The sequence below is a fragment of the Populus alba genome, chromosome 4 (genome assembly GCF_005239225.2).
Source record: "Populus alba chromosome 4, ASM523922v2, whole genome shotgun sequence".
Classification (NCBI taxonomy): Eukaryota; Viridiplantae; Streptophyta; class Magnoliopsida; order Malpighiales; family Salicaceae; genus Populus; species Populus alba.
Genome location: NC_133287.1, coordinates 6,525,177 through 6,639,280, shown reverse-complemented (window position 1 = coordinate 6,639,280; position 114,104 = coordinate 6,525,177). Strand labels below are relative to the sequence as shown.

The 114,104-nt window shown below is 33.4% G+C and overlaps 17 protein-coding genes and 1 pseudogene across 41 annotated transcripts in view; 10 read left to right on the top strand and 8 right to left on the bottom strand.

Annotated features, from left to right (window-relative positions):
• Positions 1–11,692: 11,692 nt before the first annotated feature.
• LOC118030297 (21 kDa seed protein) lies at positions 11,693–12,649 on the top strand. The gene has a single exon (XM_035034363.2). The coding sequence runs from the start codon at positions 11,757–11,759 to the stop codon at positions 12,393–12,395; it is 639 nt and encodes a 212-aa protein (XP_034890254.1). The 5' UTR covers positions 11,693–11,756; the 3' UTR covers positions 12,396–12,649.
• Positions 12,650–17,792: 5,143 nt separating this feature from the next.
• Positions 17,793–18,754, top strand: LOC118030296 (21 kDa seed protein). The gene has a single exon (XM_035034362.2). It carries the CDS (start codon positions 17,800–17,802, stop codon positions 18,496–18,498), a length of 699 nt encoding a protein of 232 aa, XP_034890253.1. The 5' UTR covers positions 17,793–17,799; the 3' UTR covers positions 18,499–18,754.
• Positions 18,755–24,888: 6,134 nt separating this feature from the next.
• LOC118030359 (CDT1-like protein a, chloroplastic) lies at positions 24,889–29,023 on the bottom strand. Of its 2 annotated transcripts, none has more exons than XM_035034428.2 (8): positions 28,918–29,023; positions 28,576–28,822; positions 28,330–28,449; positions 27,989–28,214; positions 26,647–27,438; positions 25,975–26,173; positions 25,791–25,881; positions 24,889–25,222 (listed from the first exon to the last, which is right to left on the bottom strand). In XM_035034428.2, the coding sequence occupies exons 2-8, from the start codon at positions 28,788–28,790 to the stop codon at positions 25,171–25,173; spliced, it is 1,695 nt and encodes a 564-aa protein (XP_034890319.1). In that variant the 5' UTR covers positions 28,791–28,822; positions 28,918–29,023; the 3' UTR covers positions 24,889–25,170. The 2 variants fall into 2 exon arrangements, with proteins under 2 accessions (XP_034890319.1, XP_034890321.1); XM_035034430.2 differs by having other exon boundaries at positions 28,930–28,985.
• A 1,472-nt stretch (positions 29,024–30,495) lies between these two features.
• Positions 30,496–31,292, top strand: LOC118030361 (kunitz trypsin inhibitor 5). The gene has a single exon (XM_035034437.2). It carries the CDS (start codon positions 30,512–30,514, stop codon positions 31,139–31,141), a length of 630 nt encoding a protein of 209 aa, XP_034890328.1. The 5' UTR covers positions 30,496–30,511; the 3' UTR covers positions 31,142–31,292.
• Positions 31,293–38,523: 7,231 nt separating this feature from the next.
• Positions 38,524–45,751, top strand: LOC118030360 (uncharacterized). Of its 3 annotated transcripts, none has more exons than XM_035034431.2 (12): positions 38,532–38,882; positions 39,616–39,665; positions 40,093–40,358; positions 40,446–40,579; positions 40,708–40,843; positions 41,531–41,627; positions 41,730–41,796; positions 42,307–42,405; positions 43,311–43,400; positions 44,374–44,528; positions 44,984–45,085; positions 45,200–45,751. In XM_035034431.2, the coding sequence occupies exons 3-12, from the start codon at positions 40,106–40,108 to the stop codon at positions 45,342–45,344; spliced, it is 1,278 nt and encodes a 425-aa protein (XP_034890322.1). In that variant the 5' UTR covers positions 38,532–38,882; positions 39,616–39,665; positions 40,093–40,105; the 3' UTR covers positions 45,345–45,751. The 3 variants fall into 3 exon arrangements, with proteins under 3 accessions (XP_034890327.2, XP_034890322.1, XP_034890326.1); XM_035034435.2 differs by having other exon boundaries at positions 38,534–38,882; positions 40,133–40,358; XM_035034436.2 differs by lacking the exons at positions 44,984–45,085; positions 45,200–45,751 and adding an exon at positions 44,888–44,930 and having other exon boundaries at positions 38,524–38,882.
• Positions 45,752–46,406: 655 nt separating this feature from the next.
• Positions 46,407–48,349, bottom strand: LOC118030239 (uncharacterized). The gene is made up of 4 exons (XM_035034259.2): positions 48,095–48,349; positions 47,131–47,263; positions 46,924–47,038; positions 46,407–46,745 (listed from the first exon to the last, which is right to left on the bottom strand). The coding sequence occupies exons 1-4, from the start codon at positions 48,247–48,249 to the stop codon at positions 46,684–46,686; spliced, it is 465 nt and encodes a 154-aa protein (XP_034890150.1). The 5' UTR covers positions 48,250–48,349; the 3' UTR covers positions 46,407–46,683.
• A 127-nt stretch (positions 48,350–48,476) lies between these two features.
• On the top strand, positions 48,477–51,473 carry LOC118030235 (uncharacterized). Its single transcript, XM_035034255.2, has 4 exons — positions 48,477–48,832; positions 48,929–49,799; positions 50,167–50,333; positions 51,007–51,473. The coding sequence occupies exons 1-4, from the start codon at positions 48,651–48,653 to the stop codon at positions 51,212–51,214; spliced, it is 1,428 nt and encodes a 475-aa protein (XP_034890146.1). The 5' UTR covers positions 48,477–48,650; the 3' UTR covers positions 51,215–51,473.
• Positions 51,474–52,222: 749 nt separating this feature from the next.
• On the bottom strand, positions 52,223–53,701 carry LOC118030238 (NDR1/HIN1-like protein 6). Its single transcript, XM_035034258.2, has one exon. The coding sequence runs from the start codon at positions 53,107–53,109 to the stop codon at positions 52,342–52,344; it is 768 nt and encodes a 255-aa protein (XP_034890149.1). The 5' UTR covers positions 53,110–53,701; the 3' UTR covers positions 52,223–52,341.
• A 148-nt stretch (positions 53,702–53,849) lies between these two features.
• Positions 53,850–57,678, bottom strand: LOC118030236 (alcohol dehydrogenase-like 6). 3 transcript variants are annotated; one of them, XM_035034256.2, is made up of 10 exons: positions 57,466–57,677; positions 57,226–57,362; positions 56,776–56,813; positions 56,038–56,360; positions 55,530–55,612; positions 55,345–55,420; positions 55,188–55,249; positions 54,832–54,927; positions 54,581–54,742; positions 53,850–54,152 (listed from the first exon to the last, which is right to left on the bottom strand). In XM_035034256.2, the coding sequence occupies exons 1-10, from the start codon at positions 57,506–57,508 to the stop codon at positions 54,036–54,038; spliced, it is 1,137 nt and encodes a 378-aa protein (XP_034890147.1). In that variant the 5' UTR covers positions 57,509–57,677; the 3' UTR covers positions 53,850–54,035. The 3 variants fall into 3 exon arrangements, with proteins under 3 accessions (XP_034890147.1, XP_073264938.1, XP_034890148.1); XM_073408837.1 differs by lacking the exon at positions 54,832–54,927 and having other exon boundaries at positions 57,466–57,678; XM_035034257.2 differs by lacking the exon at positions 57,466–57,677 and having other exon boundaries at positions 56,754–56,813; positions 57,226–57,298.
• Positions 57,679–60,420: 2,742 nt separating this feature from the next.
• LOC118030367 (UPF0426 protein At1g28150, chloroplastic) lies at positions 60,421–62,786 on the bottom strand. Its single transcript, XM_035034442.2, has 3 exons — positions 62,636–62,786; positions 62,378–62,536; positions 60,421–60,757 (listed from the first exon to the last, which is right to left on the bottom strand). Exons 1-3 carry the CDS (start codon positions 62,687–62,689, stop codon positions 60,578–60,580), a joined length of 393 nt encoding a protein of 130 aa, XP_034890333.1. The 5' UTR covers positions 62,690–62,786; the 3' UTR covers positions 60,421–60,577.
• Positions 62,787–66,160: 3,374 nt separating this feature from the next.
• Positions 66,161–68,447, top strand: LOC118030362 (uncharacterized). The gene is made up of 6 exons (XM_073408443.1): positions 66,161–66,472; positions 66,560–66,639; positions 66,782–66,830; positions 66,942–67,049; positions 67,804–67,885; positions 67,991–68,447. The coding sequence occupies exons 1-6, from the start codon at positions 66,424–66,426 to the stop codon at positions 68,256–68,258; spliced, it is 636 nt and encodes a 211-aa protein (XP_073264544.1). The 5' UTR covers positions 66,161–66,423; the 3' UTR covers positions 68,259–68,447.
• A 29-nt stretch (positions 68,448–68,476) lies between these two features.
• On the bottom strand, positions 68,477–69,766 carry LOC118030304 (putative pectate lyase 2). Its single transcript, XM_035034368.1, has 4 exons — positions 69,735–69,766; positions 69,053–69,169; positions 68,804–68,930; positions 68,477–68,695 (listed from the first exon to the last, which is right to left on the bottom strand). The coding sequence occupies exons 1-4, from the start codon at positions 69,764–69,766 to the stop codon at positions 68,477–68,479; spliced, it is 495 nt and encodes a 164-aa protein (XP_034890259.1).
• Positions 69,767–71,824: 2,058 nt separating this feature from the next.
• On the top strand, positions 71,825–73,909 carry LOC118030303 (uncharacterized; annotated as a pseudogene).
• A 1,217-nt stretch (positions 73,910–75,126) lies between these two features.
• On the top strand, positions 75,127–82,213 carry LOC118030244 (uncharacterized). 16 transcript variants are annotated; one of them, XM_035034273.2, is made up of 8 exons: positions 75,127–75,364; positions 76,736–76,813; positions 76,907–79,476; positions 79,675–79,774; positions 79,866–79,996; positions 81,088–81,158; positions 81,251–81,718; positions 81,816–82,213. In XM_035034273.2, exon 3 carries the CDS (start codon positions 77,016–77,018, stop codon positions 79,416–79,418), a length of 2,403 nt encoding a protein of 800 aa, XP_034890164.1. In that variant the 5' UTR covers positions 75,127–75,364; positions 76,736–76,813; positions 76,907–77,015; the 3' UTR covers positions 79,419–79,476; positions 79,675–79,774; positions 79,866–79,996; positions 81,088–81,158; positions 81,251–81,718; positions 81,816–82,213. The 16 variants fall into 16 exon arrangements, 11 of the variants coding, with proteins under 11 accessions (XP_034890164.1, XP_034890165.1, XP_034890172.1 ...); XM_035034274.2 differs by having other exon boundaries at positions 81,085–81,158; XM_035034281.2 differs by having other exon boundaries at positions 79,866–81,158; positions 81,251–81,393; positions 81,569–81,718.
• A 1,156-nt stretch (positions 82,214–83,369) lies between these two features.
• On the bottom strand, positions 83,370–87,503 carry LOC140955511 (uncharacterized). The gene is made up of 3 exons (XM_073408711.1): positions 86,082–87,503; positions 85,773–85,975; positions 83,370–84,864 (listed from the first exon to the last, which is right to left on the bottom strand). The coding sequence occupies exons 1-3, from the start codon at positions 87,501–87,503 to the stop codon at positions 83,370–83,372; spliced, it is 3,120 nt and encodes a 1,039-aa protein (XP_073264812.1).
• LOC118030328 (probable leucine-rich repeat receptor-like protein kinase At1g68400) lies at positions 86,322–92,651 on the top strand. Of its 3 annotated transcripts, none has more exons than XM_073408965.1 (4): positions 86,322–90,268; positions 90,386–90,425; positions 90,550–90,942; positions 91,097–92,651. In XM_073408965.1, the coding sequence occupies exons 1-4, from the start codon at positions 89,576–89,578 to the stop codon at positions 91,696–91,698; spliced, it is 1,728 nt and encodes a 575-aa protein (XP_073265066.1). In that variant the 5' UTR covers positions 86,322–89,575; the 3' UTR covers positions 91,699–92,651. The 3 variants fall into 3 exon arrangements, with proteins under 3 accessions (XP_073265066.1, XP_034890278.1, XP_073265067.1); XM_073408966.1 differs by having other exon boundaries at positions 86,324–89,849; positions 90,132–90,425; XM_035034387.2 differs by having other exon boundaries at positions 86,323–90,425.
• A 6,261-nt stretch (positions 92,652–98,912) lies between these two features.
• LOC118030327 (probable protein phosphatase 2C 66) lies at positions 98,913–102,606 on the bottom strand. The gene is made up of 5 exons (XM_035034385.2): positions 102,017–102,606; positions 101,340–101,729; positions 100,388–100,505; positions 99,996–100,219; positions 98,913–99,687 (listed from the first exon to the last, which is right to left on the bottom strand). Exons 1-5 carry the CDS (start codon positions 102,242–102,244, stop codon positions 99,148–99,150), a joined length of 1,500 nt encoding a protein of 499 aa, XP_034890276.1. The 5' UTR covers positions 102,245–102,606; the 3' UTR covers positions 98,913–99,147.
• A 4,246-nt stretch (positions 102,607–106,852) lies between these two features.
• Positions 106,853–114,104, top strand: part of LOC118030246 (KH domain-containing protein At4g18375) — an 8,995-nt gene continuing 1,743 nt past the window's right edge. The window contains exons 1-9 of one of the 3 annotated variants that reach the window (XM_073408704.1): positions 106,853–106,987; positions 107,288–107,908; positions 108,735–109,226; positions 109,694–109,933; positions 110,018–110,275; positions 111,972–112,030; positions 112,120–112,216; positions 113,460–113,620; positions 113,715–114,104. The exon at positions 113,715–114,104 is cut by the window's right edge and continues 1,743 nt beyond it. In XM_073408704.1, the coding sequence (XP_073264805.1) occupies positions 107,324–107,908; positions 108,735–109,226; positions 109,694–109,933; positions 110,018–110,275; positions 111,972–112,030; positions 112,120–112,216; positions 113,460–113,591 (1,863 nt within the window). In that variant the 5' untranslated portion in view covers positions 106,853–106,987; positions 107,288–107,323 and the 3' untranslated portion in view covers positions 113,592–113,620; positions 113,715–114,104. The other 2 variants (XM_035034284.2, XM_073408703.1) reach the window with 2 other exon arrangements.

Genomic DNA, 114,104 nt, shown 5'->3' with positions numbered 1-114,104 from the left:
TGTAGAAGCAGTTGGCCGGCAAGACCTACTTTTTAGGTGTAGTACAATGTCATGCCATTATAAGGGTGTATGGTTTGCTTGGTTTAATGGGGAGAAGAAGCATTAAATGGTCCTAAAAAGCATCCACCTAAGCAGCTTTTTTGGTACCAAACAAAGATGATAACAATAACCCAATGACACATCGTTCGGTTTTTTTTTATACATCATAAATGATGTCATTTTGACTTTGGGGTTTTAATATAGGGATTTGACTTAAAGTTCAATTTAGTCGTTCCCTTTGGCTTATAATTGCTTTCAATTATATTTCCCTAATTGACTTCAAACTTCTGATTTTTTATGTAATTTTATCCTTGTCAAACTTCAACATCAATGCAAAATTTCAGTATCTTTTTCATTATAGTCCTTGGATTTATGCAAATTGACCCTCAATTACCCATTAAACTTTTAATTCTTTTCAATTTCACCATTGATTTCAGTAAATTGAGCCTCTAGAGTTCAACATCTTTTTGAAAAAGGTTTTTTGCTGCAAATTTTTTCAACTTAACCCCTAATTGACCACAAAATTTTGATTTTCTTTTGATTTTAAACTTGAGCTGAACCAATTGACTTTGTAAAAATTAAGTTTAGTCATTTATAATTTTAATATTCTTAATTAAGCTCAATTGAGCTCTCAAATCTAATGTTTCACCAATTAAGTCCCAAATAAAACTATTTTTACCCTTTTAAAGTATAATTAAGTTCTCGCACTTAATTAAATCCTTTAATGTGACCCAAATTAACTTTTAAATATAATTAAACTTTAATTTGACCCATAATTAAATCAAATTGATCTTTTGAAAATCTAATTATATCCTTAAACTTAATTTTTATACATACTCATTTAATAATCATTTGGTTTAACTTGAAATCTTTCATTTTCCTCTCTAATCTTGGATCCAACTTGGTAATATTATGCTCCAAAATTTCACCCAGATTTTTCTATATGTACGTGGGATTTTCTTCAATCAGCTTTGGCCACATTTACCGATCTTCTTGTTACTTTAGCCCTTTTCTTTTTACAAGAAAAAAAAAAAGATAATTTTAAATAATAACCAAAATATGAATGATGACAAATGGTGTCAAGGGGAAGAGTAGCAGTCCCATCTAGGTCTCCGTTCAATTTTCAAGTTTGACAGCACATAAAGTAATGGAATCCCTTAGAAAATATAGACACTTGCGTTATAAGATACTTCGGAGCACTTGATCTCTGTTAAAATAAATATGAAACGAACAGATAATTAATGAAAAAGTAAAAGAAATCAAGCTGCTATTTAGGCTATATTTATACCCCAAATTTATATTAGAAAGAAAGATTAATGTCAAGAAACCATCCCCCAAATTAATGATCACGTATTTCCTCACCCCACTAAAAAATAGTGTGGCCATCAATATTTTATGCAACTCTATGATCTTCTCCTCCCACTTCTCTATGATGAAGGATCTATCAATATTTGCATGATTCAATTCAAGTGAAGAGCTATAACTCATCAAAATCAATATTATGGCTAATTAAAACTCAAATCAACACTATATGGTCTTGTCCAAAAACTTGAGATTAATTCGACTCTAAACGCAATCTTCGTTGGTTCATTTCCTCTTCCTCACGACCCCAACAATTGCTTACCAACCAAAAAGTTTTATTTACTGAGCTCAATGATTTTTCTATTTTTTTGTGATTTTAGTTTTCATATCAATTCTAATTAGTTTTTCTTTTCCTTTCACTTGATCATGTGTTTTGGGAGTTTATTTGGACATTCATTGTCATGTTTTTATGACTTTACGCGTACTAAATTGATTGATACCTTGGTATAACAGTGAAATTCCAGTAAAAAACTTGAGGAATCAAAATTAAATTAAAAATCAAGGATTAAGTTCTTTTACATCGAAAGTTCATGGTGTTTAATCAAGGATGAGTCCATAGCACCCTAATAAACTTGATACCATGGACTCGTTTTAGAAAAATTTTATGGTACTTGATGGAAATTTTGATAGTGTTTTAATTAGTTATAATTACTTAATAAAAATTGAGGAAGAACGTGTTCTAAAGATTTATTTGGACATTTGCATATCACATGCGGTTAGATTGAATAAATTAATGAAACCTTATCCAAAAGGTTGTCTTCCGGCTAAATAAATGTCAAGAAACCAAAAGCGGTTTTTTTTTTTTTTTAATAAAAGTTTAGGATAATATTTTCTTTTTGTTGATGCTTATCTTGTATATATGCTAGTTTATTGCATTCATGGATTTATAGTGATTTATGTTTTAAAATTAGTATTTGTTTGAGCTTTTAGCCCTTTTAACTTGCAGTTTTAAAACAAATGGTTTTTTATAATAAATGATTAGCATCAATATTTAAAGAAAACATTAAAAAGATTTTCAAAAGACATGAGTTTTTTAATACAGTATCTTATATGGAATGCACTTTGGACTCACTCATTGTTTTTTTTTTTTCTTTTGTCTTCTTGTTGTTTTTGGTAAACTTAAGTTTTTTTCAATATTATCCTTTTTATTTTAGTTTATCTAGACTTGATAATTTATTTTTAATTAACTTCATTATGATTTCTAGCAATTTTAAGAAAAGATTGTCATATTAAATTGATGCTTGATTTGGTAAAATGAAATTCAATTTTCTTGATTAAATATAATTACAAATCTTATGATAAAAATTGATGTTTGAAACAGGATCTCAATTTTCTTTTTTCTTTTTAGATAGGGCTAAGGCCCAACTATAACTTTATTGGTCCCAAAAAAATTTTATATTTTTTTTAATTCTAGTTTTTTGAGTTTTTTACATTTTGTTCTAGAATTTTATTTTATTTATGTTTCAAACATTGAGTTAGAGAAAGAAAAAAGGGTGTCATTAAAAAAAAAGTGAGTAGATAGCAAATTATCAATTGACCATATTACGACGATCAAGAAAATCATTTTTGGTGTCAATGAATACTGATTCATTAGAGGAGTTTCATTAAGGGTTTTTTTATTCCTTGCTAGAAAAGATAAATCGGGAAAGAAGAAGAAAATTTATTTCCACTCAAAATTTTCATTTATTTTTACCAATTTAATGATGTTTTGGGCTAATAAATTGGTTCATTCAGGCTCTAAAACCCTTTTCTTAGGTGTTTTCAGGCTAAAAATATTTTTTTCGATTGAAAAAACAATCTTTTGATTTTCCTACCACCTCCCTAATAGACAAAATCTGGAAATGCAATCGACAAGTTGTCTATATTTTTTTAAACAAAAGATAGGACAATACATCATCCACCCCTTAACATAGAAAAGGAGACCTAGTATGCGTGTTTGACCTCCTTATTTGTGAATTAAGTGCGATGGCCCACCTAAACCCATATGCTTGCCTATTTGTTCTATAATGTTTTCTTTGAATTTGTATTTAAGTCCATTAAAATAGATTAATTAATAATTTGTTTGAGATTTTTTTATATAATACCATTAAATTCTTGTTTTTTTTTTACGAAGATCATAGTTTTTTAATTTTTTATTATTTTCGTGAGTGCTTTTTAATTTGTACAAGTACCATTCATAATGTTTTTTCTTTTTTAAAAAAAACATCATTGAGTTGCTTTCCTACACATGCCTATTTTTAATTCGTGTAGTTAAATGAAAACATAATTTCAATCCTTGAGTTAGATAAATGAAAGGAGTCGTTGAAAAATAAAAGAGGACAGAGAGAGCCATTAGCTAGCCACGTTACGATGAAAAAAAAACCATTCTTATTTCATTAAGTTCTAATTCACGAGAGGGGTTCATTTAAGTGTTTTTTTTATTCCTTAACTTGTTGGGAAAAGTAGATCGGGATGGAAAAGGAAAATTTATTTTGACTTAATTTTGCATTTATTTTTCAATTTATGGTGTTTTTGGTTGAGAAATTGATTCATTGATGTTCTAAGACCTTTTTCTTAGATGTTTTTAGGTAAAAAAAAAAAAAAAAAAAAAAATTTATGAATTGAAAAAACCATTACTTGATTTTCCCGTCACCTCTTTGATAGTCGGAATATGAAAATATAATTGACGCGTTGTCTGTATTTTTTTAAACAAAAGATAAGGCGACAACACGCCAAACTCCCCTTAACATAAAAATGAAGCCTATCACGCATGCCTGCACTCTTTCTTTGTGAGACAAGCGTGTTGGCCCACCTAAACCCACTTGTTTGGCCTATTTGTTCTTTAATATTTTATTTTATTTGTTTGAATTTTAATATAAGTCCATTAAAAATAGATTAATTAATAATTTATTTGAGATTTTTTTATTTAATAATTTTAAATTTTTTAACTTGATCATAGCTTTTTTATTATATTCACATTTTCTTTTTTGTACAATTGTTCGTAATGTTTTTTTTCTTTTTAAAAAGCATTATGTGATCACTTTCTTATATATCTATTTTTATTATCATATAAGTAAATGAAAAGATAATTTCATTAGACCTAACCAGGTCATGTGTTTGGTGGATTTCTCGAGTTGATTCAAAATATTATTATTTTAATATTTAAAAAATAATACTAAAAGCCACTTTTTTGATATTTTTTTAAGTTAAATAAAGTTTTTATTAGGTTGATTGAATAGTCGTTTGACTTGTTTTTGTCAATTGAGATTAATTTCTAATCTGATTTAGTTTAAAATTTGAGTAGGGAAATGTTCCAACCTAACAGGCCCATTTGTATATTACAATTATCAAGCAACCAAAACCGGTTATAAACCATGCTAGTTAATTTATTTTTTTTCACTTAGCTTTTTTTTCTCCATCATAATTTTTGACAATTATTTACAGGATAAGTCGTTATCATGAGCACGTATAGTTTGGCCATATATCTCTGAATAATGATAAGATGTCTACGTACTATGTAAGAATGCGAAACATGTTTGTGAAATAACGTGTTTGATGTTTAAAAAAAAACAAAAAAGAAAAAAAAAATATAGAAGAGATCCATGAACACGAAGGATGACGTGCCGTTCCTATAATTATTGAGTAGCAGACAGGATAAGGATCGACAGAAAAAGAAAAAAAGAAAAAAAGGAACTGTACTGGCAGATAAGATGCTCTGACATTATATTTAAAAAATAATATTAGGAGTGGCAGATAAAGTGGCGTTGATATTAACCTTTAGGAGGTAGTTTTTTGTAAAAAAAATAAAATTTATTTTTTTATTGTAATTAATATTATTTTATTATGTTTAGTTAATGTTTCATATTTATTATTTTATTATGTTTAGTTAATTTATTAAATTTGTAATAAGGATTCTATTAAGATATTAATATATATTATAAATTTATTTATGATATTAAATATTGTGTAGAACTTTAGTTGAGTTAAAAAAAAATGTATTTATATTTGAAATTTAAAAATAAAATTTATCTATATATATTGATGGATGGTAACATTTGTACTTAAAAAAATATAATAGAAAGATTATTGTCAAGAAACCATCCCCAAATTAAAGATCATTGTCACTAAAAAATAGTGTGGTCATCAATCTCTTATGCAACTGTATGATCTCCTCCCACTTCTCTATGATCAAGGATCTATCAATATTAGCATGATTCAATTTAAGTGAAGAGAAATAACTCGTCAAAATTAATATTATGGTTAATTAAAACTTAAATCAATATCGTTAATTAAAATATTAATATATATTATGAATTTATTTACGATATTAAATGTTGTGAAGAACTCATCAAAAATCAATATGGTTAACTAAAACTCAAATCAATACGACATGGTCAATTTTGTTATAAATTATTGTTATTATAATTTATTGAACTAAATCAAAAAACGTGTTTGGCACCAATAATAATTATTGTTGTTATTTCTCAATTTTTGCAGATGCTTATCTTGTATATATACTATTTTATTGTGTATTTCATGGATTTATAGTAATTTATGTTTTTAAATTAGTATTTGCTATGGCTTTTTGCCCTTTTAATAACTTGTTGTTCAAACCACATGGTTTTTATGATAAATGATAAACATGAATATTTAAAGAAAACATTAAACATAAAAAAAAAAAAAAAAAAAACATAAGTTTTTTACTACAGCCTACGAGGGAATGCATTTTGGACTCATACAATTATTTTTCTTATTTTTTTGGTTACTTTTTTTTTTTCAGTGTAATCCTTCCATACTTAGTTTATTTAGGATTGTATTTGAAAATTTATTTTGGTTAATTTCGTAAAGGTTTCAAGCAATGTTAAAAAAAAAGGTTTTCATATTAAATTGATGTTTGTTTTGATAAAATTTAATTTAATTTTTTTGATTAAATAGAATTAAAAATCTAATAATGAAAACTAACGATAAAATAAAATCTTTATCTTTTTTTTTTTTTTGGATGTAGCTAGCTGCAATTGCCTCTCGTCATGTTTTCTTGGTTTTTCCTTTCTTTCTAGGGATCTCCATGGGTTCATCATTGTCTCTTACTCAAGCAGAGCTAGCTAGATCATGGCTCAGAAGGTATAGTGATACACCTAGGTGTATGTTTCAATAGATTCATGTATGGTGCATCATAATAACAATAACAATAATAATAAAATAATAAAACAATAAAATCTTTTTTTATATTTTGTTTATATAAACGTTGTGATATGATTTAATCTTGTGACCATGATGTAAGTGTAATATTCTTTCTTAAAAGGTGGTCTTCGAGGAATTAAAAATGAATTCAATTTTGTAGCAGGCTTGTACGAGCGAAGAAAAAGACTTGGACGGTGTTTTAAGTGTGAAGATAAATATACCAGGACAGGACATCAGTAATGTCTATTGCCGAAAACGTGTTTGGCACCAATAATTTGGAGCCATCAGTAACATTTTTATTATTATTATTATTATTATTATTATTATTTTAAATTCAAGGGAAATTTTATCCTTGAAAAACGTACTTTATGGGTCCAGATGAGCAAATAAAACCTCAACTATTCGAGGCTCTTATAAAAAATACATATTTTGACTCGAATTCGAGATCTACTGTGCAGATCTCAAACTATTTACCATCATGTTACGTTTATTTTTCAATTTGCATGCATCTATATTAATTTATGTGCTGATTGATATTTGATGCTTCTTGTTCCCTTTTGATCTGCAGTAGTTCAAACCACATAGAATATTGTATGATAAATGATAAACATTTATTAGAGAGCATGGCATATATAATCTATCAATATCATACTACTAAACATTTTTCAAGTCCATAATTGATAAAATATTATGTTTTGGGCAATATTGATCATCTTTGATGGAGATGAGAGTATTTGTTTAGAATTATTCATGAAACATGATCAATGTGTCCATTTTCGACTAGTGGATTTTAGTACAAAAGATCCGATGGATCTTTTTTATTCTTTGGGTTTTTTTCATATTAAAAAAAAATAATCTTTTATATAAAATAATTTTACGAGATCCAAAATTGAATTATGACAAGGTCGTGAACCCCTAGTCGATATAATATACATTACTAGAAAATTGATAAATATAAACGAAAATACCGATAGAAATTTTCCGTCGGTAGATTGTGGTGAATTTGTTTTAAAATAAGAAATGAGACGACAACACGTCATCGACCCTAATAACATAGAGAGAGAGGGGGGGGGGCATGACGTGCATGCTTGACCTCCTTCTTTGCATACCAAGTGGGCTAGCCCGTCCAAACCCACGTGCTTGGCCTATTTGTTTTTTAATTTTTTTTTCTATGAATTTGTATTTGAGTCCATTAAAATAGATTAATTAATAATTTGTTTTGAGATTTTTTTTATTTAATACCATTAAATTTTAATTTTTTTTTTTACTAAGATCATAGCTTTTTTATTATTTGCACAAGTGCTTTTTTGTATAACTGTTCATAATATTTTTTTTTGGTTGTAAAAGAAACATCATTAAGTTGCTTTCCTACACATGCCTATTTTTAATATTTTGTAGTTAAATGAAAACAAAATTTCAATCCTTAAGTTAGAGAAATGAAAGAGGGAGTCACTTAAAAATAAAAAAGGAGAGAGAGAGTCATTAGCTGGCTACGTTACAACGATTAAAAAAATTATTTTTGATGTTAATGAGTTCTAATTCATGAGAAGGGTTCCATTTAGATATTTGTTTTATCCATATCTTGTTAAAAGAATTAGATAGAAAAAGAAAATTAATTTTGACTTAATTTTGCATTTTGTTTTTACCAATTTAGGGGTGTTTTTGGATGAGAAATTGGCTCGTTGATGTTCCAAGACCCTTTACTTGGTTGTTTTTTGGTTAAAAATATTTTTTGGATTGAAAAAACTATTATTTAGTTTATTTGTCACCTCTTTGATAGTCAGAATATGAAAATACAATTGAAATGTCGTTTGCATTTGTTAACACAAAAGATGGGGCGACGACACTTCATCCACCGCTTAACATAAAAAGAAAGCCTAGCTCGCATGCCTAAACTCTTTCTTTGTGAGCCAAGCGTGCTAGTCCACCTAAACCCACACGCCTAGCCTATTTGTTTTTTAATATTTTATTTTTTTTCTTTGAATTTTTATTTAAGTTCATTAAAATATATTAATTCATAATTTATTTGAGAATTTTTTATTAAATACCATTTAAATTTTACTTTTTAACTAAAATCATAGATTTTTATTATATTCACAAATGCTTTTTTGTACAACTGTTTGTAATGTCTTTTCTTTTTTTAAAAAAAAAAAAAACATTATTTGACCGCTTTCCTTCATATACCTATTTTTATTATTATATAGTTAAATGAAAAAATAATTTTTGAAAAATGAAGTTGTTAGACCCAATCAAGTTATTTATTTGATAAGTTATTCGAGTCGGTTCAAGATATTATCATTTTAATATTTAAAAAATAATATTAAAAAGGCCACTTGAAATTTTTTTAATCAAATCAAGTTTTTATTTGTTCGAGCTATCTTTTAACTTGTTTTATCAATTAAGTCATATAAAGATTAATTCTAACCTGTTTAGTCTAAAACAATGCTAATTTATTTATTTTTTTACTTAGCATTTTTTCTCCATTATAAATTTGACAATTATTTTCAGGATAAGTCGTTATCATGAGCACGTCTAGTTTGACAATAATGATATGATGTCTGCATACAATGTAAGAATGCGAAACATGTTTGCGAAAATAATTTGTGTTTTGATGTTGAAATTCATAAACTTATTTCATAATGTAAAATATATATATATATATATATATTATTTTATACTTAAAAAATAATATTAGGAGTGGCAGATTAAAATGCATTGATATTTTAACCTTTAGGAGGTAGTTTTTGTAAAAAAATTTAAAAATTTATTTTCTTATTGTAATTAATATTATTTTATTATGTTTAGTTAATGTTCCAACTGTCATATTTATTAAATTTGTAATAAAAATTCTGTTAAGATATTAATATATATTATAAATTTATTAAATATTGTACATGATTCAATTCAAGTGAAGAGAAATAACTCGTCAAAATCAATATTATAATTAATTAAAACTCAAATCAGTATGGTTAATTAAGATATTAAATATATATTATGAATTTATTTACGATATTAAATGTTACGAAGAACTCATCAAAATCAATATAGTTAACTAAAACTCAAAATCAATACTACATGGTCAATTTTGTTATAAATTATTGTTATTATAATTTATTGAACTCATCAAAAAAACGTGTTGGCACCAATAATAATTATTGTTGTTATTTCTCAATTTTGCAGATGCTTATCTTGTATATATACTATTTTATTGTATATTCATGGATTTCAAGTAATTTCTGTTTTAAATTAGTATTTGCTTTGGCTTTTTGCCCTTTTAATATTTTGTTGTTCAAACTACATGGTTTTTATGATAAATGGTAAACATGAATATTTAAACAAAACATAAAAAAAGAGCATAAGTTTTTTACTACAGCCTATGAGGGAATGCATTTTGGACTCATACAATTTCGTTTTCTTATTTTTTTGGTTACTTAATTCTTTTTTTCAATGTAATCCTTTCATATTTAGTTTATTTAAGATTATGCTTAATAATTTATTTCGAGTAATTAACTTCTTAAATGAATCAACCAATGTTAAGAAAAGGTTCTCGTATTAAATTGATGCTTGATTTGGTAAAATCAAATTCAATTTTCTTGATTAAACATAATAAAAAATCTAATAACAAAATCTGATACTAAAAATAAAATATCATCCTTTTTTATTTTTTTTGGATTTAGCTAAGGTACGAGTTAAACATTTTCGGTTCCTAAAGTTTTTTTTTTTAATTCATGTTTTTGAGGTTTTAACATTTTATTTTAGAACTTCATTTTATTTATATTTCAATCCTTGAGCTAAAGAAATAAATGAGGGAGTCATTAAAAATAAGATAGGAGAGAGAGTCATAAGGTTGCCACATTACAACAATCAAGAAAATCATTCTTGGTGTCAATGAATTCTAATTCATAAGTGGAGTTCTATTTAGATGCTTTAAAAAAAAAAAAAAAAAACTCTTATCTTGTTTTTGTGTTTTTTTTAACCAATTTAAAAGTGTTTTTGGCTAAGAAATTGGTTCATTGATGTTCTAAGATCATTTTCTTAGGTGTTTTTAGGTTAAAAATATTTTATGAATTGAAAAAACCATTACTTGATTTTCATGTCACCTCATCAATAGTCAAAATATGGAAACAAAATTGACATGTCGTCTATATTTTTTTAAAACAAAATATGGGGCGAACCCTTAACATAAAAAGAAAGCCTAGTATGCGTGTCTGGCCACATTCTTTGTGAGATAAGCATGTTGACCCACCCAAACCCACACGCCTGGCTTATTTATTTTTTAGTATTTTATTTTTTTCTTTTAATTTTGATATTAGTCCGCTAAAATAGATTAATTAACAATTTATTTGAGATTTTTTTTTATTGAATACCTATAATTTTTAATTTTTTAACTTCGTCGTAGCTTTTTTATTATATTCACAGGTGCTCTTTTTATATAACCATTCATAATTTTTTTTTTCTTTTTTAAAAAACATATGTGATCGCTTTCTTACATATGCTTATTTTTATTATTATGTAGTTAAATAAAAAGATAATTTTAAAAATAAAGTTATTAGACCTAACTAAGTCATGTGTTAGGTGAGTTGCCCAGATCGATCCAATACATTATCATTTTAATATTTAAAAAATAATATTATAAGCCACCTTCTTGATATATTTTTTTTTAAGTCAAATCAAGTTTTTACTAGCTTAATTAGATAGTTTTTTAACTTGATTTATTAACCGAGTCATATAAAGATTAATTCTAGTCTGATTTAGTGTAAAACATGCCTAGCCAACCTAACATCTCATTTGTACATTACAAACATCAGGGAACCAAAATCGGTTTTTTAACAATGCTACTTAATTTATTTTTTTGACATTGCTTTTTTTTTTTTCCATTATAAGCTTGGCAATTATTTACAGGATAAGTCGTTATCATGAGCACGTATAGTTTGGCCGTATATATGTGAATAATGACAAGATGTCTACGTACTATGTAAGAATGCGAAACATGTCGGCGAAATAATTTGTGGTTGATGTTTAAATCCATAAAATTATTTCATAATGTAAACAAAAAAATATATATAGATAGTGACAGCGACATTTGAGAATAATTGTTGAGCTTCCAGGTTCGAGCTCTATAAATGCAAGCTTCATGGCATTGTTTTTCATATCCAAGAACAGAGAATATTCTCAATAACATCAAATATATAACAATGAAGTCTACATTGTTGGTGTGGTTCTCCTTTCTTCTCTTCGCCTTTGTTCTCTCAGTGCCGTCAATAGAAGCTTCTACTGAGCCGGTGCTTGACATTCAGGGCCAAGAACTTAAAGCAGGCACGGAATACATCATCACTTCTGCTATCTGGGGGGCTGGAGGCGGGGATGTTTCGGCGACCAATAAAACTTGCCCGGATGATGTTATTCAATACTCGTGGGACCTGTTACAAGGTGTTCCGGTTACCTTCTCACCTGCCAGCTCCGAAGATGATGTCATCCGAGTTTCTACTGATCTTAACATCAAGTTTTCTACCAAGAAAGCCTGTGACCGCTCGTCAGTCTGGAAGATTCAGAAATCTTCCAACTCGGAGGTGCAATGGGTAGTGACAACGGGTGGGGAAGAAGGAAATCCTGGTTGTGATACATTAACCAACTGGTTCAAGATTGAGAACGCTGGCGTATTAGGGTACAAGCTAGGTTTCTGTCCTAAAGACATTTGTCCCTCCGCAGGTTTATGCAGGGATGTTGGGATTTATTTTGAGAGTAATAGAGGTAGAATTCTGTCTCTTAGTGATAAACTGTCACCTTTCTTGGTTGTGTTTAAGAAGGTTGGGCCCCTAAGTTCATCCATATGAACGCTGGAAGTATGCTGGCGCTAAATAATGATGGAATGGGCTAGCTGCAAGTGCCTCTAGTCATGTTTCATGGCTTTTTCTTTCTTTCTTTCTAGGGGTCTCAATGGGTTCATTGTCTCGTACTCCAACCAGAGCTAGCTAGATCATGGCTCTGCAGGTATAGTGATATACCTAGCTATATGTTTCAATGGATCCATGTATGATCATGTATCAAATAACAACAACAATAATAAAATAATGAGACCTTTTTTTTATATTTTGTTTATATAACATTGTGATATGATTTAAACTTAAGGTGGTCTTGGAGAAATTAGAAATGGATTCAGTTTTGTAGGAGGCGGTGCAGGCATCTCCATCGATAAATAAAGCTAGAAAATACATATAGCTCTAGAACTAGAGACATCGGGTCCCAAATTAACATGAAGATTTGTAGACCTCCTTTGACAAATCGGAGCACAATTACAAGCACCACTTGGCTTGACATAAAACCGAAAGGGAACCAATTCGCCGTCCTTCAAGAGCAGTGAGCATAATTTATTAAGAATGGAGTTACAAAACAAAGAGATCTTCATACACAGAACATCCTAGCAAAAAAATTTAAGAATGGAGCAAAATCTTTTAAGAATGGTTGTGGTCAAGAGCGTTTGGAAACGCGATTGTACCCATGTTTTTAAAAAAATTAAATTTTTTTTATTAAAAATTATTTTTTTTTTGTATGTTTTAGATAATTTTAATGCGTTGATTTTAAAAAAAAAAATTTAATACATTTCGACACGAAAAACACTTTGAAAAACAACCATAACCACAATCCCAAACAAGTTAATATAATATATTGGAGTTTTGAATCATTTGGATAAAAATCTATTATATCTACACCTTAGTTGATAGCTTAAAAGAAACATTCATAAAATAATAAGACTAATTTAAGATTAAAACAAGGTTTAGTCATGTCAGATAATTTATAATTTATTTGATTGAAACATCTATCATTTTCAATTTGATTATTGAATTGTGTCTATAAAAATAAAATAACCTTTAATAAAAAAAATCTTAGATTATTTGATTTAGTTTGTATATACATTTTAATTAAAGCTTCAATTCCAAGTAAAAAATAATAAGTCATTAAAGTTAAAACTCAAATCAACACATATATCTCAATTATTGCTTGTTGACCACAAATATACGTGGTAAGATAAATATACTTGATGAATTTCAGTTTTTGTTGTTTGTTTTCACATCGAATCTTACTATTTTGTACACTTGTCATGTTTTTCACAAATTTCATGTGTATTTTCTTTTTGTTGATGGATGCTATGCTAATTAATTTATTTTTTGCATTTTTTTTTTCATCATAAATTTGACAATTAATTACAGGAGTGAGCAGTGCCAAAATTTAGGTGTAAGTCGTTATCATGAGCACGTATAGTTTGGCCATATGTGAATAATGATATGATGTCTACGTACTACGTCGAAAGGCAAACATGTATGCGAAATAATTTGGGTTTGATGATTAAAGTAGGATTGAATAAAAACACCGATAAATCAATTAAACTGAGAAAATAAAAAAAAATTAAAAAAATTGAATCGAGAAAAAAAAACCGAATTAACCGATTAAAAAATACAAAAAAAATTCAAGTTCAGTTCGGTTCGGTTTCGGTTTCTAAAGTCTGAAACCAATTGAACCGAATCGAACCAGTTCAACCAGCCAGCACTTGAAAAAAAACCAACGCCCCCTACCCTCCCCATCTATGCACTTTACTCCCCTAGATCTCTTCTCTCTTTACTCTCACTTTACCCCCCCTCTTTGCAGATCTCTTCTCCCTTTACTCTCATTTTAGTCTCTAAGTAAAGAAGCCCCTTTGAAAGTGTTATTTATTATCTGAGTGAATCTCATCTTGTGACAAGTTTAAAAGAAAAACTATTGAAAGCGGGGATAGCGGATTATCTTCTCGAGAAAGCTAGCAAGCCATCTACATTCTTTCCTTCACCCCTCAAGTAGTAAGGCTTTCCACCCTACCGGTCCTAATCCTCTCAAGTTTCAAGGAATTATTAATGAGTTACCTGCAATGGATATTAACTTTGATTATGAGATACATGGATTATAGCTTCTTAAAAGTTTACCAAACTATTTAGAATGTCACTATCTAACTCAGATGTTCTAAACGAGGAGATGATAAGAAAGACATCGGGTTTGTCTTCCCAATCACTAATTATTAGTTTGAACCGGTTTGGAAGGGGAAAAAACCAAATAAAACCGAACCACAATTAATCGGTTTGAACCGGTTTTCGGTTCGGTTCGGTTCCAAAAATTTTAAAAAAATCGGTTTGGTTGTTTATTTTGGTTCAAAACCAGACCGAACCGAAAATGTTCAGCCCTAGTTTAAATTCATAAACTGAATAATTTGTAATTCTTAATTTTACTTGAATTTTATTGTAAGTATTATTATATTAAAAAAAATATTTCAAATTGGAGAACTCACCGATAACAAATCCATTTGATGTAGTACGTAATGATATTATTATTGTTATTAAAAAAATACTAAAAGAGGTCTTTTTACTACTAGTATTCATCTACTCATAACACTGAAAATTAAAATAGTATTTTTTAATTTAATTATTAAATTTTTATTTTACATGATTTAACTCTAATGAGTATAAACTAGCACCCAATTGTATTTTATATTTTTAAAAAAGAAAAGGCTAAATTAAAATATAAGAGACTAAAGTGAAAAAACCAGATTGAATGGGTGGTTGATTTGAAATTTGTTTTAAAAGTTCTTTTATATCCCTCATTTTTTTTTTATCTACTAGGAAAAAGGTCCCTCTAATTTGATCCTAAACTTTATTTTTCACTTTTTTTTTTGTGGAAGAAAAGAGAGTGAGTTGCCGAATTCTAGCCTTGAGTCGCTAGATTCTGGCGTAGAGATTTGTAATTACTAAAATTCTAAAATAAATCATCTAATATTGTAAAAAAAAAAAAAAAAACCAGATAGTTGCAATGTCGACACCGACATTTGAATAAAAACTCTGCCTATAAAGTATAATACTAAAAGGCATGGGTTTTTTTTTTTATTGTGTAGAAGTGCATTGTTCATCCTCTCACACATTATTGTGAATGGACTGTGTAAATTTTTTTGTTTTTTTAAACTCTTTTTTCAGCGAATTAGTTGTGATTGAAGACCAAATGATTCTGATTTTTTATGAAAGGGTGGGATAGAAAGATAGAGGATTGAAATGAAAAGGGTACCAAACATGGGTGACGTGCCACAAGTTTTATAAAAAATACACTTTGATTCTTGAACTTCAAAAAGAACGTAGACTATACAATTCTAGTACCTCAATAGTTTTCAAATTCAAATTTAGTACAAAAGTTCATTTTTATTATTTTTTAGTTTCTCATTAAGAGAGAGGTCACTGAATTTCAACGATAGAGAAAGAAAAATATCATTGACATCAATTTATGCTATCAAAATAGACGATATTTGTGTCAAATGGTTTCATTTGATGAGCAAAGTTCACATTAGGTGATTTTCTTACCTTTAAAGTTCATGAAAAAAATAATTCTAAGCTCAGATTGTTTTTTTGTTTTTGAGATGGTTTTTTGAGATCATGAATAGGTTTATCATGGTTCTTAAGGTGTTTTGGGTCAAGATGGATTGAAAAATAGGTTTTGGGGTCAAAACAATTTAAGCTTTGATTTTCCAGCCACCCTAGTGGTTGGAATCTAGGCAAGATCAAACGACGCTTCGCTTGCTTCAAAATAGATTCTTAAGTAAAAAAACTTAAGTCTTAATTTTGCAACCATTATCGTGGCTAGAATGTATTCAAGATCAGACAACGTGTCGTCTGCCTCATTAGGCATAGTTTTAAAACTCGGCTTGGCCTGGTGGGTCGACCCGGGACCCTGTTGATCCAGGGCTAGAACCGGGCTAGGTTGATGAAAAAACCGGCCAGGGATTTGGCCCAGCAAAACATTATGTGATCGTTTTCTTACATATGCTTATTTTTATTATCATGCAGTTAAATAAAAAGGTAATTTCAAAAAATAAAGTTATTAGACCTAACCAGGTCATGTGTTTTGTGGGTTGTCCGGGTCGATCAAAGACATTATCATCTTAATATTTAAACAATAATATTATAAGCCACCTTCTTGATAATTTTTTAAGTCAAATCAAGTTTTTACTAGCTTGATTGAATAGTTCTTTGAGTGTGTTTGATATTGCGGTAGCTGTTGCGGTTGTGATTTGAAAAAAATTGTTTTATAAAAAGTACTTTTAATTGAGGTTGATTTGAAAAAATAGGTGTTTGGTTAAAACTGTGGTTGGAATTGAGGTTGAAGAAAAAGTAGTTTAATGTGTTTGGTTAAAAATATTTTTGAAAGTAAGGTTATAAAATAATTTTAAAAAATATATATTAGTATTGATGATTTTAAATTTAAATATTGTAGAATTAATTACTCCTATTACATCATGAAATAAATAATACTTTATATAAAATATTATTTATTATTCCATTAAACTATTTATAATTCCATTACGTACAAAATTCATCCGATAAGGACTATAAGTTCCATAGTTTTTTTAGCGTACAACAAAATCATGTAAAATATCATCAGAAACAAAATTAGAATTGCAATCAAATTCCACAAATGCTACTTCATCATGCGATGTTCTTTTAATTTATATAGTATTATTAAAATAATATTAAACATTAGTTTTTTGAGTAAAACATAATTTTAAAAAAATTAAATTTTTTTTACCGGGTTGGACGCGGTCCAATGAATTATGTTCACGTGAACAGTGCTAGGTGAATGCTTCTCGCATTATAGGTGAATTATAATTCACCTCGCATCACCTGGCATGGGCACTGTTATGAACAATGCCCAGGTAAATAAAGAGAAGCAGTTACCAAATACTTAGTTTACACGTTAGCTTTAAAAACATAACCTACCATGTAAATAAATACCCACTTTAACTTGATTTGTTAACCAAGTCATATAAAAATTAACTCTAATCTGATTTAGTTTAAAACATGGTAGCCAACCTAACATCTCATTTGTATATTACAAACATCAAGGAACCAAAATCGGTTTTAACAATGCTACTTAATTTATTTTTTGACATAGCTTCTTCTTCTTTCTTTTTTCCATTATAAGTTTGGCAATTATTTACAGGATAAGTCGTTATCATGAGCACGTATAGTTTGGCCGTATATATGTGAATAATGATAAGATGTCTACGTACTATGTAAGAATGCGAAACATGTCGGCGAAATAATTTGTGGTTGATGTTTAAATCCATAAAATTATTTCATAATGTAAACAAAAAAAATATATAGATAGTGACAGCGACATTTGAGAATAATTGGTGAGCTTCCAGGTTCGAGCTCTATAAATGCAAGCTTCATGGCATTGTTTTTCATATCCAAGAACAGAGAATATTCTCAAAAACATCAAATAACAATGAAGTCTACATTGTTGGTGTGGTTCTCCTTTCTTCTCTTGACCTTTGTTCTCTCAGTGCCGTCTATAGAAGCTTCTACTGAGCCGGTGCTTGACATCCAGGGCGAAGAACTTAAAGCAGGCACGGAATACATCATCAGTTCTATTTTCACGGGGGCTGGAGGCGGGGATGTTGCGGCGACCAATAAAACTTGCCCGCATAATGTTATTCAATACTCTTTGGACGTGTTTCAAGGTCTTCCAGTTACCTTCTCACCTGCCAGCTCCGAAGATGATGTCATCCGAGTTTCTACTGATCTTAACATCAAGTTTTCTATCAAGAAAGCCTGTGACCGCTCGTCAGTCTGGAAGATTCAGAAATCTTCCAACTCGGAGGTGCAATGGTTAGTGACAACTGGTGGGGAAGAAGGAAATCCTGGTTGTGATACATTTACCAACTGGTTCAAGATTGAGAAAGGTCCTGGCATATTAGGGTACAAGCTAGTTTTCTGTCCTGAAGACATTTGTCCCTCCGTTGGTTTATGCAGGGATATTGGGATTTATTTTGAGAGTAATATAGGAAGAATTCTGTCTCTTAGTGATAAACTGTCACCTTTCTTGGTTGTGTTTAAGAAGGTTGGGCCCCTAAGTTCATCCATATGAATGCTGAAAGTATGCTGGCGCTAAATAATGATGGAATAGGCTAGCTGCAATTGCCTCTAGTCATGTTCTTGGCTTTTTCTTTCTTTCTTTCTAGGGTTCTCAATGGGTTCATTGTCTCTTAATCCAAGCAGAGCTACCTAGATCATGGCTCTGCAGGTATAGTGATATACCTGGCTATATGTTTCAATGGATCCATGTATGATCATGTATCAAATAACAATAACAATAATAATAAAATAATGAGACCCTTTTTTTATATTTTGTTTATATAACATTGTGATATGATTTAATTTCGTGACCATGATGCAAGTGTAATATTCTTCCTTTAAGGTGGTCTTCGAGAAATTAAAATTGGATTCAATTTTGTAGGAGGCCGGGTGAGTTACTTCGGTATGCAGGCATCTCCATTGATATTGAAGCTAGAAAATCCTAACAAAACGAAGAGATCTTCATAGACAGAACATCCTAACAAAAACTAAGAATATATATAATTTTTTTATGTATTCATTTCAGAGGTTTTGATCATTCAGATCAAAATCTATTATAACTAGACCTTGTTGATAGCTTTGCAGATACATTCATTAAGTAATGAGATTAATTTAAAATTAAAAAGGGTTTAGTTATGTCAAATAACTTATTTGATTGAAACACTTAACTTTTACTTTAATTTTTGTATTATATATAAATTTTGTTAAAAACAATTTACAGATCTAGTTCTATAGAGATACCAGTCGACTTGTGCCCATCATGGTCAGAAAACCTTCAAAAAATCTTAGGTTATTTGATTTAGTGTTGTGTATACATTTTAATTAAAACTTCAATTTAGTTATTGCTTATTGACCAAAAATATACTTTGTAAGATAAAATATATTTTTAAAGGAAGTTGATGAATTTTAATTTTTGTTGTTTGTTTTCATATGGAACCACACTTTTTTGTACACAGGTTTATGATAGTATTTTCTTTTTGTTGATATTGATGCTATGCTAATTAATTTATTTTTTGACTTAGCATTAGTTTTTTGTTTTTTTGTTTTTATATAGTTTGGTTGTTTGTTTGTTTTTCATCATAAATTTGACAATTAATTACAGGACTTAGCAGTGCCAAAATTTAGGTATAAGTCATTATCATGATCATATATAGTTCCAGTCCTTTTTGCCTAGTCAAATGGCAAGAAGAGAAGTAGGGCATAACTCCAAACACTGAAATATTTCAAGCTTAACCTTGTTCTTGCACATCAATGGGTAGAGTTAGCTTCATACTATCTTGATGGTAAGGAATAAGTATGGTATAAAGGGTATGTTTGTAGACATGAATATTTGGTTAATTAATTTGGATTAATGCTCCAAAGCCATCTATAATTAGAAGAGCTCAACAAGCTTGTACAGGAAAGAAGTGCAAAAGGCTATGTGGAAAAGTTTGAGGAGCTGAAAACTTTCATAAATGCATAAAATCCTTTACTGCCTGAATTATATTATATTTCCAGTTTCATCATTTGATCAAAAGATGATATTAAATCAATGTTAAAGATTTTAAGGCTAGGTAATATATTGATGGCTTTTGAATAGAAAAATTAATGGCAGGTGGAGTCCAATCATGTCATGTCAAGAATGAGCAAAATCACGTAAAGAATCAGTCCTCCTTTCAATAATGGAAGACCAACAGGTAATTTTTCAGTCAAAACTTTTAATCATTCCAATAATAAATCTTTAAAACATCCTTCGAATTACTTGTATGGGCAAAGAAAAAGACTTGGACGGTGTTTTAAGTGTGGAGATAAATATACCAGGACAGGACATCAGTAATGTTTATTGCCGAAAACGTGTTTGGCACCAATAATTTGGAGCCATCAGTGCATTCTTTTTCACTTTGCATGCATCTTATATTAATTTATGTGTTGATTGGTATTTGATGCTTCTTGTTACCTTTTGATCTGCAGTTCAAACCACATGGAATATTGTATGATAAATGATAAACATTTATGAGAGAGCATGGCATATATAATCTATCAATATCATGCTACTAAGCATTGTTCAAGTCCATAATTGATAAAATATTATGTTTTGGGCAAATTGATCATCTTTGATGGAGAGTATTGGTTTGAATTATTCATGGAAACATGTTCAATGTGTCCATTTCGACTATTGGATTTTAGTACAAAAGATCCGATGGATTTTTTTTTATTCTTTGGGTTTTTTTCATATTAAAAAAAGAAAGAAAAATAATCTTTTTATATAAAATAATTTTATAGGATCCAAAATTGGAATAAAAATCTATTATATCTGCACCTTAGTTGATAGCTTAACAAGAACATTCATAAAACAATGAGACTAATTTAAGACTAAAACAAGGTTTAGTCGTGTCAAATAACTTATTTGATTGAAACACCTATCATTTTCAATTTGATTGTTGGATTGTGCCCATAAAAATAAATAAACCTTCAATAAAAAAAATATTAGATTATTTGATTTAGTTTGTATAAACATTTTAATTAAAACTTCATTTCCAAATAAAAAATAATAACTCACTAAATTAAAACTCAAATCAACACATATATCTCAATTATTGCTTGTTGACCAAAAATATACGTGGTAAGATAAAATATACTTGATGAATTTCAGTTTTTGTTGTTTGTTTTCACATCGAATCTTACTTTTTTGTACACTTGTCATGTTTTTCACAAATTTCATGTGTATTTTCTTTTTGTTGATGGATGCTATGCTAATTAATTTATTTTTTGCATTCTGTTTTTCATCATTAATTTGACAATTAATTACAGGACTGAGCAGTGCCAAACTTTGGTGTAAGTCGTTATCATGAGCACGTATAGTTTGGCTATATGTGAATAATGATATGATGTCTACGTACTACGTAAAAAGGCGAACATGTATGCCAAATAATTTGGGTTTGATGTTTAAATTCATAAGCTGAATAATTTGTGATTATTACTTTTACTTGAATTTTATTATAAGTATTATTATATTAAAAAAATATTTTTCAAATTAGAGAACTCACCGATAACAATTCCATTTGATATAGTACTTAATGATATTAATAATAATAATAATAATAATAATATTAAAGGATATTAAAAGAGATCTTTTTGCTACTAGTGTTCATCTACTCATAATAATATTATGATTGAATAGTATTTTTTTAATTTAGTTATTAAATTTTTATTTTACATGATTTAACTTTGATGAGTTTAAACCAGCACCCAATTGTATTTTATATTTAAAAAAAAAAGGCTAAATTAAAATATAAGAGACTAAAGTGAAAAAAACCAAATTGAATGGGTGACAAAGTTGAAATTTGTTTTAAAAGTTCTTTTATATCCCCCATTTTTTTATCCACTAGGAAAAAGGTCCCTCTAATTTTCAAAAATTCAAATTTGATCCTGAACTTTATTTTTTTTAGTTTTTTTTTTTTATGGAAGAAGAGAGAGTGAGTTGCTGAATCTAGCAGTGAGTCGCTAGATTCTGGCATAAAGACTTGTAATTACCAAAATTCTAAAATAAATCATCTAATATCAATAATGTAAAAAACAAAATAGATAGTTACAGTGACACCGACATTTGAATAAAAACTCTGCCTATCAAGTATAAAACTAAAAGGCATGGGTTTTTTTTTTTTTTTTTTGTAGAAGTGCATTGTTCATCCTCTCATACATTATTGTGAATGGATTGTGTAAATTTTTTTTTTTTTTTGATTTGATCCTTAAACTCTCTTTTTAGCGAATTCGTCCTAATTGAAGACCAAATGATTCTGATTTTTTATAAAAGGGTGAGATAGAAAGATAAGGGACCGAAATGAAAAGGGTACCAAACATGGGTGGCGTGCCACAAGTTTTACAAAAGATACACTTTGATTCTTTAACTTTAAAAAGAACACAGACTATACAATTTCAATACCTCAATATTTTTCAAATTCAAATTTGATACAAAATTTTATTTTAATTATTTTTTAGTTTCTCATTGAGAGAGAGGTCACCGAATTCTAATGATAGAGAAAGAAAAATATTGTTGACACCGATTTATGCTATCAAAATAAATGATATTTGTGTCAAATGATTTCATTTGATGAGGAGAGTTCACATTAGATGTTTTTCTTACCTTTAAAGTTCATAAAAAAAACATATCTAAGCTCGGGTTAATTTTGGTTTTTGAGATGGTTTTTTGAGGTCATGGATAGGTTTATTATGATTTCTAAAGTGTTTTATAGATGTTTTGGGTCAAAATGGATTGAAAAATAGGTTTTGGGGTCAAAATAATTTAAGCTCTAATTTTCCAGCCACTAGGCAAGATCAAACAACGTTTCACCTGCTTCAAAATAGGTTCTTAAGTCAAACGATGTTGTTTTTAGTTTTTTACTATCAATTAACCAAACTGTTTGCAAGTTGCATTAACCAAACTGTTTGCACTGCAACTTGAAGACACATAGAATCACAATTCAAAGAATTAGAAAACCTAATCTCCATCTTCAAAGTTCATAGTCATATCAGTTGTAAAGGAATTTAAGCTACACACAAGTCATACCAAGTAAGTCCCCGTCTCTCTTTTAGTTATAGTAACAAGAAAAGGCCTTCAGCAAACTCTAAATTTATTTTTGTAGGGTGTTTATGTTCTTTTCTTGATTTAGCTCTCTTCAATTAATATCTGCAAATCAAGGTCAGATCAAGTTGTTGTTACTTGTTTCTAATTAGCTTTTTGTTTATGAAAGCACTGATTTGATATAAGATAGTTTTTGGTTTCGCTTCGGTTTTCTTCTCTTTTAGATTTTTGTTCTTCACTGGTTTTGTTTCTCTTCATGGATATAAGATAAGTTGTTTAATTCACTAGCTTTTTGTTTATGTAAGATAGATTTTTGGTCCTTGCCCTAGTTTTGCCCAGTTTATATGTTAATCATTTTCTGTTTCTTGCCTGTGTTTGGCTTGAATATGGGCTCTGTTTCTTACCTTGCTTATGTTCTTGTTAACAACAGATTGAGAAAATCTAATCATCTATGATTATAATCAGTAGATGATTAGATCCAAGTGGGTTTAATCAATGAAAACCAAGTAATAAAACTGATGTGATTGTAGATGCCTAATTGACAAGGAAAGATACATCATCAATTGTATATAATACAGATTAGAAAGGCAAGCAAAGAGTGGTAGATGGATGGGTGGATGGATTTTTTTTTGGTTGACCTGGCCCATGACTTGATCATTATACCGGGTTGAGTTTAAACACTATGTCAGTAGACAACATATTGTCTGATTTTTTACGATATGTTATCCACCCTAATTATAACCAAGAAAAATAAGGGTCCAATCACGTAGGCCTACCAATATAAACCTACGTGTTGCCCTTAACAAAATGGGCTAGATGGGTTGGCCTGGCCTTTGCTTTTTTTATTTTCTAAATTATTATTTTTCTAATTCTATTAAAAAATTAATGATATTTTTTATGATTTTTTATCTAAAATTTTTAATTTATATTTATATTTGTACCCCTTTTTCTCTCTTTCATTAAATTTGGAAAGATTCTTTTAAATTATGATTTTGTTTTTTGTTATGTAGTTAAATTTGAAGAGTTTTCTGAGTCATTTATAATTTTTTTAATCTTTTATATGGATGAACTTTATTTTTTATTAAAAAAATTCCAAATAATATTTCTAATATATGCAACCTTGCAAGGTGTTTTTTTTTCCCTTTTATTTTATTCAATCAATTTAATTTATGTCTTTATTTCTATTATTATTTGCTTGAATAAAAAATTATTTTAATAAATAAATTTAGAAAACACAATTGGATAAATATTTCATCTCTCAAGATTAAATATTTTAATCTACATGTTTCTTAATTTTTCAAGTATTATTTTTAAATATCATTAATGACTTTTTATTTATTTATTCATACATATAATTCTTAATTTATTTGATCATATATATACATAATTTTTTTTATTTGAACTTAAATTTTTTAAACTATAAAAAGACATTGAAAAAAAATCTTTATGTATAATTGTTTATAAAATATAAAAATAATTAACCCTCAACGATACACGAGTTACATAACTAGTCAACTAAACAAGTTTCTCAACAGCAAAATGCAAAAAACGATCAAGAAGACACCCAGAATTTCCTTAATTATTAATTTATAATTGTGGAGCTTCCAAATTAAAACTAAATAAACTTAAAGGGATGGTAAAAACATCATTTCCCTGAACAAATTTACCATCTTTTACTCATGATCAAATAAATTTAGAGGAGCAGTTTGGTCTCCCAGATTCATAGTGTGCATCGAATTAAACAAGGTTGCAGTTGCATTCAACGTAATTATACATACATATACATATATATATATATATATATATATATACACATATACATATATATATATAAAAAGCAGGTAGAAATGAATAGCCTGTGGATTAAAATGGAAGCGGAGATCACCGTACTAACATAACATTCAACGATTAGTCGAGTCAAATACAAGTTTCGCTCTGCACCATCTGGTTGACGCCTCCCTATGCGACTAAAAATCTACTGTCTATATAATTAAGCAAGAAAGCAAATTATTGGGGGAGGATGGGATTAGCAAGAACTCAGGGTCCGAGTCCATGCATCAAATTACATTTGCCTTCTAGTGCCAGAACAACTTGTACTAAATCAAGATACCTTTAGATATTGACCTATGCTATGACCATCGCCTGAACTGTGTCCAAGGCTGACATTTTCTTGATCCTGCACGAGGTCAGAAAGGCATGAGGGAATGACAATAGGGCCAACTCATAAATACAAATAAACTTTACTTTAACAAAAAATAGAAAAACCAATCTCATAAGCAATGTACATAACAGATATTGATCCACATCATCAAAGTTTACTTTCATCGAAGGGCCTATGTCTACAGCAAAATAAAACAGCTTGATAGGATTTGATGTTGCTGAAGAAAATAAGTTTCAGAAGATTTCTCCTTCACACAAAAGCTCTTGCTGTTTTAGATTTTTAAAAAAAACAAAAAAAAAACATTTTTAGCATGTTTTCTCATCTACATGTGATGCCCCCCCCCCCCAATGAAACTAACAATATTGTTAGAAAGAAATCTTGGTGTTACTTTATTACCTAAAAATAAACCGATTAACATGTTTAGGAGTGACATGTTATAAGCATTTGCAAAATATTCACGTATACAGAGAAACATGCATATCCATCTTCTAATGTCTAGGTGCCCCACACAATATTTTCTTTTCAGTTCTCCTCATGAATAGATAGTTGAATAACAGATCAAAGAGATGTGTGATACACCCACTTGTACAAGACATCACCACTAGGTGCTGGCAACCTGCAAATCCAATCTGGAACTCGCTTTTCAAGAATCCCAATCTGTTCTTCAACCTCCCCTGTAAAAGTAGACAGAGTGAGTTCACTAACCAATGATTCAATGAGAAAAATATGAAGGGTGCTGCTATAAAGGGAGACCCATCGTGACCTACTTCTGTCAACAACATCTAAACTATCTAGAATTATCTTGTGCACAAGTTCCTCCTTTGTAATTGGGGAGAAGTTAACTGACTGGAATATGTGGTGAACCAGAGAAACTAGGTCAGGCAACTGAATAGACATCTGCTGGTGCACTGTATCAGACTGACAGGTTTTCTGATCCACAGATGAGTGACCAAGGCTTACCTCCACCTGCAAAGTGAATAAGTATAAAGAGTTTTGAGTCAACAGAATTGCTCCAAGGACAAAATGCAATCAGAGCATGCCAGAGCAAGTAACGAATGAAAAAGGCAAAATTCAGCATGTATGTCTGCAGGTCTGACATACATGCTGCCATGCAAAAGTTAATCCTAAGCAATATTCCCAAGTATACCAAATAAAAGACCAAAACGCAAAATGTGGATGTCATCCTTTATTTTTCTACCTCATAAGAAATGACTGAACAACTATCATCTTATCGAGGGTTTTGAATAGCTGCTGGATGAACTATTTTCAGATACATATAATTTATTCATTAAAAAATAACAAGAGAAGGAATGTCTTGCTAATGATGGCACCACAGGAAATCAGTAAAAAAGATTTTCATTTAGAGGTTCATACTCATTAAATTTATTGACTGGAAATAATGCTTCAAATATGACTAGGTTGAACAGGAAATGGCACACCTTTTTAAGTAGTGAAGAAGAGCCAGCAAGAGGTTGAGTGCTACTATCATGTAAGAATTCATAGTATTCTGATGCACCTTTATCAGCTTCCATGTATGAGAAATCTAACACCCTTTTTGCAGGCTTACAAGATAATGTCTGCTTTTGGCTAGTAGTGTCCTTGTGCTTGTCATCAGAGCTATGCATTGCTCTCCTTGGAGTTGACTGTGCAGGCGTTTCTAACAGTAATTTATCAACAGATGAGTCAGGTTTACACTTGGGGCTGGTAGAAGTATACACATCAGCAGAGACTTCAGGATTGATTGGTTGGCTAGGCAGAGGATTGAAAGAAGTATATTTGGAATATGGGATGCACGATTGTCTTGCTCGTTCGCTTTCGATGTCCAGGTTAGTCCTAAAATTAAATTTAGAACAAAACTCAGGAGATTCTCCAGTTCTTGCTTCATTGAGATGCTCATTATGCAGATCGCCAGATGGTGAAACTGATGAAGGAACAGGAGATGATGCTAACAGTTGCACCTTCTCCTCTTCAGAAGGAGTCTTCTGAGAGAAGTGCCTATTGAAAGATGGGCGTAGATGGGATGGAGTAGACAACATCTGACTTTCAATGGCAGCTGGCAGATATTCTCTTGATTGATCTGTGATCATTGGTTCTGGAGCAATGGTCTCACTTATTTCATTAAAGGGCTCACAAAAGATAGCCATTGAATGGTCACCAGCCTTGTCCTCAAAAGTAGCCTCCTTACTTTGGTTAAATGGACCTGGTAATATAGCCTGTGGGATATCACAGGCCTGGCAAGAAGAAAAACAAATAACTGCCTCAATTCTTTTCACTCTTTGTAACCCAAGGTAAAGGAAATGTTATGAAGTTTTATATTGGCATATAGACCCAAAGAGCTAAACATAAAAGAAACAGAATGTTAAGGTCATCAATGGAACCTGGCTTCACAAACACCAGAGTCCTTTATATGCTCATCCTGCAGGAAAGTTTTACACAGATGGAAGCTGTATACAAGCATGTCCTCTAAAAATGTTTAAATCTCTCATACATGCTGAAGACCAGAATATTTCTATACGTACTCCAGTGCATTTTCTCATCTTTGGTTCTATATACAGTAACCATAATTTATCAAGCAACAAGTCTGTACCATACTTTGCACTCCAATAGTCTTATCTAGGTTGAATCAAAGCAGTGGCTAAAAGCTCACAAACAGTGCAATCACTCAGATAAATCGCAATGTTGAATTCTTATTCGAGTCAATTAATTAACAATTCCACAGTAATCAATCCAATCAAAAACTCAGGCAGCTATAAGAAAACTGATATAGGGACAGACACATACCTCAGGATGCTTTATAAAGTAATCAACAAGCCTAGAAGTGAAAACTTGGCGCAGAGCAATAAAATCAGATTCCTCATCGTGGCCTTCTACAACATCAAACAGCACTCCGATTTTCATATCTGGCTTCATGCACAGGGATTTCTTGTCATGCACAAGAATCTTATCCATCTGTATAGCTTCAGGAAGTAAATATTTTATCCGTGCAAGATGTCCGTAAGAGAACTTCCTGAACGAAAGAAACAGTGGAACTTAAATAACATTCAATAAACCCCAAGAGTCAAAGATTTGCATACAAAAATCAAAACAAGAATTGAAACAAAATTAGGCAAAGTGGCTGATACCTTTGAGTCAAGACTTCAACTTGAGCAGATATATTTTGAAAAGTAGGTGACTTTTTTCTCATAACCAGCAACCTCAATGAACAATTCATACTATCAAAGAGTTCTACAATTGTCTTGTGCCTAAACAAGCACAAAAGAAAAATCCATACCTAGTATCAACAACCCAAAACTGAAAAAAGAAAAAAGAAAAAAGAGAGGATCTCTTACAAGTTGAAAGAAAGAAATGCATCACCTAAAAAAACCCACCTTTCTAAAATTTCAAGTTCTCCTTCTCTGAATTTAGCATGCAAAGGCTCATTCGTCTTGGCAGGTGTTTGAGATGCAAACATGTTAGCTTCCAAACTTTTCCGGGTTTCAATAGTTTCTGGTTTTTGAGTTGATTCATCAACCGAAAGGACAATCTTTTCACACTTCAAGTCATAAACTTTTTTCCCTCTTTCTTCACATCCGCCCTGCTCCATGCTCTTCAACACTCTAATTTTAAGTGCAAAACCTGCGAAACCATTCAATTAAACAGCATTAGATGAATAATAAGCGAGATTAAGAAATGGTTTTAGCTAAGAATGCTTGTAGAATTTGAAAGCAAACCTTAATTGTTACCGTTGGAGTTGAATTTGAAAACCCTAAATTGAAAAGATTGGCGTGTTTAAAATACACTGGAGATTGGAGAGTGAAGGGGAGGAGGGAAATATATGGCCATTTTAATAAAAAGACATAATTGCCCTTCTAGTCATTAGGCCTTAATGACTCCAACTCCGAAATAACTACACCTGTTTTATTTTTAATTAGGGATATCAAGAGTAAATAATTAAGAGAAAATGTATATTTAATGTCTAATCTTTTATATTATGCTCTTATATTAATTCTAGAGTTTCGCCTTTAAGTTTTTTTTAAGACCATTAAAATGGAATTTTGATTAATGAGATGGGTTCCATGAATTAACTATTAAAAGCATTAACTATAATCTTTCTTGAACCAATAAAATGACACTAATAATATTGATTTATGAGATTTTGTATTATTAATATTATTTTTTAAGAACAATGCTATTTTATATATTATATAATTCACGAAAAATATTAACTATGCGATTGGATTTATAAGAGTTGCTAATGAAAACCATTTATTTAATTGACGAAATATCTTTCTAAAAAAGTAAATGAATTTTGTAAAATAATTATATAAAAATAATATTACTCGTATTTTAATAAAAAAGAATGTAGGATGGAAAGCAAAAGTTAAAAGCAAGCGTTGCTAGTATTCCTAAATTTATTTTTTATCAAACAAGCCATGGTGTGTGTATACATACGGCAAAGTATTTGACTTTGTTTTGGGGGGAGCAAAGTATTTGACTTTTCTCTTTTTTTTTTTTTTTTTTTTTTTTTGGGGGGTGGGGGGGTAAAGTATTTGACTATGCCATTTGAAACCAGAGAAAATTATAAAACTGATAAAGGAAGGACACGGTGTGTAGTCCTAAAAATTAATACTGGATTAATTAATTTACAAAACTTTTTACAGGTTATTTGTAATTAATTTTTTATTTTAATTGAATTTAATTATAGTGTTGGATTTAAATTCAAATGATAAATAAGATAAATTCATGTATTTGGAAGAATAAAATTCAGTTCATTTTGCTTTATATATTTCTCTCGTTGTATTTATTTTATTTCTTTAAAGGTTTTTAAAAAAATGAGTTCTAAATAATAATTTTAAAAATATATTTTTTAATATTAAATTTCTTCTCTATGGCATTGTAAATGAAAGGGGTGATTTTTTATTTATTTTTATAGTATTTTAAAATATTGTATTCTATTTGAAATTGAATTTTTCGTTGTTAATTTATTACCCATGCAACTCTTATTAATTTCCCAAAAGCAGGATGTGGTTTTGTACCATCCCAATTGCATCAAACAATGACTTATAAATTAATAAATCATATCACATTGTAAGACGCTCTCGAGAAGAGGAGATCATGATTTATTATTATTTTTTATTGATTTTAGGTACAGAGCCACCAGTAATGACCTCGATCCTCTCCGCTCATAGAAAAGTTCTTAATTACCTACAATATATCAATATATCTCCATGCATTGCTAGCTCTATAAAGTATAAAGTCAAGGATCTTCCCATACGTTCTTGCATAAATTAACACATCACACACAGAAAACAACTCACAACGACAATGAGGATGATGGGGTCTGCATTTCTAGTGTTGTCCTTCCTTCTTTTGGCATTAGCTGCAAAGCCATTGCCTAGGGTAGCAGCCGGTGCTGCCCCTGAGCCAGTGCTTGACATCGCCGGTAAGGTGCTTAGAACTGGCACTTATTACGACATCCTCCCAGCGGTGCGAGGGAGAGGAGGTGGGATCACTTTCGCCATCACAGGACACAAAAGCTGTCCAGTGGATGTTATGCTAGACAGTTACGAGGATTCAGATGGTCTCCCACTGCAATTCATACCTGCAAACCGCAAGAAAGGTGTCATCCGTCTTTCTACCGATCTCAACATCAAGTTCCCTGGTCCAGCAAGCTGTTCCCCAACAGCAGTGTGGAAGGTTGAAGATGATGATGAACTGACAGGCCAAATGTTCATCTCAACTTCCGGGGTTGAAGGAAATCCCGGTCCTGAAACACTAGACAATTGGTTTAAGATTGAGAAGTACGGGAATGACTACAAGCTAGTCTTCTGCCCTACTGTGTGTAATGACTGCGAAGTTCTGTGCAGAGATATTGGCATTTATGTTGACAAGGAAGGATTCAGGCGTCTCGCTCTTAGCGATGTGCCTCTCAAAGTTAAGTTCAAGAAGTTTTGAAGATCATTATTGGCCATGAATGCCTCACGAATGCAATAAAGTGACTCCTGTAATATCATGCAAGATTCAAATAAATTAAGCTTTTGATATCTAGTGAGTGACTTCGATCTATTAACGAGGAGAAGAAAATATATCCGTAACTTTTTTCACAAGGAATCTGCCTTTAGTGATTTACCAGTCCTAAAGGAAACGATATACCCATTTTTTTGTTTATTTCCACTATACTCTAGTTATAATAGCTAAAATAAAATATAAATTTAAAGACACTAAATTGTATTTAACATTGGGCACAATATATAGGAGACGATATTCAAATTCACATGTTCCACTAGTTTTTAGTTTATATTATAGTTTTGAAGCTCGGCTCGGCTCGGCCCGACCCGGCGGGTCGATTCGGGACCCAGCCTACCTGGGGCTGGAGCTGGGCCGGGTTGAAGAAAAAATAGAAGAAGGAAAAACCCGGTATGATCCGGCTGACCAAGCAGGTTGACCCGGCAAGACCCGTTCAAAAACCTAGTTGCAACGCGTTGATTTTTGTGTTTTTTTTTTTTTTACTGAAATGACATTGTTTTGATTTAAAAAAAAATTTACCTGGACGACCCGATCAAAACCTAGAACTCGAACCTTGGATCGGACTAGGTATAAAAACTATGGTTTAGATGTTGATATAAGGAATTGGATAAAAGATTTTAATTGAGATTGTAGAAACAATATTTAGAATTTATCAAAAAATCAATTTCAATTACTGCATGAATTGTGACTCCTCTAACAAATGGAGGAAATTGATCTTCCTACCTTTTTTTTCATTTCCTTTTTCTCATATTGATTTATCTCAATCATGTACTCCTAGTCGTGGCTTTGCACGTCAACTCGGGTTGACTCAGGTGTTTTATATTGCTATGAGATTAGTCCTGAGTTTATGACTAGAGTCATCGGTTTCAAAAGTTAATGTGAATTGATTTTTTTTTTAGTCTTTTTGTTAAATTTTAATTTATTTCAATTTTGTCTTTCAACATTTGATTTATTAAAAATTTATCTTCATAAAAAAATTTTATTTCCTTTATATTAGGCTATTTCGATCCTATACCTATAGTCGAGGGGTTTATAAATTAACCTAGGTTGACTCATTATTTTTTTCTATTTTTTTAATTAAATTTATTTTTATCATTTTAACATTGAGTTATTCAATAATTGAACTTTATGATTTTATTTAATTTTCTTTCGAACACGGTCACCCTAGTATCACAACTAAGTTAGAAATCTTGCATCTTAACCTAAGTGGGCTTGGATCGAGTTTTTTAAACCTTTTTTTCTCTTAATTTTCTTCCTTCAACATCTTATTTTCTAGAGATTGAGCAAGGCTTATGTGTTGAATGATCATAATATCTTTTGATTCTAGCAATCTAATCCATTTTTCTTAGCCAAGTTGGCTGGTAACTGGTACATGATATCTAGTGGACCAAAGTGGCTCGTGGTTAATACATGTAAAAGGTTCCATTTGGTAGGTTTAAGGACTTTTAGATGCTTAAATAAGTATCTTTTTTTAAAAAAAAATGCATTGATGTTTTATAAAGGGATGCTCTAAAAACATGTATGCGGTAGAGAATGGAGATTGTGAATATGAAGTTTGAAGAATTCATGGTGTATTTATAGCTTCATGAGTTGTTTTTTTTTTTTTTTTTTTTGAAAATGAGGGGTTAAAGTGTAATGTTTTCCTAATAGTTTTAACAAGGAAAAATATCTTTAAAAATATGTATTAATAAGGGATAAATATTCCTTACACAAGCATTAATGTAATGAAAATATGGTAGGCTATTGGGAGATTCTTATACATTATTCCTTACACAAAATTAATGTTCATAAAAATATGGTGGGTTTTTAGAGGATTTTTATATACTATCTCTTACACAATATTAATATTAATAAAAATATGATAAGCCTTTAGATGACTTTATACACTTGAAGATGTATGGAGAATAGAATCTAAAATACAGTTGAGTTTATAGAGGTTGAGCCCATAAAGGCCGGACTTTTCCTAAGATGAGCCCATGACATTGGATTCTTCCTTTATGTTGAGCTCATGATATTAAGCTCTCTCTCAAAATTGAATTTATGAGTGCTAAGCTTTTTTCCTAGACTAGAAACATCAGGCTCTTCTTCAAGGCTGAGTTTGTGAGGATCGGATTTTTTCCCAAAGTTGAGCTCATAACATTGAGTTCTTTCTTAATGCTAAGCCCATGATGGTGGAGCTTTTTTCTTAAACTAGGCCCATTAAAGCTGAGTTTGAATATATTACTTGAGATTATGAATTTTTTGGCCTTCTAGGTTGTTTTAGGATTATTAAATTTATATTTATCATTACCGATATCTTTTGGTTAAATTTTACTATTGTAAGAGATTTACAACATTTGTAAATGAGATGCCAACAACATTGCAAAAGTGAAATAGAGAAAAAAAAATTATTAGATGAGAGAGCTATATTTAAAAAAATAAAAACTTCTATTAATTTAGTAATTCTCTCCACGCCCCAGGACAAATAAGATCATATATATATATATATATATATATATATTAAGGAACGTTGTTGCATAAATTAATGTAAATAAAATTTCATTTGGCACACAAATTACATCATGGAGTAAATTTTATATTTTATCGAGAGAGAGAAGATTGTAGATTAATTACATACATATATTACAAACACAATTATATTCTCCTTTGACAATAACAAGGATGATTGGTACCACAAAAGATCAGAAAGCTCCTGTGATATGATCCAGTGAATTGTACATTAAAATTCAATGATAAATTGTATTGTAAAATAAAAAAAAATAAAGTCTTTGATTTAGATTAGGGGTGTGTAAAAAGAAAAAGAAAAAGCAGGCCAGAATGACCCCAAAACAACAATCATGCAAAGGTATGGTGGACCCACACACATGATTGAAGACACGTGTTGCCTGTTCCTGGCTCTTCAACGTCATCTAACCGTTGCATAGTTGATTTGATGTTTTGTCTCATAACGTGGCAGATTGTCAACGGTTCCAAGAAAATCTCCATCTAACAATGTTGTGGCAGCAGCATAAAGTTACCGATCCAGAATGGCAAATATCACGCGCTCTTCAAGGATCAAAACGCCTCGTCAGTGGCCGCGTGTCCAATCTACACGTGCGACAATCCCATTAAATTTAAATAATTAATATTTGGATCACCGGCCTGGGACGTGAACTCCATAGATGGAGCAATGAGGGACAGGGATTAGATACAGATGAGATGAGATGTGGTGACGTCATGCTTAGGTGAATCCACGTGGAAGGCTAACAGATGATGGACGGTGGGTTAAGAGGGTGACTTGTGTTGTTCTTACTCAGGGCAAAAGGTTCGGTCCTTTCTTTTTTTGTCGTCGCTGTCTTAATTATAACATGTTTAATTTTATGTTTTAAAAATGTTTTTTTTTTAATTATTATTTATATTTATTTTTATTTTGTTAACTTGTTTTAATATACTGATATTAATAATAAATTTTAAAAAATAAAAAAATTTATTTCAATATATATCATAACAAAAATAAATATTTTAAAAAATAATTGTTATTCTAATACCATAACATACTACTCATCATATCTTATGATATTATTGTGAGGATTTTCATGTATTTGTGTTATACATTTCAATACTCCTTTTCAAACCCTTACTTTCAAATAAGATAGCTGGTTTATTTCTGCATTTTAAAAATATTTTTTTTAAAAAAATATTTTTTAATATTTTTATTTTTAAATTATTTTGATTTGTTGATATTAAAAATAAAATTTAAAAAATAAAAAAATATATTATTTCAATGTATTTCAAAGTAAAAAGTACTTTGAAAAATATATTAATATTAGGGATAAGTAAAAAAACTGATAAACCGATTAAAATAAGAAAACCGGAAAAAATAACTAAAAAAACAGAACCGTGAAAAAGACCTATTAGAATATTTTTAAAAAAATTCAGGTTCGGTTTGGTTTTGGTTTCATAAGCCTGAAATCAAAAAACCAAATTGAACTGAACTGTTTTAATTAAGAAATAAACCAAATCAAACCGAACTGAAAAGAACCCATTAAAAGTCCAAAAAAGCCCAAAAAAAATATAATTTCTAATTTTTAATATAAAATAACCGAATTGAATTAAATCAGTCGGTTGGATTTTAGTTTTTAATTTAAAATAATCTAATCAAACTGAAACCAGTCAATTAGAACCAATTTCAATATTTCTATATATTTTATAAAAGTATAATATGGTAAATAAAAATCAAATCAATCAAAAAATATCATCCTTAATCAATATCATTGTTTTCATTGTCGATGGATATTTTTTTTGCAATCATAACGTGGTTTTTGTAGTATCTTAGAAAAAAATGTTGAGATTGTTTAAGGATAGAGAGCTCTGTTGATCGATTAATATATTTGATGATGACAACACAAATGGCATATTTGAGAAATATGATATACTTAAGTATCGTGGAATGGTTCAAGTGGTTAAGTTAAGATGATGACGAAGATGGATGGTTCAACATCCATCGGCTACAAACTCCAATGCCAACCACTTGTTCAGATTACAAGATCTACAAATCATCAGAGTGAATTTGCAGAGTTAAAAAAACAATATAAATCATATCTTGTAACTCACCTAACAGCATGAGGAAAGATGGTTCAGATTTATGACCAAGTTTAATAAGCTTCTTCCTTTTGTTTAAAAGAATAGATACTTGAATTCCATGGAAAGATTTCATTTATTTAATAAAGCTTAAACTTGACACTTTTGTCTTCTCACCTTGCGGAAAAAAAATTCTAGTGCTCAGAAAAGTTTCAAATCCCGGATTCTTTACTTGTTTGACCACTGTATCTCCATGGCGGCTTCTCAACACCCGAAGTTGTTGTTGGATTTTCTTTCTTTGAGCTTTCTGGGCTAAAGATTCCATGGCAAAAACATTGAAGTAGTAATGTTTACTTTTTGGACAAAATGTCGAGATTTTCATTTAAAATTATTGTTATTTTGGCTAAAACAAGGTGTGAGAGAGTGTGGTTCTTCCCATCCTGATATGAACAATCTACGTTGATACTGCTAGATCTTTCGCCCATTGATTAACATAAAAGTAGAGAGTATTTTATTCAATGATGATCTAACAGAATCAAATTAAGATTTTTTGCTTGAGAAGAACAGATTTGTTCATGCAAATATAAGAATAGCATCGCAAAAAGGGAACAGTAATAAATAGTTTGGATTGTAGTAGCTACCAGTCTTGTTAGAGGTGTATAGTGCTTGTGAGGTATGCATCAACTCTTTTTGAGTGCTAGTGACAGCTGAATACCCCCTTATTTTATATGTCCTTTTCTTCATAGATTATGGCCCCAATTCTGTCCTAATCAACCAAACTCGCCCCAGAACGCTGTCTAGCTGCATAAACTCTCTGTGTTTTGTTTCCAGCTGGCTGTCGTTTCATATTTCCCTGAAGAATTGAACGATTAGGCCACAGATTATTCCACGAGATTGGGATATGAATTCAAAACAATGACTGTTTTGGTCGGAAGGACGAGAAGAATATACGGACCGGGTGCCTGTGAGGTTGTCAAAAAGTCTTCAAGCTTCCCACATGGTAAAACAGGCAGGAAGCTTGCTGGACTCACGAGGACAAGTGGGAATAAAGTTCAAAGTTGTCATACGCACATTCACTGTGAATAAAGACAGCAGCATCCATGCACTTTGCCATGTTCTTCTCGAGCTTATTGAAAAATCAACCGCATGTTATTTTCAGTTCTTGATTTTTCAAAACGTGATTCCACCGCGTTTCTAAATACACCCTCACTTGATTTTTCAGGAACGTGATTCCACTGCGTTTCTAAACACACCTTTTAGTTTCAAACCTCACTCGGGCTAGCAAGCAATGTTCAGCTTCTCGATTTCTTTAAAACTTCTACTGACTAGGTGGAGGCATGCATATGGATGACACTTTGTTTATGATTTATTGTTCGTGCTTGTAAGGTTTGATCACGTCTTCCCTTCGACAAGGAGCTTGGAGCTTGTTCGTGCTTGTAAGATTTGATCACGTCTTCCTTCCAATAAGGAGCTAGCTAGCAAGTTAGTCTACCCTAATGGGACTATTCCTTGCCGTGTGTGGTCCCGCCTGCCCTGCCCAACAGCTGCCCAAGTAAAGGAATCCCAAATGTACTCTCCCCGCAAACCATGTTTACACGCATATCACGGTGACAAAAATCATGCATCCAATGCTTTCTCTGACATTGGATATCAGAAAACATGTTGGATGGGTTTTATTAGCTTTGCTCGGAAATTACAGTTTAAAAAAATGTTTATTTTTATGTTTTAAAAATAATTTTTTAAAATTTAATTTATTTTAATATACTATATCAGAAATGAGTTTTTTTTTATTTTATTTTAAAATATTATTTTAATATATTTTTTAAGTAAAAAATATTTTGAGAAATAATATTAAACGGGTTGTAAGACATATTTAGTACTGTATTTCAATTCTGCATTTAAAATATTTTTTGTTTTAAATTAATTTTTTTGATGTTTTTGAGTTATTTTGATTTATTGATGTGAAAAATAAAATTTAAATAATAATAATAATAATATATTTTTAAATTAAAAATATTTTAAAATATATTTAAAATTGAGTGTATTTTCATTGGAAGAGGAAGTCAATACAAATCCAATGGTGTAGATTAGTTAATAATTAGAAGTGAAATCCGCACAAAATCCAAGCAATTGCCACGCGTGTGTTACCCTACTAGTGCATTGGGGGAGACATTCTTTGGGATTATTTTGTTATATAAAAAAGGGGCTAATTAATCAATTAATTAAGACAATGATGACGTAATGTATATGTAAAACAAATATTAAAGTCATATACTTTTATTATATATTCTTACCGTCACAGCTCAATTATTATTGTCAAGTTACGATCAAGGGGCGGAGCCGCATAACTTTTTTTAAGGGACCAAAACTTAAATATTATTTAGTTTTGAACTTAAAATTTCATTTTTTATTTTCTTATGAAAGCATAATATTAACGTTTTTTTATTTTTTTCTGAGCCCACCCCCAGCCCCAGCCCCTGGTACAATCTTATTTTTTATTTTTTTTGGGGGGTTAAACAGTTGAAAGCTTGTAACTTGAGAATGACTGAGAAAGACATTCTTAATTTTTTATTTTTTATTTTTTTCTGGTGGGATCTCGAAATGTTTGTAACAAAACACAAAAAGAGAAGTGGAGTTGAAGTTAAAAGCATCCCAGAGACAAAAAGATAAGTCAAAAGTAAGGCTTTAAAAGGGTGGCTGTGTGCTTGTGAGCGCCAATCAAACGCTATACACACACACACACACACACACACACAGTTGCAACCATTAAAAAAAGAGAGAGAGAGAGAGAGAGAGAAGAAGCTTACACTCTTTTTACTCTGCTATTACTAAAGTTACTAGCAATAAATCCTCTTTTTTTATGTATATATAAACAGAAAGTTCGACTCTTTGTCATAAAAAACCCAACAAAATTTCCTGCCGAACCTTCTAAACTAAACAACTATCTTCCTTTTCATCTTCTTGTCAGAAAATTTTAGCTTTCTCTTGTTAAAGTTTTAGTTCTTGATTCTTGATTCTTGATTTTGAGACCCTTTTTCCCTGTCTGTACTGGCTTCACTTTCAGTTCAATTGTGTCTTTCGGTTACCACCACAGCAAAAGCCTTTGATGGTAAGACGGTTTTATTCTTTCTTTTCCGAGTATGTTTGTAAGAAAAGATAACCTTTCCCTTTTGGGCTGCTTGTTTGCTTAGAGAGACGTGAAGAAGATAATAACAGACTAAGATATGGAAAAAGTTTGTTTTTTTAGAGTCTTGGAATTCAGATAAGTTTCAAAAATCTGTTGAATTGACACAACCGAGTTCTGGGCATTTTTTTGTATTGATAAAGTTTGGATCCTTAATCTTATCGATTTCAAGTACAGTGGGAAATGATAAAAAAAGAGATGGCTTTTACTTTGCTTCATGGGTTTTAGGTTGCTTGTTTCTGTTTTGAAACTGGTTTTGGAGATACTTTACTCATAATCTTTGTCCAATTTTCTACTGTTGTAATTATTACTTTAATGGAATTTATTTGCATTTTTCTCTGTCATGTTCATTATTCAATCCTGTGAGTGTTCTTGATGTGCTTGCTACATACATACCTTTTTGCTGCTGCTGCTGCTACCTCTTCAAAGCTATTTCAGTTCTGTTTGTACCCAATTGCGTTTTACCTTCACATTTCTCTTCTAAAGTTTTATTTCATGTGTCATGGGAAAAAAACACATCACTTTTTCCCTCTCTAAATTATAGTTATTGCATTTTTCCTTTTCTCATAATGGGGATGAGAGTAAATTATGTAGTGTCATTTGGTTACTTTTATCGGTTCCTTCTTTTATTGAATTGTTTTCTCCCTTTTCTTTGCAGAAATTACTAGAAGTTTTGACCCATTTGTCAATCTTCTAATTGCGGATCAGGTGATTTAATCTATCTAATACTTTTGTTTGGTGATGAAGTGTTTTAGGAGAAGGATATTATATACATATAGCTTGAAATTGTCAAATACAAAGCATCTTTTTCTAAAGCTTTTGGAGAGTTCTAGAAAGAGTTATTTGGATACGGCTCGTGAGTGACCTACTACTTGTACTTTGTTGGTTGGGACATTTAATGTCTTCTTTTGTATCTTGCTTACTGCTAATCCTCCACTTTTCCTTGTGATTGCTGTCTGCATTCTTTGAACTTAATTACTGCTACCATCCTTTCTCCAAGTTCATGCCATGGGAATTGACACCCTTGTTGTGCTTTGAATCACTGATGTTCCTTGCAAGAGTGATCATATATGCCAAAGATTTTTTTTTTTTATTGCAGCAACTGACTTTCTGTTCCATGGATTGGTGTATACAGTAACTATTAAGATATGGGATGCCTGGTGTCTACTCCGCAGGATTCAGGTGGAAATCGAAGGAGACCTGGGAGTATAGGGGATGTGTCTGTTTATGTACCTGGTTTTCGGATACCTAAGCCTGTTGATTTCTCTCTGTCACTTGGTGATCATTTGCCAAAGAATTTAGTGAAAAGCCTATCTGCTTTCAGAACTCGTATCGTAGTTATGGCTAGCCAAGAAGCATCAACAGTCTCAAGAACAAGAAGAAAAAGTGCTACACAACATGGTAGGTTGTAACAATCCTGGTGCAGATATCATAATAGATCAGCATTAGGTGAAGTCTTTTGAATTTCAATTTATTTGTTGTCTGCAGGAGGTTCAACGTTGGCCGATCTTCATCAGGCTCTTGAAGATTACTTGCCCATTCTGTTGGGATTAGTTAAAGATGGAAGCCAGCTACAACACAATGTACAATTTGTGTGGATGAATCAAGAGGATGAAGCAGAGGTGGGTGGGGAGTTTGGTCTCGCTTATCCATTCACTATCTGTTGATGAAATCTTCTGTTTTATGGTTTGCAATTCCATTTTTCTGTGCTGAAGAATCATTGATCTGATATTACTGAAGAATTTTACAGGAAACAGCGATTTCTAATGCATGGTATGAGGTGTTGTCAGTTTTGCACTTGATGGCGATGCTATCATTATCACAGGCCAACTTGTTGCTTCTTCCAAGAGCATCTTCTGATGGTTACCAGCCAAAAGTATCTGAAGGTAGGTGTTTTCTATAAAAATTTTGTGCATTGATTGATGAAGCTTGGTTAATAGTTTCTTTCTTGCCTGTAATGTGAAGCTGCAAAATCTGTGCGGTAAACAAATCTCTTCTAGAATTAGAAACTCTTTTGGCAAGCCTAAGATAATGCTCTTGTCCAGTAGTTGGAGAGTAACTGCTGGCACAGGAAGCTATTCATGGTATTTCTGATACTTTCTAGCTGGGTCCTGGTTATGTTGTAATAGATTGTTAGGTGTGGCAGACAGAGGTGTTAGTCTAATTAGTGACATAAATATCGGCAACATGTTAGTACATAATTATGCATTTCAATAACTAACCTTTAATTAATTAACAACTAGCTATGAAAAGAATAACTTAATATGAATAATCTGTAGATAGGGGTGTGAATTTCAACCTATTGGGTGAAAAATTAACAACACCCAATGGAATATGCTATCTGGTATTGAAAGACCAAATGTCATTCCCTACCAGCGGTCTTACTCATGCATGGTCCTAGAAGGAAGAAATTAGAGATAATGCTATCATGTAGCATCTGTTTGATGAAATCTTTGCATGTGGAGGTTTTGTAAATTATAAGCAATATTGTTGTGGATGAATTCATGCACACATGTTCATTTGTTACCTTTTACTATGCTTCACATTAGATCTCTATTCTCTTTTGGTCACAGACAGCAGGCGAGCATCAATTGATATCTTCTTAAAGGCTGCAGGATATCTGGATTGTGCTGTCCGGAATGTGCTCCCACAATTACCTAATCCATTAAGGTTTACAAAGATGAAAGACTTGTCCAGAATTGAATTGCTTGTTTTTCATTGCCATCATTTTTATTGCATAATTATTCTGATTTGACTGACTTTTGCTTCCAGGAAAGAACTGCCAGTGGACCTTGCTGAAGGTGTTCTTAGAGCACTTTGCCTTCAAGCATTAGGGCAGGTACTATCTTAGTTTCCTGTATGGATTTGTTTGATGAACTTACAATTTCTACCCATGCTATCCTTGATAACTATGAATGGTAGCTGCACATGGAGATTATCTTGCAAATTTGAGATTAAACTCCGCTCTCTACATTTTTTTTTTATTATCAATACATAAGTTGGGTACCCGCTGAATGATATCAATCATTTTCTTACACTTGATATATTGGACTCCAACACCTCTTCTTTCTGGACTTGTAGCACATACATGACAAGCTAAGAGCACGCAACCTCTTTGTTTCTTTTCATTCCATAAAATTTATTAGAGCACTTCATTCTAGCAGTTGACATGATTGGAATGATTAAGATTTCCTCCTTTCCCCTTTTGGCTTGCAGCTGTCTCTTTGAGATGCTACTGCCTATTGATTAGAATTTTCTTATTCAGTTTTCAGATTTTCTTGTCGTGCGCTGTTTTGGTCATATATTCTTTCCACTGTCTTAGTCTTTCTACTCTTTCCATCTGATGCAGAGTGTTGACATCCAACTAGGAATGGCAATTGATAGTGCCAAAGCTACTCTTGCAGTGAAGCGAAGGCTTGCTTGTGAGATGGTAAAGTCCTGGCAGCAGGTATGAGGGCACTAACCTTTCTTTTCATTTTTTACTTTTGTAGCTTCTTCTTTTTTCCTGTCATTTTCTTTGGTTAGTGATGATTATCAAATTACCTTTCAGTAGCTTCCAACAAATAATATGATTTAGGGATTTACAATCATCAGAAATAAAATTCAAAGCATTCACTTGCAATTACCTTTATCAGGATTTTGTTTTTTGGTTTTCAGTTGAACTGCCCTCCTTGTTCAATAGGATGCATTCTAGTTGCAGTAAATGGAGGCAATACAGAGAAATAGGGGAAAAAATGAGAAGGGAGGGGAGAGGCAATAGAAGAATAACATGAAATAATATTATCAATTTCAACCATCAAATTTCCCTCTTAAGGCAGCCATTTGAGTGGTAAATTCTCTAATATAGGTACTAAAAGCCTAGAACTATATTTGGAGTTGAAGGTTTCAAGGGTAGGGAGGGGAATGAACCATGGGATGTTTTTCTTTTTTAAAATTTTCTGAAAAGTAGAGGTTTGGAAGTTTATCATAACCAACCCCATCTTTTTCTTTCTTTTATTTATTATTATTGTTGTTGGGCTTTTTTTTTTCTTTTTTTTGGGGGGGGGATGTTAGACTTTTTTTTCTACATGGCTTTGGTTACATCATTAATCCCACTTTCTGAGCAAATGTGTAAATACATTTGTCTCTAAACTAGAGAGATAAGTGCTCTGCGTTTACTGACTGTCCCCTTTTTTACTTTAAATCCTAGCCTTTCCTTCCTTTCCCTTTTTGGTCTACAATAAATGACATCATGTAAGAACATGTTTCTCATTTTTTCTAATTTTACACTGTTCCTACTTCATATACTGAATTAAAAGTTCAATCTTGCAGTTATGGAATATAACTTGCTTTCCTTTACTGCTTTCTTGACAGGCTCAAGATAATATAATGAATCTTCCATTAGCAAATGGATGGGGGGAGAAGCACCGACTCTTAATAAAGTGGAAATATGTGGAAGCAAAGGTATCCAAGAATTGTTTTCATTCCTTTGTTTCCTCTCAGTATTTTGTTGTCATTCGCAATAGAAACTTTCCTTCCTGTCTTTGGTATAACTATTGCTTTTACATTTTAACTTATGAAAATGATAGTATGTATTCCCCTTATGCTATGTTGCATGGAAAAGATGACCTACTGAAAAATGAAGTAACTATTTGATTGGTATTGGAATATAACTGCAATGAACTTGACTAACTCCCTCTCTTTTCCTTACCTTGCTTCTTTGCTTCCTGGTTTCACCTTCTTCCACATCAATGATCAACTAATTGGTAAATCAAGCTGATCTGACTTGCACTCAAGAAACTGTACTTGCTTTCACAAATCTCGAATTGCACATGACTTTAACCTCATGACAGCCCGACATAATTTCTCATGATTCTTGAGCTCTAAAAAATGGTTTTGATCTGACTTGCACTCAAGAAACTGTACTTGCTTTCACAAATCTCGAAGTGCACATGACTTTAACCTCATGACAGCCCGACATAATTTCTCGTGATTCTTGAGCTCTAAAAAATGGTTTTGATCAAACAGGATCTGTAGCACCTCGCCATTTTGTCCACTCAAAATTGACACGTGCACACACAAACACACACACGAGTAAGCAGATAACAAAAATGAATTTCTTTTATGTCATTTGACCTTCCCATGCCACAAGGCTAATTTCAATTTGGATCAGTAGGCTGAAATTGGTTAGGTTTTCTAGCCACTGATTTGTTGGCCTGTTCTTTTTAGCTCAATCTCTACTGTAATCATATTTTTCTTTAGATAGCATGTTTTCTTTTCATTTAAAAAATCCTTTCCAACTTTTCTTGTAATAACATTCTGACTTCTCATATAAAAAAAATTCCTTTCTAAATGTTTTGGTTTCTTGTAATTTGCATTTGATATCGCTGAGATTCAATCAAACTTTTCTTTTAATAATATTCTTTCACCAAATCAGGCTGCAGCATACTATTATCATGGCTTAATCCTTGATGAGGGGAACACAGAGAAGTCTCATGGGATGGCTGTAGCTGCCTTGCAAGCTGCAGATGAGTATTTTAAAGAAAGTAAAAGGGCATGTGAGGCATTCAATGCAGCTTCTCCATTGTCAAGGTAATAAATCTATTAAAGTCCCTCCTGCTTAGGACCTTCATAACGTGTCTCTCTGTGATGGGCAATGCATTGTATACTGGTTCATCTTTGTTTTATCGTATAGCTTTAACTTCATAATATCAATTGAATGTGATTTTTTCAGTGGTATTGATCTTCACTAAATTAGCGTATTTGTTTCCTGATCTTATTGCATGCTACTAGTCAAAAAGTTAAACAATTGGTAAGGGTCTTGGCTATTAATGCTTTGACGTTTTGGTATATCCATGGCATTGGTACTGTTTGGCCATGCTGTTTCCACGGGTTTTGCATGTTAGGACATGGTTTTCCAAATTACGTGATTTATTTTTATTGAATCCTAGGTGGGCGATGCATTCAGATGCTCTGTAGTAATATAGGCCTTCACTTAATGGCAATTTTTGCATCTCCTTTTCAAGTTTCAATTCATTTTGATTCAGAAACCCGCCGCTTTGGGGAACCATGAAGTACCTATCTGACAAAATTCCAAAAGATACTTCTAGCAAAGTGCGGATAAACCGCGATCTATACTCCTATGAAAAGTAAGTGATGCTTTTATTAGGTGATTTTTGGGTTGAAGTTATTTCCAAATTGCTTGGTCAATAAGTGAAATTACATGATCCTGTAACTTGGGGTTCTGGTGATGTTGACTGCAGAATCATGGAGACAGCACCAACGTTGCCCGATTTTGCTCTGGCGCTGAAACCTGATGACTTTCAGCTCCCTCCAGCTCACCCTTCCTGGAACGAGGAGAATGTAGTTTCTGGACAAGCCAGTTCCAACCATCTGAGGAGCGATTGAAGATGAGCCACACTGCATTTCCAGAGAAGATAGGCACGTGGCCTAAAAATTGTTGGAGACGAGGGCGAGTCAACAAGTGAACCATCATCCACTGGGTGCCGAATCTGCTTTCGGCACACCCTGCTTCCCGCCTTCTTTATTTCCCCCCCTTTCTTTATCTTCTCTCGTTGTCAAAGATCTGTGTGTAAATTGGATACTGCCTGAAAAGGGTTGATTTTCTTTTCCAACACCAGAATAACCGTATGCCATTCTCCTCATTGAACTTGAAGCTAGCAAAATTTGTCTAGTTTGATAGAAAGCTGGCGTGTAAAATTGATCACAGCTGGTGTATCTGTGTGCACAGAATGAATGGCGTGGGAAAGAAACAAGGACAATCATTTTTTCGCAAGCATTTTTCTGCTATTTTCTATTGGTAGCCTCATTGCTTTTACTTCTTCCAGCAACACTAGCATTGATTTTGCTTTCTTCAAGTTCTCAAATCTCAGCAGTAGAATGTCATCGTTAAGATTAAATGAATGATTGACAGCAAAAGAGAAGCTTCAGGTGCCCCATGGAGTGCTGATTCTTCTTTAGGCATCTGAACAGCCGTGAAATACCAACAATTGGACCTTGGAGTCTGTTTTAGAGCTTTATTGAAAATGTTAGTATATTTTATTAGAAAATATTAAAAAATAATAATTTAAAAGCTAAAATAAATAAATTTTTTTATTAAAAACACCGAAGCTTTAGTTCTTAGTTCTTATAAATTGACGTGCAATAATAATGAAGTAATTTGTGCCAAAATTATTTTAATATTAATTTTACTACTAAATTATTTTAATATCTCAATTAATAACTTTTTTTATATATATAAAATCACTTCAAAAAAATATTTGCTACAAAACGACATTGCTCTTTAGAAGGAAAACAATACAATTTGAATGGAGAAATGTCTGGAAGTGATGGTAAACATGATATAAAAAAATTGTTTGGTAATAACATTAAAACTGCATGTATAGTTAAGTGGCGTTTTTCAAGTTTATCCTGAAAATATCATCACTTCACTTAATAACAACATAGAGGTAGAGAATGACAGTAGAAAAATCTAAAATTAGCAGAAACTACAAGCTTGGTGGTTATCCACAGGCAGCCTGTGGCATGGGAAGTTTACTCGGACATTAGAAACATACAACTAGGTTGCCATACTGCACATTACATGAAGGATATCGTTCCTGTGTTACTAATATTCCCAGTTTTGTAATGTTTGATTCGTTACTGAAAAAGTAAAAAAGTTCTCTCACGAAGCTGCAGCTTTGGCTGGCCAAATGAACTACAACTCTGTTCTTGGTAAACTCCCCTGCTAATCTTCGACAACACCATTGCCACCATTCTCTGCCAATTGCTTTTCTTTTTCCTGTTCCTCTGCAAAAATGACAGTGATTAGACAAATGTTATGGATGTTTCACCACCGCAAATGGCAAATTAAATGACAATTTCTTTGATAATTTAAAATGGTCAAATGCAATCATGGAGGAGAACAATTGAAATCTTCGCATGACATTTCATCACACATGCAAAATCAAACTGCACAATCACTTACCCATTAGTTTATATATTGCCTTTTGCGTACGTCTTTCAAGCTTATCAAGCTTATTCTGCACATCTCTTCGCAGGTCCCAGTTTGGCTTCTTTGGAGCAATGTTGAGAAACGGATCCTAAAAATACAAAAATATAAGCAGAAAAAAGAGAGAAAGAACAAAGACATAGACCACTACTAAGGAAACTTGATATTTGAAGTAAAAATTACCTCTTCCTTCTCTGATGGTGGAGGTGCAGCTGCAACAGGATCTTCAAACTTTGGTAGTACTGGTGGAGCAAGCTTACCCTCCTGAAGCTCCTTGTCTTGAGGAACATAATTTCGGAACTTCATGCTGGGATTACTGAAAAGAAGAAAAGGCAGTTGTGCACGTTAAAACATACTCTATGATATTATTAACACACGCACACTGGACATATCGAATTTGTAGCATATTTTCACGAAACCAGCTAACTATATGCTAATGATTTCCATTTGAACATTGTTTAGTTCTGAGCAAGGGGGTGTCAGGTAGAAAGTCTGATAATCTCTAAGATCTCATTGACAATCTTCATTGTATCTTTGCACAATGAAAGGGGGCAGGGGGAAGCAAACCACTAACTAATTCACACAATGAAACATTTATCCTTGACGATCTTTGATTCAAAAAACCCTTTGCCTTTATATTAGATAAGTTCCATGGCATTACAATTACTTGCTTCTTCTTTTTTTCAAGTCATTGGAACGTTTCCTTGGAAACAAAAAAACATATATCCAATCAAATATCTTCTGGACTAGATGGATCCTATTCCTAGATGGTGACTGACTATAATTTCATCTTTGGGAAGCATTAACAGAGTATTTTCCTAAATAGCTACATATTGGGATAGACATAACCATTATAGATCCTAGCTGTTCTTTTTTCCCTAACATGTACAATTTTCCCCCTCAATTATCACAATAGCCAAGACAAAGAAACAATAACTTCAATCTAAGCAGTTGTCTTCAACCCATCCAGTGATAAACAATAAACAAAGTAACTAGCCAACCAGTAACCATTAACCTAACTACAAAAAGCAAACGATTTTCTAAATCTTTATTTATGCAAACAAAAACATATTAACTAACTTGTGGGGTTAGGTTAATGAGAAAAGTTAAAAAAAGGGAAGAGGGTGATATATTAAGCTATACTCACGATTCTTGGGCAGCTTCATCGTCGTCATCGTCGGCGGTCTTGGCAGAATCAGCATCAGGAGTATTTAGCAATTCTTGAGCAGCTTTGAGAGCCTTAAGCCTCTCACGACGGGCTGCTGCTGCTTGTTCAATTGACTCTTCTTCCTCTAAACCCATTACTACTTCCAGTCTTCTTCCACGATTGATGCTTCAAATTAACCTTTGAGAAAGTGATGTAATTCCTCTCTTTCCCCTTTCAAATTAAGCTCCAAAAGGATGCTTCGAAAAATAAATATATGGGTCTAATCCAACCGACCCTTTTTCTTTTAACTGGGCCACAGGATTCTAAAAATGGGTTTTAAGGCTCGCAATGGTAAATGGGCCTTTTCTAACGCAGAGACAGACAAACACTGCCATGTTGCAAAGGTAAAGTACTCCTCACATCCCATTTTTCCTTCTTCTTCTTCTTCTTCTTCAAAGAAACCAGTTTGATTTGAGAGTGATATGGTGAGCTAACTTATAATTGATGATTAGCTGTTGTCTGTATTTGATGATTGATGATTGATGATTGATGATTGATGATGGAGCAAGTAGAATCAGCAAGAAACAGATGCTCAAGAGTCATTGACACCATACACAAATTACCTTCTCAAACCAACATCACTGAATCATGCAAACGCACTCTCCTCAAATTAGCCCAATCTGAGCTCCATTTCCTCTCCTCTCGCTCCACTTCTACCCCCCACCACACGCCCCTCAGGTTTTCTCTTTAACAAAAAAAGACCATCACTTTTTCATCACTGAAACTAATCCAATATTACAATCTATTCTAAAGTTTCGTGTTTTTGTTTTGCAGTGTTAATATTGGTCACTTAGAGGCTGTGATTCACATTCTACAACAACCCTGTATAACTGGAGTTTCACGGGTTTGCAAGCCAATTCCTTCATCACTTCCAAATAGGAAAAAGATTGAATCTCTTACAAAGAATGCGGTTCATGTTGATATTGTCTGTACTCTTAATAAAAACCCAGTTTGGATTATTGTTTCTGATAGGAACCCGAGATATGTTTCTTGGTTTAGAGATGGTAAAAGTAGTAAAGGCTTAAAATTTAGACTTGAAAAAGTTTTGGGTGCTGCTCAATCTACTCAGATAATGAAACCTTGCTCTATTGTTTTGTTTTTCTCACACGGGATTAGTGATTTTGTTAACGAGAAGCTTAGAGAAGAATTTGGGGCATGTCAGCTTGGATTGGAGTTTGCTTTGTTTGATTTTGATTTATGTGAGGAATTAGAAGGTGGTGAATGGATTAATGTGGTTGCAAATGCAAGTTCATTTCAAGAGGCATGTGTTTTTGAAATCAAGGTTGGTGGTACAAAGGAAAATACAGTTTTGAGTTCTAAATATGGGGTTGAGAGGTCATTGAGTCTTAATCCTACTGGGCTGGAGATGATGGAAGAGGTTACCAAAGAAAACTTGGATGATGGTTTTGATTTTCTTATTTCGGAGATGAAGTTGTCATTGAAGAAAGTTAAAAGTGTGGATGTTGTTGGGCCAGGGGATTTCATTGGAGATGATGATGGTGATGATTTTATAAATCTTGATACAACAGCCTTAATTGCAATTGTATCAGGAATTAGCAATGGTTGTACTGAGAAACTTTTGGCTACACCAGAGGATGAATTAAGGAAGCGATTTAAAGGAAATTATGAGTTTGTGATTGTACAGGTAAGATTTGATTTGATTTTTTGTTTTTGGCTGCTTCATTGCCGCACAATCTTTAGCATCTATTTCACATAGGGTGTAATCTCTGTGCTTGTATTTCAACTGGAAGTTCAAGTAGCTGTTGTTATATATTGCATGGATTGCAAAGCTGAAAATGGACCAGTTTAGCTAGCATACATCATAGCTGTTCAGATGTCCTTGTATTGAGTGGCATGCAGTAAGATGTGTGCTAAAACGGTTTGATACGTTATTAATTCTCTTTAAGAGTGTTGCTATTTTAATTTATAAATTTTCTCCTTTGACCATTATGGACTGTAGTGCATGTTGCCCTCCAATGTAAATGTCTAAATCTTTCTCAACCTCTTGCCAGGTCGAATCTGAAATTCAGAATCCAATACTTGCAGAGATGGCTGGTGTGATACAAGGAAAGAGAGGCATAATATGTGAAAGTGTTCTCTCAGAGTTTAAACAGTTGGTATCAATGTGTGGAGGGCCTAATGAGAAGCTTAGAGCAGATAAAATACTGAAATATCTTATGTAAGTTATTTGGCAGATTGTTCTTTTCTTAAGCCATTGAATCTAGTTTAAAATGGTTCAAGAGAATTGATTTTGATAATCATGCAACTGTTGTTGTTGGAGCTTCTTTATTTTTTTTATTTTTTTCTCTCTCAGGTTTTCTTCTTCTAATCAGTCTATCCTCCATCTTATTAATTCCTCTTCTTATCGTGCTTCTTCTTTCTTTCTTAGTTGTACATATAATATGTAGTCTTTAATATGAACAAGATCTGAAACCAGCCATTGAACTCTATTTTTGTGCTTCAATTTTAACCTTATAACAACCAATCAAACATATTTATCCATGAAACTCTGTTTCCCTAAAGCCGTTTTAATCAACTATAAATAATAAATGATTCTCATCCCGCAACTTAGTTGAGAGTGTCCTGGTTTTGTTCCAGGATTTCAGTGCTAAATGTGCTCCCTTTTTTCCCTCCCTAAAACAGAATGTGAGTAAACTCTGTTGGTGTAGTTCTGGTCCTAGGATAAATCACATGAAACCAATTGAATCACATTTCCACAAATATTTTGCTCAATTCCAGATTTCATGTCTTTCTTTCCTTATTTTTTGTTTTGTTTTGTTTTTTCTTTTTTGATGTATGGAATATGGATATTATGTGTGATTTGCTGTACTGATGCTAAGAAATTGGAATAGGGTTGTGCGGGATAGTCCTTCAGAACGCATGATGGGCGTCCCAACAACAAGAAAGTTGGCATTGAAGAACAAGGTCGTTTTTGGGACTGGTGACCATTGGCGTGCTCCGACTTTAACAGCAAATATGGCATTTGTGCGAGCAGTTTCACAGACTGGGATGCCTCTGTTCACCATCGAGCATAGACCAAGGGCCTTAACTGGTGATTAGTTGTATGCAAATGTGTGACTGATTAGCAATTAAAATATTTGTGGTTAGCAATCACAGGTATCAAAACTTTATCTAGCTATTCATTAGTTACTAGCTGTACATCTGTAGTACATAAGAAAAAAAAATTGGCTTACTATGAAATTGATGCAGAAAGAAAAATAGGAATTGATTGGAAATCACTAATCTTAAAATGTAACTAACAACAATAAGAAGTCTGTCATTAAAGTACTGTAATGTTCATTAATTTCAACACTGTTAAGATTACATCAGAATAAGCAGGATCTCACTGCCTAAATGTGGAAATCTCTCCAATAATAATCTTAGAAAACCTCTCTGCCCATTTGGAGAAAGAATTTAACTGGAAAAATCTCAGTATATAATTTTTAATTAAACGCTGTCTTAGCCGGTGCAAACAAGAAAATAATATTGACCATCTTCTGGGAAGTTCCAAATTTGTTGATATGGTTAATTACAGCTGATTTTTTTCTCTCCTCCGCCATTCTCAACATATCTTATAGTTTGAGGTGTGACATTTGAAGAACAGTAGGTTTCGATTGGGTCTTTTCTCAAGACTTGCTGGATTTTTGTGACCGAATCATGGTTCTTTCACTAATATGGTAATTCTGTGTGTCTAGTCTCCTCCGGAATGTGCTTTTCTGAACAAGTCTTATCGTCTAGAGCGTGTCATTTTTTAAGATTGGGTTGGATCCTGGTCTTGGTTTTTGCTTAGACTGCATGGTTTTTGTGACCTAGTCATGGTTCTTTTACTCATGCTAGTTCTGTGTCTGAGTCCTCCAAGAACACGCTGCTTACCACTGTAAGAAGTAAAGTTTTAGCTCACTGTAAGAAGTAAAGTTCTAGCTCACTTTCTTAGTCAGAAAAGTTGTTTTTAGCATGGTGGTTTGATGTCAGCCAGCAAGCATGCAGGTGGCATGCATTCCATTTAACAATTTTCTACTTTCCTAAAATAATTATATCCTTAGTCACTGATATTACAAAAAAAAAAAAAAAAGAGTAAATATAGAAAAAATCATCATCACAACTGAGAAATGAGTGCCGAAAGCGGGGGGAAATGGGGGAAAAAATAGAAAGAAAAAAAAAATCTAATGCAATACATGCATTGAAATTCAAAGCTTTAATCCAAACTTGCAATTACTAGCCTTGATGCTAATCAGATTGTTGGTAGATAAGCTATTCACCACCAACAAGCAATTCCCTAAGATCTTCACCTTCCTCAGCTTCAACCTCCCAAGTTTGATAGAAACTGGTGCATCAATCCTAAGATCCAACGGAATACGTCCTGTTTGTTGTTGCTCTTGCAATGTCCTCATTAAAGTGCTTCCATACTGTGTTTGCCCTGTTAAGCTCACATCCAATTTTGTTGTGTTCTGGTGACCTTGGTAGAATTTTGGTATTGAACCTTGACAAAGCTTAGTGTCTGTGTACCATACACTCAGCAGCCCACCTTTCTCGTAGTAAATTCCAATCTTCTTGTTAGGGTTATTTGCTGTGATCTTCACATCGAATTTAGCATATAAGGTCATATCAAAGTTGAGCCTCAGGTCACTTATTCTCAAGCTATCTACGGAGTAGTTGGGGATTTTCGGTTTGAAGACAAGGTAAAGAATGCCCGTGGTGGCTCCGACAATCCCTAGTAGAAGGACAAGGAGACCTACTGTCCAACATATGCACTTGCAACAGCAACAGCTTGTGGTTTGTGATAACTTGCTCACCTGCATAACTGCTGGAATGGTACGTAATGACGGTGGAGGTTGCTGCTGACTCAGACTCGAACTGCCCTTTCCAGATGCTACCAAACCTCGCAACACCAATGGTGCTTTTAGTGGTGGCGCTTCCACATCTACTGCTGGATGAATTCTCTGGTTATCTACCATCACCTGAATTCTTTCCTCTCCTCCTTTTTTTCCCTTCTATATCAGAACTTATTGGCAGACTTGGGAGTTTGTTTTCATCGTTGCTCTCTTCTTTACTTAAACCAGTAGTTGTACCTCAAAAGCATTGAAAATATATAAAACCCTTTCATAATTATATCAAGTAGAGGGAGCTAGCTGACTAGAGGAGGTTCCTTGTAATGTATGACCTCTGATTTTGTGCTTGAAACAAGGCACTTTTTGACAGGGAAGGTCTTACCTTCCGCACCTAATAATAGCACATGGGACTCTTGATACAAGGTAGTTCAGCTAAGTAAGATGCATTTATTGGAATTTCAACATTCCAGGAATCTTTATATGCAGCATGTCTCCCTAGAAATTAATTAAAAAAAAAGGGCAAGGTACCTCCTCTCGGACCTAAATATTAAAATGTGCTGCAGGTAGATTCATCTGGAAGAAAAGAGAAAGCAACGTCATGATGTAAGGAACTAAAAAATTTTTTTGTTGTTGTTGAGAAATCCCAATAGAAGGCCTCAATTGAAAAATAAAAATTGTTTCGGGACAACAGTGATTCGAAAACTTGTTTGAGGGAAATTTGATCTAACCAAATAATGTGATTTCTCTTCATCCACTTTCGCGTAACCTTTGTTTTCAGAACAATAATAACTCGACGGATTAATGAGAAATTGTGTGAGCTTACACAAAAACTAACAGAAACAAAGAACAAGAAAGGAGATGAGAAGTACACTAATAAAACAGCATCGTTCTGTAACGCATGAACCATTTCATCAAGTTCAAACAAATCCTCACAGGTACAATCATCCCAATGTATATGATCACATTGACCAGCAACTAGGCATAACCTTGAATAAACACTCATCTTTGCTCCACTTACCCCCTCTAACAAACTTCTTCGGCCAGAAGCCGAGTTATTTTGGCATGTGGATGACACAGCGTAGACACTTCCCTTCTCTCATGAGTTCGAAAGCTTTGTTGATTTCCTCAAATGGCAGATTATGTGTAATGAACTCATCTATCTGGATTTCCTGTATTAAAACTGTGAAGTTAGTACAAACATCTGGCAGATTATATTTGAAAGATACTTTTGTTTATAGATGACCGAGTGTTTATGGACTTGGAGACAATCGATCCCGGTGACTGTAGAATTTGACATCGAGGGCTTGTTTGGTGACAGGAATGGACACAGACTAGATCAACCAACCAGTAAACTGGCCAGTTATTTCACAACACAGGATGTACTCTTGTATAAGCTCGATAATGGCATATCAGGACATGTAAGAATTGTCAAGCTAGTGGACAAGGTACAAAGAGGCAGGTGTTTCGATCAAACTTGAAGGGGATGGGGTAACATTTTCGTCAAAACAACCTTCAGTTGCTAATATAATGCACTCCAGAAAGTTATTGTAGTGATTATCAAGAAGGATCTGCTATGAATTTATGATGCTTTACTTACCTTATTCATATACATCTCAACTAATGAAGGAAGATCTGATTTTGGTTTCCAACCTCCAAATAAAGAGCCCTTCAATGTTCTTCCAGAAAGAAATAGGCCATAATGAGCAGATACTTCAGGCTTAACTTTTGGCACACCGAGAGTAACTGTTAATCCCCATCCCTAAGGTGCGCACAATAAGAAACAAAAAGTTCAAAAATCAATAAAGATTCAAGTAAATAAAGAAGACGGAGTATTGGAAAGAAAGGTACATCACAGCAAGATTGCAATGCAGTTGTAATCATTCCAGTGTCACCGATGCATTCAAATGAGTAATCTGCCCCTCCATCAGTAATACGTTTGATAACCTGAAAAATTAAACATCACAAAGACAAGGTAAAACTAATACAAAATCAAGGTGGCTTCTGGTATTTCCATTTTCCCATTTCTTAAAAGTACAATAAGCAGCCACCCTCTATCTGTAAATCTTTGCTCTCCTTTTTCCATCCCTGCCTAATCATCTATGTGCCTTGTGAATGTCCCTTTTATCAAAATTTAAAATTAACATACATTTTTTATGTTAAAGATTAAAGAAATTCCTCATTCCTACAGTTTTGGTGAATGATACCTGTTGAATAGGTTCGTTGCAGTCATTTGGGTTGATAAACTCAGTTATTCCAAAATCCTTTGCTGCACCCGTAAGAGAATCTCCATTAAGATCCAGAGATATTGGATTGCTTATAAACACAGAACCAAGAATTTTAAAGTGCAATGCTTAATCATACCCTTGTCACATTTTTCAGGGTTAGTGTCAACACCAATTATTTGAGATGCCCCTCTAATTCTAGCACCTTGCGCGACCTAATCATAAAATGAAAAAAAAAATTGTCAACATCATGCTCATGAAAGTACATTCTACTGGTATTTGGAAAATATTGATGCTATAGATGTTGCTAACAAGCATACTTACAGAAAGGCCTACAGTCCCAAGACCAAAAATCACTACAGTTGATCCTTTAGATATATCAGCAACATTCCAAGCTGCTCCCAAACCTGAAATTGAACAATTGTTATCATGCTCAATCCTACTAATGAATACATTGACACTCACGTGCTATTGGAGTGATAGCCATGTTATCATCTACTTTCTTGCTTATCAATCTTATACCGAAAGGTGGATGTAGACTCTATATTTGCACCACTGGCCCTCCCTCTCAAACAACACAGACAACCAAAAAATTCCTGAACACCATTGGCTGGAGCCCATGGTGAGGGACTATCCCTGGTTTTTTAGCCATGTTTCATGGACCCCTCACCTATTCAATTAAAAGATACCCCCGTTTCTTCTTGTACCATGTTGGTTGCAGGTGTATACCAAAACAATTGGGGATGATTGTGGGATTGAATGTGATAAGAAGATATAGATAGAAGACCCTAACATTAACTTGATAATAATATCGCGACTCTAAATACCATACCGGCAGCCAGACCACAGCTAAGAAGGCATATTTTCTCCAGAGGTGCAGCGGAGCTAACTTTAACAGCACATCCAGTGTGCACCACTGTATATTCACTGAAACTTGAAACTGCACAATAATGATAAACTGGTTTCCCATTGATTGAGAAGCGTGTTCCTTGGTCACTATGCATTACACCTCGCCTTTCCAACCCCAATACTTGGCAGATGTTGCTTTTTCCAGACTTGCACTGTCTACATGTCTTGCATTCTCCAGTGAACACTGTGAGCACATGGTCGCCCTCTTGAAATTCTGTCACTCCCTCCCCAATACTCTCAACAATCCTGCAGATTTATTGTTAGAAATTTAACATAAATTGCCAACCTCGGTGCACAGTAGACAATCTTTATTCTTTAAATCTCAAGAACTACAATTAGGTAGTAGTAAGATGTACAATTGGCATTAGTGCTTCTCAAGCAAAACATAGTGATATAAAATGCGATTATCTTGCAAATTCTCTATCACAGAACATTTTTGTAGGAAATCTAGGACAAATTTTAGCTGCCAACAGATGGTCTAGATTCTCATATTAAACTGACCAACACATGCACATACACATTTGTTTGAACTTTCATCTAGACCAATTAAACAAATCCAGTAATCATAGGAACCTCAATTTTGAATAAATCATTTCATAATTATGCACAGGCATGCAGAGCATTATATAATTAGATTACAAGTAAAAGGTGCAGAAAAGACCCTGATGCTTCATGTCCAAATATCCGAGGAAATATAGCCTGCAACAAACAAGCATGTTCTATTAGACATTCAGCCTGTTGACTTGATTGATTTACAACTCTCAACTAAAACAAAAAATTCTAACTATAACATAAACATGAGCATATATTTCTTAGTTTCGATTGACGAGGAAGGGTGGACTGACATACTAATTTCAAGATAACCAGATAACCCACCTCCCAAAAACTTAAATGAAAACTTTTTCTTCCAGAATAATTTCAAGATACACCAATTTCAATTGCATTAGCTTAGAATCCAGTTCAATATATATAGCAATTGAGTTTGAGAAGTTGCCATTATTTAATGTTTAAGCTCCGTTCAATAAGAAAGTAGACTGGAAATGGTTGGCTCGGATTGACTAAAAATTATGAAACAGTAAGTAAAAATAAGTAGAAAGTACGGTTAAATTACATGAGAATCCAAAGCAGAGAGGTCACTGCGGCAAAGAGAGGTAGTGACCACTTTGATTCTGATCTCTTGAGGGTGTGGAGGACTCACTTCCACTTCCTGCATCACCAATGCCTCCCCAGCTCCCCATGCCACCGCAGCTTTTTATCAAAATCATTAAACAAACAACAATGCAATGTTATAAACTTAGATAAACAAATCATCATCATCATCAAGTCAGAAAAAAGAAAACAAGAAAGTTACCTTTGCAAGTGATGACATTGGGTTGCTTGATCGAAGATGACATTTTGATTGCTTTTTCAAAGGGATATGGTGGCAGAGAAGAGAATCTTGAAGGTTTCGCAAACGAGATGGTAGAGTCAATGAGAGTTTGCGTTTCTCTCTGTTTAGTAAATGGCAAAAAACAAAGATGGGTAGGTAGGTTAGTAGGTACCGGGAAGTGGAGACTCTTTTTTCAAGTTTGGTAGTTGGTGAATATATATATATATATATATATATATATATATATATATATATATATAATGAAACAGTTAGAAAGGGGCAAAAAAATTCAAAAATTACTGTGATAATAATTTTAAAAAAATGACAGAATGGTTATAGAATATGTTGATTGGTCCTGCAGAGCTTTATTAGTTTCTTGAAAAAGTCCATTGTTCTAAGCTTGAGTTATTACTTGACACATTTTATAAATGATGGTGAAATTAGTTTTTCAAGATTACTACAACCAATCTTTGTTGGTTTTATGAAGAATTATTCTGGTTAATTCTGCGTACGATAATGTGGTGACCTTGTTAATGGAGTGATTATGCTTACACAAAACAACATTGATCGAAAGTTTACAAAGAAAGGTTGAGATCTGTAAAAAATGGAGGCTCATTTTTTGTTTCCTGAAGTACAGCTTTTTAGCTGTGGCAAGCACCCCTTTGATTGCTGAAGCTGCTCTACAAGATATCAAGATCAGCACATCCATGCATAAGCACACCAGAAGCTTGCTAGCTAACTGCGTGCCGATCCAGGAGATTGTTGAGAATGATTTAAGCCCCAACCAAAAACCTTTCTATGGTGGACTCCAAAAATGACTTTTGCTGCTTATTTCCATTTAATATAAATCATTTTTATTCAAAAATAAATAAAAAATTTCTTGGGAATGAATATATACTAGTTGCCTATATAAGACTTGGTTAAAGAAAATAATTAATTCCTTAATTAGAATGAAAAATGAAAGCTAGCCTGTGATACCCTAATCAATACGTTCCAGACCACAACTTTTTCCAACAATATTGAAAATTCGAAAAATCATAAAGGCCAAAGCCAAAGGAGCCATCAAGCATTTTCCTTAGCAAACTATACATTTCTAAATTTCTTTGAAGTTAAAAGCAGTTGTGTTCCTTCTTCGCTAGTATGTGGCTGTGTGCGCACGCACGCATGCGCAAGGGAGATAATGAAAACTCGAGAGAAAGATGGGTTCTGAAAAGTTTATGAAGGTATTTGATATTTTTCTTATTGCTATTGCTTGTTGAAACTTCAATACATCTTGACTATTTATAGCCTTTCGGAGCTTAACAAGAATTCTAGTTTCTGAACAATAACTAATAAGCATTATCCTAACCTAATCTAAGATAGTTGTAATAAATCAGAACTCAAGTCAGAAACTAAGGTTATGCCCGGGTAGAGTTGCTGCCTTCAAGGCTGTCTCTGCCGCATACAAGTCCTCTTAATTCTGGATTTTCCTTCTCCTTTTTCTTTTAGGATACTTCCTCTTTCTCCCTCTCCAGTTGCCGCAACGAATCTGCCTCTGGTTCCTGACTTACTGCTGCTGAAAATCCTCCTCCCGTAAGAACTTCTTCCACCAACCTGGCTGCTGGAATTTCTGCCGTGACTTTGCTTCTGTTTCCTTGCTTATTCCACAACCTCCTAGCTCTATTGTATGCATTTTTTAGCAGCCTACCTTGGTCCTCATCAGGAGACTGATACTCTCACCCTTCCGAAGTTCTCCAGCCAAGAATATTGTTGTATGGGATCCACAGAGTTGCACTGATGTGTCCAACAAATATACCGCAGCACCGTCACTATAGAGCAGAGCACATAAATGAAGTTAAAATGCTGAATTTTCAAGAACCACTCAATCATGATTTTCCAATATTTTAGAAGATTTGCAAATAAATAGGAAGGAAGAGAGGAAAATGAGCAGTGTGCTGCAACTATCAGCTAATCCAAGTGCAAGATTTGACAAATCTACAAAAGAATGCTGGAGAAGTTTACTAAAATGTTTTCTATTCCTCAATTAATACATAATGAAGTCCACAAAGAAAATCTTTACGACATGTTGCTAGCAAAGGGACCAAATCAACTAAAAAAATGATCGCAATTTGCAAATCAGTATTCATATTCATAAGCAGCTTAGATTTACTCTGGATAAACTTTAGAAACAGATAGCAGTGAAAGGTTTTGCAGTCAATGAGGATTTTGTGTTAATGTGCTTTTCCAGTACTATTGAAACAGAGCTAGCACACTCTCGCGTGAAAGGCCCAATCCTTAGTCTCTTAGAAGTTCTATTTACTCCCAGAAACTTATCAACTAAACTAGTTGTCACCTGTACCAATATTTTATCATTTTTGTGTAATAATCTTAAGAACAAAAACCATGAGACAACAAATATCGAATATGAATGAAGATTCACTTCATGTTCATCTTAAGATGACGATAGAAATACTTAAAAGAGTTCCTGATTTCTTACCTCTTGCTTCTTAGTCACAGTTCATTCACTCCCAAAAACCGACCACCTCCTTATTTTAGCAGTCATTTTTCAGCATTACTGTGTTCCTTTTTCCTTATTAGATTCATCAATGGACATATACCAAAATTAATGTACATTAACCAATTTTTGGATGTCTAATGGTTCCCCTTAAATGATCCTCGACTCAAGTCTATGGTTTAGTACCGAAAATTGAAACTTCAAATCCAAAGATAAATTCAATTTGGGATTGTTATACTAATACCATGCAATTGAGTTGCCATAATTTTATAAGCCAATAATACCTGAAGTCACTGCTACCCATGGGATACAGTAATTAGTAATGTTGAAATGCTACAGAACCACAAGTGACCGTTTCTTTTCTTGTCATAAATTAACTACACTATATTCAATTCAATTATGAATACTGAAGCTTGCTTTGAACATGCACGGAATCCTGGCACTTGAATTTAAAACATGGAATAAGATTTTTATTCGTACTGGTCAATGTACCTTCAGGACCTCAGGTCAAAGAACCATATGCTCTTTTGATCAAATTTTTTTCAATGTTTGTCAATTATATGCGATACCCTTGTATCATTTACATAGATAACTATGAGTTCATTCAATTTCTATCTCTAGCGGCACTGATTCCTCTGGCTGCGAACCTTCAGCATCAATATCTTCTTCAGTAATACCAGAGGCTTCTACAGTCCTTGTGACCCATTCCTTGAGTGGATCTTCATTTAAATCAAGCCTTAAGAGCCCCGCAAACATCCCACCCATGAATGCAACTGGTTCCTATAAAGGAAGCAATAACATTAAGGCAGTAATACCTTTTTATCAGGTTCTGTAAACGATAGCAAAAATAAAAACAAGAAAAGTGTAAAATAACCGAAGACAAATCCACATCAAGTAGAATGTAGATTTCTGAAACACATCATACATTCACCGCTCAGGGAAATGATTCAAGTAGATTTGCTTTTGACAAAGAACTAATATCACTATGGCAAACACACCATGCATTAATCCTTCAATCCTACTAAACAGTAGGCAAAGAAAATGAATTGACAGGTCTCCATTTCACATGATTTAAACAACTGAATACAAATACAGGTTATGACAATCCCCGGGGCTCTAAGGAACATATTCAAGTAAAAATAACCACAGGATCTAACTTGAAGATCCACAGAAAAGGACTGTAATTGCTGAAAGGGTGGGAAACAATTAGCTAAGAAAGTTATGTCATAAAAATCCAACTTACAGAATCACTCCCACTCATTCCCCCCAAAAATTGTAAAACCAATCTCCATGGACCAATGTAGTAGATCAAATCCTGGTCAAGTGTTCTACAGCACTTCAATAGCCTCAATTAAAGGGGTACAGGCATAAGGCTAGAGTAAGCTTGTCAAGGTTTAGGTTTGGTAGAGTAAAACGAGGAGAAGAACCTTAAGAAAATTAAACTTGAAGCAGAGAAGAGAAAAAAAAAAAAGACTTTGTTTTTTTCTACTATATATCTTCTTCTGCTATTATTCTGCTCAAAACCAGCAAGGAGATTTATTTTTTGTTCCTTAAACCTCATATTGTATGGACTACATCAAAGGAAGTGCCAAGAGAGTGTCACAATGATATCAGACTTATTAGATCATGCTTTTCACGTAATTAATTGTACAAAAATATCCAATGTCTATGCTCTACTGTAGAAGATGCCCGTACACTCTATTGTGGCATTCAGCAACTAGAGGTGCTCTTTGTTGTCAAGCTTCAGGAGAAGCATGCTTACTAAATACATGAAGGAATTTAAAATGTTGCTGAAAACAGGCATATATTAGTACTCATTCTAAAGTCCTCCCAATGAGCAACACCGATATTATTAAAATCTGCAAAAGCTTGATCATGTCCTGAAGTCAAGCTTGTAACTAGTTTCCATTTACATAATTATGTATACAACAAATCAAAGAAGTCATTCAGGATTTCCAACCAATTGGGGGATGCACTACAGGCTGACCATCAATAACCCCATCTCGTACGATCTGAAGCATATATCACTCTGTTATCTCCTTTGTGTGCCTACTTATCTATTATTACACTCTAAAACCAATGAATGGATTCTAAATGTCTTACTGGGCATTCACTACTTCAAAGAAAACGTATCTGCAGACAAAAAAGTAGGCTCCTTCTCTTCTACTTTTTATTTAACAAAAACATTAATTGCTTCTTCAACATCTTCAGCGCAAGATGTCAGCAACTTATTAAACATTTTCATGCTTCAAGGATTTGCTGATGGGACCAAATTCAAGAACCCTTCAACCAGACCTCAAGATATCAATCCCACAAAAAAAAAAACTACATAAGTAGAGAAGCGATAACAGCCAATTGAAAGCCGGAGGAAATGAATTAGAAGAGAAAGTAGCAAGGTACCTTGAGAGCATCTTTGAGGATGGGTTCATTGGTGGGGTTGAATAGACAAGAAGCTTTAACCACCCTGGTAACATTAAGAACTTGCTTATTATGTTTGCTGCTGGTGCTTCGATTCAGCCATGAGGGTAATTGGGTTTCTCTTCTTAACTTCTGCGATTTCTACAGTATACGGATGTTTCCATTCAATATTCCAGACAAAACAATCAATTAGAGTTGAAAGAAAAGGAAGTAACAGCAGTTGAGAGCGAAAGTTCTTACCAAGGCGCATGGGAATGTAGTGTTAATAGAACCAGAGACAACAGAGAGTGCCATGTTTTTTTTGGAGGAATCGAGAGTTTCTTCTTTTTAGCTTCTGTCTCGTCTTGTTGATAAATGAGTTGCCAGTCAATGTCTTAATTTCAAGATTTCATTTTCATTTTTCTCCCCCCTTTGTCCAGTAATTTCTTCACAAAACTTTTTTGTTTACTAATCGACCCCCTTAAAATTCATTCGGTTATCAATCGTGCCCTTCTCACCGCCTTCTTCCTTATCGAAATTAACCGAGAATGTTTTGCTTTTGTTATGTAACTAGATAAATCGACCGCGTGTTGCCGTGGATTGATTCATATATAATATAAATTGTTATAGTTATAGTAGCTGTAAATTAGATTTGTAAATATCATTCTAGACCTAAATGATTTAGATCTGAAAATTATATACATATATATATATATATATATATATATATATATATAAAGCAATACATGGTTGTACATAAAATTTAATGAATAATAATTAAACCAAGTGTAATATGGCCTCCAGCAATTCAAATCGAATTTATAATAAACATGAATAAATTAAAAGATCATACTGTGATATTATTTAACTCTGAAAAATAGATTTTTCAGGTCACCACTCCTATTAAACCAGGTATTGTGAAATAAATTAGGCAAGAAATCAAATTGAATGATAAAACATACACATATGATAAATAACAAACATTTCATCGTTCACATGTTCTCACATGCTGTGTTGAGAATTAATTAGACTTCACATAATTTGTTGATGATTATTATATAATTTAAAGCTATGATTTGTTAATGTATTTACCGTGTCTTTAACATGGATGATATATGTTTTGTTTAATTTGTAATTATTTTATTTTTATATTTCGACTTAGTAGCTTACTACACGCGTGCGTGCGTCCACACACACCTAAATGAAAGGGAAGCTGAGACAAATCAAATGCTACTTTGAAAGCCATTGTATGGCCACTGCACGACATTTCATGCACCACCTAAACTAGTGCAAAGACAATTCACACTCTATCATGTCTAGTGCATGTGCAAATCAATTATTTTTTAATAACATTTATATTAAATCTATTACCCAAGAGCTATTTTAATAACATGATTATTATACGCATAAAACCACAATATTAAAAGACATAAAGTTCCCTAGATCTAAGTTATAATTATTTTTTTAGTTTAAGGGGAAATGTGTTATTTATTTATTTTAAAAAGAGAAAGAAAGGGATGGCAAAGCTCTTAAAGCCAAGCTTCAAAATCTTTGCTTTTAAGGTTGTTTAAATGATTTTATTATGTTGAAGACAGGTGCAAAGACCTTTTAATCCGATCCAAATTCTAAATGACTTTTTGATCTTTTAGAAAAACAATTCTACCCCATACAAGACCTAATGGTGTTGTAGTGAAGGACAAAATCATTACTTCATTATTGGAATTAACAGTTATTTATATCATGGTTTATAGTGTCAACACTAACAACTTATAGTTTTCATGTAATATCCCCTCACTTCCTTCCTTCTCTCAAATTCTTCATAATATGTAAATATTTTGTTCATATAGGCAAGTCCTATTCTAAGAAGTTGATTTAATAAAGTTGAATTAAAAATTTAGTGATTTTTTTTAATTAAAATAGGGTGGGTTTTATTTATTGTACCTCATCTCACTTAATATTATTTATTGAATAATATTTTTTTTTTCTATTTTTTATCGTACCCTTCTTATATAACACTATTCACTATAATAATTTTTTTTTTAATTATTGTATCTCTCCTCACATAACAATATTCACTAGAATAATGTTTTCTTTCTTTCCTTTCTTTTTTTTTTTTCCTTTCTAATTTATGCTTCTTCTTTTTATTTTTTATTTTAACTACATTCTTCAACATTAGATTTATTGAATTCAATTAATTTTTTTATCATAGTATCTCAGACTTATGACCCATTTTGCAGGTTTAACAAATTAATTTGATTGACTCGAGTTTTTTCTTCCTCTTTTGTAATTTTTTTTCCTCAATTTCATCATTCAACATTGAGTTAATTAAAAATTAGACTTTATAATTTATTTCGATTTGCTTTCTATGAGGATATTCTCATCTCATGACTCAAGTCATAAGTTTGACATGTTAACCCTCTTTGACTTGAGTTTTTTTTATGTTCTTTTTTTAATTGATATTTTTTTGTTTCAATTTCATCTTTTAATACATAGTTGATTGAGAATTGAGTTTCATAATTTGCTTCAATTTACCTTTTATTGGATTATCTCGTTCTTATGACCTGGATCGTGGGTTTGATAGAATAACTCGGGTTGACTCAAACCATTTTTTTTTTTTTTTTCAGTTTCATCCTTCAACATTGAGTTTATTTAAAATTTAGTTTTGTAATTTTATTTTATTAGCTTTTTATGGGGTTATCATGATCTCATGATTCAGTATACAAATTGACAAGTTAACCCGGGTTGACTCAAATTAATCAAATATATTGTCGTAGTAATGTTTATTAAAAAAAATCTCAATTTAATATTTATTTTGGAGCAAAATAATTTTTTTACCTATTATACAAATTGTTTTTGGACCTGCTAAGGTGTTTGAATCATATCTAATCAATTTCCAAATGGTTTTAAAAAACTTTCTACTGAAAAAAAAATATTAACAAAGTCTAAATATATTTTTATATTAAAAAAAAATAATTAACACGAGTCAATAATTTTAATTATATGTTGTAGGAAGGACATGGGAGGACAACATTTGGTGTGTGTGTGTGTGTGTATGCATGTGTGTGTTCTTGTCACAAGTTTCATTTTCATTTTCTTTTTTTGTTTAATTTATTTTGTATTCTCTCAAAAAAAAAAAACAATTGATTGGTTTTATAAAATTAATAACTCATGACCATGCTATATTTATGAATTCACCAAATTACTCATTCAAAAAGGAGACAAGTTGTACTCACTATTAATCTGAAAGTATCATTTTTCCATGCCATTCATTTTCTTTTTTGTTTTGAATGAGAAAAAAAAAAGATAAATTATGTTTAACATTCTATGATTTTGTCTATATAATTTTAAAAATTATATTTTATATGCTGTAATTTAATATTTAAATAATATTTTGTTTTTTCAATTTAAAAAACTCTGCTTTACATCCTATAATTGATATCTACATAACATTTTACATTCTCTAAAAAAAAATGTCAACAAGATGTTTAAATATTTATAAGATTATCCTTTTTTTTTAAAATTAATTAATTAATTAGTTAGTTGGGGAAAAGAAAATATGTATATAAATAAAGAAAATAAAAAGAGGAGAGGAGATGATCAATAGTGATACAGTACATAACAGTGTCAGAACTCAGTAGTTTACAGCAGAAGAGACTGAGAGAGGGTGCAGGTGGGGTTATATTGGGCTTATGAATATTTAGGAGTGGGCTAGGCTGGTTTGGGCTGGGCCTCTGAGGGAAGTGGAGAATATCTTGGCATGGCGGTGACAAACAATATTTTTCACCTTGTTTGTATGTAGTGTGAACTGTGAACTGTGAATCTCATCTCAGATCCCTAAACCTAAAAATTCTTTCATTTAAAAAAAAAAAACTGAGAAACTCTTTCGATTTATTGAAAATAAATAAATAATGGGTTCTGTTGCTATTTAGGAAATTTGAATCGTAGAAAAAATTAGAAATTTTGGAGCAGCAGCAGCCAACAAGGAAGGAAGGAAGGAAGAGAGTGGTGGTGGAGGTTTGGGTTTGATTATTATTATAGTAATAATAAGAATGGCAGGAAGAGAAGTAAGGGAATACACTAATCTCACTGACCCTAAAGGTACCCAAATTTCTTCTTCTTTCATTCAAATTCGATTATGCATGTGATTGATTTACTGTTTTGATTCTGAATTTTAATTGATTTTAGATAAGAAATCGTTGGGGAAAGGAGGGAGAGACAAAGTAATTGATGATGAAGACATCACTTTCCATCGCATGGTTGCTAAGGTTAGACCTTTCTTTCGTCTTTCCTATTCCCACTATTTGCTGCTGCTGCTGCTGCTGCTTGATTTAGCAAAGTATAGGAAAGGGTAGTTTCTGATAACATGCCCTGGCAGGGATTCTGGCTTTGATTCAATGCTCCTAACAGATGCAAGAGGTTGCTGGAGAACGTGGTGGCTACCTTCATGGCCGAGGCGGTATCTACCTCTCCCCATCTCTCTTTCTCCATATTCTTTCACCGGGTTTTTTTTGTTTTTGAATACCTACTTCTTCTTTTACATATACCTTCGTGAGCTTTGTTTATGCAGCACTGGATAGCGATGATTTACTTTATCTCAAAGAGCAAATGGAGGCTGAAGAGGATGCAGAACGCCTCTTACGCCGCACTGAGAAAAGGGCATTTGCTGCTTTTAAAATATCCTTCTTGTGCTCTTTTATTTCTAATTTGTTTCCATATCGTCTTCTAATAAATGAAGTCTTGTTTTCCCAGTCCTAGCATGTGGTTGTTTGTGCTTTGGTTGATGGCTACCATCCATCTAATCACATCTTTCATGACGCAGATCCAAGTATCTTCTAATGTGTAGTTTATAGGGTCAAAATTTATTTACTTTGTGATGGTTAACAGCTCATAATCTAAAAAACTGAGAAAAACATCTGTGTCAGTCTTTTCTCATTCATCTTGTAGTTTTTCACAACTTCTTGTCTTTGTGGTTGTTGGAAAATACATCTGCTCTGCCTTTTCAATTTCGTAGTTCTCCTTACTTTTCCCAAATTTATCCATCTACTAATCACTAATGTTTCCATTCTAGTTTTTTTCCCTTGAAAAATCAGGTACAATTGCGGTTTTTAGTGAGTTACATCATACTCAGATGTTAAATTGGTGAACACTGTTTTTTCTTATGCTGTAAGCATGCCTTATCAGTATTTTCCTGGAATGCTCTTTAATTTTTTCCATTAATAAAACTCATACAATATTTTTGTCTCATCTTATACCTGAACCTCCAACTGTCATAGCGTAGCGTTAAATTAGCTGATCTGGAATGCCCCATTGATTTTAAAGGAGCATTACTTTGGCATTCCTATATTCTAGGTCTATCATGCGGTAGCCTCCCATATCCTATTGCAACCCTTCTCTCTGATGTTGTTTGTCTTCCCTAACCAATGAGTACAAAGCTGCAAGTCTGGCAGATTCTTCACCCGCATCAGTTCCCTTGTCATTTCGTGTTGAACCCAAGCCAAAGAGTGGAATTAGGTATTTCTTTCCCAGCATGCTCTTAACCTTTTATTTTCAGCTAAAAAGGTTAATTCTTTTTAGCTTCCTGTGCTGGTTTGACTTCTGAAATTTTCTTGATTATAGGCAGCAAGACTTGCTGAAAAAGGTGGTTGAAGTTAAACCAAAACGACCTAAAGTTTCAAACTCGTCTGATGGGAACTATGCCACCCCAATTTCAAGTGATCGTGCTTCAGACAATAAAATCAAGGTTGACCAGGAAAAGAAAGAGCACATTTTACCAGCACCAAGCAAACCAGAAGGCGAGACAAATGTTAAAAATGAGGCTGAGGAAAATCCTGTTAAAAGTTTGCTAGGTTTAGCATATGCAAGTTCTGATGAAGAAGAAGACTAGAATCGATAATAATGTGCTGATGCATTGGTACAGTGCATTGGATGTTCTTTTATTGATAGTTGTAATGTTTTCACAAGTACAAAATTAGGCTCGTTATCTGACCACTAGTATATCACAGTGAATTCTATGTTTTCCAAAGCTATACTTTATTTTTGTTTTATGTAGTTATTCCATGGTCATGTTGCAAAATGCTCTTCTTTTTCTCTGTTAGTTTTGGATCAGAATCTCGAATTTGAGCACCTTAAAGCACCCGATGATCTTGTTATTGACCTTCCATATATGGCATTTGCAACCTTGAGCCATTTTTGAATATTGGAACTAGGCTTTGTCTTACCTATGCCTGTTTGATTAAAAGAAACTCCAATTTCAAATAAATCCTCCACACATTTGAAGTTCCATGGCATGCTTTTCTCATCAAAGCCTTTCATCCGTGTTGCCTGTTGAGAAATCGAGGACATTAGTGTGAGGATATTCTGAAGGATTTTCATCAGTTTCTCTATAGTTTATTTTCTCCACTTCGGCTATCCTTTGGCATGACCATGTACCTCTCCTTGGTCTTGGAAGACTGATGGCAGAAATATTTCCTTTTTGTTTCCTGATTCAGTGAAGTTGCATGCTTCCGCCAATTGCATGCTCTCCCCATCCTTCCTAGAGATTGCTTGCCAAGTGACCCTGCATTATTTCCATGTCTAAGAGAGATCAATGATTTTTATAGATTTGATTCATTTACTGTAAAAGTTCATTTTGGACAATATGGAATTCACTCAGCAGAGGCTATTGTATTTAGCAATTACGTTGGCATTCTTTGCTTGCAAATAGGTCCAAAATGATTGAGGGCAAGAGTCGCCTTCATGTTCTTGTCCTTCAAACACTCATCATCGTGCCCAAGAAGCATAACCTTGACCTGGTCTCTGAAATAGTAACATTTGTAGATCCAAGAGTGGCATCAAGAAGAATATCCTGGCATGGATAGAGTGTGTTGTGGTCTGTCCAAGCCCATGATGCACTGATCAGCCTGATCGCATCACCTTCTTCCTGACCTATTGCCCTTGCATTTCCATTATGGCCATCACTGAGCTAGGTCCCTGTGCCTTAACAGTGGTGAATCATCTTGCCGTGGATGATTATATCGGTTGCCTGAAAAAGATTAATGTTCCGAAATTAGAGGATATGCATAACCTACATGATAATGCGATGGAAACAGCTGAAAAATTCAGAGGGCAGTGTGCACGAGGAGCATTCGTTGTTTGCAATGTGAAACCTCGACGCGTCGATCATCCATGGCCTTGAAGCTAACGTCCAATCCATCAAGATAAATGATCAAAGGAAATAGCAAAAAAAATTGAAGTGATTTGCTTGCTATATTTAATTAAATGTGATGTTCTATCCAAATTACACTTAATTGCTAGCATCATACGACGGATGGCATGTTATTAATTTCTGTAATCCACGGCCATTGATCTCTTGAAACTAAACCTTGTCGAAGGCAACAACTGATCCACGGCCATTGCTGATCATATTCTATTTGTGTGTTAGTTGGCTCCGGTGCCAAAGACTTGGATGCCACTGATGATTGATTTGGGGAAGAAAATACAGTAATTATAACCTGCAGAAACAAGGGGAAGAAGAAACCATGTGGTGTTTGTGTTTACCATCTCCATGTATGAATGGCGGCATGGCCACTCCTGGCTTGAACATGTTTTGCCTCGTAAGAATCTATTTGTTTCCGCCATGCTTTTTTTAAAAAATTATTATTTTTTATTTTAGATTATATTTTTAAATCATATTTTAATAAACATATATTAAAAATAATTTTTAAAAATAAAAAAATTATTTTAATATATTTTCAAACCAACACACTTTCAAAAACACATTACCAATAAACACCATCCAAGTACATCCACTATATATATATACTAGACACATGACCCGCGCGATGCCGCGGGTCATTTTTTTTTTTATATATAAATATTTTAAAAAATAAAAATTTAAAAATTTTGGGTTTTTTTTGCAAAGCCATACCCAAGAATCTTGGGTATGGCTGCAATGTCTGACCTAAAAGTAATATTTATAATATTAATAATAAAATTAAACTTCCATGACTTAAGTTTAAGTGAGTCTAACTGCAACATCGGACTCAAAAATATTGGATGTGGGTCTGACTATAAGGTCATGTCATAAAAGTGTGATAATTAAATAAACTAATTAAAAAAAAAACAAAGAAAAAAAATCAACAGGAAGGAAAAAACTAATGAAGAAAAAGGAAAAAATAAATTAATTGGGTTAACCCTTCAAACCAGGTTATCCCGTAAAACCTGAGATTCGCGTCATGAAAGTTTGATAACTAAATAGAAAAAAAAAATGACGGGTTTACCCAGAATTATCTGGGTTAATCCATCAAACCAAGTTAACCCGTCAAGCCTAGGATACGTGTCGTGAAGGTATGAAAGTCTGATAATTAAATTGAAAGAAAATTAACTTTAACAAACTAAACTAAATGAAAAAAATAACTCGTCAAATCAAGTCAACCCATCAAACCCGAGATCCGTATCATGAAAATCTGATAACGAAATAAAAAAAATTTAATATTAACAAACTAAATCAAACAAAAAAAATTCATTAAAAAAAATTAAAAAGAAAAAAATAGCTAATATTGTAGTAATCCATATATATTTGTTTTTTTTTTTGAAAAAAGCTACAAAGCTAAGTTTTCAACCAGATCAATATAAAAAAAAAACGACAAAGATTATTATTTTTTTTAAAAAGTCAATTTTGGGTAAAATAAATGAAAAAAAATGTAAAAAAAAGAAAACAAAAGCGGAAAAAAAAACACGTGGGGAAAGCTACAGTGTTTTAAAGAAATAAACAAAAAAACTAAAATTTCAACCAGCTCAATAGTAAAAAAATAAAATAAACAAAAATAATTCTGAAAAAAAAATGTAAAAATTGACAATTTTGGAAAAAAGAAAAAAAATAAAAAAAATAAAAAAAAACATGCAGGAAAAGCTAAAGTTAGATTATCATTTAGCTCAATATTAAAAAAATAAATTCGATAAATATAATTTTTTAAAAAAATATGTGGGGAAACACTGTAGCAAAACAAAAACTATGTAAGGGAAACACTGTAGCAATCCATATTATTTAAAAAAAAAAACTATAAAGCTAAATTCTCAACCAACTTAATATATAAAAAAAATAAAGTCTACAAAGACCATTTTGAAAAAAAAAAGAGAATAAATAAATCATAAAAAAAAAACAATGTATGATAATATTATAGCAATCCACAATGTTTTAAAGAAAAAAACTACATAGTTAAATTTTCAACCAGCTCAATATTTAAAAAAATTAGTAAAGATAATTTTGAAAAAAAAATTAAAAAGAAAAAAACAAAGACAAAGAAGTCAATTTTGGATAAAAAAAAAAAGAAACAAAAGCAAAAAAAAAAAAAATGCTACAGTGAAAAAAAACTACTACAGGAAAAAAAGGAAAAAAAAATCAAAGCTGCTACAGTGCGCGAGTCATTTTTTTTGTATAAAAAATATATATAAAAAAATTAATATTTAAAAATGTTAGATCTTTCTGCAAAGCTGTACCCAAGAATCTTGGGTTTGGCTGCAACACCTGACTTAAGAGTAATATTTATAATATTAATAATAACATTAAACTTGGATGACCCAAGTTTAAGTGGGGGTGGCTGCAATACCAGATTCAATAGTGGATGTAGGTCTGGCTGCAAGGTCGTGTCATATAAGTATGATAATAAAATAGATTGATTAAAAAGAAAAAAAAACAAAGAAAAAAACCAACATAAAAAAAAAACTAATGAAGAAAAAAAATATGAATTAACTGGATTAACCCGTCAAATCTTGAATTCGCATCATGAAAGTTTGATAACTAAATAAATAAAAAAAAATTAACGGGTTTACCTAAAGTTAACTGGGTTAACCCATCAAACCAAGTTAACCCGTCAAGCCAGGATACATGTTATGAAAGTATGATAATTAAATAGAAAAAAATTTAACATTAACAAACTAAATCAAATAAAAAAAATCATTAAAAAAACAAAAAAAATTAAAAACGAAAAAAAATAAGACAGTTAAATAATATAATATAATATTATATTATATAATGAGTAAAGTGAGGCGTGAAAGAAAAAAAAAAAAAAAAAGGGTTTCATTCACTGATGCACAGGAGGCGTGGGGAAAGCTACAGTTTACTACGTACAGAGCCCATCACGTGACTCTCACGATGGAGAGAAAACGACGACGTCTTTTCATTCCACCCCTGTACTCAGCCCCATGGGATCCCCACCTCATTCTCACTCCTCTGTTGGCCGCCACTCGCGTGAATCCTCTTCAAGCCGGTTTTCTGGGTCGTTGAAACCTGGATCGCGCAAGAGATCTCACCAAATGATGCGTCTACAGGGGGTCTAAAGGGACAAAAGCAGTGGAAGGAGTGTGATGCTATCGAAGAAGAAGGACTTCTTGATGATGAAGAGTGTCGAAAGGGTCTCCCTCGTAAATGCTATTTCCTAGCTTTTGTTCTTGGTTTTTTAATCCTGTTCTCGTTTTTTTCTTTGATTCTCTGGGGGGTAAGCAAGCATCAGAAACCCGAGATCACAATGAAGGTATATTATATTTTAATTTCTTCTCACGGAAATTATTACAATTGAGGAAATTGGTTGGCTTTAATTGGTTTATTCTCTTGCAGAGTGTTACATTTGAGCAATTTAGAATCCAAGCTGGTTCTGATTCAACAGGAGTGGCAACTGATATGATCTCTATGAACTCCACTGTGAGAATGACCTATCGCAACAAAGGAACATTTTTCGGAGTCCATGTGACCTCAACATCTATGGATCTATCGTACTCTGAAATCACTTTAGCATCAGGAAGCGTAAGCCAACTGAAATCTTGTTTTTCCTATATTAGTTCAAAAGAAATGAAGATATTTCTGAAAGTTCTCTAATTTGGTGATTTGGGTATTGCAGATCAAGAAGTTCTACCAGTCAAGGAAGAGCCAGAGGTCGGTAGCAATATCTCTTATCAACGATAAAATTAATAATTATCAGAAAATAATAATTAACGAAATGGCTATTTCCTTTGGCAAAGCAGATTGCAAGCAACAGGTAATTAATTACTCATGTATTCTGCAGTGGGTGAGAACACATCCGCAAAGAACCATCTCCCTCACCAGGTTTTCAACGTCTCAATTGACACCAATCCACGAAGTGGTTCCGAGTGGTTTGATGATGATGGCCGCCCCAAACGAACTGGTAACTTTACTCTTCTTTATTTAATATTCTGGACAACTCTGAAAGAAGAAGAAAAAATATTAGCCATATGGTCGTGTTTTTTATCATGAGTCTTTCTTTTGTTGTTTCTCTAAACAGGAACCATGTGGACTGCAAGTGCTCACATCATAACAGCTGTTATAGGGTCCAGAGTTCTCTCCTTGGCTTGGGCTATTGGTTAGCTTGGATGGATTACTGGACCAGCTGTGATGCTTTTGTTCTCGCTCGTCACTTGCTATACTTCGACTCTGCTATAGAGGTCGGAGCTGAGAGATTCATGATTCGCCTGGATAAGCAAGAAGAGAAGAAGCTACCTGGCCTGGGGGAGGTGCTTGCTGCTGTTGCTGGTCTATCGTGAGGATGGTGGTGCACGGTGGAGCTGCTGGTGATCCACTGCAGCCACTGGAGAAGGCAGAAAAACAACGGTGGATGTTGATTGCTAATGTGGCTTTTGGCCGGGGAAGAGGAGAGGTGACAATGTGTTCAAATATTATAAGAGAGGTGAGCGTATAGTGGTGGGAGCTGAGAGAATTGGCTCACTAAAAACACCACTCCAAAACAACACCATCCCATGAAATAAAAGAATTAGAATTCTCTGCCAAGCACGTACACTAACCATAACAGAAATGCCAACCAAAACTGAACATGAAACAATGAAAACCGAACAACATTTATGTATAATAATGCCAACACCACATTTATCTAAGGCACCACCAAAAAGATTGGCCAGCTTTATTTTATCTAAATAAAACCTGAAAGCATTTAATGCAACATTAAAAAGACTTGTTGACTTGACATTTTTTAAATGGAACCTGAAGACGTGTAACGTGTAAGTTTATTGCCTCTTCCTTTTAATTATTCCAAAAGTGATAAGATGACAGACAATTCAATAATTCCTTGAACCTTATAAACTCCACAGAAAAAAAAGAAGACCGAATAACAAGGAAAAAAAAACGACAGCCTGATTTTTCAAAGCATTTAAGATACTGTAATCATGATGTCGTTTCTTTTAAACTTGTTCAATGGTAATATATTTTATGGGAAAGCGAGCAAGACATTCAACTGCAGAGACAATATATGTTTTGGCGGAGAAAACTGTGGGGAAAGCTACAGTACTTTCCCCACGCGTTTTAGAGTTCTTTAATATATATATATATATCAAACTCTTAATAAAATACTATAATTAGTTTAGAATCAAATTATCTAAATATTATTATTATAAAAAAATGTTTATTTTTGTGCTTTAAAAATATTTTTAAAATATTTAATTTTTTTATTTTAAATTAATTTTTTAGATTATTTTAATATATTAAAAAAAACACTCTATAAAATAATCGTTCTTACCTATAGTGTAAAATCTCAAACATTTATCGAGTATTTGAAAATATAGTTTGTAGTTATTTTTAAATTTTTTTTATTTAGAAATGTATTAAAATATTATTTTTTTATTATTTTTTTAAAATTATTTTTAATACCAATTTATTAAAATATTTAAAAATATAAAAAAATATTAATTTTTTTTAAAAAACTTTACACGCAGACAAACATGGCCTAATATAAAACTAAACAGCAGCAGCAGCCACCCATGACCCTCCTCCTTCCCTCTCTCTCTCCCCAACTCACCGCGCCACTACCCTCCCCCCTCTCTACCGCCCTGCAAAGCTGACAACATCACCCCACAACACTCCCTCTTCCATCCCGCTCGCTCAGCACAGTTGACAGCAGCACTCACCACCTTCCTTCCTCTCTCTCTCTCTCTCGCCCACCACACCTCCCTCTCTTTTGCCCAGCACAGCAACCACCTCTCTCTCAGGTCAGTCCCTCTCCTCCCCTCATTCTCTTCATTATTGCATTTTATTGTGTTCTTCTCTTTTAATTATATTTCTTGGATTTATGATTTCTATAGCTAATTGCTATCTTCCTGGTTTTGTTGGACTTGATTTTCATATATATATATATATATATAAGATTTTCCATTTCCCATCACAAATGTATTGATTATTTCTGCGATTTGCTTGCTATTATTTCATGCATCACTCTGAATTTACTGATTACTGATTGAGTTTGATCAGGCAATGCTCTGTTTTTTTTGCTTAATTTTTTTTTATGTGACAATGATGTCAGGATAATTCATAAAAAAAAAGGATTAGAAAAATTAGTTGATCGATCATTATTTTAATTGATGTGTACTGCTGTAATAAATTTCTTTTCCTGGTGTGCACTGTTGGCCAAAACAAGGAAGAAAACAAACAGTCCATAATTTAGATAGAAAGGGTACAGAGAGGCTTCACTTTCTGTGGAAGGTAATCATAATTTAGATGGCAGCAACACGATTAGCTATTCCAGTTAAAACGAGGAAAATTAAACAACGATACCTAGATCATACCCACTTTCCATGAGTGAACCACACCTTTTTATCAGCCAAACTCCATAGCATCTGAAAGACAGAATAATTAGAAGGTAAGTTGGTACATTACATGCAAACCATTAATTGATTACCACATATGGAGAAGGAATATCAAAGTCAGACACAAACCTTTTAGCATTTGATATCACAAATGCTTCCAAGGATGGCAATTTTATCCAAACCCAATGGATACCGACCCAACCCGATTTGAATGGATGGAAAACTTTTTCACCGGTCAAGTTTGGTGGCTAAAGGTCGGGTATAGATACTGCCTACCTGAACCTGATCCGAAATACATTAATAACCTTAAACCTTGAAAAAAATTACAATTTATACCAAGCTATATATATATATATATATAGTAGAAGAAGAAGAAGAAGAAGAAGAAGAAGAAAATTAGGGTTCCTCTCCTAGCCGTGATTTCCCTTCCTCACTCTCTTTAAAGAACAGAAAGTGCATCTCTTCTCCATCCTTCCTTACCGGCGCCTCTTGTCTGGTCGTCACCTTTGAAGTTAGTTTGTTGTCTGCTTGGTTGCTTTATGCATGTTTCTTTTTGTTTGTTGTGTTTTGTAGATGTAGTTGGTTTGTTTGTATACGCTTTTCTACATCTAGAACTTCAAATTTTTTCTTCCAACCTTTACCCCAAAGTCCACGTACCTCAATTGTACTTTTAGAATGGTTTGATTGCAAGAAGATATGTTATTTGTTATCGATTCCTTTTTACCAAGCTCTTGAATGTAATTGTGAACTAATGATTCTAAAAATCTTGTTTCCCAGGTTCTAGCGATTCAATACTTACCCCATAACTTATGACATATTGCATGAAACAGGTCTATTTTCAGCCGAGCAGAAAAGGTATGAGCTAGTGTTTTTGCTTGTCTTATTGTTTATTTCTTCATACTTTGCTGGTGGAGGGTAAATATAAATTTCTGCAAGCTATTTTGTTAGTTCTAGGCACAAATGCAATATCTCAAGTATGATGCTTGAGATGGATCACCTGGTGGAAGTGTTGAGTATGTGTTATAGGTGAGCTTCAAGAGATAACAACTTTCATGAGATGGGTGGGCAGTGTGCACACTTCGGGACACGAGTAATGAGGAGTAGTAAACTCTTGACCCACTTCACCTCTAATTCCAGATCCTCTTCCACTGCATCATTTGCTGGCTTGGCCAGGACCAGCACCAGCACCACTCCCTCTGCTAATAACCACACAGACCCCGCAAAAGATGATGACCAACAACAGCCATTACAATCACACAAGATAGTTAATACCTTATACAACCTTAAGAATCAGCCTCACGTTGCTTTCTCCATCTTTTCCCACCTCACAAACCCCGACATCCCTGCCTATGCTGCCATCATTCGAATCCTTTGTCATTGGGGTCTCCACAAGATGCTCCACTCCATTTTCCTTCATCTTCACCATAATAACAACGACTTTACTTCTTTTGATATTTCCCATTTGCTTGACATGCTCTCTCTCCCTCATCATATTGACATCGATCTTGAAAAGGAGGACACTGTGAAGCATCGCTCTTCTTTCTTGATCCAAGTCTATGATGCCTTGGTCAAGTCATATGTCACTGCAGGCATGCTTGATGAGGCTATCAATGCTTTGTTTCAGATCAAAAGGCGCGGATTCCTGCCCCATATTTTCACCTTTAACTATCTCATGAACAAATTGATTGCAAATGGTAAAGTGGATGCGGCTTTGGCCATTTACAAGCAGTTGAAGAGTTTGGGTTTGAACCCCAATGACTACACCTATTCCATCATCATAAAGGCCTTTTGCAGAAAGGGCAGTTTAGTGGAGGCCTCAAATGTCTTTCAGGAGATGGAACTTTGTGGGGTCATTCCTAATGCTTATGCTTACACAACTTATATTGAAGGACTCTGTGCAAATCAGAGGTCAGACTTCGGATATCAGGTGCTTCAAGCATGGAAAGAAGGCAACATTCCTATTGATGTGTATGCTTATGTGGCTGTAATTCGTGGATTTTGTAATGAGATGAAAATGGACCGAGCAGAGGTTGTCTTGGGAGACATGGAAAAACAAGAGTTGATTTCTGATGCGCGTTGCTATAGTGAATTGATTCGTGGATATTGCAAGGCTGGGGATCTTTCGAAAGCCTTGGCACTCCACAATGACATGGAATCAAAAGGTATCAAAACAAATTGTGTCATTGTCAGCACAATTCTCCAATACTTTTGTGAGAAGGGAATGCATTCCCAAGTGGTGGAAGAATTTAAAAGATTCAAGGATTTAAGAATTTTTCTAGATGAGGTTTCATACAACATTGTGGTTGATGCTTTATGCAAACAAGAGAAAGTGGATCAAGCTGTAGCATTGCTGGATGAAATGAAGGGTAAGCAAATGGATATGGACATTATGCACTACACAACTCTAATAAATGGGTATTGTCGCGTAGGAAAGCTGGTTGATGCTTTTAGGGTATTTGAGGAAATGGAAGGAAAGGGTTTGAAGCCAGATGTTGTCACTTACAACATACTTCTTGCTGCCTTTTCTAGGAGAGGCCTTGCAAACGAGGCGCTTAAGCTCTATGAATATATGAAGTCACAGGATCTAAAACCTAATGCTATTACACACAATGTGATGATTGAAGGTTTATGTATTGGAGGCAAAGTGACTGAAGCTGAAGCATTTTTCTGTAACATGGAGGATAAGAGTATAGATAATTATGGTGCCATGATTACTGGGTACTGTGAGGCTAAACATACTGAAAAGGCCTCTGAACTTTTCTTTGAACTTTCAGAACAGGGTCTTCTAATGGATAGAGGTTATATCTATAAGCTACTTGAAAAACTCTGTGAGGAAGGTGAAAAGGATAGAGCTCTTTGGTTACTTAAGACAATGTTGGATTTGAATATGGAACCTAGCAAAGACATGTATGGTAAAGTCATTACTGCTTGTTATCGGGCTGGAGATATGAGAAATGCAGAGGCAGTTTTCGACATTTTACGTAAGAGTGGATTAACTCCTGACATTTTTACCTACACAACAATGATAAATGTATGTTGCAGACAAAATCACTTGTCAGAAGCCCGCAATCTTTTCCAGGATATGAAGCACAGAGGAATTAAGCCTGATCTAGTTACTTTTACTGTTTTGCTGGATGGACATTTAAAGAGGGTACATTCTGAAGCATTTGCAAGGAAAAGAAATGAAGTAAATTTGGCTGCTTCAAATATTTGGAAAGAAATGCAGAATACAGAAATCAGACCAGATGTTATTTGTTACACAGCTTTGATTGATGGGCATTGTAAGGTAGACAGACTTGAGGATGCCATAGGCCTCTATGATGAAATGATGTATAGAGGAGTAGAACCTGATATAGCAACATGCACAGCTCTTCTGTCTGGCTGTCGTAACAGGGGAGATGTTGATATGGTACTTACAAAACTGAACCTTATTAATCTTACATCTGTCAAGGAGATGTAACCAGATGACCACACTCAATATTGGCTGGATGAAGCTGTGAAAAGTTTCAGTTTCTTAAGTAAGTGCATGAGTGAATACCATTAACTGGATGAACCTAAAATCTTTGAACTGGCTAATAAACTATTCAAAAGTAGAGCATGTCATTATCTTAATTATTTTTTCCTTTTTCTTACCGGATTTGAAATTGTGTCCGCATTACCAGCTATGCAACCTCTAATGTAAACATATCATTGTGCTTTTGAATCTCTCTTTTCAGGTAGACCACATCCCTTGCCAGAAATTTGCTCTAGAAATACAGTCAACTACTGTTTGCAGAACTGAGCCAACATTCACTCAACCCAGATCCTACTTCCATGGTATGAGTGGTCTGTCAATTTCAAAATTATTAATTGACATCTCCATAAATATAACTTGTTCACGCATCACACTGTACTCAATTATGTGCAGCTTAAGCTGAGCTTGGATAGTTTATCAAGTGTGATCTTGAAAATGAGGATGGAAATGAACATGGCTTTGAAAGAGATATGATGTGATCTGCAATGGCTTCATATGGAAAAGGAAGATCGCTTTGCTTGAAAGTATGTTTATTAATTGAAATTAGTTGGTTTTTAAAAAATACTTAGTTCCCTGCATTACTTTACATATAAGAAGCATTGATTTTTGCCCTCTTTTTTTTTTTTTTTTTTGGTAACTTTGCTTCTATATGGTGCTTCATTTCATAGGATTGGCTTTGATTCTATATTTTGTGTGATGTCTGAAGTTCTACTGCAACAGATTTAAATTTCATTTTTTTTCTTCAGGCATTGTAAGCTAGGTTTTGTATCCAACCTGTGCTTTATTATGAGTATTTTAAGAGTGAGAATCATTAAGCTCCTGCTTCCTACAAGCTTATCAAGGAAGTTCAACTGTACTGGTGGCAGCAGTTTTGCATTTTTCCCTTTTTTCTTCTAGTTTCTAATTAAGATAGAAGCATTCTGGAAATGAAAAAATATTTTTCCTTGTTAATAGATTATCAATTGAAAATCACGGCTGTTGAGGTGTGGGTCTTATTTGAGTTTTTAATTGTGTAATCTTTTGAGTTTTGGTTTGTTTTCTTATTTTTATATTTTGAACTGAGTTTGTTTGAAGATGGTTGCTAAATCTTATGAATTTTGCTATGTATATTGCATGGATAGATGATCACCTTGTACAATACCCTTTTTTCCAGTTTTTTTCCTCCTTTCTTTTGTTGTCCTTTCTTTTTTTGCATTTTCTTGACCTCTGCTGGAGCTTGTTAGGTCTATTCCAACAAATAATGGGCATGTTAATAAATAAATAAAAAGTATTTTCTTAATCTATGCACACAACCGAAGCAAATTATTTGAGAATGATTTGTTATTGGACAGGGCAGATGGAGGTCATAATGATTAATAGTCCTGATGCAGTAAATAGTCTGTATTATCTTGCTTTTAGACATTTGCAAACAAGGGGATTTCCGCTCTGGTATATTTTGCATGTCATGATGTGCTTGTAATGGAGTTCATATGAAGGGCAAAGAAATAGTCATGTTCCTGATTTTTTATGCATGTTGTTTCTGGCATCTTGATGCTTTTAGATGTCTAACGATTGATATGGATGCCTATCATTAGGCTTGTGAAATTTGCTTAATTAGTCCCTTTCTATATAGTAGACCCTGCAAGGTCAAGCTGAGAAAGCGGGATGTGTAATTTCCGGGTGGTTTTTTATTATTGGAAAGAGAAGGTATGGATAACATAATAGTGCTGCACACTGAATGTTACAGTTCTACTTACTACAAACATGAGTATTCTAATGTGAACTTCTGATTTTTGCAGTTGATTTGAACATTAAATTATAGACACTACACTATGGTAATGTTAATATGAGTGGGAGAGTTTGAGAGATGTTGCTTCGAAGGAAGAAACGAAGAACAAGAAGAGTTTGCAAATGGATTTACTCCTTTATTGGGATTGTCAAGGTTCTTATCCTCTACTGTCCTGCATTGCTGCCTTCTTTTTTCTTCTGACTGGTTGGTGATAGGATATGGATTTGTTATGTGATTCCAATCATATGATTTTTTCCATGATTGCTGTTTTCCACAATGAACCTCTTTCATTCACTGATGAATTTTGTTGATATTAGTCTCTGCTCAGCTGCCGAATATTTATTTCAAATTGTTCATGGAGCCCTTCCCCAATTGTGTTTTGATCCTAATTCATATGTGCCACCTGCTGAAATCACTGTTCTTGTCCTGGACTATCTTTACACGAAACTGGATCGAGTGTCTTGTGCAAGGTGGTGAGGTTGGGACTATTTTCTATCAATCTTATTTTTTGTCGTTTCTCTAGGGTTCTGTTTTACACCTTATCATTTCAAATCCACAATTTCTGTTAATTCCAGGTAGAAGAGCTCTCAAGCTACTCAATATGTCTGTGGGGAGTATGCTACCGTATATTCAATGTCTTGATTCTTGACTTTTTGAAGGAACTCTTGATGATCCTTATGAAGAGGTGATTGAGGTTCAAACTTTTTGTCATACACGGAACTCTATATTCTATAATGGTTTTATATAATTAGTTTCTTGTGCCAAAAAATCATACCCATTTTATTTGCAATCCATGGAGCGAGAGCTTTTTTAAATGTAAATTTCTTTACTAGAGATCCTATGAAAGCCTGCCTCCTTAAACTCTTTGCTGATTATCTTTTTTTTTTATTGGAAAATAATTGGTGGGATCAATGTTATTTACTTGTAATGAATAATCTCTCAATTTAGCCTATAAAAGCAACTAGTTCTCTCAGCAGATGCTCCTTCATGCAAACAGAGCAATCCCAATTGATTAAGCCCGAGTTCTGTGAGAAGAGCTATGAGTTAAGACAATTAATGTGCAGGAAGTTAGATGTTGAGCATCCTGCTCTACATTCTTCTCTACCTTTTATCGAATAACAAGTCAGGAATGAGTGAAAAAGATTCGAATCTTTTTTCCAACTCAACAAAAGGAAAAGAGCTCAACACAAAGGAACTTCTAGCATGTCCTCTGTTTATCAAGGAAATTTCCGAGTCAATTGTCTTTGCTGGAAAATCATGGCAGCTGGTCCGTCATGTTCCAGAGTTATTCTCAATGATGTCTGAAATAAGGAGACATCCAGATATTAATGTTCCTGGAGGCTCTACTGATGATAGGGGGTTTAAGCATTTGCCGACAGACCTTTGCAGTGTAACGTTGCCGGAGATTATGTGTTTCGTGGTCACATTTCTAGATACTTTTGACAAGATGTGTAAAACCTTATGTAGAAAAGATTGATTTGGCTGAATTAATTCTTCATTGATGATGGGCAGTGTATTTATACACAAAGGCTAAGCAAGAGGTTGTAACTGATTCCTACATGTCAGGAATCAGTTACTGACCTTGCAGCAGAGAATAACAATAACTAAATACATAACATATGTTTCTATAATTCCTATTTTATACACTGAAATATTTCTATTCTCAACACTCCCCCTCAAGTTGGAGAGTGGATATCTTGCACTCCCAACTTGCTAACCATAGGAACAAAAAACTCTTTTCCTAGTGGCTTGGTCAGAATATCTGCGAGTTGATGAGTAGAGTCTACATACTGTGTGGTAATGGAGCCATCTCGGATTTTGTCTCTGATGTAATGGCAATCCATTTCAATATGCCTAGTCCTTTCATGAAACACCGGATTAGCTGCAATGTGCAATGCTGCCTTATTGTCACAATACAATAAAGCAGACTCATGGTGTGAAATTCCCAAGTCTTTTAGAAGACATCGCAACCATGTCAACTCACAACATGCTCCCGTCATTGCTCTGTATTCTGCTTCAGCGGAAGAGAGCGAAACTGTTTTCTGTCGCTTTGATCGCCATGAGATCAATGATGATCCAAGAAAAACACAGTACCCTGTTGTAGATCTTCTAGTTAGTGGACATCCTGCCTAGTCTGAGTCATAATAGGCTCTCAACCTCAAATCATTCTTGGAGGAGAAAAATAACCCCCGGCCGGGTGCCCCTTTTAGGTATCGCACAACTCTAAGAGCTGCTTCCATGTGAAGCTTCCTGGGTTGATGCATAAAACGACTCAAAACATGCACGGCATATGTTATATCTGGTCTTGACATAGTCAAATAAATCAACCGACCCACCAATCTTCTATACTGGTTTGCATTTTTGAGTAGGGGACCTTTATCTGATAACTTTAAACCCTGTTCCATAGGAGTATTGATAGGAGCAGCACCTGTCATTCCGGCATCCTCAATAACTTCTAACGCATATTTTCGTTGTGAAACAAAAATTCCATTCTTTGAAGTAGATACCTCAATTCCAAGAAAATATTTTAAATCACCAAGATCTTTGATATGAAAATGTTCATGCAGGAATTGTTTAGTAGCAGCAATGTTCACGGGGTCATTTCCAGTGATCAAAATATCATCAACGTATATTAAGAGAATGGTGAAAGACATACCCTGCTTTCTGGTAAATAGCGAATAATCCGCTTTTGACTGAACAAAACCAGCAGAAAGCATAGCTTCGGAGAATTTGGCGAACCATTGTCGAGATGCCTGTTTTAAACCGTATAGGGATTTGTGAAGGCGACAAACAAGATTGTTCTCCCCCTGTCGCCGAAGACCCTGTGGTACAGACATATAAATTTCTTCAGTTAAATCTCCATGAAGAAACGCATTGTGTACATCCATTTGGTGCAAGGACCATCCATGGGCAGCTGTCAAAGCAAGAAGGCAGCGGACTGAGATGATTTTGGCAGTGGGAGAAAAAGTCTCGTGGTAATCCACTCCTTCCATTTGCGTGAAGCCCTGTGCAACCAAACGAGCCTTGCAACGCTCAACTGAACCATCTGAATTGAGTTTAACCTTATAAACCCATCTGCAGCCGATTGGTTTCTTGCCCGACGGTAAGTGAGTAACTGTCCAAGTGCCATTATTTTGCAGAGCCTGGAGCTCGGTTTGCATGGCAGCCTGCCACTCAGGATGGAGAGCAGCCTCCGAATAAGTTTGGGGCTCTGAAATTGAACTGATCTGACCAACAAATAAATGGTTTGCAGGTGTATAACGATGGTAAGAAATGAAATTGCTCATGGGAAAACGAGTACCTTTGGTGGAACCGGGCTGCCAAGGGGATGATTGGTGGGAGGAAACAGTAGAGCAGACATAATCTTTGAGTTTGGCTGGCGGAGCAGTGTGGCGGCCGGAGCGACGAACTTGAACTGGTGGTGATGGTGGTTCAGGTGACCGAGGAAGGTCACGGGGTAAGGATGGGATGTTATGGGAACATGATGGTGGAGGGTCGGGGTTGGAGGATTTCGGACGACGGGTGTAAGTATGTAATATGGGAGGAGGTTGGGTAGTAGTGGTGGTCGGTGATGGGAGGGATGGTGGCAGGGTGCTGTTGGTGAGGGTTGGAAGAGACGGAGGGCTGAGCGGGAGAGATGAAGTGTGGGGGCTGGGGTAAAATGGGCTGTGTGTGGGTGGGCTGGTATCAGGTGGGCTGGAGGTAAATGGCCCGTGGGTCAGGAGAGGAATAGGGCCATAATGTGCTGATGTGCCGGTTTTGGCAGATAAAAAGGGAAAAATATTTTCATGAAAATGCACATCCCGACTTGTAAAAAAATTTTTAGTTGATAAATCATATAATTTATATGCTTTTTGACCAGTAGGATATCCAATTTATGTGATGGATGAACATTGGTAGCATAAGCTAAACACCCAAATACCCGAAGGTGAGAAAAAGAAGGTATTTTTTAGTATAAAAGTTCAAACGGAGTTGAAAAATTGAGCACTGTGGAAGGAATTCTATTGATAATGTGTACAGCAGTCAAAACACATTCTCCCCAAAAATGAGTTGGTAATTGAGCCTGAAATTTCAAAGCCCAAGCAACTTGCAAAATATGGCGATGTTTGCGTTCCACAACCCCATTTTGTTGAGGCGTGTAAACACAGGAATGTTGAAAAATAACACCTTTATCTTGAAAAAATGAACGAAGTGAAATAAATTCACCACCGTTGTCACTTCGAAAAGTTTTAATGAAAGTATCAAACTGTGTGAAAACATAACAAAATTTTTTTTTTATAAGAGATTGAGCTTCCGACTTGTGACACATTAAAAAAATCCACGTGAAACGTGTGAAGTCATCAACGATGGTAAGAAAATAATATGCACCAGAAATAGAAGGATGTCGATAACGACCCCAAATGTCACAATGTATTAATTCAAAAGGTTTAATAGTTGAAATCTCACTCGAATTAAAAGACAAACGACTCTGTTTAGCTAAAGGACAAATAGAACAAACATGACTAGACTGAACCGAAAAATTTAAAAATTGCTGAGCAAGGAAACTTAAGTTCTTGGGTGAGATGTGGCCGAGACGCTTATGCCACAGATCAGTTGATGAGATGGTGAGGTTGCAGACTGTTTGGTGAGATGGTGGGGTAGGTTGTACCATAGAGTTCTTTGTTGATATCTTCACCAAGTAGTAGAGTCTGTTACGCTGTTTACCCAAACCAATCATCCTCCTCGTAGCCAGATCCTGCAAAATACACCAATTAGGAAAAAAACGTTATTGAGCAATTCAAATTTCTTGTCAATCGACTGACTGACATCAAGTCAACTTTGAATGTGGGGACACACAGTACGTCATGCAAATAATAACAAGAATTCAAAGGCAGTGTTCCCTTTGTAACAATATCCGCAGTTGCCCCGCTAGGCAGTAATACAGGAGGCAAAGGATAATTAGTTTGCCGCTGAAAATTAAATGGTGATGAGGATATGTGGTCAGTTGCCCCATTATCAATAATCCAATTGCGCGAAGCAATTGTGGGCAAACCTGGTTTAGTCACTGCAGGGGGTTTTGCACCACTGGATTCGGGCTTATCATTGAGAAGAGAGAGGAACTGTTTCAATTGGAATTCAGAAATTCCAACCGACCTGTCGTCCACCCTCTGAGTGTGCTTAGATGAATTGGCTGCCACATGAAACGACTTGTCGTCCACCCTCTCATCGTGTTTAAAGGAATTGGCTGCCACATGATTGGCAGTGTATCGTTGGCCACCACCACCACCATTAAAACGCCTCCCCTGGTTATTTCTTGCCTTTGGGTGTCCAGTTGGGTAGCCATAGAGCTCGTAACAAGTCTGCACCCAATGACAATGATCTCCACAGTGAGAACATTGGGGGCGTCCCCGTCTTGGTCCAAAATTCCTTCGGTCATTGTTGTTGTCAAACCGTCGTCCACCACCAAAATTATCCCTGTCTTGCTCAAATCGTCCTTGAGAACGAACGGGGTGGTGGGTTCGTTCTCCTCTGTCAATGGGTCTGTTATTTCTTCCTTGAACAGCCATGGCAGCACTGTTAATGGAGTCACTGATTGTGTGCGTCGAGCTTAGAAGGCGTTGCTTTTCTTCCTGGGTAACAAGGGAATAAGCTTGCCGAATCGAAGGGAAGGGATTCATCAGCAGCACTTGTCCACGAACAGCAGTGTAAGATTCGTGTAGACCCATCAAAAATTGCATAAGCTTTTGTTGATCCTGTTGTGCTGCATGTAGAGAATCACTATAGGAAGCTAGTTCGTCCCACAGTCCCTTTAATTTGGTGTAATACACTGAAACCGAAAGCTGCTCCTGCTTGAAACAAGCAATATCACGCTGGATTTCAAAAATCCTTGGTGCGTTGCTTTGAGAAAAACGTTCATGAAGATCTTCCCACACTTCATGAGCTGTAGAGTAGTAGATTACACTATCTGAAATCTCTGGATTCAGAGTGTTGGTGATCCAAGAATGGACCATATCATTGCATCTAGACCAGGCTGCATATCCCTCCGGATCAATTTCTGCTGAAGGGATTTGTATCGAACCATTGACAAAATTTAGCTTGTTTTTGGAATTCAAAGCTAGGGTCATAGCCCTCTTCCAAGTGGAATAGTTATCCCCATTTAATGGTTTGGAAATTAAAACCAAACCTGGGTGATCTGAATGGTGTGTGAAAAATGGGTTTGAGAAGCTTTCCTTTGAATGATCTAGACTAGTCTCCAGATTGGATGATGATTCTGTATTGGCCATTTTTGATGAGTATGAGAGGATTGGTTTTGATGAAAATAGCAGAAAAGATGACTGCTGGATAAGGATATTGTGATGAGAACGAGATGATGAAAAAAGCAGAAAATGGTGCTGCTAGATTGATGATTTCAGTGGAACAAAAAAACTAAGTGGCAGTGATGACAACCTGCTCTGATACCATGTAAAACCTTATGTAGAAAAGATTGATTTGGCTGAATTAATTCTTCATTGATGATGGGCAGTGTATTTATACACAAAGGCTAAGCAAGAGGTTGTAACTGATTCCTACATGTCAGGAATCAGTTACTGACCTTGCAGCAGAGAATAACAATAACTAAATACGTAACACATGTTTCTATAATTCCTATTTTATACACTGAAATATTTCTATTCTCAACAAGATGAGCAAAGCAAATCAAAGAGCGTTACTCCTTTGGTGTCTTCCATGATCAGTAAGGGGCGAGGATGGTGAATCCTTGCACAAGTTATTGATTAATACAATATTACAGAGAAAGGTGATCGATTTAAAACGTGCATACAATTTTGGGATTGACTCTTCTGATCTGGTACAAGAGCACATGAATACAAGTGCTGTGGATGAACTTCCCCTACAGGCAACACTCTGTCCAGAAAATCCAGCTATCACCGTGTGTCAAAGTTCGCGTGATAAGAAAAGAGATTCCTGGAAAACATTGAACTTATCTAGACATTTCTATCTACCCCCTTTGAATGATGAGGTCTTACGACAGGCTATATTTGCTGGAGAAAATGGGCCCGTTTCTATTGTCGAACAGACTATTATGCCTTCAGTTTTCGATTTGGTGTATCTGGTTCACTGAATGGCACAAAATTGTTGCAAGTCTTGTTTCTTCCTCCCACTGTTCTTCCTTCTTTTCAGGTAATTCTTGATTGATTTCTCTCTTTAGAAATAATAAAAGAAAAAAAGAAAAAGACTTATCTTCTAACAACACAATGAAACTACACGGCTGGTTTAATTTCAATAGTCACATTTATCAATAAATTAATTAGGAAAATTAATCTCACTATAATTTTAATTTAAGAGTGCCCATCTTTTAATATTATAATAAATATTCATATATATATAAAGATCCATCAAATAGTTTACGAGAGAAGATTCATCCATCAATGTAGTCGCTCATTTATTACATCATCAAAAATCCAATCATTAAAAACATTTTGGAGAAGTGGTTCTTTTCACTCACTGCAGGATAAACTTTCTTCCTTTTACTCGTGTTACAAAGTGCACCAACTCAAACATTCTCCATGTTTACATAACAGTAACAGGTGTTTTTGGATAATATATAGAATAATTACAATGCTTCTTTTGTTATAATTTTATTCTACAGTTCATTTTGAATATTGGCTAGCTAATTATATATAATTGTCCTTTTCCCCGTAAATTGGAATGATAAAAGTTCTCATAAAACCATGCTTTATTGATTAATGCAAGATATATAGTATGGTCCAGATACCTTCATCGTCATTAATATATTAAAGTATAATTTTAATATGAGCTGTTATTGACAATGAGTGGTATCGCATTATATAGAACAATTTCCAGTTGGTGAACCTGCCTTTCTTGCATACTTTGTCTCCTTTGACTTTCCTTTAGCCTTATTCCTCCCTCCACGTATAAAAACAAGAGCAATATTTTCTAATTACATGTACAATATTCAAATCCATTTTCATTCATTAACCAAGGAACAGCTCACCAGTCTTAAGAACAATGAGGGAGAAAAAAGAATCCTGAACAATTTATATACCAATTAAGGAAGCATCTGCTGTCACATTGTTATTATATCCTACATTTTATAATTTTCTTTGTTGTTTCCGCTTAATTTGTGCAAGGAAAAACTCTGGAATCGCTGCGACCTTGCCTAGTGCACATCGTCAAACTCTAGTGCTAGTCCTAACAGTAAAGAAAAGCAATGACTTTATTTATGCAATCAATTAATGCTTGAAACCCAAGTTTTAATTCTTCTGATCACCATCAATCATTGCACTTTCAATCACCAGCTAAGCCCATGTCTCTCCTTTCTTCAATTTCATAAGACATGATCATGAATTTGGCTGCTGTTACAACATATGTTGTTTTCTTTTCCCTATACATTGCTCCCATGTCTATTCATTCATTATATCAAAGCAAGGAGTTCTTTCCTGAAGAAAAAGAAGCGTTGATGCAGATAAGAGATTCGGTCAGTTCTACTTTGGATTTGCATGGAAATTGGACTGGACCCCCTTGTCACAAAAATTCCAGTCAATGGTCAGGCATTACTTGTTCTAATTGGCATGTGGTTAGTCTTGTGCTTGAAGGAGTCCAGCTCACGGGTTCTCTCCCACCTGCCTTTTTACAAAACATTACTTTCTTGGCTAATCTTAGTTTCAGAAACAATTCAATAAATGGGCCGCTTCCTAATCTCAGCAATCTTGTGCATTTGGAATCTGTCTTCTTTTCATACAATCGTTTGACTGGTTCAATTCCATCTGAATGCATTGAACTGCCAAACTTGAAACAATTGGAGTTGCAACAGAATTATTTAGATGGGGAGATACCGCCTTTTAACCAACCAACACTGACCCTTTTTAATGTGTCCTACAATCATCTTCAAGGCACCATTCCTGACACTGATGTCCTTCGGAGGTTCTCAGAGAGCTCCTATGATCATAACTCAAATCTCTGTGGGATTCCATTGGAACCATGCCCGGTTCTGCCTCCTGCTCCGCTTGTGCCGTCTCCATCTCCTCCAGTAAGTCCACCACAGAGCAAGAAAAGGAAGCTTCCAATTTGGATCATTGTCTTGATTGTGGTTGTAGTAGCTCTTGTTCCGTTGATGGTCATGTTTGTTTTCTTTTGTTGTTATAAGAAGGCACAAGAAGTGGAAACACCAAAAGAACAGCAGGCAGGTATAACAATGATTATCTTGAATTTGCCACATGATTGGCTACATGTTTCAATTCTTTTACATCATAGGCTTTTAGTTTTATTTTATTTTTGTTTTTTTATGGTTCAATTTCCATTTTCCAATAGGGGATGATAGTTCACCAGAGGGGACAGACAAGAAAATGCCGCATTCTCAAAGCACTGAGGATCCTGAAAGAAGAATAGAGTTACCATTTTTCGACAAGAATATACCTGTTTTTGATTTGGATGATTTACTAAGAGCATCTGCGGAAGTGTTAGGAAAGGGGAAACTTGGGACTACGTACAGTGCAAACCTGGAATCAGGTGCTGTTGTTGCGGTTAAGACAGTAAAGTACATGAACAGCTTGAGCAAGAAGGAATTTATTCAGCAGATGCTGCTGCTGGGAAGGATGAGGCACGAAAACCTTGTGCATATCATCTCCTTTCACTATTCCAAGCAGGAAAAGCTGATTGTCTATGAGTTTGTACCAGATGGAAGTTTATTTGAGCTGTTGCATGGTTAGTTCAACTTCTCTCGCTTTCAATCATCTTGGTGATTATTTGTGTCAATTTCTGGTCCTCCAAAATAATTTATGACAAAATTGCAAAGAACTACGTACATTGTCATAACTAATTTGTTTTCTGACATTTTATATATACCTGTGGGTGCTAGAGAATAGAGAAGCTGGAAGAGTCCCTTTGAATTGGGCTGCAAGACTGTCAATAATCAAAGACATAGCGAAGGGTATGGCTTTCCTTCACCAGTCATTACCTTCGCACAAGGTCCCTCATGCCAACCTCAAATCATCTAATGTGTTAATCCACAGAGATCGCCAAAGTTACCATTCTAAGCTCACAAACTATAGCTTCTTGCCTCTGCTGCCTTCTCGGAAATCATCCGAAAGACTAGCTATTGGCAGGTCGCCAGAATTCTGTCAAGGGAAGAAGCTAACACACAAAGCTGATGTATACTGCTTTGGAATCATCCTTTTAGAGGTCATAACTGGGAAGGTTCCAGAAGAGACTTCTCCAGCAAGAAACGAAGAAAAAGTGGATGATCTTTCTGAATGGGTTAGAATGGTAGTGAATAATGATTGGTCAACAGACATATTAGATGTAGAGATATTGGCTTCAAGTGCAGGGCATGATGAGATGTTGAAGCTGACAGAAATAGCTCTGCAGTGTACAGATATGGAACCAGAAAAACGACCTAAGATGAGTGAAGTGTTGAGAAGGATAGAAGAGATTGATCGAACAAACCAAGAAAATGAGTAGAAATAGACTGTTTTGAAAGCTCTGCTAATTAACTCCCATTCTGTTGCTAATTAAGTCTTCCATGGTGTGATCACTGCTCGGAAGGGATCGATGCTCATAATTACCATGTTGACTGTTGAGGCTTGGAGCTCAGTTCAACTAAAGCTAACCATGCAACAGGCCAGGGGTTGACGAATGGCAGGACTGGTGGGAAGATATATTTAGTGCTATATTCCTCAACTTTAAGCACACAACAAGATCAAGTATAATCAGAATGATTTTTTTCAGACTGACATTTTTGTTTTTAATACTGGTTTTGATCTTCAAATGTATCAGTTTACATTCTGCAGAAAACAAATAGTGAATTCCAATCGTCTACCATTGTTACATAATTTCAATAATAACAACAGTTAATGTAAAGCATGGCATAACATAACATAAAAGCTGGATAAGTTGCTCGCTCATTGTGTACAAAATCGAAAAAGAAAAGTACAGGCAAAGCAAAGAATAATCTCTACAAAATTGTTTTTTAGCCAGTTTGGTGTGGAATCGGGGCCACCAAAGAAGAACATGAACTTGTAGCAATGAGCATCGAACCATATGTCAAGAAATCCCAGTCCCAACCAAGATCATCAATCAACAAAATCTAGCAGATAGATAGCTAGGCTAACCATGGCAGTTGAACACAAGAAGTAATAATAATACCTCTTTAACTGCTTGGTCTGCCAACGGAGAATCATTTTAGCTCTGTGATTATTAAATTGAACCATGAATAGGCAAGGGAGCAGAAGGAATTATTGGTGGCCGCAGATGATACATCCATGATTGTAATAATTGCATGTGGGCTGGGTTAGATAGCATCAGTAGTCTTCTATATATCAAATGAAAAACAAGTAATCAGCGATCGATAGAAATAGGAAAAGCAGAGGTCAGCAGAGGAGGAGTTGACGTCTGAATCGGGGCCTGAAAGAGGATTGTTTCTGGACAGAAATTTGCAGAATTTTGACTTTTCTCTTTATTTTTTCCTCGTATTCTAGAGTTTAACTTTAGTCTTTGTTTAAAGATATTGGAATATAATTTTCTTGAGTTTATGGAAGTTCATCTAGATAAGTTAATATTGTTGGAATTCTAGGTGATTGATCGTATATATCAAGTGAGGAAGAATTAATTATTTAAGAATTTCAACAAATAAGTATGTTACCTTGTTTTAGTTGTAGTTTACTAGTTATTGGTGATCACGATACGCTGCGGATTTATATTATTTTTCAAATAAAATATTTTAATGTCGTAAATATATTTTAGCTCCAACCAACTAAAAAAATTGGTTTTATAAATCATATTGGGAAAAAAAAAAAAAAAGAAGCAATGATGGAAAATAGGAAGACATAGATATCTAAAAAAATGATTAGTGAGGATAAAAAAAAAAAAAAAAAACAATACAATAACAACTTGAATTGATAGATGAAATTAAAAAAAACAAAATTTTTTATAAAAAATGTTCGTGGAAAAAATCATAAAAAATAAAGATCAAATTAAAAACACTAATACATGATCAAATAAACTTGTACATGTTGAATTTTTCAACGTAGTTTATTACACAAAACAAATCATAAATGTAAATTGAAAAATTTATGCACGCATCTAATTAAATAAATCATTAACTATTATGTAAAAAAAAAAAAGATCAATAATAAATAAAAACATAATTAGAAAAATTAAGATATAAATGTAGATAGAAATATTTAATATTGCAACACAAATTATTTACCTAGTTGTGTCTGATGAATTTATTTATAAAAATTAATTTGTAATAAAGATTGATACACATAAAATTTATTGAACAAAATAAAAGTAAAAAAAAAAAATACTATGCAAGGTTGCAACTATTAAAAATATTATAAAAAAATATTTAATCTATATAAAATATACAAAAAAATTATAGATGAATCATACTAATCTTTGAAAAAACTCTATACACCCAATATAATTAAAACATAATCGCTATTCAAGAAAGTCTAAAAATCCAAAAACTTTCATAGAGAATGGATATTAATTAAAATTATAGAAATTATAGAAATTATTTGAAAAACACATAAAAAGCCATTATTATAAAAGAAATGAAAAAAAAAAAAAAAAAGAATGAGGTTAGCCTAGTGCCCAGCCCAATCAAGAAAAGGCTCGCATGCAGGCTTTTAATTGTTTTTTTGTTTAATGGGACGGACGACACATCATCCATTTCAATTTCTTTGAAAAAGATAGATTATGTGTTGTCTAAAATTTCCAAAATCCAGCCACTAGTATAGCCATAATTTTGAAACCTGACCCGGTCATTGACCCGGTCGACCTTCTGGGTCACGGGTCAAATGGGTTGACCCGGGTCAACCCAAAAAAACCTATAAAAAAAAAAAAAAAACAACACATAACTAACTACAATACAACACTTACTTAAACTAAATTTAAATTATAAACCAACAACATAAATTTAATTCAATATCCAAAATACAAACCAAATATAAATTCTAAAATATTTAAAACAAAACATCCAACCACATAAATTCTAAAATATTTAAAACAAAACATCCAACCACATAAATTCTAAATCAACAACCCATTCACTTATGTTGAATTAACACATTAAGTTTTTCTGTGTCCATGGAAAAAAAATTTGGATCAAATGTCGATAGAATGGAGCCAATCTCGTCAACACCTAATAAATCATCAACATGCTCCTTTGAAACTTCATCGTCACAATCATCTTCAATATCATTAACATTTATGGCATCTACATTTCAAACACAATTAAAAAATAAATATTATGTGTTAAACAAAACTTTATTTTAAATAATATTTATCACTAAATAATAAATCATTAATTACCATCAACTAAAGTATCTTGTATGGTCATAGTTGGTAGAGCTTGGTGAAAACTCTCTACTTCTTCCGTTGTCAAGATTGATGGGTCATCTTCGACTACCCAATTTTTAATGTCAAAAATTGTCTCAACATTAATTGGATCATAATTTCATCCTTTCCAATAATTCCTATATATTAAAAGTGAAGGTAAACACAATATAAGTATTAATAATGCTACTACATAAGATAAAATAATATTTAAGGAATTAGAGAAAAGAAAAATACTTTTGTTTCAATCTTAGATTACAATGGACGTAAACAAGGTCATCAAGCCTTTGGTGCTCCAATCTATTTCTCTTCTTGGAATGAATATGTTCAAAAATACTCTAATTTCTCTCACATCCCGAAGAACTACAAGTTTGACTTAACACTCGTATAGCCAATTGTTGTAGATTTAGAGCGTTGGTTCCATATGTCATCCACCATTCATCTATACAAAAAAAAAAAAAAGTAAAAGTGTAAAACTATGTCAAATAATATTTTTAAATATAAAAATTATATACTTGGAGGCATAAAGGTGCGATTATTTATTGCGGACGCTCAACCAAAGTCATGTTCAACATTCCTAAAAAACCTCATCTCACTTGTAATCTTACTTTGCAATGGTAGATTTTCATGTGCATACTTCTCAAGAACATCTAGAAGTCCAGAAATGGTGCTCATATGCTTATCCATTATATTTGCATCATATTGAAATCGAGGATTCAACCAAAATATCGTTTCATAAAGACTTCTATAAAATTGTCCATCCCATTGATTATTGATAATGTCTATGAAAGGTTTCACTCTAGGCTTTCTCTTTTGAAATCTCCTTATCATTTCTTATTTTGCATGATGAATAGCATCATACAAATATCTCATCGAAAGTTTATCATCACCATCAACCAATCGTAGAACTCGAACTAAAGGTTCACTCATTCGCACAATTATTGCACATTCTTCCCAAAACAAAGAGTCTAGCACACTCTCAACAAACTTTTTTCCTTTGATATCTTTAGCATAAACAGATGAGACCTATTCCCTAGATGTCACCATAGCTCTCAACTCATCTTTATAAGCCAAAATGCTTTGCAATGCAATGAAATTGTTGGCAAAACAAGTAAGAGCTGAACGAAATATTTCTTTTTCTCCAATGAACTTCCTCATCAAACACAATGGATAACAATGATTATAAATGTACTTTGTGATACCAAAAGCATGCTCAACAACACAACAAACTGACTGCAATTTACCAATGTCCTGAAGTATGAGGTTGATGCAATGAGCAGCACAAGGAGACCAAAATATTGAAGGAAATTCTTCCATCAATAACCATCCAGCAACAACATAATTTGCAGCATTATCAGTCACCATATGCACAATTTTTTCAACCCCAACATACAAAATAACCTCTCTAAACAACTGATACAACAATCTAGCAGTCTTTGAGACATCTGATACATCCACGGTTTTCAAAAAAACTGTTCCTTTAGGACAATAAACTAAAAAGTTAATTAAATTCCTCCTCTTCTGATCTGTCCATCCATCAGCCATTAATGTGCAACCAGTCTTCTTCCAAATCTCTCGATAACTCTCAACATAAATCTTCACTTCATCAACCGCTTTTGCCAAATAATAACCACGGATAACATGCAAGTTTGGTCCTTTATAACCAGGACCCATGGCTGTTACAGCATCTATGGCATGCTAATAATACACAGAGTTAACATCATTAAATGGCACACATGCATCAAACATCCACTTCGCTAAAGCAAGATCACACCGTTCAACTGCTTTTTTCCTTTGCCAACAATTCTGAAGAGACTTCTGAGCACTAGGAGTTGTTCTCGGCATGAAATATGTCCCTAATGTTGTAGATTTCTTCTGCTTTCCATAACTTGTAGTTGATTGTTTTACAGTGCTTTGAATCTTTTTCTTTTTTGCAACCTTCGATGGTAACATATGTTTTTTAGTATTGACATCCTCATCATCCTCCTCATCATCACCATCACCATCATCATCTTCTAATTGCCTAATCATCATCTATTCATGCTCCTTTTATTGTGCTTTAAATGGATTGAAATCTGCTTGCATTTCTTTAACTATTTTTTTGTTTCAACATTTCCTTTAAGGTTCAAAAGCATTTGATGTCGAACATCAGGAGGACATTTGCGACATTGTTCAACTTCTCCTTTAGCTCTAGCTAAATGTTGCTTAAATCGATTAATCCCACCACCCGCAAATACTTTAGCACAATATAAACATACTAATTTAGTTTTTTTACATCCAACACTAAGTTCAGGAGCTTCTCTACAATGACCCCATGCCAAATCTGTTCTTCCTCTACTACCACTTGACATGGAAATTAAAGGTTGAGATGATTGGGCCGTTGAAAGATCACTACTTGGAGTACTACCATCATGTGAAGACATTTTAAGGACCTGTCATAATTTATAAGATATCATTGGAAAATTCTTTCAACCAGATTATTAATTACTATCATAATTAAAAAATATTTTTCTTAAGGTCATGTTTAATCTCACCTAGGCAAATAAGCAGGATTTAATGAAATTAATTTAGATTTGTGCTCAATATGTCATCCAATTGCAGCAAAACTTAAAGGAAAAAAATAACCTAAAGAATTAATTATCAATATGCTTTTGTAACACATGCTCTCTTAATCACACCATTGTATAAAAAAATCCATCAAGCACAACCTTAGCTAGAATCCAACCTTTAATTAGCTGTAAAGAGAAATTAATCTCTCATGTAATTCAAACTAAATTTCAGCCTCTTTGTCATTGCAGCTTTTGTGTAGCATTTGAAAATCACAAATAGGACGAAATAATATTTAAGGAATTCCTATGCCGATGGATACACAAAAGCTACATATTCTAAGAGAGAAAACATTACGGCCAACCCACCAAAATTCTCACAACTGTAGTTCAACGAATGTAAGAATATTCACAGCTACAAATTAAGCAGAAGTCAACAAACAGGGACAGCAAAAAATTAACAACAATATTCACAGCTACATCAATATTCACATTTCACACAAACAAACAGGGACAACAATATTCACAACAATATTCAAAGCAAACAAAATATTCACAATTGACCATTTGAAGTCGTAGAAAAAAAAAAAGAAAAAAAAGGTCGAGATACATACCTGTGGGAAGAACCGATGGGTCAATCGATGGGAAGAATCGATGGGTCAACAGAGGGAAGAACCAATGGATCAACAAACTAAACAAAGGGAAGAATCGATGCCACTGTTATACTCTCCTGCAAGTTCAACAGAGGGAAGAAGATGAAACAGAGGATAACGAAAGGTGAAAGAAGAAAGAAACAAGTAAAAACTCATCTAACCTTATGCTCAGAATTGAAATGGCGATCAAGAGTCTTCTGCTCATCTGCTCTTCTTCGCGACTGAGAGAGAAATAGGTTTGACAATTTCTAAATTAGGTCTTCTTCTCACTTCTGCTGGTCTGCAAGACTGCAATGCATTCGTCTCTCTGGTCTCTGCTCTTGTCGTTTTGGCTTTTTAATTGTAAAAAGCCAAAACAACATCGTTTCGGGCATGAGAGTATAAAAAAATAATAATAAACCCGGGTCTCAGCCTGGTTTGGCCGAGCCGGCCCGGTCCCGGGTCGACCGGGTTTGGCCGGGCCAATTCCCAACTTGTTTTTTACTTAGACCCGGCCCGGGTCGACCCGTCAGGCCGGGTCTTAAAACACTGAGTATAGCTAGAAAAATAGGATTATTTGTTTTTTGGACCAAAAAACTCATTTTAACCCATGATTTTACCCAAAACACTTAGAAAACACCCTAAAACTCTTGTTAAACCAATTCATAACCTCTAAAAAAGAAGAAAAAAAAATAATCCAAAACTCGAAATAAAAAATCTTTCTAAGCTTAAATCTATTTTTTAAGTGTTTTCAAGGTAAAAGAATATCTAATTGTAACCCTCTTCATTATATGAAACCATTTGATATAGAAATCGATCGTTTTGGTGGCCTAAATCTTCCCCAATACCAACTTTCTAAGCCGAATCCAACAACACCCTTTCTCTTCTCCACCGAAAAAAGAACTAAAAAAAGAAGGAAAATAAATTTTGATACCAAGATATATTTTAAAAAAAGTATAGGAACCGATTAACAAATAACTTTAAAAAATGAGGAACACAAATGAACTTTTTTAACCAAATGCAAACCTGCCACTTATTTTACTTGATTTTTTTATTTTAATTTTTTATCTTTCAATTCAACCCTCACCTCCAAGAAACATGTAATTAGGTTCTAATTTGGACTCATAGGGCTCACTTGCGTATAAAAAAATCCAAAGATCAAAGTGAGATTTTTTTAAAAAAAAAGCACTATTGTTATCCATAATAATATGTGAAATAATGAACAGTCAAAAGGCCACGCCTTTGATAGTTATACACTTAATACCTTTGAGAGTTATACACTTAATACGTATGCACTGTTGACTCTTCGGAGACTGACGTTTGATTGCAAAGAAGTTATTGAAACCGCATTTGCTGAGAGTATATGTATGGGTGTAGAAGCTTCAGATTTCTCAAACCCATTTTCGCCAACTGGCTGCTCTTTTGTCACCAGACAAGAGCCTAGGAAGGCTTAGCAAACTATTAACCCTTGTAATACCTTCTAGGGCTGACCACTCTTCATCCTCTGAAGTTGAAATGCACTCTGCCAGGCTCCTCTTGGACTGGCCCTGGCACGTTACCGAAGGATTTTCCACTGTCAACTCAGGGACAGGTACAATCTCGTCAGAGTTCCGTGTGGTGTCCGAATGCATAAAAATAGGATCACGAGAATCCTCTTTTGTTTCTGATTGACCAGTGTTCTCATCAGTCACAAAATGCTCCCCTGGCTCCATAGGAATCTTTCTCAAATCCTGCTTTTCCACCTCTCCATTTACTGCACATGGATGTTCAAGGAAGAGGCATACAACTGCACAATCATCAGTCTTGGATGTTGGATATTTAAGTCTCCATGCTCGGACAGCACAGTCTACAAGAGCCCTGGCTGCTGTTGCACGGCCAGGGGCTGAAGCCACGATATCAACAGCTTCCTTATTTGAGAGGACATCCCAAACCTGTGTTAATAGGATATCAATACTGATATCAGTATTGGAAAAGTAGGGATGGAGTTCATCCATATGATGGTGGGTGGTCAGTCTCTGTCTATTGCACTTAACAAGAGTGCAGATCCATCCGCTTTCTAATTATCCGATAACAATAAAGCTTCGTATTAGCAGGACAGCAAAGTGGTAGAGCAAAAACTATCACGATCATGGCAAAAACATGGAAACATAGCAGGCTTCTCAGACATTAACTTGCCAAATGTCCTAGAATAAGAAAAAGATTCTCTCAAATAGATTAAAATGAAAGAAAGGAATAATACCCCATCTGTGGCAAGAATAATGAATTCATCTCTCTTGTTAAGGCTGCGATAATAAACATCCGGAACAGAAATTAAACCGAAATCTTTTAAGCAGAAGTCCCCAAAAGCTCTAGCCATTGCCAGACCAGGTGAGTCATTATTAGGCAACCATACACGTGGAACCTCTGGCTCGTCCTGCAATGCAAAGACCCTTCCTTTACATTGCTGGATCCTGGCAGCTTCCCCTAAGCAGAATAGATTGCTCAGTTCTATCAATTTCGAAGCAGTTTTCTAATATATGTTATTGCGGAAAGACTTAATTTCTATTTTCTATTTTCTATTTGCTTGCAACTGAACATGAAAGTGTGCATGAGTGTGTTTAGAGAGAGAGAGAGAGAGAGAGAGAGAGAGACTTGGTAAATCAGGCTTCAAGTCAACAGTCAATTGAACAGCAAGCAAAGAGTCATCTTTGTCTCTGGTTGCCAGAACTGCCCTGGAGTCACCAACATTTCCAATAACAAGATCTTGGCCCTGAAAAGACATATTTTCACATGATAGACTTATTAGATCCGGGTTTAAGTTAATTATGTGGAAAAAGGGTCATTTTGGGAAATTTAAACAAGACACAGACCAGTAATGTTTCTCAATAGGTGTGGCAAGTAAGCAAAGAAACTATACATCAATGATAATTATTATTTTCGTTGTTAAAATAAGATGATTATACTATACGATAAATCAAACACAAATACTCAGAAGTGAACATGAAATCTTCAAGAAAAATAAAATCAAATTAAAAGATTAGTACATTCCAACTGAAAGAACACTGAATCTTAGATCTTTTCATCAACTTCCAGATGTAGCTTAAGAATACATGGTTGACAATTTTCTAGGTCAATGAAAAATGGTCGAGCTCAGGCTACACAAATTTGGAAGAATCAAAGTCCATTGACATCCCTACTAAAAGAACAAGCAAACTCAATTGAAAGAAGCCGAGGCTAAACCAATGCCCAAGCACATCTCTGCCAAAGTCAATATACAAAAAAGGTATTGAGTTGATCAAGATAGCATGTCAAGGATAACGAACATTTAGTTCCTCCGTAGAATGTAGATCAACAAAAAGCTTAAAATCGACCTCAAACTTTGATATAGAAAAACAGGAGCTAAGGTGATAGGTATACTAATTTAGACCATGCAGTAACTCCTAGCTACTAAAACTTGAGAGAGGGATGCCGCAATGAACTGAGCACACAGACTTGAAATGATTATCACTTGCGCTTACTCAAAATAAACAGAGATGCGGAACAAACTGAATTTGGTCTCAATATAAAAAAAAATTAAGTTTGAGAATGTAGGAAGAACAAGCACCTGCTTGATCACAGTAACAGCAGTCGTCCCACTGCAAAAACAATCGATTGTTGGATGCAACTTCAACTCCTTATCCATTAATTTAAAAGCCTTCAGTATAGACTTTTTGAGTGGAAGATACATATCTGGGAGTGTTTCAGTTTCCTCAACGTCCAAGGAATCAAAGGATTCATCATCCATACTTAAGGAAGAAGCGTCCTCAGGATTTGTAGTTGGTGCAGGAGCATTTGCAGTGTCAGAAAGGCAGCACTGTTTTGCAGGATTCCAGTGAGTAGATATTATGAGCGGAAGGGATTCCCGAACTTTCTTGGAGACCATATGACCATAAGGACCATGGCCATCAAATACCCCACAAAAAACGGTATCGCTTGATGTGGTTGAGCTGAAATTCTACAGCAGAGAGAAACATTCCAATTTCCAACCCAGTCAGAGTCAGTCAACATTATATCAAACCTACAGCCAGGCGAGCAATCAAAAATAAAATCCGTGTCAATTTTTTTATGAAACAATGCCGTATCTTCTTATTATTATTATTATTACTAATCATTTGTCTTTGAATAAGAATTATACATTGCAATATGAAGAAAATAAATAAGTTATTAGTAGTGATAACTAATGTGGATGGAGGAGGAAGAAAAGGGGGAGGCGGTAAGGTAATATGATCGAGTATGGAGTACCTCCCAGAGGAGCATGGCGTCTTGATTGGTGCCTTTCTTGCCCTGCTGGGTATATAAGCAGCCGATTTTGGTGGCAGCGTTGGTGGAGAACCTGCCAGGAATATGAAGGAGCACACTTGGGTCAGCATTAGCATTAGTAGCTGATGACACGAATGATTTCTTCTTCCAAGTTGTTGTTGATGACGGTGACTTCTTCTCCTTCCCCATGATGGAGTAGCAAGATCCCATTACGACTGCTGCTACTCTAGTTAACTAGTTACTTCAAACTGTCACTCACTCAATCACTGTATATTATAGATATAAATACTAATATAATAATTGATATGAAATGAAAATTAAAAAAGAAAGAAGGGAAGAAGCAATTGTTAATGATAAATACACCCAAATTTCTCTCCCTGTAAATAGGAAAACTACAACGAAGTGATAGAGACAATGATACGTGGAAGACGATTGATTTGATTTGAGGTGATCCGACCCGATCCGATGAAAGTCAAAATGAAAATGGGCGACTTGATGAGCAGAGCCAGCGGTCGTGAGAAACCAAGAAAGGAAGAAACAAGGAGCGGCGTCGTATAGTCTACACTAGATTTATATCTATAATATAAATTAAGAATGAATGTATGTATGTTTACTTGGTTTAGTCTACACTAGATACCTATTTAACACTTTACGGATTGGATAATTTTTTTCAATTAAAAAATAGATACGTAGACTTTCCTATATATATATATTTTAACATAAAAATTATTAAGGGTAAATAAAAAAGTTCATGTATATATCTAATTAAATAAATTGAGAATTATCAATAAATAAAGAAAAAAACTATTAACAATAACTAAAACTAAAAATAAAAAAATAAAAAAAATGTATAATAAAATATTTAATCTCGTAATATGGTATATATTACTCGATTATGTTTGTTGACTATTTTTTTTATTAAAATCAGTTTTTTATTCAATGAAATAAACACCTATATGAAATTATTTGAATAAAATAAAAGGGAAAAAAATATTATACAAGGCTATACATGTTATAAATATTATATAAAAATAAATATTTTTTTACTTAAAAAATCATATATATAAAAGATAAAAAAAAAATTATAGATGAATTAGAATAATCTCTTTAAAAATTATAAAACTCTATTAAAAAAATTAAATAAGCACATAAAAAAACATCATGCAATAGGGGGGTTAGTTGAAACATAAATTAAAAAAAATATATTTTCAAAAAAGTATCAATTAAAAAATAAAAAAAAAATTGAAGAAAATAATAATAACTTGAGTGTTGTGGTTTAACCCGTCAAACCTATGATCCGGATCATAAACTCAACTAGGTTAAATAATATTTCTCTCTTAAACTTGTATTTAACCTAAATGTAAAATTTAAAAGGAAAAAGAAAGGCTAAAAAGAGCCAAGACATGCGATTATATGCCTAGTGTGTTTGAGGAAGAGCTCAAATGCGTGAGTAGGCTTTCAAGCTCAAACCCACACACCTTGATTAGTTTTATTTTATTTTATTTTATTTTTAAAAGAGATAAACAACTTGTTGCCTGCTCCTAATTATTTTCAGTAAAAAAAGTTAATAACATATTGTCTAATAACCCAAATTTTAACCGCCTGAATAATTTATAAAACAAAATGAACCAGCTAAATAATTTTTTTTGTTTTTTTTTTTTTTAAGATTACAAAATATACTAAAAAATCAAGATAAAACATGGTAGAAATTTATAGTAACTCAAAATATTTTTTATTTTATCCTCAAACTTTTTTTTTCTTTTAATTGTAGCCTTTTATGTCCAAATTAATGACCAATCTATTAAAACTTGTTAAGGAAAGAAAAGTTTAAAAGAAGAGGAAAAGGTTTAAAATAAGAAGTGATCTCATGATCAATCTCAAATTCACTAGAAAAAATGTTTTGTTTGGTCCATCTATTTTCCTTTTTCTTACTATACTATCCCTTTAATTTTTATAATTTTAGTTTGGTTCAAATGTTCATTTTCTTAACATTTTAATTCTTAAGGTCGAGAGGAGGGGGGTGGAGTTAATGAATGATTATAACAACAAAACTCATTGTTCTTAATGTTAACAAGTTTCATTCAATGATAAAAATTTGATAATAAAGGATTTTTCATATAAATATAATTAAGGTTTTGTTTAGATTTATTTATGCTATTGATTTTTTTAAGTGATTTTAGGATTGATAAGTGGTTTATAATGGGTTTTATGATTTTAATTGTTTTTAGGTAAAAATAACTTAAAATTAGGTTTTTCAATCCAAAAACTTGAATTCTAATTTAAGATAATTAGAGATGATAAAAATATCTAATAATAGACATCCTGCTTCCATCTTTTAAAAAAAAAAAAAAAAGGGGGAATGAAAAAAAAAAAAAACCTAGGCATGTCTAGGTTTTTTATTAAGGACAGCCGTGTGGATTTAAACCATAAACATTTACTATTTACTTTTCACTATTTCTTATTTTTTTTATCCCTTTCCATTAATTATTTCTATTGAATTAGCTTTTTTAAAAAATATATTTAAATATTTATATTTTTTAGTTGTATGATATTTCAAAAATACTATTTTGATTTGTCTTGAATTTTTCACCTCTTATATTTTCTACTAATTAACTACATTTGTATAATTTTTTTATTAAAGTAAAAATCATTTGTTAAAAACATTTGCATGTGCCTTCTCGCTTTAATATTTAATTATTTTTAACAACTCCTTTTGATTTATCAGTGCATATATTTCTTAATTTATTTTGTAAAGCATAAATACCATCCTTTTGTTTCCTAGATAAAAAAGGTTTGTTAATAATTTAACTTTTAAAATTTATTTCAGTTTGCTTTATATAAAGTTGTCATAATTTTAAATAAATATCTTAATATTAAATTGAAGTTCAATTTTTTGGTGATCTATTTTTTTTATCTAGTAATTAAATAACAAATAGTTTATAAAAAAAGTTATTGAACCTAGTGGAGTCCATGATAAGGGTTATGAGTTTGATGAGTTGACCCGAATCAATCTAATATATCACCATCTCAATGTTTTTTTTTAAATGTCATGTTGAATTTATTTTTTAAAAAGTCAAATTATGTTTTAAGCGGTATTCCAAGTTATTTTTGAAGTTTTCAAATTGATTGAGTTATGTCGGGGTAACACCTTTACGATTTGATTTGAATTCCGAGCTAGACAAGAAAGTCAAATCAAGATATTTTAAAGTTGATTTGTTGGGTCCAGTTTAATAATACTATAAAAAAGTTTCATGTGAACTAAATCTTTTTTTATTTACATTCAAAATATTTTGGTTCGATTCATAGTGTAGCACGCCCCATCTAGTAGCAGCTATGTTATAATTTACTTAAAAAATATTAGATGAGTCTGAAAGATGTTTCGACTTTGTTTTTTTATCAGTGTAATGAGATATAATTAAAATTAATTTTTTTCTAATCGCAAAATAGAAAGTGTTTATTTAATTATTATACCAAAATTTTACATGACTTGTACTAAAAACTTTCATTTAAAATATTCTTATAAAAAATCTATTTTTTCTAGCCAAAATCTTAAAGTTATAACAATGTTAAACATATATTTAAAGCCTATTTGAAATTGAGATTGAACATGTTTTTTGTTAAAATTTATTTTTTTCACTTCAAATTATTTTTTAAATATTTTTAGATCATTTTGATGTGTTGATATTAAAAATAATTTTTTTTTAAAAAAAAATATTATTTTGATGCATTTCCAAGTAAAAAACATTTTAAAAAGTAATATTTACTACACTTTTAAACACCTTATTAGTATGTGTGTGATACTCTAGTAAATAATGCTTTTCAAAAGTAAATTTTTGCTTGCAAATATATTAAATTATTTTTCATTAAAAAATCAAACTATGCTTTTAGTGGTATTTCAAGTTATTTTTGAAATCTTCAAGTTGATTGAGTTATGTCAGAGTAACTCTTTTATGATTTGATTTGAATTTCAAGCTGCATATGAATTTCAAGCTAGATAAGAAGTCAAATAAAAATATTTTAAAATTATTTCATTGCATCAAGTTTAATAATATTGTCAAAAAGTTTCATGTAAACTAAACATTTTTTTTTATTCAAAATATTTTGGTTCGATTCACAATGTAGTACATGCCATTTAGTAGCAACTCCGTTATAATTTACTTAAAAAACCATTTTATGTCGTTAAGAGAAAATAAAACCTTAAAGAACAAGATAAAAAAATAAACAAAATAATTTTTGGGTTAGTGAGTAAAGTAAATAGATGAGTCTGAAGGAGGTTTTGACTTGATTTGTTAATAATGTGATGAGATATGATTAAAATTAATTTTTTTTTAATCACAAATTAAAAAGTGTGTATTTAATCACTATACCAAAATTTTACATGACTTATGCTCAAAACTTTCATTTAAAATATTCTTATGAAAAATTATTTTTTCTAGCTAAAATCTTAAAAGCTATAACAATATCAAACATATATTTAAAGTCTTTTTGAAATGGAGATTGAATATGTTTTTGTTAAAATTTATTTTTTAATATTTTTTGAATAATTTTGATGTTTTGATATTAAAAATAAATTTTAAAATAAAAATATATATTATTTTGATATATTTTTAAGTAAAAAACATTTTAAAAAATAATTTTGACTATAATTTTAAACATCGTATTAGTATGTGTGGGAACTACAGTATATGATATTTTTCAAATGTAATCTTTTTACTTGAAAGTATATTAAAATAATTTTTTAAATTTTCTTTAATTTTTAATATAAGGACATAAATAGACTATAAAAAAAAAATCATCATTTATTGTTTTTTTTCTTCACATAAACACATTTTTTAAAATGCCATGCTGACACATTTTCATTGTCCTCTCTCTCTCTCTCTCTCCGCGTTCATCATTAGGGTTTATTTATAATAATATATATTTCCCTCCCCTTCATTCAACTCACTATAACAGGTAGGTTTTTTCTTAGCTTCAAATTTCATTGGGCTTATCTGCTCTGCTTTTCGTAATTCTCAATTCCAAAAGCAATTTTTGTTTTTTTACTTTGTTTGGATACTGGAACTGTTACAGATTAGTTTCTTTTTGCTTTTTTGCTATGATTTTTGATGTATGCTGAGATAATGTAAGACAGTGAAAGGATTGATAAGTATTTTCAAAGTAATTTTTTTCTTTTTGTGATAATCAAATATAAAAACCATGATTGTATGTGATGGATGAACTATTTATTAAATTGCTTCTATCTAATTGTTTCAGGTATTTCGATAATAATAATAATAGTAATAGTAATAAATGGTGGAGAGTGGCAAACGATCGCGTCCCCAAAGAGATTATGATGGGGACACCAATAATCAGAAGAGGCACAAAGATAATAAAGGTACTGATAATGATGAACTGGTTGTGTATAGAATACTATGCCCTGATGAGGTTATTGGAAGTGTCATTGGTAAAAGTGGAAAAGTCATCAATTCCATAAGGAATGAGTCGAGGGCGAGAGTTAAGGTGGTGGACCCGTTTCCAGGTGCCATGTATAGGGTCATAACAATTTATTGCAATGTCAAGGAGAAGGGAGATGCTGATGTTGACGATGATTTCCATCAGGCTGACCCTTTGTGTCCTGCACAAGATGCTCTTCTTAAAGTTCATGCTGCAATTTCAAATGCTGTTGCAGCTCTTGGGGACTCTGACAAGAGATGCAGAGATAAGAAGGAATGCCAAATTCTTGTCCCAACTAGCCAGTCAGCAAATATTATTGGTAAGGCTGGGGCAACTATAAAGAAATTGAGAAGCAAGACCAGAGCCAACATTAAAATCACTGCCAAAGATGCCTCTGATCCAACTCACTCATGTGCTATGGACTTTGACAACTTTCTTCTGGTTAGTACATGGGACTTTAATTTCCTTCTGATTTATTGTTGAGGCTATTCATGCTGAATTTATCTGTTAAAAATTAATAAAATTCTAATTATTAGGTTCTAATTTTTCTTCTATATTGTTTTTTTTTTTTTTTTTCTCAAAATGTGTGTGTATCTTTTGACAGTTGAAATTGTTTTTCCTTGAGGAAAAGCCCAACAAAAATGCAAACTGTTATTTAAAAGGCTGTTTACTGTAAGGTTCGTTGAGGGCTTAAAAAATCTAGGTGCTCTTTCACTTTCATCATGAAATTCTCATTCTGTTCTGTTTGTGTGAATTGCCATTGATCATGATGGAATCCAAACTCCTGAACAACTTCTGTAGATGATCTCTAGGCTGTGTTCATGCTGCACTAAAGCTTAAGATGGCAGATAGAGGTTTCAAACCTAGATTCTTCAGCTTGAGACTGGTGTCAGTGTCACTAAGGCTAAGGATACAGTTACTTTAGTTAAGTTGAATTTTGGATCCAAATTGCAAGCCAAGTGCCTGTTGATGCTTTTTGTGGGACAACTTCATAAAAAATGTGTATTCTTGTGAGTTTATTATATATGAGTTCTTTTCATATTGTTACATGTATCATTAACATAGCTGGAGAATCATAGTGTTTTTTGAACTGTGCAGCTTCTTTATCTTGAAAATTAAGGATGTTGTCTTCATCTATGAATTAATTCACATGTGATTTTTTGTTTCTTTTCCTTAAGAATGTGTAATCCTTTACCATGCTTCTCTTTAGCAATTTGTAAAGGTTGATGTTTGAGGGGTTCAAGAGTTAAATTTGTCTTATGAACAGATAACTGGTGAATCAGAAGCAGTGAAGAAAGCATTGTTTGCAGTTTCTGCAATCATGTATAAGTTCAGTCCAAAAGAAGAAATTCCCCTTGAGACAACTGTACCAGAAGCCCCTCCAAGCATCATTATATCATCAGATGTCCCTATTTATCAACCGGGTGGATTCTATCCAAATGCAGATCCAATTGTTTCTTCTAGATCTGTTCCACCAATCTTAGGCGCTACACATATACCGGAGTTTCAGGGTTATGGGGATATGAGGAGTTCTTGGCCCATTTATTCATCCACAGTCCCTGTAGTTCCCAGTTTTGGCAACACCTCCAGATCTGAGTTAATTGTACGACTATTATGCCCATTTGACAAGATTGGGCGTGTCATTGGCAAGGGAGGGAGTACCATTAAAAGCATAAGGCAGGTTAGCGGTGCTCGTATTGAGGTTGATGACACTAAGGCTGATCGAGATGAGTGTATTATTACAGTCATTGCAACTGAGGTATGGTTTACCTTTGTTTATGATTTGTTTCTTTTGAATTGATGCAAGAGCCCTGCATGTTTCTGCATTGATTTGTATAGAGATGTTGTTAAAGAGGGCATCAAATGTACAATTCTTCTAGAGCTTTAGAGAGTTGAATTGTCTTTGAAGATTACTTAAATGGGAATGCCAACCTGCACTTTTTTAATGAACAACAACATATGTCATATTGCAGTCTCTAGAGTTCAGCGTGGATATTGATTTTTGTCCATTGTCACTAAGCTAAACAAATAAAACAAGTAATTTATGATTTCCATCACAATTTTGGATTCGTTTTTATTCTGTGAAAAGTGGCTGAAGTTCGCAAAACTTGTTCAATTTTATCTATATGGCAAATGCTGTGTGGGCTTTGGATATGGCTTATCAATATGCTTATATATCTCATGATATATGTTGGGTTTAATTTATCCATATTTACCATTTGGCAGTCTCCCGATGATTTGAAATCCATGGCAGTTGAAGCTATTTTATTGCTTCAAGGAAAGATTAATGATGAAGACAATGACATTGTTGGCATTCGATTCCTTGTTCCATCTAAAGTTATTGGGTGTATCATAGGAAAAAGCGGTGCAATTGTAAATGAAATTCGAAAGAGAACTAATGCTGATGTCTGCATCTCAAAAGCGGATAAACTTAAATGTGCTGATAGTAATGATGAACTTGTTGAGGTCTGATTTCTGAACTTAACCTTGTTTCTTGCCTATCCTTTTCAATTGGAAATACTTTTTGGGGTTGACCTTGTTCCTTGATAGGTGGCTGGAGAAGTTGGCAGTGTGAGAGATGCACTTGTCCAGATTGTTCTAAGGCTCAGAGATGATGTATTGAAAGAAAAGGATGGTGGTCTGAATTCTTCTGTTGGTACTGATTCTGTCTACCCTGTTCATGCTGGTATTTCTATACCATCTATCCTGCCTTCTGTTCCTCCAATGGGTTATGATCAGAGGGCTGAAAGTGGCAGTGGTTTGGGCCTGCTTTCATCAAGCAGCCTTTATGGATATGGATCCTTACCGGTACGTAGCTGGTGGTGAAATTTCTATTCAACTTCTTTGGTCATGATAGTTGTTATTTAGTATTCTTTTCAAAATTAGCATGAAGTTTTTTGGTACATTGATTTTGGAGTTTGGACCATGCAGTTGATGGAGGGCCATTACTGTGAGTTAGGAGAATGATAAATTGATCATTTCAAATGCTCCTTCACTTTTATTTTTTTGATCTACATTAAATGTTCCATCTCTTTGGTAAAATCAATTTAAGATAAAATAATTATTTGTATAAGATAACTGGAGAATAGGTCATTGATGATGTTAAGAAAATGGACTATTGCAGTTTTGCTTTTGATTCGTTAGTTTTAGTTTCTTAGAGCTCTGTTATTATTTAGGATATATTGATTTTTCCTTGGAATTTATTATTTTTATGGCATTTTAGTATTTTAATTTAGTAGGAACTTTGATTCCTTCTCTAACTTATTATTCTGTAAGGTTTTGGTGTGACTATGCAAGCACAAATATTTTGTATTTTGGAGAAGCCATTTATGGTAATAAATCGTGAATTTCAGTTTCAACTTTTAGAGGTGGATTTCCTCTAGTGTTCTGAGGTTGATGCCTCATGGTTTGATACTTGTTTATCTTGCTTCGATGCCAATTGGTTTAAGACAATAGGAAGATAGAATATAAACAAGAGGAATCCAACTCTAAAAGTTGAAACTGAATTTCTAATTTTTTTTTATCATAAAATACTCCAAAATGTATAATAATTGTGCTCATATAGCAACAACAAAATGCTAAAGTGTCCTAAACTAATGAAGAAAAAAAATCTTTATTAAAATAAAATACAAAAGTCGTCCTAATAATAGTAAATTCCTAAATCCCAGGAAAAAAAGAAAATCCTGTAACGAATAAAATTATAAATAAAACTTAAATAGTTCATTTTCTTGACTGCATCAATCATCCTCTAGCAGGAAAATAACAGCGAAGAGATTCTTAATGTAAAAGATTGCTTCAGTCTTGCTGATATCTGCTGCAAAACACTTGCTTCAGTCTTGCTGATATCTGCTGCAAAACACCCCCTCTTTCCCTGCCCCTGAATATGGAAAAGACACTACAATATTTGAACTCTTTGTTGGATGGAAAGGCATATACTTGAAAACCCTAGGATTTCTCTTTATCTGGATACAAAAAAAACAGAAGAAACAGCATAGAATCGCCAGATCTCACTGTCCTTCCATCCACTGAACCTCACACAAGAAATCATAAAACAAACCTGATACTCTGAATTGCACACAACCCATGACTCATTTCAAAAAGCAAAGAACACTACCAAAAGTCTGACACTATTAAAAAAATGTGGTAAGAGATTACTCCCTAAGGGAGCAGTTACCGAGACAAGATTAAACAGGACTGCACAGGATAAGAGGGATAAGGTTGTAGCATGGGGGAAGGTGGGAAAAAAAGCTGGTTTAAAATGATTAAAAACTTGTTCCTTGTGCTGAACACCAGTACACCTGGGGTTCCACTTCCAGCCTGTGCATCAAATGCTACATAAATCTTTCTCCATCAGAAGCATTTAGGAGTGTGGCCTTATGAGGCTTTGTTAAAACTACGCCAATGATATTCATTTACTGGAGATTGCTGCACTTTTTAATGGTGTTTTCTTTTCTTTTCTTGCTTCATATGGCGTTCATATTTCCCTGTTTTTTTTCCTTATTAGATGGGAGAAAATAGCTATGGTTCTCTGGCCTCATATTCTTTGTCTAAGCTGTATGAAGGGTTAGTACATTGTGCTCTTCAAAGCTCTGAATTTTGTTTTCTTTGACTTCTATACTGTTCATGCAAGCTGATTTCCTGCACTTATGCAGATTGCCTCCACCCTCAACTCTTGAAATGCTGGTGCCTGCTAATGCAGTTGGTAAAGTGATTGGTAAAGGAGGAGCAAATATAGCCAACATCCGAAAGGTCTGTTCATCCCTTTTGTCTTTTCTTCCTGGATCTTTCCTAGGGAATTTTAGTGAATTACTCTTGTATTTTATGAGAAGGGTGCAATAACTATTTGTAGTGATGGTACATTTCTGTGGCTTGTTATAAATTAATAAATAACATGATTGTGTGGTAGATTCATGCCATGGATTTGTTTTTTAATTATGACCTTTTAGTCTAGTGGAAAATGTGGATATCTGCAACCAACAACGAGTATATCTTACTAAGGTTTGTTAAGTAAAAATCTATTGAACTATTCCACTCACATAAGAAAGGAAGTTAGCTATCCAGCATTCATGACAGTGAATTATGGGGTGCGGTGTTTGGATTGTGAATACAGTTTGCCAATTCGCCAGATGCTTGTTGCCTATCAGTAATAGCTTTGCTTGGCTTATTAAAAATTAATAAATAGCGTGAGTGTGTGGTAGATTCATGCTAGGTATTTGTTTCTTTAATTATGGCCTTATAGTTTGGTGGCAAATGTGGATATCTGCAGTCATGAAGAAGTACATCTTACTGAGGCTGGTTATGTAAAAATCTATTGAAATATTCCACTCGCATAAGAAAGGAAAGAAGTTAGCAATCCAGCATTCATGACTGAATTATTGGATATGGTGTTTGGATTGTGAAAACAGTTTGCCAACTTGCCAGATACTTGTTGGCAGTATCACTAATGCCTTTGCTTGGTTTGGTCCATCATGTAAGGCTATTAACTGTCCACCACCATACCTTGCTTCCTCCGTATCATGTGTTTATTTGTTTTCAAGTTGCCACACAGTAGCTTCAGGGCACGACAGATTAATTAGTATGTGGTAATGAGTCACTGTTTGGATTGTTAAAGTTTCTTCTTGAGAAAAGCGGGGATGCAGTACCTGGTCATAATACATTTAACAGACCAAAAATTTTCAAGTCAGCTAGAGGTTGTGCAATGATATTTTGTTATTATGCTTGTCATAGTACAAGCATTTGATCTTCATATTACTTCTATTTAATTTTAAAAAATAACAAACATGGGATACAAAAGTTGTGAATATTGGCTTAATATATGCATCTTTTCTAAAATTTTCATTTGTTTGTGCATTGATAATGTTCAGAAAATATTTTGAAATCTGCTTTTATCAATGTTTTTTTCCCCTATCATTGCTCTCAATCTGCTTTGATTGGATGGAGTTCTCATGGGTATCAGTTTTTTTTTCCTTTTTTATGTTTTACGACATTTCAGATATCAGGAGCAATGATAGAAATCTCTGATGCCAAGTCGGCAAGGGGTGATCGTATTGCTTATATATCTGGCAAACCGGAGCAAAAACAGGCTGCTGAAAACTTGATCCAGGCATTTATTATGGCCACTTAAGCCTTGACAATATTTCCAGATATTTGAAGGTGAAAAGTAAAAATCTTGGAATTCTCTTCCCATCTTCCCCAAATGTTTCCTTAGCCTCATCAGGTTTCATCTTTAGTTGACTTTGTTTTCTAGGTTTCGATAGCTGGAATCTTCCTGTTTCTTATAAACATGCCTATGAAGATCAAACAGGAAGATATGCAAGTGGTTTAATATCCCTGGTGATAGGTTCCTGTCGATGTTTGCATGATTGATTCTTCCATCTGCAGATCTTAGAACATTGTAGGTTCTTTCCTTTCGTTTTGTTTTACCAGGTCCTATCATTAAGCTGTGGGAAGTCCCTCTTATTTCCAGCAGTTTTTACTCTGATTTCCTGATCACCCCAGGAATTACTTTCAGTAAACCATATTGCCAAACTCATAATGTATGTGTGTTGTTTTCTGGCCATGCAATCTCATTCTCTACTTCTTTTAGGAGGGATCTTTTCTACTGATGATGCAAGTTGTTGCATTTGTGATGAATCTC

Bases quoted from the DNA above. Each gene is read 5' to 3' on its own strand.
- LOC118030362 (XM_073408443.1), top strand. From the start codon at position 66,424: ATGGCAGGAAGAGAAGTAAGGGAATACACTAATCTCACTGACCCTAAA. The intron at 66,640-66,781 runs GTTAGACCTTTC...TGCTCCTAACAG, and splicing joins TCCATCGCATGGTTGCTAAG to ATGCAAGAGGTTGCTGGAGA. The intron at 66,831-66,941 runs GTATCTACCTCT...TTGTTTATGCAG, and splicing joins CTACCTTCATGGCCGAGGCG to CACTGGATAGCGATGATTTA.
- LOC118030304 (XM_035034368.1), bottom strand. From the start codon at position 69,766: ATGGCCGTGGATCAGTTGTTGCCTTCGACAAG. The intron at 68,931-69,052 runs GTAATTGCTAAA...GAAATAATGCAG, and splicing joins TGCAAGCAAAGAATGCCAAC to GGTCACTTGGCAAGCAATCT. The intron at 68,696-68,803 runs GTACATGGTCAT...ATTTCTCAACAG, and splicing joins TCTTCCAAGACCAAGGAGAG to GCAACACGGATGAAAGGCTT.
- LOC140955511 (XM_073408711.1), bottom strand. From the start codon at position 87,503: ATGGCCAATACAGAATCATCATCCAATCTGGAGACTAGTCTAGATCAT. The intron at 85,976-86,081 runs GTACTGTGTGTC...TGTATTTTGCAG, and splicing joins CTTGTTATTATTTGCATGAC to GATCTGGCTACGAGGAGGAT. The intron at 84,865-85,772 runs GCAATTTTTAAA...TCTCCCGCTCAG, and splicing joins AACTTAAGTTTCCTTGCTCA to CCCTCCGTCTCTTCCAACCC.
- LOC118030238 (XM_035034258.2), bottom strand. From the start codon at position 53,109: ATGGTAGATAACCAGAGAATTCATCCAGCAGTAGATGTGGAAGCGCCA.
- LOC118030244 (XM_073408633.1), top strand. From the start codon at position 77,016: ATGGGTGGGCAGTGTGCACACTTCGGGACACGAGTAATGAGGAGTAGT.
- LOC118030297 (XM_035034363.2), top strand. From the start codon at position 11,757: ATGAAGTCTACATTGTTGGTGTGGTTCTCCTTTCTTCTCTTCGCCTTT.
- LOC118030367 (XM_035034442.2), bottom strand. From the start codon at position 62,689: ATGGCACTCTCTGTTGTCTCTGGTTCTATTAACACTACATTCCCATGC. The intron at 62,537-62,635 runs GTAAGAACTTTC...CGTATACTGTAG, and splicing joins CTACATTCCCATGCGCCTTG to AAATCGCAGAAGTTAAGAAG. The intron at 60,758-62,377 runs GTACCTTGCTAC...CTTCCTTTATAG, and splicing joins TCCTCAAAGATGCTCTCAAG to GAACCAGTTGCATTCATGGG.
- LOC118030359 (XM_035034428.2), bottom strand. From the start codon at position 28,790: ATGGAGCAGGGCGGATGTGAAGAAAGAGGGAAAAAAGTTTATGACTTG. The intron at 28,450-28,575 runs GTGGGTTTTTTT...GTGCTTGTTTAG, and splicing joins GAACTTGAAATTTTAGAAAG to GCACAAGACAATTGTAGAAC. The intron at 25,882-25,974 runs GTAGGTCACGAT...CTACTTTTACAG, and splicing joins TTTAGATGTTGTTGACAGAA to GGGAGGTTGAAGAACAGATT.
- LOC118030328 (XM_035034387.2), top strand. From the start codon at position 89,576: ATGATCATGAATTTGGCTGCTGTTACAACATATGTTGTTTTCTTTTCC. The intron at 90,426-90,549 runs GTATAACAATGA...ATTTTCCAATAG, and splicing joins ACCAAAAGAACAGCAGGCAG to GGGATGATAGTTCACCAGAG. The intron at 90,943-91,096 runs GTTAGTTCAACT...TGTGGGTGCTAG, and splicing joins TTTATTTGAGCTGTTGCATG to AGAATAGAGAAGCTGGAAGA.
- LOC118030239 (XM_035034259.2), bottom strand. From the start codon at position 48,249: ATGGGTTTAGAGGAAGAAGAGTCAATTGAACAAGCAGCAGCAGCCCGT. The intron at 47,264-48,094 runs GTGAGTATAGCT...TCTTCTTTTCAG, and splicing joins GATGAAGCTGCCCAAGAATC to TAATCCCAGCATGAAGTTCC. The intron at 46,746-46,923 runs GTAAGTGATTGT...TCATTTTTGCAG, and splicing joins GGCAATATATAAACTAATGG to AGGAACAGGAAAAAGAAAAG.
- LOC118030361 (XM_035034437.2), top strand. From the start codon at position 30,512: ATGAGGATGATGGGGTCTGCATTTCTAGTGTTGTCCTTCCTTCTTTTG.
- LOC118030296 (XM_035034362.2), top strand. From the start codon at position 17,800: ATGGCATTGTTTTTCATATCCAAGAACAGAGAATATTCTCAAAAACAT.
- LOC118030235 (XM_035034255.2), top strand. From the start codon at position 48,651: ATGATGGAGCAAGTAGAATCAGCAAGAAACAGATGCTCAAGAGTCATT. The intron at 48,833-48,928 runs GTTTTCTCTTTA...TTTGTTTTGCAG, and splicing joins CCCCACCACACGCCCCTCAG to TGTTAATATTGGTCACTTAG. The intron at 49,800-50,166 runs GTAAGATTTGAT...ACCTCTTGCCAG, and splicing joins ATGAGTTTGTGATTGTACAG to GTCGAATCTGAAATTCAGAA.
- LOC118030360 (XM_035034431.2), top strand. From the start codon at position 40,106: ATGGGATGCCTGGTGTCTACTCCGCAGGATTCAGGTGGAAATCGAAGG. The intron at 41,628-41,729 runs GTTTACAAAGAT...TTTTGCTTCCAG, and splicing joins CAATTACCTAATCCATTAAG to GAAAGAACTGCCAGTGGACC. The intron at 42,406-43,310 runs GTATGAGGGCAC...CTTTCTTGACAG, and splicing joins TGGTAAAGTCCTGGCAGCAG to GCTCAAGATAATATAATGAA.
- LOC118030327 (XM_035034385.2), bottom strand. From the start codon at position 102,244: ATGGGATCTTGCTACTCCATCATGGGGAAGGAGAAGAAGTCACCGTCA. The intron at 100,220-100,387 runs GTCTCTCTCTCT...TATTCTGCTTAG, and splicing joins CTTGAAGCCTGATTTACCAA to GGGAAGCTGCCAGGATCCAG. The intron at 99,688-99,995 runs GTATTATTCCTT...CTATTAACACAG, and splicing joins TTATTCTTGCCACAGATGGG to GTTTGGGATGTCCTCTCAAA.
- LOC118030236 (XM_035034256.2), bottom strand. From the start codon at position 57,508: ATGTCATCTTCGATCAAGCAACCCAATGTCATCACTTGCAAAG. The intron at 55,421-55,529 runs GTAAGTATGCTT...TTTTATGATTAG, and splicing joins TTGGGACTGTAGGCCTTTCT to GTCGCGCAAGGTGCTAGAAT. The intron at 55,250-55,344 runs GTATGATTAAGC...TTACGGGTGCAG, and splicing joins CCCTGAAAAATGTGACAAGG to CAAAGGATTTTGGAATAACT.